Genomic DNA, 144,179 nt, shown 5'->3' with positions numbered 1-144,179 from the left:
CAGTGGCTATGAATTCATATTCACACTTAAACCTGTATATGATCATGGAGTAGGGGTACCCCTTTAAAAGAACTGATGATAAGTTGCTGATGAAAGATCTTTTCCTGAAGCAGATGATAGCTTATAATAACCTTACTTTACTTTACATGCAGCACACTCCAAGATGCCAGTTCAATAATTCTGAAGTAAGTTTCTTCCCTTTATTGTTATCAAAGTTTTTCTTTTTCCTGTATGTCACATATGTAAGTATCAATTCTTTCCTTTTATTACTTCTCACTGCAGGTTGGTTTAGGCTCTAAATGCAATCACTTCACTTGCAGAACACACAGAACACAGCAACAGATCTGTTCACGGGTAAGTTCCTATTTTTCTCCCATGAATTGATACATTTCTTTACTAATGTGTTATTCTCTTTTCTCCACACAGAGAGATTAACACTCCAAAAATTTCCTCAGGTAAGAGTCTTTTCCACTCATATCAGGCAGAGCCACACTGGGGATTATTCTTGAGGCATATGCACAGTCAATGTACAGAGCAAATGCATTCAAACACAGGCTGACTGGCTTTACTGTGGAGAGACAGATTACTAATCAGTACCAGTGAGTGCACACACAGATTCTCTCACTGTTCAGCTCTGTGGTGACAGGTAGGGAAGCACAGTCATTGATTCACATTATACAGTACTCTGGTGTTGCTATGACAACATTTCTTCTCCTCACACACACTGTATATATATTATCTAACTGTAGAGAATCAGACGAAGAATATTTAGCTGATTTGATTTGACAGTCTGATTTTTGTGTCATTACTATTAGGAAAACTCCTGTCACTTTCTTTCTGTGTTTCTGTGTGGTGAAATATCACTTATCTGTCAATTTTTCCTGAAGTGGTCTCCTTGGCCTTGCTGAGCTATCTCTCACTCCTCTGTGGATGAGGTGTCTCCCTGTTTTGACTCAGGGAGCTGTCTCTCATGGTCCCCTTTCTGTGTGTCATCAGTGAGCTAAATTCCTCTGCTACTGAATGCCATTTCTCTCTCTGTCAGCTCAGTTTCTCCCCCTCTGGTCTCTGTCATCTCTCCTCACGCTGCCTGTGTCACCTTCTGAGGTAAAAATCAGAGAGGGCTTGCCTCTTCAGCTGGAGGGGCGTTCCCAACCTGTGTAACAGACACCCGCCCCCTGACTGAGAGCAGAACAGCCATCTTGAGTGCTGGCTGTTTGCTCTGTGTAAATACAGCCTGTGCCAGCACTAATTCTCATAGCTGATGCTGGCCAGAAATAAAAATACATGTTTTTTTGTTGTTTTTTTTTAATTAAAGAAGCTGCACTATTTGTAGCAGGGCTACACCTATACTGGGGGCACCTATACCTGGATACCTATATTGGGGGCACCTATACCAGGCTACCTATACTGGGTGGTTAAATACCGCATCACAAATAACATTCTCGAGCTCACGAGGGGGAGGTCACACCCTCGTGGCTCGCCCTGGGAGCAATTTAACCTAGAAACTGCCCTGACTTCAGCTCAGCGAGAGTACAGGTTTCAGTGAAAGGCATGACAGGTTGTTCTCAGAAAACACAGCACCTACCATAGCTCTGTTGCTGTGCAGGTACTTCAGCGAGAGTACTGACGTCAGTGCAGAGAGATGCAGGCATGGTAAGGAGCACAACTGCAATCAAACCTAGAATCTTTTAGCTTGTTTCTCTGCTGAGAGATATTAAACATTGAACAAGAACCTGAATAGAAGGTGACGACTCAGGCTTTGCAATAGACGTCATTCATCATGGCTCTATTATAGCAACAAACAGCTTTTCAGGAACTTCAACAGAGTAATATAAGGTTTTGCAAAAACAGAAAAGGTTTAATGAAATTAACATTTTCTTTGAAATCAAAATGGCATACACACAACGGGGGTTGTGAAATGTAATCTTTTATGTAGAACAAATGGGATTTTAGGGTTTTGTGCCCCCCCTCTTCATTACCCAGTGACTAATTAATTAGTTAGCTCTGGCCAATCAGAAACATGCTGCCTAATTATGACCTAAGATGTCTAGAAATGGTTGCTGTATAATAGTTAATACTTGAATTATATACAATTCTCCAAATTACCAGCACAATTACATTAAAAAAATGGAAGTGTGATCTGGGCCTACACAAGATTGGGATTCAATTTGGATTTCTCCCCAAAATTTCAATAAACTTAGCTATACAGCCAGTGTATTGGTTGAGGGCTCTGCCTTCGACACAGGAGATCAGAGTTTGAATCTCGGCTCTTCCTGTGCAGTAAGCCAGCACCTATTTAGTAAGGAGACCTTGGGCAAGACTCCCTAACACTGCTACTGCCTATAGAGCACAACCTAGTGGCTGCAGCTTAGGCGCTTTGCATATGCCAGGAGAAAAGCGTGATATAAATGTTCTGTGTCTTGTCTACAGTGAAATCCCCTTATAGTACACATCAAGGGACCTGGCCAAGTAAATTACTATATCAGAACTAGTCATACATTGTATATTCATACAGGCACATGGCTGGAACCTGGTGACTGAGCTTACTACAGCCACAGGTTTACTATAAGGAGATTCTACTGTAGTTGAATCTTTCTATAAACTCTTATTTAGGTGGTTCTGGGCATCTTCCAGGCTTGCTCCAGGATTTCTCACATATCAATAAGGATATCAGATATTTGTTTTCGAAGTTGTGATATGAAAGCAGATATTTTAAGTATTTTTTAGTATTGCCCACGCTTTACTAGATTCTGGATTTGGGTGTTCGGTTGGTTGCATACAACAGACAATCAATTCCAAAGCATCCAAGGATTGCAAAACATCCAAGGATTACATTATTCTCCTCCATGTCTTAACAAAAGTAATTCGATACTTTTCCATTTCATTATGGTAGCTACCCACCAAACTATTGCTAAAGCCTGGAAGAAACATATAGTTCCATTTGAAATGCAGGAAATGCTGTTGAAAACAAAGGAAACCCTGAGAATGTCCCATGAGGAGATGTACTGGCCCAAAACCTGTCCCTTCTGTCAAATTTCAACTGCCTACCTTTTTTGCAATAGTGGTCCTTTAAGCACAGGATTAACCCTTAGACTGCCAGCTTTTGTTTACAAAAGCTGTAAACAGGTTTGTATGGTGTTTATGAAATGTCTTGCCCAAATCTATAAGTCCAAATTAGTTAGTAGGATAGTTATTAAGATGCAAATAAATTTGAGATGATTGAGAATTACTAATTATTATACTTAATTATGCTAATAAAAAGGGGTCTGAAAGCCAGAATTTCTACTTTGCTCTAAAAGATTCCTCACAGCTTGAAAGCTACTATCCCAGCAAAAGAATTCTAGCAGAACATCACTGAAATGGTCAAACAAAGCACTTTCTCCTGCTATTCAGCTTCAAATCCGCATCCAAACTGCAGATAACAGTATCTTTTTTACTTGTTAAATACAAGTGTATCAACACTGGAATGTAAACAAACACTCTCTGAGAAACTGTCTCTGCTTCAGGCACACACAGTGTTTGGAATAGCTCAGTAGAATATTTTAACATATAATAAAAAGCAATTATAATAGAAAAATAATAAAATGCAATGGCAGCTTTCAGAGCAAGAAAAACGACACTTTGGAAACTTATAATTGTAAACAGAGAATATTACTTCTGCACAAAAGCAAATATACTGTATAAGTAATAAAAAGTAGGAAAACACATTTTTATTGAATGTTATGTCAGAGTTTCAGATCACTTTAATATGAAAATCTATTGTAAAATGTATGAATCAAATCTCGCAGTAAAAGCATTTCACAGGTCCATATTCAAGCTGCATAGATTTGCAGTTACTGCATATGCATATTTCTGCATCAACTTATAATTATTTGCATATTTCAAGTAAAGTAGAAAGTTGCCACTGTGCCAAAACTTTGTATTAAACACCTTTTAGACGAATGGTGCAGGAATATGGGGACATAAAAATGGCTATAGCCGCCTGCCGCAGACAGAAGTAGATTTGTATTAAAAAGCAGACGTCCATGGCATATAGATACGACAACACAGAACACCTATAGACGTTGCACACTACATTCCGATTTTTTTATACGTCCGATTTTGGATTCTGCTTAAAAATCTTAGCAGCATGCAGTGCGTTTTAAATCAGAATCCAAAATCGGATCAGATAAAAAATCTGAATCGCATGCAGTGTGCAAGAGGCCTAAGAGTTAACAATATCATGGTTCTTGAAAGAATGGCCAGTATATTGGAGGATCGTATGCACATTCTTGAGAAGGTTTGGAAGCTTTGGACTGATTTTTTTAAACATGATGTAGAGGTTTAACATTGGTTGTGGGGAGGAGAGGGGACCTAGGAGAGTACGTGTTGTGGGGGGTCTCCGTGTGAGTTGGGGCTGGGTAGTACTTCTAGTAAAAATGACTATGCCCTTACAGGTGTGGTGTCAAAATGATCCACGCCTCGAGTCATTCTCACTTTTTCTGCACATGCCCAGTTTGGTCCACGGCAAATCACCTCCTATCCCTCTGTGTCTTATCGATTCAAACATATCACCCAGATATCAGTAAAGTCTGTTGGGGGCCACGTGGGGATACAAGTGGGCTAGGGGGCCATGGCAACAGGGGTGGGGCACCACTAGAACACAAGAGAAGCCTCCCAGGGGAAAAAGTGTAACCCCTGTTAGTACAACACGAGTCCCAGCCATCTTTAATATACCCTCTATGGTGGCACTACGTGCCCCAGCAGCCCCTATTACTTACTACCACAACACCATGAACACCAGTACAACCCAATAATATTTTGACATACCACCCTATTGACTGACCCTACCAACTTTGATCGGGTAGTATAACTACTAGACACTACACCAGCACCCATTCTCAGTTGAACCCTCCTCTTCAAGTGCCTAAAACGAACCCCCTTCCCAATTCCTAACACTGACCCCGACTTCCAAACAACTGCTTTTTAGAGCCGGTCATCTACAATTGGCTGCAACCATTACTTCCTATGTAGTAGCTGATTTCATACCATCCGCATTGGGTGCCAAACAAGCGGGGAGTTGAGCGCCCGATTACCGATCATTTACACAGGCTTCTATTAGACATCTGCAAATCTCTGCACCCAAATAACCTGATTCAGACCTGAGTGACCCCCCCCCCCCCCCCTCCATTTTCTTCTGTTTATTGTTTTCACACTTACTTTAGTTTTAGTTCTGATTTTCAGTTTTCTCTATTCCTTTCTGGAGTAGTATTCTCTTACTGTATCTATCTGTACAATAGTTGAAACTCATTATTTGATTTTGGGCTTAGACAGGCTACAGTGCTGATTGATCGAGATTTGGTAGGAAGTTGAGATGAAGACAAGCTACCAATGATCTTTGTACCATATGTGATCATACAGACACACATATAACAGATAACAACTGTCTCAATAACTTACTTTGTCTGTAAATTCTAAGCCTAGTTGTGAAAAGTTATACTCCTTTGTGAGCTTCTATATAGGCTTTTACTGCTGTTTTTGGAAAAATTGTCATGAAATGATTGTAAAGGAAAGCTGTACCTATCAGCGGCGTAACTAAAAATCACCCCCCCCCCCCTGCAAAACTTTGATGGGACCTCTTTATGTTCACAACCCTCCCTTTGCCTCTTCTTGGTGACCTTCACAGCCTGGCAGCCAATCTTACATGGCTCATAAAACAAGTGTGGCCATTAGGATCTCCACACACATAACATGTGGCCACAACAACATCTGTACTGGAGAATCAGAGGAAGGGAAGGTTAGTAGTTGGGCCCCCCCCACACACACACACCTCTGGGCCCCCCTGCAATCTCAGGGGCTGCTCCCCCCAGTTACGCCCATAGTACCTATGTGATTGTGTTTATTAACTTTATGTACCTCAAAGATAAGGGCAGCACCAGTACAACAAATAATAAATATTGAAGCTCATAAAGTCCTACATAATAGTAGTAATGTGCGCAGAAAAGGATTCTAAATCACAGCATAATCCTAAACCAATCAAAATCCTCAAGGACCGCACCACATACCAGTAGATCAATAATAAACAATTGAGCTTTATTGTAGTTTAGTTACACAAAATAAATACACTCTGGGGCCATATGCAATTCACATTTTCACCTGAGTTTTGTCCTAGGAGATAATTTTTCAACTTCAATTTAAAATATCTTTGCAGCACTTTTCAACTAAAAAAGTACCAAAAAGTTGGAGAAAAAGGACTATCAGAATTATTTTGTGTATTTTCTTGCTTGCTGGGGGCTTAAAAGGCATTTTATTGATACGTTTGAAAATATCACCTAGGAGAAAACTCAGGAGAAAAAGTTAATTGCATATGGGCCTAGGTCCTTTCAATTTTTGGTCCGGTCAGATCACCCTTTACTCATTCTTACCCCAATCGGGGTTCTTCATTGTTGGTGCACTTTATGGCAAGGTTTTCCACTATCTACCTCTTTCACACTGCAGGCCCTATGCAATTACCAAACTCGCCAGTGCTAAGTGCTGGCGAGTTCTTAAATTAGGCGTCAGTAAGGTCACCTAATGCAATTGCATTTAACACCCCCCAGGGCGGAAAAGAACTCGCTTGGGCGATATAATCGCCCAGCAAGTTCCTTTCCCCCCATGCAATTGCATTTTGCACCCCCCGGGAAGCGATGCTTCCCGCCAAACATAGGTGCTAACTTTTCACCTGCTCTGAGCAGGCGAGAAGACCTATCGCCGGTGTCTGCAGGCTGTTTTTGGCATCTGGGAGCCTCCTTTACTAAGGACACCCCAGGTGCCAGGGATTTAAATAGGTAAAGGAGTCAGTTTTGACTCCTTACCTATTTAAAATGTAACAAAAAAACATATCTCCATCGTTCCCCTCTTGCCGCATGTCCCATGCCGCTCCTCCGCTCATTCTTCCTCTGTCTCTGTGAGTATTCTTGGAGCCCGGCAAAGCATCTTTGAGTCTCCCGCCGGGGCTCCCCATTCGTCCACTAGGTGGCCCAATGAGAATCATCCTAAATTCTCATTGGTCCAATTAGAATCAGCATGATTCTCATTGGGCCACCTCCAAGAATACTCACAGAGACAGACATGAGCGGAGGAGCGGCGTGCGACATGCGGCGAGCCGGAACGATGGAGGTATGTTTTTTCAGAATTTCCCAGCAGCGACGAGCGGCAGGAGGCAACGGGCGGCGGGTAAGAGCCTTGCGACGATGCGCGCGCATCTCCCGGGGAGCGAGGCTGCAGTGCTGTGGTGCTGAAGGACAGCTCCCCGGCACTAATGCCTCGCTCCACATCGCTGGCCACACAGGAGCATCGCTCAGCGAATACCTAATATTCACCTGAGTTATGCTCCTTTACGCAAGGACATCGCTCAGGTGAAACTAGCAATTGAATTTGCCGGTAAATCCTGAGCGATGTGAGGAGATAAGAAGCTCGCATGTTTTCAGCTTCTTATCTCCTCAAATTGCATATGGCCCTGCGCACTTTATTCATACAATTTGCACATGTTTTTGACATACATGTATTGCTATGTACTACTATCAGCACGTGTCACTTTACCCACCCTACGCTCTATTGTAGGCTTTATTATTGGATTAGAGGAAGTGGTGGGCTCATTTATGCATTTATATATTATGGATTACTCCTATATGTGTGATACCTGGATCTCTTGGTTTTAATTGTTTTTATTTATTTTGTGTAACTATAAACTACAATTCAATTGTTTATTATTGATCTACTGGTATGTGTTGCGGTCCTTGAGGATTTTGCTTGGTTTAGGATTATGCTGTGTTTATTAACTTCTCATATAGCTGTAGGTAGGGTCTTATTTTTTATTGAAGGTGGTGGCCAGAAAGTTTACCTATCAAGCAGATCAAATCTGAAAGTGTGGAACTTAACGCTTTGCGAACCGATGTAGTTGAAATCTACATCATGCTTGTGGCTGTAAGCATCTGACACTATGTAGATTTCACAACTATGCGGTCCCAACGCAATCACGCTCAAACGAGACTGGAGATTAAGCTGTATATTGACAGGAAGGTGAGTAATACTTACGCAGCCTTGCTTTCTGCTGCCAATCTCTGCAGGGGAGAAGAGACAAGGTAGGGGCCACTAGCCCACAAGAGGAATGTTTAGAGAAGGGGGACCACTTAGATCACCAGTGATTATATAGTAAAAGGTGGGGGGTTAACCTCCTGAGCAATATGCCCGACACTGTGTCAGGCGTGCCGCTCAAGAGGTTTTGCTGGCCTCAAGAGTCTCACCCTATAAAACTATTAGGTTATCCGGCTGTATAAGATATTAGCTGGCACTAGGCTAGCTAGTACATGTGGCCACAACCCCTCCGATCCCCCCAATCCATCTTCTTATACATTACCCAGTCTGGTTCCAGCAATCGGCGCAGCCTCCCCGCACAGCTCCGGTCTTCTCAATGGGGAGGATCGGGTCTGCACATGATGTCATGACGTCGGTGATATCATGTACGATCCTCCCCTTAGAGAAGACCGGAGCGACCGCTAGCATCCTTTATAGGTCAACCTGAGTTCCCAGCTGCATTAGCTAATCCAAAAGCATATCTATAGTGGACAAATAAAAATCTTACCAAAGTCCATGACCTATCTTCAGCTTCAGGATCCCTTACTCTGGCCCATCTTCAAGAAACTAACCAACTTACTCATACTGAATCGTTCTACTACATGCAGATTATCCACTTTGTCAGGCATCATCTCTCTTAGTCTAACTCTCCTCTCTCAAAGACCACTTTAGAAAACATTTGTGCCACGGATCCCCTCCCGACTGGAGTTATTTCTTTAATCTACAGAGAACTCACACTTAAACGCAACACATTAAAACCGATATATATCCAAAAGTGGGAAAAAGATCTTAATATTTCTATCGATCAAGAGGATCTTTCTGCTATCTGGAGCAATACAACCTCGGTTAATGCAGACCTATTGGAAATAAACTATAAGGTGTTATTCCAATGGTATTTAGTACTGTCTAGACTAGCCAAATTTAATACAACTAATACGTCAAACTGCTTCAGGAGTTGTTCCTTGCCGGGGACACATTGGGCATATATGGTGGTCATGCAAAATAGTCCGTAGACTGTGGATGAGGTTATGCACCTGAGCATCATCTTTACTACATGCCCATGTACCTAGACACCCTGCCCATACTCTCTTAAGCCTTCCATACACAGATCTATCCCATACCCAAAACTCTCTAATTAATTATATATTTATAGCCACTAAACTTACCATAGCAGCTGCCTGAAACTCCAGAGCCCTATCACTAGACCAAGTCAAAAACAAACTTGGGCGTGTCCTGTTCTTAGAGAAATTAACCTCCTTGGCGGTAACCCCGTGTGTGACACGGGGTAAGCCGCCGGAGGGTGCCGCTCAGGCCCTGTTGGGCCGATTTACATAATTTTTTTTTTTGCTACACGCAGCTAGCACTTTGCTAGCTGCGTGTGCATAACGATCGCCGCTGCTACCCGCCGATTCGCCGCTATCCGCCGCGCCCCCCCCCCCCATAGGGATAAAATGGCTAAATTCAATAGAATCTGGCTACCACTTATCGAGTATCTCTACAGCCCAGACTACAACAATTGGATTAAGGATACTTGACATCTCACTATCTAACTGTAACAAGATCCATGGCCCCTAGCCTTACTGTAGACCATTCCTTGTCCCCCACTCCCTCTTCTCTTTATTCTATCTCTACTTTCTCACCTTCTTATACGTATACTCTATCTCAATTAAAATGATACAGTTTACATAATGGCACTTAATTCCATAGATAAAGTCGACATATTATCCACGTCAGCCAATCACTAAATAACTAAACAGTTGTCCCCCCCACCAGGGGCGGACTGACCATTAGGGCACTCGGGCACGGACTGAGGGCCCGTGGTCAGGGGGGGGCCCGCCGCCCGCCAGAGAGCCCTGAGCACGAGGGGAGACAGCCAGCAAAGGAGGGCGATTTGCATAGCAGCGTAGAAGGGGGGAAGTCCCCCCCCCCCCTTCTCTCACCTTGGGGCCCCCCTTGAGAAGCCCAGACTAGTGGCACACAGATCAGCGCTCCCTCCAGTGGCTGAACAGCGGTAAGTCTCTGCCCGCTGTCAGCCGCTACCCGCTGTGCCGACACTTTACCGATTCTGGAGGGGAGAGCCAGGAAGGGGGGCCCCAAGGTGAGGGAAGGGGGGGACTTCCCCCCTTCTCCGCTGCTATGCCCATCGCCCTCCTTCACTGGCTGTCTCCCCTCCTGGAGACACTACAAGCCTGGCTGCACATACTGGGGGCACTTACAGACCTGGCTATACTGGGGAGACCTATACACCTGGCTACATATACTGGGGAGACCTATACACCTGGCTGCATATACTGGGGGCACCTATAGACCTGGCTATACCGGGGAGACCTATACACCTGGCTGCATATACCGGGGAGACCTATACACCTGGCTGCATATACTGGGGAGACCTATACACCTGGCTGCATATACTGGGGGCACTTATAGACCTAGCTACATATACTGGAGGCACCTATAGACCTGGCTATACTGGGGACACCTATACACCTGGATGCATATACTGGGGAGACCTATACACCTGGCTGCATATACTGGGGGCACTTATACACCTGACTACATATACTGGGGGCACTTATAGACCTAGCTACATATACTGGGGGCACCTGTAGACCTGGCTGTATATACTGGGGGCACCTATAAACCTGGCGATACTGGGGACACCTATACACCTGGCTACATATACTGGGGACACCTAAAGACCTGGCTATCTATACAGGAGACACCTATAGACCTGGCTATCTGTACTGGGGACACCTATAGACCTGGCTATCTGTACTGGGGACACCTATAGGCCTGGCTACCTATTCTGGAGACACCTGTAGACCTGGCTACCTATACTGGGGACACCTATAGACCTGGCTATCTTAACTGGGGACATCTATAGACCTGGCTATCTTAAATGGGGACATCTATAGACCTGGTTATCTATTCTGGGGACACCTGTAGACTAGGCTACTTATACTGGGGACACCTATAGACCTGGATGCCTGCACTGGGAAAAACTATAGACCTGGTTACTTCCACTGGGGATACCTTTTGACCTGGTTACCTATACTGGGGGCACCTATTTTCAAATATGCTTCCAGATTCTGTGTATTTTGGGGGAACCACTGCTGCCACATGATTTTCGGTGATCCGCTGCCAGATTATGCATATTTTGGGGAGCCACTGCCAAATTATGTTTATTTGGGGGAACCGCTGCTGCCAGATAACGTCTATTTTGGGGGAACGACTGCCATATTATCTGTATTTTGGAGGAACCTCTGCCAAATTGCATGGATTTTTGGTGAAATGCTGTCAGATTACATGTATTTTGGGGGGAAACACTATGGCAGAGTTCAAACTTCCCCGGCAGACCTTTTACACCACTGCTAAGGTCATGTATATTTTGCCCCACCCATATTCTGTTGCGCGACACTAATTTTTTGGCGCGCCGCGCGTAGCAGGGATTTTTATCAGTGTGAAATATAACATATTTACTGTTGTCAGTCAATTATTATATCTTAGTCCAGGGGTGCCAACACTTTTTTGGCTCGCGAGCTACTTTAAAATTTGCCAAGTCCAGGAGATCTACCAACATTTAAAGTGTTACAGACCCCCCCCCCCCCCCCCCGGGTGAACAGCCCCCAGGTACAAGTGCCTCCAGTATAGGTAGCAAAGTATAGGTCCCTTCAGCAAAGGTAGCTGGGTACATGTCCCTTCACTAGGTACAGGTGCCTCTAGCATAGGTAGGTAGGGATAGGTGCCTCTAGCATAGGTAGGTGGGGATAGGTGCCCTCTAGCATAGGTAGGTAGGGATAGGTCCCTTTAGCATAGGTAGGTAGGGATGGGTGCCATTAGAATAGGTAGGTGGGGATGGGTGCCATTAGCATAGGTAGGTGGGGATGGGTGCCATTAGAATAGGTAGGTGGGGATGGGTGCCATTAGAATAGGTAGGTGGGGATGGGTGCCATTAGAATAGGTAGGTGGGGATGGGTGCCATTAGCATAGGTAGGTGGGGATGGATGCCATTAGAATAGGTAGGTGGGGATGGGTGCCATTAGCATAGGTAGGTGGGGATGGGTGCCATTAGCATAGGTAGGTGGGGATGGGTGCCATTAGCATAGGTAGGTGGGGATGGGTGCCATTAGAATAGGTAGGTGGGGATGGGTGCCATTAGCATAGGTAGGTGGGGATGGATGCCATTAGAATAGGTAGGTGGGGATGGGTGCCATTAGCATAGGTAGGTGGGGATGGGTGCCATTAGCATAGGTAGGTGGGGATGGGTCCCTTTAGCATAGGTAGGTGGGGATAGGTCCCTTTAGCATAGGCAGGTAGGGATAGGTCCCTTTAGCATAGGCAGGTAGGGATAGGTCCCTTTAGCATAGGTAGGTGGGGATGGGTGCCATTAGAATAGGTAGGTGGGGATGGGTGCCATTAGAATAGGTAGGTGCGGATGGGTGCCATTAGCATAGGTAGGTGGGGATGGGTGCCATTAGCATAGGTAGGTGGGGATGGGTCCCTCTAGCATAGGTAGGTGGGGATGGGTGCCTCTAGCATAGGTAGGTGGGGATGGGTGCCTCTAGCATAGGTAGGTGGGGATGGGTGCCTCTAGCATAGGTGGGTGGGGATGGGTCCCTGTAGCATAGGTGGGTGGGGATGGGTCCCTGTAGCATAGGTGGGTGGGGATGGGTCCCTGTAGCATAGGTGGGTGGGGATGGGTCCCTGTAGCATAGGTGGGTGGGGATGGGTAGGGATAGGTGCTCAATCACTTACCTCCCTCCAGCGGCGATGTCTGGTCTCCCCTCTCGCACTCTGAGCGCTCCGGCGGGCAGCGTGCTTGAATGAGGCGGGCAGGCGTGCGTGCGTGCCCGGCGCCGCCCCCAGCCATGACGTCGCGTCATGGCCTCTTCAGCCGCGCCTCCTCTCTCCTTCCTTGCTTCCTATTGGCCAGCGGCTGGCAGCAGAATTCGATGGGACAGCTGCCGGCCGCAAAATGTGATGGGACGCGGCCAAGAGGCCGCGATCTACCAAATAGGACCTATTGGGCACCCCCGTCTTAGTCTGTAAAAATATAACGTGAAAGGTGGGAAACACTGGTATGGGGGCCCCATAATCTCCTATTGCCCGGGGGCCCCATGAGTTGTCAGTCCGCCCCTGCCCCCCACCATACGCCCCTCCCACTAGTGCACAAGTGAAAATTATCAATCTCAAATCACACTGGTGGCTGGACCATTTAGATTCTTATACACTACAGGTAAGGGGTTCAGTCCGCCAAGCCTTTTAAGGTTTTATGAATGGGTGGACCCTATCCCACTTCAATGAAGTACTAGGTCAATCTACATCCCATTCCACTCTACTAGATTTGGTGATCAACGCCTGTTGCAGCCTCACAAGTCAAGATTTATGTTGATTCTGATTCCTCATCCGACATTTTTCATGATGTTAACCATTGACTTTGTCTCTACTTTATTTGTATTCTGATAAACTGTTATCAACATTTTTAACTGTATACTTTGATACAATATTCGTAAGCTACTGTTACAAAATACCTGTCAATGTATGCTTCGTTTCTCTTTCAATTTTAATAAAAATGATTGAAAACAGAGAAGACCGGAGCTGTGCGGGGTGGCTGCGCTGATTGCTGGAACCAGTCTGGGTAATGTATAAGCGGATGGATTGGGGGGATCGGAGGCAATTGGGAGGTTGTGGCCACATGTACTAGCTAGCCTAGTGCCAGCTAACATCGTATACAGCCAGATAACCTAAAGGTTTTATAGGATGAGACTTAGGCTAGCAAAACCTTCTGAGCGGCGTAAAGCAGGAGGCTAATGATAGAGACTAGAGACCGTCCTGAAAGGGCTAATGATGTCTCTCCTACAAAAACAAAATTTTCATTTGGATAGTTAAAGATAATGGGAGTCGTTCGTATTGTAAAAGAAAAAAAACAGATACTCTCCTAAGTAGAGGGAAGGCTCTGTGTCCTTATGAGCCTTCTCTCTCCTCTTCTGGTCCCCTCGTTGCGGTAGAAGTTCCTCCGTTCAAATCCCCCGCTGCGGGGGACTTCGGAAGTCTTCGGGAGTGGAGTCCTTCCCCAGACAGGCGGCTCCATAGTGCGTGAGAGAGGGCGCTTGTGCATGCGCAGTATGGAGCGGCCAATCCTCGGGAGGACTCGGGATCCTGAAGCTTTTCCGAAGCCTCCTTCGGCAGCGGAGCAAACAGTATTTGACTAAATTAGTCAAATACTGCTCCCGAGGACATTGCTGCACTGAGGGTACCGGGAGAGGAGCCGGAATGCTCTAGGACTCAGAGCCTTTCCCCTCCATAGGTAGGTATCTGCCTTTTTTAATATATATAAACGGTTCCCATTGACTTTAAAGACGTTGAAGACCAGTGTCCTCTGAATATCTTCCACTTGCTTTCTAGTAACTTGAGAATGCACATTGGTCTGTTTCTGGGAAGATGCTTATATAAACAGAGTTCAGGCTGTGTGCATTGCAGTGTGAGGATGTGGATGTTATCAGTCAGACGCACAAAAGGGAGGCAGTTCTTCCGCACTGACTCAGCCTCATCATACTCAGTGTCTCCAGTACAAGACTGCCGTAAGCTGCAACATCATCAGGCGTCCCCCAGCTCCTGTCACTGGCCTGCAGGCTCATCGTGTTGTGTGATGATGCTCAAATAGAGACATCTGCGCTACCGATAAGAGCTGCAATCCTAAGCAGCAACTTCTAATGCAAATCACTGGATCCCTCACTCCCGGTGTAAAAATAGCTGAGATCAGAGCGGAGCCCGTCAGTCAGTGCGCAAGCTATCGCTGGGTAGAAATGGGCCATTGTAAATTGAATAAAGAGCCCTGATGCAATGCTACACGGCCAGTGACACAGCCTGGCTTGATTACTAGGATAGAGCAAACAGCAGGGATGTTCACCATCAGCTTATCACAGTCTACAGAGTAACAGGCAATGCTGGATGGAGGTTACTTACTGCATTACTAACAGGGCAAAGTGTGCGCAATACAATTCACCTTTACAGACCAACTCCAACCAAAACTTCATTACAAGGTTTGACAGGGCTGGGTCTATAAATGTTCTTCCCCAAGTCAACTATCTTGCACTATACGTCCATCCCTTCTTCTGCATGTAACATCCATGCCCTCCTATATACTGCAGCATTCTCTCATATGTACAGTAGGTAGCAGTTCCTGTTTTCCATACTAGCAGCCCCCTTTCCATGTGCAACCAGTACCACAAGTACATCAGGTGACTCCATCCTAAATGCAGTCGCACACATGCAGCACCCCACCCCCCCTTTTTTTTTTTTTTTTTGCACAGTCACCCCTCCCCCTTGGATGTATCTACTCCTCTTCCATGTACAGTCCTCACATTTCCAGCCTTCTCATTCCATTGGGAGTACCCCAGTCAAGTAGCAGTGAGCAGTCCATCCCTCTCATGTGCAGCAGTCCCTCCCTCGTCTGTCCTGCAGTCCATCATCCATGTGCAGCAGTCGCTCCCTCATCCATGTGCAGCAGTCCCTCCCTCATGTGCAACAGTCCCCCCCTCATCCATGTGCAACAGTCTCTCCCTCTCACATACAGCAGTCCCTTCCACTCATGTTCTGCAGTCCCTCCCTCATTCATGTGCAACAGTCCCCACCTCTCATATGCAGCAGTCCCTCCCGCTCATGTGAGGCGGTTCCTTCCTCTTCCATGCGCAGTAGTTCCTCCCTCATCCATGTGCAGCAGTCTCTCCCTTATCCATCTGCAACAGTCCTCCTCTCATCCATGTGCAGCAGGCCCTCCCTCATCCATGTACAACGGTCCCTCCCTTATCCATGTGCAACAGTCCCTCCCTCATCTATGTACAACAGTCCCTCTCTCATCCATGTACAACAGTCCCTCCCTCATCCATGTGCAGCAGTCGCTCCCTTATCCATGTGCAACAGTCCATCATGTACATGCAGCAGTCCCTCCCTCATCCATGTGCAGCAGTCCCTCCCTTATCCATGTGCAGCAATCCCTCCCTCATCCATGTGCAACAGTCCCTCCCTCTCCCTCTAAATTGTAAGTCTTCATGCAGGGTCCTCCTCCTTATGCGCTTATTTCACAAAGCAGTGATAACTGTTATCATGGCTGTGAAAAAGTGCTTTGCGCGTGTTTTTGTGCGAAAAACGGTTTGCATGCAAAAAAGGGTATCGTGCGCAAAAATTAGCATTCGAGCATTAACGCAAATTTTCAAGCGTTAATGGTCGTGTTCGTGCGAATTTATCGCGCAAACGCAGAATGTTAACGCGTGAAAATTTCACATTAACGCGCGAACGCGAATTTTTGCACGAGATAACTGTTTTCACACTAATTTTCGTGCAAAGCACTTTTCACAGAGTGATAACAGTTATCACTGCTTCGTGAATCAAGCCCATTGTCTCCACGAAACTCCATTACCGTACACCCATCCTATGGATCTGAATGAACTCTTGAGTAGAGATTGCCCAACCTAGGAGAACTCATGGAGAAGCATGTGATCAGTTTGGTCAGCTGATAGATTTGTAAGGTTCTGATTTGCTGTGATGATTTGCTGCGGTTATTTGAACCCTGATCTCCCATGTCTGAGGCAGTGCCCTTAACCAGTACACTCTACAGCCACTTGCTTCTACCAAGCTGAGCTGTGCAGTTAATATTAAATACGATTAGGTCTGAAATCTACTGGTGTGAGGTGGTAGACTAGGTAAAAAAGACCTGTGTTGTCTTTTCATTTTCCGATCCCCCATCCCCTCTGCTGGCAGGCACAGTAACCTCTCAGGGAGAGAAAGGTCATACTGTTTTTGAGGTTTTTTTGCTGAACTTTCACAGAAATGAACACATTCAGCACCAAGGAAAGCTTCCCATGCTGCAGTTGATGAACAGGAACAATCAACCTGCTGTAGCACATAATGCTGTGTCATAAAGCACTCTCTCAATAGTATCCTGAGGCTTCCCTCTCTTTAGGTAAAAATCTGATTTTGTATAGCCGAGCCTCAGCTCGGGTACACTTTAAGAGCCACGCAGGGAGTAATTCATATTTACCTGATCCAGGACACAAGTTTCGCACTCCCCTTGTAGGATTGGCTCTCCTCTTCCACCACTGCGTGGAGCTGTAATGCCAACTTCCTTCTACGGGTCCTGTACACATGTCCTATCATGTGATCGGGACCGTGAGAAGGATGTCAACATTGCAGCTCCACTCTGTGATAAAAAAGGAGAGCTGATCTTTTAAGAGAAGAATGAAGCCTGCGTCCTGAGTCAGGTAAATATCAATCACTCCCTGCTGCTCTGCATTAGGCAGCCCGAGTTTTGCCGGTTGAGACAACCCTTCTCGTAGTTGCCTAAAGCAAGATAACTCAGGTAGGGCAGTTAAAGGGATTCAAGCACCTATTTTACAAAATATACAGTATAAAGTTCAAGGCAACATAAATTGTGTACAGCAGAGCGGTGACTGGGGAGCGTTATACGTTACCTGCTACCAGCAGCAAGACAGGTCCTCCTCACTCCTCTTCAGTGTAGCCCCTGGCAGCCAATCAACATGTGGCTCATGATGCCTGTCACATGACAGGAGCAGCATGGTGATCAGCTGCACTCTGGGGAGTAACTAGAGGGGAGCAGCTTTTCCATCGCAGGGGGCCCAGAGCCATGGGGGCCCCAGCTACTAACCCTCCCTTCTTCCGATACAGGGGACTATACTTCAGATCAGGCTTTTTTTATGGCTACACTTGTTATGAGTGTGAAGATCATGATGGCCACTCTTGTTTTATGTCCCTTGTGAGATGGGCCCTGAGGCCATGAAGGCCTTTTATACACTGCTGCCAAGTCGCACACACTCAGGCTGGCATTCACATATATTAGGTCAGCCACAGTCTTTACACCCAAATGATGGGAGCACCACACATCATACAATCTCAGATGGGTAGCAATGAAACAACCAAGCATACACTACAGGCACTGATATGCAATGGTAGCATTTACCCAGTCACATGGAATCTGAAAAGCGTATCGAATAGTTTGACCCTGGATCAAGGCCCTAGTGGTTCGGTATACACTGTGCATGCAATCATAACACCTCTGTCCATTTATTTCTTTTTCAATGAATCTTATGTCCCACTCCCCAACCCTCTATCTTTAGAGGCACCATAACATGAATCCCAAAATACCTTCATTTTGGTTGCAGCGAATCTTGGGTCCTCTGGGTCGTGCTGTATTGTGGGAGTGGAAGCGTGGTCAAGCTGTCACTCCACTCTCTTTTGAATTAGGATGCAGGGGGTGTGGCTAGCCTGACACTCCGCCTCTATTCTGGTCACTGGCCAGTGAATGCGCAGAATTTGGACAGGGTAGCTCCTCCATTTTCTAGAGCACTGGTGTCAAACTCAAGGCCCATGGGCCGAATACAGCCCTCCTTGCCATTTTAGGTGGCCAGCGAGAGCTTCAGTAAAACAAATGTAGCACACTGCCTTTCCAACCAGTGGAGCACACTGGTGACAGTTTCTCTTTGAAACATTTTCTGAGGTGGGGTGCAGGAACAACCCATGGGACCCATCAGCAAAATTATCATGAAGCCCCCTATTGGCATCCAAACCCCCTCGCATGACCAGTATCTTGCCTTGGGCCACATTTCATTGTAAAGATTTTCTGTTGAAACAGCACTGGGGCAGGTAAATATTAAAATGCTCCGCTGTGTTACTCTGCAGAAGGGGGTCGCTATAGTTAATATTATTAATAAAAATAATAATCATTTTATAGTGCTTTTCTGCCTGGGAACTCAAAGCGCTGTGATCTGCGTTCTGCAATCTCAAAGGCTCGGAAGTAGAGGTCAGTTTTTAGCCTTTTCTTAAAGCTGCCCAGAGAAGGAGCCTCTCGCAGATTGTAGAAGTGAGTTCCATAGGGTAGGGGCTGTACAGACAAAGGCCCGAGCACCAAATGTTTTTTAAAGAGACACTGAAGCGGAAAAAAAAATGATGATATAATGATTTGTATGTGTAGTACAGCTAAGAAATAAAACATTAGGAGCAGAGACATAAGTCTAATATTGTTTCCAGTACAGGAAGAGTTAAGAAACTCCAGTTGTTATCTTTGCAAAAGAGCCACTGAGCTCCACGACTTTCAAAGTCGCAGAGAGCTCTGTCTTCTGAAGCTTATTATCTCGACTGTCTGGCACTGTATTGTTTTTCTGCAGAGAACAGTTCAAAAGTTCACAACCCTGCTCTGTAAAATCATTTACAATGCTGAGTAGTGTGTAAACTGCAAATATTAGAGTATGATGCAATGTTATAAAAAAAAACCTATATAACTGAAAATAAAAATATGAGAATATTTTCTTTGCTAGTAATGTTCTAGTAATTATACGTACTACACAACCAATTAATTATATCATCATTTTTTTTTAAAAATTTTTTGCTTCATTGTCTCTTTAAAGTGGATCCGAGATGAACTTTTACTCATTGCATAATTGTGTTCCTTTCCTATTGTTTATAGGGCATTCCTTCAGCCAAATACTTTTTTTGTTTTTGTTTTAATACTCTAATTCCCTATGAACTAAACAAGCCTCCCCACATGTTTTCAGAGAGCCAAGGCACTTTCAGACAGTAGCAAGGGCTCATGGGAGCTCAGTCTGGGCAGGAGGAGGGAAGGTATTACTAGCCAGAGATTTCAGAGGGGAACAGGGAGGAGGAGGGGAGATTAGGTTTTTTTGCTCAAGATGCAGATAAGCCTGCCTCTGTGTAATGTTTACAAACAACCTGGCTGCTGTCATTGTATCACAGGAAGAAATAATCATATTCTATTAAAGCTGTTTGCAGCTAGATTTGTTGTGTAAACTATCTAAACTTTAGGTAACATATATAGACAAGTTACTTGTTATAGTTTAGTTTTTCATCTCGGATCCGCTTTAAGTGGATCCTGGAAATAACCAGATTCATTTGATTGGCAGAACAGAGGATACGTGGAGGGGCATATAGCTCCAACAGATCCGCTATATACTTGAATCCCAGACGTAAGTTGCCGGCCACTGCACCTGCACGGCCTCGATCACGCTCCTGCCGCTAGGAGTGTCCTGTGCATGCCCAGTAGAAGAAAATCTTGTCCTAGCAGGCAGGAGCGTGATCGAGGACGTGCGTGACCAGGGCTGCGCAGGCGCAATAGCCGGCGGCTGGCTCTGTCACAGAAATTGAAACTAAGCCACTCGGGGACCGGAGGATCGTTCAGAGACAGCGCAGGCACATGCTGGCTGCACAGGGCTGGTAGAAGCCCCAGGTAAGTGAAACTTTTTTTTCCCATTTAGTTAAGGTTCTCTTTAAGATATTTATAGCATGTTTTTGTAATGATAAAATACTTGTAGTTGGTGGGGGTGGAGGGAGGCATAAGATTAATACAAAAAAAACAAAACATGGAGATGGTCTTTAATATGACTTTGCTTCATTAAGATGAGTTTACTTCATTATCTAAAAAAATCAAAGGCCACTTTGACAGCAGGACATACAGGATTCCATGGAATATTCTGGCACTTTATGAATCTATAATCATAAAAATAATAGTACTTTTAATTATACTCTCCCCTGTGTCTCCTATGGTCCATCATCCAAGTCTATACGGCCACTCATTATAGCTGTATTACAGCCTGATGCATATAATGCGCTCAGCCCTGTATGCACATTATCCAGTGCTGTGCAGTGAAGAGAGGGAACTGTCGATATAACGTACGTACATCAGTATGTCTGTGGCGGCACTGTGATTATGTTCAGCTGTGCCCTGTGTGCCCCGCCGCCCAGCGATGCGCAGAGTGAATGAATAGCACTATTAATATAGCATGTAATAATGAAAGTGATGATGCTCCGCTCTGCCCCTTATGAGCTGTTATCCAGTGATGCGCAGTGACTGGAGCTATTAATATATAAGGGGGGGGGGCATGTCTGTGAACACACAGTGATGCGTGAGATGCTATCCAGTGATTGCTGGACCTTATCCCAGACTTTACATTCTTAAAGGACTTACAAGGCCAAATATCGAAATTTTGTTCATTACCTGTTTGATATTAGAATTCATAGGTGATTTCCTCTGCTCCCTCTGTCCCATTCCGCCTCCAATGCATTTTTTACATAGCCCCCAGGCTGCGACCCGACCCCACAGCACGGGTCGTCTCGTATGCCACAAGCAAGATGGCCGCCGCCAAGATCCGCGCCTGCGCAGTTCGCATGGCGGAGAGTGCGGCTGCGCAGCTCTCCGCCCTCGCCCAGCCGCGTACTTGATGTCAGCGTCCTCCTAGCGTGGCAGCGGGCGCGCTCATGGCGAGGGCGGAGAGCTGCGCAGCCGCACTCTCCGCCATGCGTACTGCGCAGGCGCGGATCTTGGCGGCGGCCATCTTGATTGTGGCATACGAGACGACCCGTGCTGTGGGGTCGGGTCGCAGCCTGGGGGCTATGTAAAAAATGCATTGGAGGCGGAATGGGACAGAGGGAGCAGAGGAAATCACCTATGAATTCTAATATCAAACAGGTAATGACCAAATTTTCGATATTTGGCCTCGTAAGTCCTTTAAAGGATGAGAGAAAACTCTACTTTTACTGGGAGAGAAGGAATCCACAGTGACAATCGCTGCACACTATGTCACAGCACTGACTGAGAGAAGCAATCCACAGTGACAATCACTGCACATTATGTCACAGCACTGACTGAGAAAAGGAATCCACAGTGACAATCCCTGCACACTATGTCACAGCACTAAGAGGAGGAATCCACAGTGACAATCGCTGCACACTGTCACAGCACTGAGAGGAGGAATTCACAGTGACAATCGCTGCACACTACGTCACAGCACAGCACTGACTGAGAGAAGGAATCCACAGTGACAATCACTGCACACTATGTCACAGCACAGCACTGACTGAGAGAAGGAATCCACAGTGACAATCGCTGCACACTATGTCACAGCTCATCACAGCACTGAGAGGAGGAATTCTTAGTGACAATCGCTGCACACTATGTCACAGCATGTCCCAGCACACTATGTCACAGCATGTCCCAGCATTGACTGAGAGAAAGAATCTACAGTGACAATCACTGCACACTATGTCACAGCACATCACAGCACTAAGAGGAGGGATCCCTAGTGACAATCGCTGCACACTATGTCACAGCACTGACTGAGAGAAAGAATCTACAGCGACAATTAATGCACATTATGTCACAGCACAGCACTGACTGAAAGAAGGAATCCACAGTGACAATCGCTGCAAACTATGTCACAGCACTGACTGAGAGAAGGAATCCACAGTGGCAATCCCTGCACACTATGTCACAGCACGTCACAGCACTGAGAGGAGGAATCCCTAGTGATAATCGCTGCATGCTATGTCACAGCACATCACAGCACAGAGAGGAGGATTCCACAGTGACAATACCTGCACACTATGTCACAGCACTGAGAGGAGGAATCCATAGTGACAATCGCTGCACACTATGTTACAGCATGTCACAGCACAGACTGAGAGAAGGAATCCACAGTGACAATCCCTGAACATGATGTCACAGCACGTTACAGTACTGAGAGGAGGAATCCACAGAGACAATCGCTGCACACTATGTCACAGCATGTCACAGCACTGAGAGGAGGAATCCATAGTGACAATCGCTGCACACTATGTCACAGCATGTCACAGCACCGACTGAGAGAAGGAATTCACAGTGACAATACCTGCACACAATGTCACAGCACTGAGAGGAGGAATCCACAGTGGCAATCCCTGCACACTATGTCACAGCACGTCACAGCACTGAGAGGAGGAATCCCTAGTGACAATCGCTGCATGCTATGTCACAGCACATCACAGCACAGAGAGGAGGATTCCACAGTGACAATACCTGCACACTATGTCACAGCACTGAGAGGAGGAATCCATAGTGACAATCGCTGCACACTATGTTACAGCATGTCACAGCACTGACTGAGAGAAGGAATCCACAGTGACAATCCCTGAACATGATGTCACAGCACGTCACAGTTCTGAGAGGAGGAATCCACAGAGACAATCGCTGCACACTATGTCACAGCATGTCACAGCACTGAGAGGAGGAATCCATAGTGACAATCGCTGCACACTATGTCACAGCATGTCACAGCACCGACTGAGAGAAGGAATTCACAGTGACAATACCTGCACACAATGTCACAGCACTGAGAGGAGGAATCCACAGTGACAATCGTTGCACACTATGTTACAGCATGTCACAGCACAGACTGTGAGGAGCATAAACCAGCTGTTACGACTCTTTTCCACAAGGAAACACCATCACAGTTGTGCTGCGATCATGTTTCTTCCTAATTTCCACTTCTGCGATTGAGTGCCTATACAAAGTATAAAACATTTAATTGCAGCCCAAACGTGGCAGGACAATGATTGCGATTATTAATTATGCATAATGGAACATAAATACACTTTTTTGACAGTGTTATCATTGAGTAAATATGAATCAGTGTATTGTGTAAATAGGAATCACACATGCAATTTTGATTGCCAGGATCATTGGCCAATCCTTCCATTTAGTATTTATAAAGCACCGACATCTTACATTGTGAAGTCCAGTGCAGGGTGAAGCCAATAAACTTATAAGGATTTTTTTTTTATTACGTTGGAGGAAATCCACACAGAGAACATACAAACACTTTGAGATTGGTCTGAGAATTGAAACAGAGACCCAGCGCTGCAAGGCAGGAGAGCTATCCACTACACCAGCATGCTGCCCAAATAAACAATATTGATAATAGAAATACACCACATGATCTCTTCACTTACAACTTATATATAGTGCTGCCCATAATTATTCATACCCCTGCCAAATTTTGGCTTAAAGTTACTTATATTCAACCAGCAAGAATTTTTTTTTAACGGGAAGCAAAAAGTGGCCAGTCCAAAATTATTCATACCCTTCACAAACTGTCAGTCTGTGGAAAAATCCAAAGTTCTATACCATTCCAAATAGTCCAAGCTGTTCTAAAGCATCCTAATTACTCTATGATTAATTGGGAACCGCTGTTTTAATCAACTCAACAGGTGAAAAACAGCAGCTCTCTGCAGTTGGTTTGTGGACAGTCAAGGTCATGGCTTATCTTCAACCATCCACATTGGCTGCATCGGTTGAAGATGTCCCTATGTACGTGGCTAAGGATAGGTTCACATTGTGCAAGATTCCCATTGCGCATGCACGCATGGGCGGTCTGCACATGATGCCAAGTGAGGCGACTTCCTCAGGCAGCAGAAGTCTGGAAGCAGCACCAGGCAGAAACAGGAAGTGAAGAGAGTGCCTGGCCAACCTATACTGGGGGCAACTGTACCTGGCTAACCTATACTGGGGGCAACTGTACCTGGCTAACCTATACTGGGGGCAACTGTACCTAGCTACCAATACTGGGGGCACCTATACCTGGCTAACCTATACTGGGGCAACTGTACCTAGCTACCAATACTAGGGGCACCTATACCTGGCTAACCTATACTGGGGCAACTGTACCTAGCTACCAATACTAGGGGCACCTATACCTGGCTAACCTATACTGGGGCAACTGCACCTAGCTAACCTATACTGGGGGCAACTGTACCTGGCTAACCTATACTGGGGGCAACTGTACCTGGCTAACCTTTACTGGGGGCAACTGTACCTGGCTAACCTATACTGGGGGCAACTGTACCTGGCTAACCTATACTGGGGGCAACTGTACCTGGCTAACCTATACTGGGGGCAACTGTACCTGGCTAACCTATACTGGGGGCAACTGTACCTGGCTAACCTATACTGGGGGCAACTGTACCTAGCTAACCTATACTGGGGGCAACTGTACCTGGCTAACCTATACTGGGGGCAACTGTACCTAGCTACCAATACTGGGGGCACCTAAACCCGGCTACCTACCTATACTGAGGTTGTTTTTTGGGGGGCTCACCACAGCCATAACGCAATGTGCAAATTGTCGGATGGTGTGTGATTATTCCAATTTGGAGGAGGGGGGGGGGGGGAGTTCATCCTCACAAGTTTGCCTCAGGCAACAAAAGCTTAGAACCTGCCCTGCAGGCGCGGGCCCTACTACTTCCGGTTCACGGGTCAGGGCCCAGACTGGCCTCAATAGTGGCAATGCACGGCATTTCAAGGGTAGAGCGAGGAAGTGACTCCACAATGCTGGGCTGGACTGACAGCCTGGCGTAAGTTTTTTTAATGTGTACCTGAGACGAAATGAAATAAAAGTTTTATTCATAATTGGAGCTTCCTCCAGGCCCCTTCATGCTGATCGGTCCCTCTTCATCCTCCTCCTGGATCCTCCGCAATTCAGTCTGGTAATCCTGTTAGTTGGTGCAGTCTGGCGTCCTGCGCTCCTCCGTCGCGCTCCTGGGCTGGGATCGTTCTGCACCGTAGCACTGCGTAGGCACAGCACTCTCCTGGTGAGCGGAACGCAACAGCCGGGCCGCCAATGTGCAGTACGCACCAACTGACAGGATTACCAGACTTTGCGGAGGATCCATGAGGTGGAGGAGGATGGCGAGGGACTGATAAGCCTGAAGGGGTCTGGAGGAAGCTCCAGGTATGTATAAAACTTTTATTTCCTTTCGTCTCAGGTACTGTGCCTTGTGTATCCTTCCATGGATATACTGTCACATACCTCCCAACTTTTTGAGATGAGAAAGAGGGACACTTAAAGGGATACTGTAGGGGGGTCAGGAGAAAATGAGTTGAACTTACCCAGGGCTTCTAATGGTCCCCCGCAGACATCCTATGCCCACGCAGCCGCTCACCGATGCTCCGGACCCGCCTCCAGTTCACTTCTGGAATTTCAGACTTTAAAGTCTGAAAACCACTGCGCCTGCGTTGCCATGTCCTAGCTCCTGCTGATGTCACCAGGAGCATACTGCACAGGCCCAGTATGGTCTGCGAGGGACCATTAGAAGCCCTGGGTAAGTTCAACTCATTTTCTCCTGACCCCCCTACAGTATCCCTTTAAGTGTCCCTCTTTCTCATCTCAAAAAGTTGGGAGGTATGTGACAGTATATCCATGGAAGGATACACGAGGCACAGCCTTTACCCCCCCTTAAGGACCAGCGCTGTATTTGCTGATCTGTGCTGGATGGGCTCTACAGCCCCCAGCACAGATCAAACACCAGGCAGAGCGACCAGATCGCCCCCCTTTTTTCCCCACTAGGGGGATGATGTGCTGGGGGGGTCTGATCGCTCCTGCCTGCGTGTGGCTGGCGGGGGGGGGGGGGGGCACCTCAAAGCCCCCTCCACCTCAGGATTCCCCCTCTCCCTCTCCTCCCTCCCTTCCCCGGAGATCCGAGGCTGCACAGGAACGGATCTGTCCTGTGCAGCCTCTAACAGGCTCCTGCCTGTCATGTGACAGCGATCCCCGGCCGCTGATTGGCCGGGGATCGCTGATCCAGTACAATGCTGCTACTGTTAGCAGCGTTGTACAAATGTAAACAAAGCGGATTATTTCCGCTTGTGTTTACATTTAGCCTGCGAGCCGCGATCAGCGGCCCGCAGGCTATTCACGGAGCCCCCCCGCCGTGAATTGACAGGAAGCAGCCGCTTGCGCGAGCGGCTGCTTCCTGATTAATTAGCCTGCAGCCGGCGACGCTGCGTCGCTGGTCCTGCAGCTGCCACTTTGCCGACGCGCGGTATGAGTGCGCGGTCGGCAAGTGGTTAAAGTCTGAAATTCCAGAGGTGACCCAGAGGCGGGGCCGGAGCATCAGTGACTGACTGCACGGGCACAGGATGCCTGCGGGGGACCATTAGAAGCCCTGTGTAAGTTCAACTCATTTTCCCCCGACCCCCCTACAGTATCCCTTTAAGCCATGCTCCTGCCACACCCCTAATCATGCCCCCATCACACCCCTAGTCACGCATATCATAAAGATTTCATAAGAAAAATATGTTGTTTTATAATTCAAACCACACTGGTCCTTTCTATCCTTGTCCATTTTCCTTCATATTGACATTTTAAAATTAGTAATATATCAACTTAAAGGATGGGAATAAAGTTTAGAGTCAATCAAACAAATTTTTTAGTAGAGAAATATATATATTTACATAGAAAGAGGGACAAAGTCCTGAAAGAGGGACAAATGAGGAGGAAAAAGGGACAAAATCCTGAAAGAGGTACAAATGAGGAGGAAAGAGGGACAGTTGGGAGCTATGCTGTCATCTGGATTGGAAGGTGTAATTATGTTCCAGCTGTAATGTTCTGTCCTCACTGATGAGCAGGACTATCGTCCCCCCCATCAGTGCATGAAGTGTCCAGAGTGGTGTGCAGCCTTCAATTAAAGAAGATGGGATGGGGGGAGGTGACTTCTCCCCACCCAGGCATCACATCGAGGGCACTGTCAGCCAATCTGGTCGGTGCTAGGACCCTGGAAGCTCCCGGCATGCGGACTGTTACCGGCTTTGCTGCAATATAAATACTCGTGTAACATGCAGAGCACATTCTTCCCGGCTGCCGCCTGCAGGTTATCAGCTCCGCTCAGCCGGTGTACCGGCATCTCTTCCATCTGATCACCCCCTTTCCTCCTCCACATCCCCCCCCCCCCCCCCCTGACCTCCAGCTGGCCATTTGCATGCATTATCTGCCACCCAAGATGGTCTGTGAGACGGGAATCCTGGCAGACGACCCCAGCTCCATCCCGGGACCCCAGAAAGAGCCTATTATGGTCTCCCCGGCTCAGAGGTGGCCCCCTTTACCGGGCACCCCGCTGCTGCCCCCCAAACACGAGGGCGAGGCGGGCATCAAAGAGCAGCTCTATATCCGCGAACTCCAAACCCAGGAGGACCAGGAGGTGGCCAGGAGAATATTCTACGAAGGGATAAAGGAGAGGATCCCCAGCTCTGCCTTCAGGGGCTTAAAGTACCAGCCGGTGCCCCTGTGCTTCTATGCGGTGCTCACAAGTAAGTAAGAGGGGGGATGGCAGCCTGGACTGTTCTGCTGCTTCTGCCATTCAGCTGCTGCTGCTGCCCCATTCATTCATTGCATCCTTTACTGACTGCAGTGCAGGCCTGCCCAATGCCCATCTGCTGGGATGGGTACCCCACAGCTTATGCCACCCACTGCACAAGTTATGTCATCTCAGGATTCTATAGGATGTGTGATGATGGATGGATGCGCCAGGTGTCACCCAGCTGTCACTCAGGGAATTGGTACCCTATCACAGTTTGCACACAAGTGATAAGTAAGTGCTGTCACATGCTGCCCATTGTCACCGGATGCCACTGTCCTCATGCCACCGCTATTTCACTGGTATGCCTATATATCATGCTAGGACCGCCTCTTTATATCCACCTAACCTCCTGCAACGTTTTCTTTCTCTTTTTGCATATTAATTTCAATTTCATCGAGAATTGATTGATTTCACAAAGTGTTAAATGTCACAAGTTTGCGAGATTACCCCACAGACATCAAGGTTGTTATTTTGGAGAAATATGGTGTAGATATTTCTGTAAACGTTCACATTAATTAACATCCTGGCATAATCACAGACAGCATGTCCAGAGAAAACATATTTTTACATTTTTTTTAATTATACAATAAAAAGAATGTGGAAATTTTGTGTCATTGCACCATTGTAAGGGCATGACAACAGTCTGGGTATTAATAAGACAACATTCAAAACAAAGTTCTAAAGACCTCATATTACATATAGGACTTTGTACAGATCCACCTCAATATAGCAAATGGTAGATCAATGGCTACATCTAATATTATCTAGGCACTAAGATAACTTTTTCCTCAAATGTGAAGCAGAATTTGCTTTAACAGCCTGCAAAGTTCAGCAACCAATTAGATTTCATATTTATGATGTACTAATAAGGTTGCTATGGGCAACTGCACTTTGCTCATCCCCACTTGATAGGCAATAGACCCCCAAGCCATGTACAGGGTGTATGTGTGTCACCTATTTTAGTCAGGATGTAAAATAACTACCCAGCATTACACTGACTGGAGCACCAAAACCCCCAAATATTTCAGTAAATTAATCTGCTGGATGCATCCCAAATAGCAAGAATGAGCTGTCAAGTTGCTTGAGAGTGGGAATAAACCAGTTTTATCCGGTTTGGGCTCAGCCACGCGACTGCCGCAATGAATGAGACATCCCGGTGGGTCTTCTGAAAAGTTTAACCGGTTTGTTGCTATAGAAGCTCTACTGGCTATAGTGCAGTTGTTGTCAGGCGACACACATGTGCTGTGAATCAGGGCTGTTCTTGTGCCATATGAAGGAACAGTGTTCTGCTGCAATGCATCTGAGATGTAAGGAAAGGCTTGGGATGCCAGGAGATTTTATACAGGGCACGGTTACATGCTATCACTGGGATTTCTCAATGCCTTGCTGACAAGCTTTAGAATGTCTTACTAGCAAACATTATATTAATTATCAGCTTCTGCTTATAACCTGTAAACACCAGTTAGCTATCATTCTTTGTTCTCATTGGTCTACAGTGAGGCAGTTCATTGGTTGCTATGGGTTACGTTAGCAGACAGTTCAGGATTTCTCAGAGACTAAAGTTTGTGTATGCGCAATCTCTTAGCAGTTTGAAGATCTGCCATTCCCAGTAGCCCTGTGCCAGCCAGCCAGCCAGCCTGATTGCTGAGCGTACTGTTGCCTACAGCAGGGCATTCTGAGATTTGCAGTTCCTTCACAGTTGGACTTCAATTACACTTCTTTTATTCCTGCTCTAGCTTGCTTCTATATGTGATATTTAACTGTCAGAACTGCATAAAGCCTGTAGGTGGCCATTAACGGTACAATATTTTCATCAGATGCGATCTTTCTACGCAATATGTAAGATCGAATTGTACAGAAAACAGCGCAGAGTTTGGTAAAAATCGATGTGAAATAATTTGTTGATCCAAAGGTTGGATTCTACGATCTTATCTGACGCGAGAAAATGCCCTAATCGACCTGTTTGTGTGAAAAATCGAGAATAACCTTCCGATTACTTTGGATCGTAAAAAGTGCATTTGATGAAAATATTGTACCGTTAATGGGCATCTGATGGCATGCAGATGTGCCAAGTGACTAAGGGCTTGATTCACAAAGCGGTGCTAACTGTTAGCACGCCTGTGAAAACCCCCTTAGCACGTCTAAACGAGCTTTTCGCGCGCAAAACTTTATGCGCGTAAAATTTTACGCGCGCACTGCACAGAGTGCAGGGCGCTCCGCGAGAAGTGCCCATTAAAGCCTATGGGACTTAGCGCGCGCATAGGACCTTGCGCGCGCGATCTGATTGAGAAACCCGGTGCTAACCTACTTAGCACCCTGGTTAGCGCGCCTAAAGACTTTAGACATGCTAAGTAGGTTAGCACCGCTTTGTGAATCAAGTCCTAAGCAGATTTGGGACAATCAGAATCCTATTTTAAGGACAACAGAAGTGAGAGATATAAGATATATGGAAGCTGCCATATGTATTTCCTTTTAAACTATACCGGTTCCCTGGCAGCTCTACTGATCTATTTGGCTGCAGAAGTGTTTGAATCACACAAGAAACAAGCATGCAGCTAATCTTGTCAGATCTGACAATAATGTCAGAAATACCGTTCTGCCGCATGCTTGTTCAGGGTCTATGGCTAAAAGTATTAGAGGCAGAGGATCAGCAGGATAGCAAGGTAACTGGCATTGCTTAAAAGGAAATAAATATGGCAGCCCCCATATCCCTCTTGCTTCAGTTGTCGTTTAAGCCATTGCCCTATTTAGCTTCTGTAGGAGCAGCACAGTTACGCTTGCTTGCCATTGACAGATGATTCTGCTTGTTGCTATGGGTTACAGATTATTGTCCATCTTTAGCCTGTGTGTGGTGGGGGCACATTGACAGGTGGTGCCAGGGGTGAGTCCTGGGAGTCTCTGGTAATTGTTTGGACTTAATAGCCCGGCTACAGCTTGGCACGATTTCTCCAGCACTTCCCTGCAGTCTGCTCCTGCTTTCTTCTGCTGCCGGTTTTAGCCTGTTGGGAAAATGGTTGCTGAAGGCGCAGAGGATGACTTTGCATGTTTTGCTGTTTTGCAATGGCTGCTGGGCCACCTTGCTGTATAAGCAGGCAGGAAATCCCGTTTGCTGGGCATGATAAAAGCCTTGTCTAGCAGATGCAGTGTTCAGCATGAAGCCCTGTGGTGGTAGCAGAGCAGCATGGAGGGTCTAGTCTGGGAGCCCTATCTCCTGAAACTGTTACCTAGTTACAGCATGGGATGTCGGCCAATGAGATTGCAAGCCTGCCTGGACCTCTCCCCTTTTCCCCACCCCGGTGCTGTAATACAATGCAGATGCACAATAGCTGCATCCTTTGCACCTCCGCAGATCAAACACGTGTGATTCTATCGATGAACAACATCTCTCCCTCCATAACATGTGACAAACCAACCCCTTTGTGAAAACAAAATAGCTTTAAAAAGTTACACACATAAAGTACAAAGTCATAATCCAGCTCAGAGCAATGGCAATATGCAAAGATTCGATTGTAGTGATTATTTGCCACTATTACATATAGGGCTCGATTCACAAAGCGGTGCTAACCCAGTAAAAGACTTTAGGCGTGATAACCATTGCACCACGCTGGTGAAAAGCCAGTTTAGGCGTGATAAGTTTAGATAAGTTTAGATCGCGCGCAAAGTCCCGCACGCAAAGCAGTGCCATTAAACTCTATGCGAAGTGCACAAGACTTTGCTAGCATAAAACTTTTGATCAGCTGTGCACTGCGGTGCTAACTCAGTTGGTGCTTAAACTTATCACGCCTAAACTTATCACGCCTAAACTTATCACGCCTAAACTGAGTTTAGGAGTGATAAGAGGCTTTTCACCAGGGTCCTAACTGTTAGCACCGCTTTGTGAATCAATATAGTGTTCACTTTCTGCAGCAAATTACATGTCAATGACTGTCTATTGGTGGTACTTACAACTTGATGTTTGTACCTGCGAGGTCATTTTTGGATTGTGGAATTAAATCCACATTAACAGTGGAAGAAGCTAAAAATGCAATACAGAGGATGTCACTACTGCACAGCTCCATTCTAAACCTGGGACTCCGGCATTGCTAGGCGAGGGTGCTATCCACTTGCCCTGCAAAGGTCACAACTTTATTGTCAGTACAGAGAAATGGATTAAAGAGACACCGAAGCGGAAAAAAAAATGTGATATAATGACTTGTATGTGTTGTACAGCTAAGAAATTAAACATTAGAAGCAGTGACATGAGTCTAATATTGTTTCCAGTACAGGAAGAGTTAAGAAACTCCAGTTGTTATCTATGCAAAAGAACCATTGCGCTCCATGACTTTCAAAGTGGCAGAGAGCTCTGTCTTTTGAAGCTTGTTATCTCAATTGTCAGTCACTGTATTTTCTTTTTTCTCTGCAGAGGACAGGTCAAACATTCACTGGCCTGCTCTGTAAAATCATTTAGAATGCTGAGTAGTGTGTAAAATGCAAATATTATAGAATGATGCAATGTTATAAAAAACACTATATAACTGAAAATAAAAACATGAGAATATTCTCTTTGCTACTAATGTTCTAGTAATTATACGTACTACACAACCAATTCATTATATCATAATTTTTTTCCGCTTCAGTGTCTCTTTAAGATGAAACGGGGCCCCAGGGAAGACAGCACTTTTTGCCAACTGCTAATAGTCACCTGGCTCGTTTAGTTAGATTTGGTGGGGATTAGGTAACATCTACCAGTCCCCTAGAACCTTTCTAGGCCCTAGGCAGCTACCTGGGTTTGCCTTGAGGATCTGGCTCTGTCAGTACAGTATTAAAAAGTTAGGAGCCCTTCATTCATTTTTGGCCAGGGCTGCCTGTTATTTAACAACCAAGCACATTATGATTTATTATTGGCCACCACTGAAGTTTGTTTATAGTTTGTTCATTGCTGTTTTATTACTTTAAAGGGAACCCACGCCCCCTCCAGCGGTCCTGTGCCCTCGCCGGTTCTTGACGATGCTCCGGTCCCCCGCTGCAGCTTAGTTTCGTTTTCTCACTGCGCCTGCGCGCCCCTGGCTGCGCACATCCTTGTTCGCATTCCCATCGTCAGGCGCAGTAAGAGAAAACTTCATACTGCGCAGGGCGCTCTTGACGACGGGGATGTGAACAAGGATGCGTGCGGCCAGAGCCGGGCAGGCACAGGGAGAAAACGAAACTAAGCTGCACCGGGGGACCGGAGCATCATTGAGGACCAGCGAGAGCACAGGATGACTGCAGGGGGCTTGGGGAAGACCCAGATAAGTTAAACCTTTTTTTTGAACACAGTTAAGGTTCCGTTTAACTATTGGCAACCCCTGGTTCTCAGGTGAACATGCCCCTTTACTGCCCCTTTACTATATTATTATTTTTGATCAGTTTATGTACTCTTATGACCCAGTTCTGCTGCAATAAGTAATAATTTCCTTCCTCTTTTATTTAAAGAATACCTGTAGGGAAAAAAGTGCCCCATTTAGATGCTCACCTCAGTGGAGGGAAGCCTTTGGATAATCCAGAGGCCTCCCCCGTCCCCTTCACCTCCATCGAGGCTGAACCTCTTTGACAAAGGCTTGTTCCGCTCCCATCCTTGGATGACCATGGCCACACTGCACAGACACAGGACACTTTTATCAGCAGCATGGAGCCAATCAGGCTTAGCTTCTTCCACCAAGTCCAAGTGGCTCTGTGCTCCTGTGCAGGTCCAAGGTGACCTATGAAATGTGGCCATGCTCATTCAGGGTTGGGAACGCAACCACAAACTTCCAGAGGGTCCCCACGCTGGATCAGTGGTCTCATGGAGGATGTGGGAGCCTCTGGAGGATCCTGAGGCTTCGCTCTACTGATGTGACTTTCTCTCCTTTTAAAGTCCCATGTTTGATGTAACCCTTTCATAGAGACAATAGTAGGCTGTGGGAAGGGCTAATTGTCATTTTACACAGGGAGTGGGAGATGACCCTGCTTAGCTACAGTGTTCGTAATTGTTATTTGCTTTAGTACACTGATCAGGGAGGAACTGTAGCTGCAGTGTTGGCCACAAAGTGTTGATCACTCTCACTACAGAGGGGAGCGGCTGGGGTCGGGAATGGGTCTGTGCTTGGGGACGCTACACCTCCTCTGTTTGCAGCAATGAGCTAGAGGAGCTAGTTATTAAAGTAATTAAAAACATATTTATTACAAAAATATAGGTATCCAATGCATTGCTAAGTAGTGCAAATGTACTATTATTTACACTTATATGGATTAAAAATGAGAGGCTGAACTGGCTGAACTGAGGCTTTAACAATGACTCCCTCAGCAGTGGTGTGGGAGGTGGGTGGAGTTAGGGGATCTATGTCTGTAGGGAGGGAGAGACTGGATGCTGTCCTCTTCTTCCTGATTACCTTGTGAGGCTGACAATGGAGAGTGCTTTGGGCACATGTCTGTCTGATTAAATTACATCCAAAACCAACCAGTGGAGATACATTAAGAAATAAAATCTGTTAAATTGCCAGACTCTATTGAGTGTTACAGCTGAGATTTCTGTTTATTTCCAGTCTGTTGTCACTGCGACGGGAAGTAAAGCGATAGCTCACTAGTTGCGACACATACAGTAGTGAATCGTGATGTTCCCTGTTCCTTGCAGCAAGGAGCTACAGGAGCCAGGCAGTTGGGTATTTTCAATAGGAAGGAACAACCAACCTTATGTTTAAAAATAAAACAAAAACAGCAATGACAGAAATTAGTATTCAATATTTGATTGTACAGTATTTTTTTTATGTAAGCAAAAACAAAATGGTTAGCTGAATGCCTAGTTTTTGGGTTGCACACAGGCTGTTTAGCCACTGCATTGATTCTGGTAGAACTAGCCTCCGTTGTGCCATTGCCTGCACATCTGACATGTCAGTTCTCTCCTCTATTGATCCGCCACAAGTTGCTGACAATTCAGTTTTAGCCGCCCCTTTTAAGCCATTGAGCACTCATCTCATTAATGTAGAGTATTAAGATCACAGCAGGCCCACGCAGAGTATGTTTCCTCTGCAGTAAGCACTATGGGCCATAACTGTCTAACACATCTACTAGGTACACATAATTAGTAGCCACCTCTGGGGAGTATGCATTTGATAGAAGCACAGAGGGAAGCGGAGAGACGGGTCTCCCTGTGCAAGGTAATGTACGGGAATATAAAAAATATATTCCCCTACTGATTACCTACTTTCTCCCTCTCTGGCAGCTTTTGTTGGCACCTGAATTACATAAATGTGATTGCGCTGCCTAAATCCGGTGCTGTGCAGGTGCCCAACTGACCTGTATCTCTAACTAACGGTGCTCCCCTCCCCTATACAGTTCCCTGGTGTCTAGTGGGCCCTCTTCCTCCCTTATACAGTTCCCTGGTGTCTAGTTCCCAAGCCTCCCACCTCTATACAGTTCTCTGGTGTCTAGTTGTGCGTATGTGTTATTGAACCGTCGGTGGGCTGGGTGCAGGGTGAGCTGAATGGCGGCTCACCCTGCTGCCGCTCAAATCCCCGGCAGTGTTAAATACTATTCCCCCTCTGAGTTGTAGCAACTCTGAGGGAGAGGTAATTCAGGGTCCATCGATCGCCAGAACCCCGAATTACCCTTTCTCGCCCTGCGCAATATAACATTACTGCCATGAGGTGCCTAGTTTTGATGCAGTGCACCGAAACAACCTGCCTCGCTAGTTGTTCTCTTCCCTCCCTTATACAGTTCTCTGGTGTCTAATGGCCCCCTCCCCTATACAGTTCCTGGTGTCTATTGCCCCCCCCCCCCATACAGTTCCCTGGTGTCTAGTGGCCCCTCTTCCTTTCCTATACAGTTCCCTGGTGTCTAGTGGCCCCGCTCCCTTCACCATGTGACTTCATCGTTTTAGTGCTTAACCATATAGGCTTAGCGCACAGGTGGTCTTGGGCCAAATATAATGCATAGTCGGAAAACCATTTGTGGTCCAAATTCGATGGCACTGTGGGACAGATTTGGCCTGTGGGCCAGAGTTTCAGAAGTATGATCTAATCAAATATGCTATAAGTTCCTAGCTGTCACATATGCTGGATTCATTATCTAGCAACTACGAAAAACAGATTTATCATTGTAGACTGACCCTAGGTCCAGACTTCAGTTCATATAAATCAGATCAGATAAGAAAATATTTTTATATATGCTGCTGGAACGCCACTGAATTCACAACCACACAACTGCTTGCATTGCCTTAGTGAATACACCTTTCACCAAACTTAAACTGCGCACTAGAAGCGCACAGATCCAGTCCTCATATACCGTAGTCAGAGATTACAGTCACTTCAATAACAAATCCAGGTACACGGGTGTCAAGGCAAGGGATGCTCTTGTGACTTGATAGTATAAACCGTCACCTCACTCTACAAAAGGCGCACTCACCTTTTTCTTAGATCCTCTATTAGATGGGTCCAGAGGCATCACTTGGGGGGTAGAACTGCACCAAGTGTCACCAGCAGAGGGGTGATACCAAGGTTCAGGCTAAGGGAGAGTGGAGTAAGGCTAGACCGTTTTTTTTTTTTTTACAAAAAAACTATTATTGGTTTTGTTTCAAAGTAAGAGGGATAAAGCGCTGCTTTATCCCCACTCAAGTGTGGGGACAAGGTGTGCTAAAACCTACAGTCTCTGCACCTGAGACTGACAATGAGCAAAAAAGGTTTTGGGTCAGCAACCCTAGTAATCATAAAACAAGCTATTTTCTTGAAAACTTTTTAAAAATCCATAGAGGAATGCTATGCATAGCACTTGGCTTTAAGCATGACAAAGGGCATTTGCCCAAATCAGCAAGCACACTCCTGCATGGATTTTTAAAAAGTTTTCAAGAAAAGAGTTTGTTTTATGATTACTTGTGGTGCTGACCCAAAACCTTTATTTGCTTATTGGTTTTGTTTAGCCTGGTGAGGTTTGAGGTCCATGGGGTAAGAGAGGGGTGACACCATGAGTTTCCGCAACCCTAGTGACACCTCTGGAAGGGTCCACAATGCGTTGAGGTCATCTAGGCCAGAGTTCCCCAACCCTGTCCTCCAGGCCCACCAACAGTACATGTTTTGCAGAAAACCACCACAATCATTCACAGGTGAGGTAATTAGTGTCTCAGCAGAGCTGATTACTACCTCTGTGGATTTCCACAAAACATGCACTGTTGGTGGGCCTTGAGGACAGGGTTGAGGAACACTGATCTAGGCCGCTCCCGACTTATCCAGCACACTCCGTCACCTGTAAAGGTGGCCATACACTGGTCGATGTGCCATTAGATCGACCAGCTGACAGATCCCTATCTGATCGAATCTGATCAGATAGGGATCGTATGGCTGCCTTTACTGCAAACAGATTGTGAATCGATTTCAGCCTGAAACCGATCACAATCTGTTCAGCTGCCCCTGCCGCCTGTCCCCCCCCCCCCCCCCGTATACATTACCTGAGGCTGGCTCCCGGGCGTCTTCTCCGCACTGCACCGCACCGCTGTTCTTGCTCCATCCCGGCGCTTCCTGTGTTACTCCGTGACCAGGAAGTTCAAATAGAGCGCCCTCTATTTCAACTTCCTGGTCACCGGAGTGACACAGGAAGTATAAGCGTACACTGGGACATGCGGTGCAGCGAGGAGAAGAGGACCCCGGAGCCAGCTTCAGGTAATGTATACATGCTCGGATCGGGCCCGAATCGTACGCCGCAAGCGACGCGCTCCTACCGCCGGGCGATCGAGGGTAATTTCCCGCACGGCGCGATCGACGGACCGATCCGATTTCGGGAGGGAATCGGATCGGCGGGTGCGTTTAGCGCAAGCGATTGGCAGCAGATTCGATCCCAGGATCGGATCTGCTGTCGAAACGGCCGTGAATCGAGCCAGTGTATGGCCTGCTTAAGGGGCTCACGAGATCCATATAGAGCAGAGACAGGACATCATAAGTCTGCTCAGTACTTTCCAGTTGGGGGAGCAAAAACCAATTCACTCAGACTGGCTCTAATTTCTAACAGGGCTCCAGTAACTACTAAGAACTATATTAGGATTAACTTGCTATGTCATGTATAGTGATGGGAAATTAATCACTTATTAGAAAGTCATTTAGTTCTGTAGAGATGGTCATTAATTATTGCTATAGAGAGCCTGTAGAACCTTCTGATGAGCAAAGGCTGATAAACTGATGGATTACCCTATGAGCATCAATAATGTACTCCGAGGGAATCACAGCTCTACTGAGAGACTGTTACAGTGCAAAATGGTGGCCACATGATTGACTGTTATAATTGCCTATTTATAGTGAGTCTGTAACGAAGATTTAAAAAAAAACAAAAAAAAACAGATAATCACTTAAGGAGAGGAAAGGTCCTATAGCCTTCCTGTTCCTCCTACGGTCCCCACATTCCAGCGCTGGATCCCCCACTTCTGGCGCTGATGGAGGCTTTGGCCGATTATGCGCCGCTCGGTACTGCGCATGCACTAGCACGTATTCCTGTGCACTCGCTGCGGCCCGTCTTCGGGAGCACTCCGCCTCCTTCCAGCAGCAGCGGAAGTGAGCAGTCTCTGACCATTGGTGTGACTTTGCCCCATCCTCAATATTGTGGCGTAAGCAGGATACACAATACTTTTTGTAAGTCACTAATTAAGTAAAATAAAAAGGAATACAGTAATATAGGAATAACGTAATATAAATAAAATATAGTTAAAGAGGAACTGTAGTGAAAACAATGCAATGAATAAGATTGATATATACAGTGTGTATACATACATATATATATATATATATTGTATATAATACAGTAGAATCTCTTTATAGTATACTTGAAGGGACCTGGTCAAGTAGTTTATTATATCAGAAGTTTACTATATAAGGATTTGTAATACATTGTACATTTATACAGACGCATGGTTGGGACCTGGGGACAGAGTTTTACTATAATGAGTTTCTACTGTATCAATTTATTAAATTACATAGTCAGTGTTTGCCCATTGGAAAATCTTCCCTCACCCTGATTTACATTTTGAATTAAATCACAGGTGGCAACATCTTTAGTCCTGTCAGGTAATCTCTGTAAAATGTTTTCTTTTACTGGGAGTTCTAAAGCAAGTTGAGAATATACATAGTCTCCCAGAATGCTGGGGGGGGGGGGGGGAATTCAACATAATAGCCTAGACTAAGCATCACTGGTATATACACCAATGTACAGTATAGCTGTAGGAAGTGTTTCTCATGCTGAAACCAGGGAAATAACTGTAAAAGTGGGTATGTTGAATAATTTACTGCATTCTACTATATTTCATTAACGTTCCTCTCTAAGAACAACTTATTTGGAGTGACTTTGTTGCTGGCTCTGATGAAACAATATATGAATTAATGGCTTTGGTTCACCATGACTCAACCTGTGGTGTTGGAGTTTGAATTTGGAACATACAAATTCACCCGAGCACCACACTTCAGCACTGAGCCTGCGGACAGGGGGAGTTCACTTACTTGTGTTTCACATCACGTTCCATGTGACGCTGATACTCCCTCCCTTTGGCTGTGGAAGGAGAAGTATGAGGTCACATTAAGCCCTGTCCGCAGGTTCAGTGCTGAATGGTACTGAAGTGTGGTGTTCGGGTAAAAATTTTAACACCAGCAATATTAACTAAACTCTGGGTATCAGTTTTGGTCATCAGATACTGTAGGACATGCATGTCAAACAGTCCATGGGCCAAATCTGGCCCTCAGAGCCATCAAATTTGGCCTGCAAATGGTGTCCTAGCTTTGCATCATGTCTGGCCTACTCTAGACTACCAGGAAAGCTATATTGGAGGTGAAGCCCTTTATCACCAGTGAAGCCATATGGGGGAGGGGGGGGGACACTAGACACCAGGGAACTGTATATGTCTAAACCTAACCCTACTTTCACACAGAACCCTCCTAACTATAACACCCCTCCCCTGGTGGGGCCTAACCCTAAAGGTGCCCATACACCCGTCAGATTGGCAGCAGATAGATAAGAAATGCATCTGATGATCTATCTGATGTGTTTTTAGAACATTTTTTACCAGGATAGAATTCCAATAGATTTCAGTTTGAAATTTATTGAAATTCGATCTGATGGCATTTTTTTGCCATCAGATTTCCATTAAGGCCAATGCAAACTTATAAGCAATCTCATCAGATCGACCTGAATTTTCCACCCTGCAAGTTCGATGGAAATCCATCGAAATCGATCGAAATCGGCCGTCGATCGGTCAACCGATTTGCAATCGATCGATCGATCGGGATCGATCGGTCGGCCAGAAAATCGGCTGAGTGTATGGGCTGCTTAAGACTCCTCTGTTGATGCCTCCTCTGGTTAGGCACCACCCCTGGTGCATTATAATTGCCGCATTATAAAAACCACGATTTGTGTCAAAGAAGGAAAATGTTGTCGCCTGGAGGCGCCATGCGCCCAAATTCCCATTCTTTGCCACCAATAGCGGCTTTTATAATAAGCACTTATGGCAGCGCCGATTTTTCCATAAGTGCTGCTGTGCCCTTTTTTCCTGATTCGGCCTATATCTGCTGAGGATGCTGCATCTGCATTGTTTTTAGGATTCCGTTTCTGACAGCAGGCAGCTGAGACTGATCATTCCTAGACATCAGAATAGGCATTTATTTGTGGCGCAGCTTTGAGCAGTAGAAGTGGCTGTGACTTATCTATCTCTTCTATCAGAGCTTTATCAGAGCTTTTAGGAATGTGGGCAGGTGTGCCAGATTTGATAGAGTGTCATTTGTACTAACCTTTAAAGACGAGTTTACAGAGTCCAGTCAGTGCCGTAGCTTGAGATTATGGGGCCCCAGAGCAAAACTTTCATGGGGCCCTCAGGTGTAGGCACTCTTAAAGAGACACTGAAGCGAAAAAAAAGATGATATTCTGATTTGTATGTGTAGTACAGCTAAGAAATAAAACATTAAGATCAGATACATCAGTGTAATTGTTTCCAGTACAGGAAGAGTTGAGAAACTCCAGTTGTTATCTTAATGCAAACAAGCCATTAAAGGGACACTTAAGTCAAACAAAAAAAAAATGAGTTTTACTCACCTGGGGCTTCCAATAGCCCCCTGCAGCTGTCCGGTGCCCTCGCTGTGTCCCTCCGATCCTCCTGGCCCCGCCGCCAGCCACTTCCTGTTTCGGTGACAGGAGCTGACAGGCTGGGGACGCGAGTGATTCTTCGCATTCCTGGCCACAATAGCGCCATCTATGCTGCTATAGCATATATCATATACCATATAGCAGCATAGAGGTAGCTAATGTGTCTGGGAACGCGAAGAATCACTCGCGTCCCCAGCCTGTCAGCTCCTGTTACCGAAACAGGAAGTGGCTGCTGGCGGGGCCAGGAGGATCGGAGGGAGACGGCGAGGGCACCGGACAGCTGTAGGGGGCTATTGGAAGCCCCAGGTGAGTAAAACTCATTTTTTTTGTTTGACTTAAGTGTCCCTTTAAGCTCTCCAACTAAGTTAGTCCTGGAGCAGTGTTGCCAACTCATCCCTTTAAATACTGACACTTATGAATTATACATGTCTTGTGGCTAGTTAGAGGCAGTTTAGACACTGATTATGTGTGAGAAGCCCCAGAACCTGTATAACTTAGATGTGTCAGTATTTAAAGGGATGAGTTGGCAACACTGTCCTGGAGAGGGCTGTTATCTGACTTTTATTATCTCAACTGTAAGTGAACTGTTTACTTTTTCTCTGCTAGAGGAGAGGTCAATACTTCACAGACTGCTCTGAAAGAATCATTTTGAATGCTGAGTGTTGTGTAATCTGCACATATTATAGAATAATGCAATGTTAGAAAAACACTATATACCTGAAAATAAAAGTATGAGAATATTTTCTTTGCTGCTAATCTTCTAGTAATTATTCTTAGTACACAACCAATTCATTATATCATATTTTTTTTTCGCTTCAGTGTCTCTTTAAGCAATGCCACCTGCCCCTACCCTATGGATATGACTTAAATGGGCAATTTACATTCTCATGCAATCAGCACTGCATATAGTCCATGGGCGCCGAGACAAAGTCAGTGGGTGGTGAACACAAGAAAGTTAATAGTGAATACATTAAGTACCACCTGGGCCCCCTATGCACCAGGGCCCCATAGCAGCTGCTATAGCAATTGCTACGCCCCTGAGTCCAGTTCTTTGTATGCTTTCTGTGTCTGAATAACGCTAAACTTTAATTCAGGCCATATAATTAATCTTGCCGTGTGGGAAGAAAATGTCACATTCACCCAACACATCCCTAGTTAAACCAGGCGAGCCACTTTTAGTTATTTTCTTCTGCCCAGTGCCGGATGGACACTGCTGGTGAGGTACTTGGCAAATAATGCCTCTACAATGTTTTCCTGTACTTGTTGTGGCTGCAAGAGGAAACATACAATGACCATCCTGGAAAAGGATTCCATTGGTTTCTTTTTATTAGTTAACCTGTAGCTGACTGATATTGGTTTTAAAAAGTCCAAGTTGTCCCTCTTAATAGACCAGTGGACGTTTTAAAAAGTCACTCGTGGCTGAGGTTGCTGTGCACACCGTGCGTCTCTGATTGGACTCGGAGATCAGCAATTGGTGAAAGGGAACAAGTGTTCCCTGGGCCAATCAAAGTTCCTGTAAGGGAAAGATAATGACTTCAATGAGAAGCCAATGATCTTTCCTGTAACAAAATTGTCTGTGTGTTTGAATTATGTTCTATTTGCGATTTTTTTTCAGTGGATCACCATTTTAGGAAGTGCCTAAGAAGCCAAGGGCAGCTATTTGTTTTGGTGAATAGCTTGTTGCCATTTAAAGTGGAGGCTCCTTTCAAGTGGAGGTGCAGATTTTAACTTAGGGTAATTTCAATAGGCAATTAAAACTGAACACCACCATAAAATATCTCTCCTTAATAAATAGAGCAACCTTAAAGGGGCAAACAGATCTCCTCTACTACTACTCTAAATAGGCCACATTATGCATGGCCACCTTTAGACACATGACCAATCTGCTTCAAGTTCTTTACACTCGTGGACCAATACTGTGGGTTGACACTTGTGAAAACTGAATGAAAATATATCCCTTCTTGCATTTTACATTGTGCTAATGCATGCTTATCTGCCACATAATATTGTTGTTTTTTCTTTATTTTGCTTTACCTATTGACTGTTTGTTTCTTGACTGGCTTTGCTGCTGTGCATAACTCTGCTTTACTGTATATGAAGTATATACCATATGTGTGTTGTCTGTTAACAGAAGAATGGGTTACAGACACAGATGAACAGGCATAAAAACAATACTTGCTGTCTGTAATGAGTGAAGACTTATGGGCATCTCAGATGCTTGATGTCAGGACCGTGCAGAGGGTCCTTAAGTGGGGGGTGCTGAAATTTAAAAAAGGGGCCTGGCAATGCCTTCCCTTGCATGCCCCCCCCCCCCCCTCTCGTTTCTGGCTAGGGGGGTATTGATTGTCATGCTGCTGAATGCAGATAATGGGTGCCATGTGGGTTCTGGGTGTAAGTACTGAGTGAAGATAGTGGGTGCCATGTGAAGGCGGTGTGCAGGTGTGAGTAGTGAGTGCCATGTTGGGGCTGGGTGCAAGTACTGTGCCATGTAGGTGTGAGTACTGGGTGCCAGCTATAGGGTGAAGGGGTGCAGGTATTGGGTGTGGTGTGGCTGTTTGATGCAAGTACTAAGTGCCATATTGAGGCCGGATGTGAGTATTGGGTATAGGGTGCTTGGTGCAAGTACTGGGTGCTTGCTATAGTAGGGGTTACTGGTTAAGTGTAATGTGGGTGCTGAATATTGGTGGGATTGCTGTGGGTGCAGGGGGTTGGAGATCACTGTGGGTACTGCTATGAATGGCATAGTTGCTGCTAGGTGAGGTAGAGGTCAATGTGGTTGATGGAGGAAGGGTAGGTCACTGTGGGTGCTGGGGGGAGAAGTAACTGTGGGTGCTGTTGAAGGTAGAGGTCAGTATGGGTGCTGGAGGAAAGGGGGGTCGCTGTGGGTCCTTTGGGGGAGATCACTGTGGGTCTCAAGAGGTAGAGGTCATTTTGGGTGCAGGGGGTGGGAGGTCACTATGGATGCTGCTATGAATGGCATAGTTGCTGCTAAGGGAGGTAGAGGTCAGTGTGGGTGCAGGAGGAAGGGATGGTCACTGTGGGTGCTGGGAGAAGTCAGTGTGGTTACAGGAGGAGGGAGTGGATACTGGATGTTGGGAGAGGCCACTGTGGGCGCTGGCAATGGGAGAGGTCACTGTAGGTGCTGCTTTTGGGATGGGAGGTCCCTGTAGATGCTGCAGGGGACAGGAGGGTAGCCACTGGGGGAGGGAAAAATCACTGTGGGTACTGGGGGAGGGAAAGGTCAGTGTGGGTGCTGGGGTAGGCAGGATCACTGCTAGAGCTGGGGAGGAAGAGGTCACTGTGGGTGATAGGTGGAGGGAGAGGTCACTGTGGTCTGTGGGTGCTGGGGGAGGGGTCACTGTGGGTGCTAGATGGAGGGAAAGGTCACTGTGGGTGCTGGGTAAGAGAGAGGTCTCTGTGGGTGCTAGGTGGAGGGAGAGGTCACTGTGGGTACTGGGTAGGGAGAGGTCAGTATGGGTCCTAGGTGGAGGGAGAGGTCACTGTGAGTGCTAGGGGAGGGAGTGGTCACTAGGTACTAGGTGGAGGGAGAGGTCAATAAGGGTGCTGGGGAGGTAAAGGTCAGTATGGGTCCTAGGTAGAGGGAGAGGTCAGTATGCCACACTGGGATTCCTGTCTGGGCCTATTCACTTGAAAGTGTCCCAGGCGGGGGCGCAGCTTCCCGTGGGTGGGCGGGGCTTATCGCGACCGGGGCGGGGCTTATTTTGCACGGCGAGAGGGGCCTTTTTTTGAAGATTTTAAAAAGGGGGGTGCCTGGGCACCCAGAGCACCCCCCTGTGCACGTGCCTGCTTGATGTTTTATGTTTGCGATTCAAAAACTGACAGCTGGCTGCTTTTTTGTTGCATGCAGCGTTTTGTAAGCCCATCTGTAGGTCTGTACATAAAACCACAGACATTTTGAACCGCCCAGTTCAGAAGAGCCTGAGATGCCCATGCAATGTGTGTGTGAGTTGGGTGGAAAAGGTGAGATCCTCTCCTTACCCTTGCAACTGGCAGGCAAGCAGAGATTTTCAATACATTTCAAGCTGAAATCAATTGAAAACCAGTGTGGAGGCATTTGATCAGATTAAATCCCTTTCTGCTCAGACATTTACCACTATATCATAGACAGAACAGTGCACAGCGCTCACACTTTCCATTGGCATAAATGCAGAATAAACAGTTAATAACTTCAGTTTCTGAAAGTCCACCTTTCCACTCAAAGTCCATGTACACTAGTCCACAACATATGCACGTATTGGCTCCTATTCAACAGTAGTACAGAATACTCTCACCGATGTCCAGTGGCTGATCAGGTTAGGTATCAGAAAAACACATTTTCATGCTAGTAGCTTATTCCACAGCTGTTTCGATCTTTCCAGAAACTGCTGGTGAGGAAGCAACATCTGTGGCTCCGGTATCATCGTGCTGGTTTTTAGAGGAATGGTTGCGTGAGAAGTGGAGAAAAGTGTATACCCCATCAAACGAATTTAGCTGGTCTGTACTGGGTCAGCCAGGCTATTTGGTGAGCGCAATCTATAACTACTAGTACATGGGTGAGCACTGACAATGAGTGTTAAGGAGGATCACTGTGGTTTGCACAGTGGGTGAAGGCAAAGAGCTCGTGTACCAGACTAGATTACGCTATATGCCTCCCTCTCTTCTGTGTTTCAGTTTTAAGGTGGCCACTAACTGTCCAATTTGTAGTGAAAAATCGTTTGAGAGATCAGAAATTCTGATCGGATTGGTTGTAACCTCTGTTGATGGACACAGTCGATTATGAACGAGTGAAAAAAATGACGTCCGAATGCATTTTCGTCGAACCAAAATTTGGATTTTCTTGTTGGTTGTGATAGATAGAAAGCAAAGATTGGTTGATTGATGATGTAGTGAACGATGTATTACAATACTTCACTTCCGATCAGAATTTCTGATCGCTCTAATGATTTTTCGCTATAAATTGGATCATTAGTGGCCACCTTTATACAGGTGCAGTTTCAAGCTGTGGAATAAGCTACTTGCATGAAAACATGTTTTGCTGATACCTAATCCGATCAGCCACTGGACATCGGTGAGCGTATTCTGTACTACTGTTGAATAGGAGCCAATACGTGCAGATGTTGTGGACTAGTGTACATGGACTTTGAGTGAAATGGTGGACTTGCAGAAACTGAAGTTATTAACTGTTTATTTTGCATTTATGCCAATGGAAAGTGTAAGCGCTGTGCACAGTTCTGTCTATGACAATACAGGGAGGTGACTCCCCCCCCCCCCCCCATTGTGTGTAGCGATCCACTGATCTGTTGAGGTGGAAATTTGTTTGGTTGTGAAGGAATTGCTATAGAGGAGTGCCTATACCACTATTTTGCATTATTTACCAGTATATGATCAGCTTTAGATGTTTCCAAAGAAAACAGTCACATGACTATCTGCGGCCATTCCTGAAAACTTGGATCTGTATATTGCATTGTGCATGGGGCAAGTTTGGTGTAGCGCCACAAACATTAGTACATACAGAATGCCAGCTGATGGTAGTGCAGTATTGTGCTATGTCATGTGACACTGTCACATGACAGAACACCTATTTCCAGAATTTCAGAGAACCAAGTGGCCACATCCCTACCCTCTCCCATAAAGCCCCTTATCTGCAGGACAATGGTGTGGTGAGCTGTGGGGGAGATAGCTCTTTAAATGCAGTTCTGATTTAAAAGATATCTACTGTATTTATCCATTTTTTTTATATTGCTATGTGTCCTAACAATGAAACTTTTACTGCTTAATAAATGTCTGCTTTATGCTGTCTCACATGTTCTGACTGATTCTTGATGTTTGGGTTTTTCTATTCCGAAATCAACACTAAATTCTCTTTTCTGACAGGTATCGTTTATTTTTCTTCCTTATCTCCATAGTATTGTGCTTGGTTGTGACCAACTCCTTGATGCTGGCGTGCTGTATGCCCATCTTTCTGTTGGGCATGAGGTACTACTACAGTAGGAAAATTATCCTCAATCATCTGGAGAGTGCTCTACGCACGGACATGTCTGATATTGAGCAATATTACATGAAACAGCCAGGTGAGTATGACCCCCTTTGAAGGGATGTTCCCCCTGCTCAACCCCCCTCATCAGCCACTAAACCAGACATTTGATTCTTGCTTCAAATGAATGCGGAATATGGCATTATTACTACTACTTTTTATTAATTTTTTGTTTTTTCTTAACACGCCAGTCACTCTGAAACTGATATTTAAGCTGTAAGAGTGCTGGTGGCTGCATAACCTACTGGCTTCTTATGGTTCCAAGGTCTCCACCAGAGTTTCCAGATGTTCCTCAGGTTTCTAGGCAAGTAGAAGTGGGAGTAGTACTCCTTCTGTGGCATAAGTGAAGCTAGCAGGTCATGTGATTTCTCCTTGACATTAGCCATGGGCTGTGGGGGATCATGGGAACTCTGGTGCAGATTTCTCACATTTAAGGTGCGTACACACATGCGACTATAGTCGTTTGAAACTATCGTTCCCCGATCGTTTCAAACGACGATCGTTTAAAAAAAAAGCAACCAACGATCATTAAGTCTAACGACGGACGAGCTAGATCGCTAAAAACAAACGATCTAGCTAGGCGGATTTTTACCAACGACGATCGTTTGCAAAAGTAATACATCGTTGGAAATAGTCGTTCGTACTAGGCTTGACATGCGCATTTCGCTATTTCTCCATGAAACTTCTCATTTTTATGCGCAAGCGCAATAGTTGCTTTACGTGATGTAACGTTCGTTCTAACGATCAGATCGTTACACACAATTTAAAACTAACTTTACTTAGGTCGTTCTTTCATCAATTAAAAGTTTGTTCGTCGTTCTCAACGAACGATCGTTGTCGCATGTGTGTACGTAGCATTGGGGTCTCCAGGAGGTATAAGGAGCTGTTGGGTTCATCCCACCAACATGTTCTCCAGACTAAAATATCAGTTTTAGGTGATGGGGCTTTTTTTAAAGGAAATCTGTCACTGAAATACTTTGCTGGGAAGCCTTCGATGGGTGTGGCCATCCTCAGACCCCTACGCGGCATGCTCGCTCCAGGACACGGAAACATCTCTCCAGCACTGCATGTGCAGTCACATTGGACGTGGCATGTGGTCCAGGGGTTGGATAGTACCACAGGCTTCCCAGCCAGGTAAGGATTCAGAAGGCAGATCAGTCTTTTATTGGCGCAGGAATATCCATGCATGCTGCTTTTTCTAGGATGGGAAAACCAATCCTGCTTTTGTGATTATGCTGTGTGTATCTGTTACCTGAAGATAATGCTGTTGGAGATCATGTTTCTTAGAAAATCAATATGCAGTAAAAGGTAGGTATGTTTTTACAGATATTTTGTCTCATTGCGGTTAACATGCATGTTCCCAGGACGGTAGCATTATATTGTATGTGTGCTGATATACCTTCTACTGCAAATTATTAGGACAGTGGGCTTCACAAAGGGTTTGGCAACTATGGGGTAGATTCACTAAAGCTAACGGTCCTGACGACGTAGTGTGCGCTCTTAAGATATGCATTCATCTTTGAAGTGCCGCGCGATTTGATCGTACCGCAACTGCTACTGCATTAACCACTTAATGACAAGTAGACTTATAAAAACCTCCTGCTAGAGCCTCTTAACGGCTCCAGGGCGTTTTTATAAATTAAACAGTGCTGCTGCCACTGTGCGCGTGCACTCCCCCGCGCGTGCACGAGCGCTCCCATGAACGTGCATGTGAAATTAGTGGAAAAAAAATCCAGAGAAAAAAATACATCTTTATTTCCAAATAATATATTGTCACTATACTTTGTATTAGGGACATAATTAAAATCTTGTGATAACCAGGACAAATAGGCAGATAAAATGTGTGGGTTTTATACACAGTAGCAGTGTTTATATTAAAACTATATGGGATGACATTGGAGAAATAGTGTATTTTTAAATTCTTCCTTGTATTTCCCTTTAAAATGCATAGAAAATAAAGTAATTACTGAAAACAAATATCAACACCAAAAGCCTAATTGGTGGTGAAAAAAACAAGCTATAGATCATTTCATTGTGATTAGTAGTGATTAAGCTATTGGCAAATGAAAGGGATGAGCACTGAAAGGTGAAAATCGCTCTTGTCTGTTAGGGTAATAACCGCTTTGGGGTGAAGTGGTTAATTAACGTAGTAGGGGCCACATTAGTATAGTGCCGCAATCCCGCTACCATCACATTTCCTGGCACTCCAAAGGTGTGCATGTAACTTAAGAGGCACGCTACACTGACAGGGCAGCACGTAGTGTGCGCTTTCTGGTTTAACTCGCGCTGCTTTAGCATTAGCTTTAGTGAATCTACTCCTGTGACCTATATGCATTGAGGGCCCATTCACACTTGCTGATCGCAAAATGCTAGCGATTTTGCTAGCGTTTTGCTGTGGTGTTTTTTGGCGATTGACGCCCCAAAAAAATCACCATTCACACCTGCCGATTTTTTTAGCGATCGCTTTTGCCGGAAAATCGCGTGAAAATGGTGCAGGCTATGCGTTTGTGTTTAGCGTTTTTGGGCGACTTGCGGCGATTAGCACAAATCGCCCAAATGAGAATGGGCCCATAGACTTTTATTACCCTAGTGCCTTGAAAAGCGCTAGCGTTTGAGCGTTTTGCCAAAATCGCCGGCAAAACGCTCAAGTGTGAATGGGCCCTGGCTGTTTTCTCACAAGTGTTCTCCTAGGAGATAATTTTTCATCTTCTATGTAAAATAACTTTTCAGCACTTTGCAATCATAAAAGTACCAAAAAGTATTTTGAAAAAGTTTTATCAAACTTATTTGGGGTATTTTCTTACTTGGTGGGATTTTAAAAACGCATTTTATTGACAAGGAGTAAAAAATTATCCTAGGAGAACACTCAGGAAAAAGTTAATTGCATTTGGGCCTCTAAATCAATAAGGGCCCGTTTTACACTGGCGAATGGGATCCGAAGGGATGCGATGCGGCTACGCATCACTTCCACTCCCATTCGCGTCACTTCTGCATCGGGTGATGCGGCCGCCCATGGGAAGAGGCAGATATGGATGTTCGAGAATATGCAGCATGCTGTAGATTCTCGGATCACTCCACATAACCAGCGCCCAATGGAAACTGTTCCACTGCCATGCATTGGTTTTAGTTCTGTTGCGGTGCGGTAGCCGCATCGCACCGCTTGTAGTGGAAACGGGCCCTAATAGTAATATATTGTGTGAAAGTACAGGGTCACACTATTATAACAAATGCCAAGAAGCAGACAAAAGGTGATACATTTATGCAATAGCACAACACTGATTCACTAACTTTTCAAGGCTTCATAACTGTGTTCTGATATGACGCAGGCAAGACTGGCAAACTTTTATTACCTGGGGATGCTTTACAAAGGTTGTAAACTATAATACTAATTATTCTGTGAAAGTACAGGGTCACACCGTAACAAATGCAGACAAGCGGACGCAAAGTGATACATTAAGGTAATAGTACAGACTCTAATTCACTAACTTTTCAAGGTTCTCCGACAGTATTCTGATATGACGCAGGCAAGGCTGGCAAACTTTTATCAACTGGGGATGCTTTACAATTCACTAACTTTTCAAGGTTCTCTAACTGTATTCTGATATAATGCAGGCAAGGTTGACAATGTGGTTAAAGCGAAGGTCCAGGATAAAAAAAAAGTAAACATCTACTTACCTGGGGTTTCCCCCAGCCCCTGGCAGCCGTCCTGTGCCCTCGCCGCAGCTACGGTGGCTCCCGGTCCCCTCTGGTGCAGATGCCAACCTCGCCAGGTCGGCATCTGCTTGCGTTTCACCGTGCAGCTTACTGAGCCAAAGTGACGTCATCCGGACTGTACTACACAGTTGCAGTTCAGTCCGGATGATGTGAGCATGATTACGTGAGCCGCGCACTGGAATGCAAGTAGGCCTCTGGTACCGGAGGGGAGCAGAGCTGCAGCGAGGGCACAGGACGGCTGCCAAAGCCTGGAGGAAACCCCAGGTAAGTGGATTTTTTATTTTTAGTCTTCCTGGATGTATCCTTTAAGGCATCTGCTCTGGGCTACAGCCAGACCACAGTGTATCAATCGGAGCTGACATAACACTGCTGGCCACACGTGGTGCAGCAGAAGTGGGAACACAGCCTTAGGGCCTGAGTACACGAATGCACTTTTATCAGCTTGTGTCTGCTTTTCTTAGACCTGATTTTGCACAGCAATTTTCAGTTTTTGCACATTCATTCAAGCTGAATTGCTCCAAAAAATGCTACATGCAGCCCGTATTCGATTTTAACAAAATCACAACACTGCTGTGGGAACACCCTCATGGGGGGTCACATTCACAAACTGCTTTTCGAAATTGAGGGCACTTTGTAAAGCTCTCAAAAGCACTCTTGGTGTGAACCGGACCTCAATCTGTAACATTGATGTGTTGCTGAAAAGTGGACAGAAGCACTACATCAAAATTACAGAAAAATGTCTTTTCAGCTTTAGTCTGCAGGTCCTATAGCTTTCTATGAAACTAGTTGGAAACTATGGTAAAAGTACACCGCTCGGTATAACTGATGTCATCATCTCTCTGTGTCACTGGTTCAGAAATCTGCACAAAGCAGGAAGTAAGATTTCATACATCCCTTCACAACCCTACATTCTCTAACTTTACGGCAATGATACATTCATTACACATGGAGGAGGGATCCTGCTTATCTGTGGATATGCTAGGTGTGTATGTTTGTCAATTTTTCCTGTAGGACCCTTCTTTCACCTTCTTGTGAGCTGTATGAATGGAACTCATAGACTTACCTGGGGCTTCCTTCAGCCCCTGGCAGCCGTCCTGTGCCCTTGCCGCAGCTCTGCTCCCAGCCGGGGTCCCCTCCGTTGCCGACCTCACCAGGTTGGCATCTTCTGCACCTGTGCAAGCCCCGCTCATGATCGCGCTCATGTGGACTGGAGTATTCTGCGCAGGCGCAGTAGTTCTGCCCTTGCGCAGAACACTCCAGGCTCCGTGAGCGGCATGGCCGTGCATTCGCACATGCGCAGTAGATGCCGGTCAGCATCTGGAAACGTGGGGGACCCTGGGCCACCGGCTGGGAGCAGAGTGACGGCTGCCAGGGGCTGGAGGAAGCCCCAGGTAAGTAGATTTTTTTTTTATTATGCTCAGATCTTCCCTTTAAGGCTGATACCCATAACGCGATTTTTATGGCGATTTTTCACAACATCGTTTAACAAAGCCTTGTTAAATGATGCTGCGTGAAGCATCCACCCACGGGGATCGCTCATTTTTATATGACCGTCACGGCGGATCCGATCGCAAACGATTGTTCTGATTGCCATGGACTTCCGTGCAAAAGTGCCGCAATTGCATTACACCCCTAGTGTGCCATCATTTGTACCCACGGCAGAAGATGGACCAGGGAACTTGCGTTCATTGGATCGCAGGTTGCTGGAAGTCTTCACGTGGGTACCTAACTTAAAAGAGGAACTGTAGTGAAAATGACATAAAAAATAAAATTGCTTATTTTTTACAATTATTTAGTCAGTGTTTGTCCATTGTAAAATCTTTCCTCTCCCTGATTTACATTATGACATTTCTCACTGGTGGTGACATGAGGCAGATGTTGCTTGCTTGGCTGTTGCAAAAAGCCATTATTTCCCACAACGCAGCAAGGTTCACAGACAGCAAACTTTCAGCACCATGGTCATGACATCACACTTTAGGAGGGGTTTCACTACAATATCAGCCATACAGACCCCCCTGATGATCTATACCAGAAAAGGTAAAGATTTGTCATGGGAAAGGGGGTATCAGCCGAGCGCTGTAATAACAGCGCAGGAGATTTGGGTGCAGCCGATGCCACCATAGACAGCGCACTGTGAGTAACTTCAGCGCCGTCGCCGACGGAGCTGAAGTTGCTCTTAAAACACTATAATTCGGCCTCCAGCAATAGCTGGAAGCCGAATTATATAATTCCCCACCATCCACGTGGAGGGGGAATAGTATTTATGCTGCTGGGAACTTGTTCAGCAGCAGGATAAGCCATATACCGGCTATGTCCTGCTCCCAAGTCTCCCGGCGGCCAATTCAAATGTACGCATATCAGCAGCTACTGATACCCAATCCTGGGTTAAAGTTTCTCTTCAAGGCTGACCTGATTAGGGTATCTATCATTTCATGGGTCCCGGGTGCGAGGACAGGCTGCAAAGTTGAGGAAATCCACCTGCTGGCCAAGCAGCAGTAACCCTGTGTTTTCACTCCCAATAGAAACCTGCAGCAAGTCTTCACTGTGAGCAGCAACACCTGATTACTGCTGCTTAGCCAGCAAGTGGATTTCCTCAGCTTTTCCACCTCCCAGTCCGACACTGGGCATAGGGAACATCAGGAGGTTGCAGAATAAACATAATTTTGCTGCCACCGGCTGCAGGAGGCCCCAGATAAGTGGATCTTTAAAAAAAAAAAAGCCTGGATGTATCCTTTAAAACAGAAGATATCTGCAATTATTCAGCTTTATGTAAGCAAAAAAGAAAATAGTTTGTGGGTACCACTGGCTGCAGAGACTACATGAGGCAGCTAACTTCACTGCTGTCCATACTGCTCACAAGTACTTTACATATTGGGCAGGATGCATGAAGCAGCAGTAAATAGCAGCGCCGATAGCATGCAGCAGTTTTACTTTTACTAACATGGGGGCGCAGCATGTGTTATCCTATTAGTGCAATTGTAACGTGCAGTATATGATAGCATACCATGCGTTACCATAGCAATGTGCAGTTAACCCCCAAAACGTGCTTTGTCCTAATAGGGTAACCGGTGATGCCCACCTGCGAATAGTACAAGTAAAATTACTGTGGGTTGGCTGCACGCATGATTTTTACAGCTGCATCGAGCATCATGCCTATGCCATGGACAAAATCATTCCTACGCAAAAAGCAATGTTAGGCCTGGTTCACACTTGCGGTGGCCCTCCGGAATCGCCGTGCCGGAGCCGCACCGCCTGCAGAACGGACGGAACGGACGCACGGCATAGCAATTAAAGCCTATGCGTCCGTTCACATGGGTCCGTTCTGCAGAACCGGAGCCGGACCGGATCCGGGCCGGATCCGGACTCCGGCCTCCGTTCCAACATGCGCTATTTTTTCATCCGGCCCCTCCGGCAGCCGTATCCGGGGCGGAGCCGGACTGCACCATCCGGCCAATACAAACAAATGGGAACCGGAGGCCGCACAACACACTGGCTGAGAAATCCGGATCTTCTACCCCACTTCCTATGCGGATTTTTGCGGCGATATTGGCTGGGGACACATGGGCAAGCATTTTGGAGTGGAGCAGCACGAGCTGGAGGTGTTGGCAGGATGTTGGCAGCATGTCGGAGGTGGAGGTGAGTGCTAAACAGCAGAGGGCCTGATTCCACAGGTCCCCCTTCTGCTGACCTCCCAGACCCCAACATTTTTATTTTTTTTTACGTATATTTTGCCAAACGGATCCGGATCGCATCCTGATTGCCACCTGATGCAACCTGACCGGATCCGGATCGGATCCGGATCAGAACCGTACGGTTCCGATCCGGATCCGGTCCGGATCCGGTCAGGTCATCCGGTCCGTTTGGCAAACAACCGCTAATGTGAACCGGGCCTTAGCCCTATGGGGCATTGATTGCGGTGTGGTGCGATGTGACGGTTTTGTCGGGATACCACAGTGGAAGCAGTGTATTAACCACTTCAGGACCACAGTGCTAAACCCCCCCTAAAGACCAGGCTATATCTTTGAAAATACGCCTCTGCAGCTTTAAGGCCAAGCTGCAGGGCCGCACAACACAGCACACTAGTGATCCCCCCCCCTTTTCTCCCCACCAACAGAGCTGTCTGTTGGTGGAGTCTGATCGCACCAGCATGTTTATTTATTTTTTTATCAATATTTATGTTTGTTGTTTTTTAATAAAAATTACTATTTTTTTTAATATTTATTCCCTGCTCCCTCCCCCCACCAGCCAATCAGCGTGATCAGCTGTCAAAGGCTTCAGCCTATGACAGCCGATCACTCCCCAGCATATGGAGTCCCCAGTACAGCGCTGCTGCCTATCACAGCGCTGTACATGTTAATTAGGCGGTGGTTTTGCCGTCTAACCGTCTCCAGAGCAGCTCCGCTCCCCAAGCAGGAGATGCGCGCGCAATCTCCTGAAACCTGCAACTCCACGACTCGAATTGGCATTAGGCGGTCCCGGGGATGCCGCCGCGGCCACGCTTATGGGCGTGGAGCGGTCTTAAGGTAGTTAAAGAGGAACTCCAGTGAAAATAATGTAATTAAAAAGTGCTTAATTTTTACAATAATTCTATATAAATGATTTAGTCAGTGTTTGCTTATTGTAAAATCTTTCCTCTCCCTTATTTACATTCAGACATTTATCACATGGTGACATTTTTACTGCTGGCAGGTGATGTCAGTGGAAGTAGCTGCTGCTTGCTTTTTTTGGCAGTTGGAAACTGTTATTTCCCACAATGCAACAAGGCTCCCACAGTGTTATGTCAGGACCTCAGAGCTGTGAGGCGCTGACATCACACTGGGAGGGGTTTCACCACAAAATCAGCCATACAGAGCCCCCAGATGATCCGTTTGATAAAAGGAATAGATATCTCATGTAAAAGGGGGTATCAGCTACTGATTGGGATGAAGTTCAATTCTTGGTCACGGTTTCTTTTTAAAAGAATAATGTGTCTTTCTATGGCAGTGAGGCATGATTTCATGGTACTGTATGCCTCACTGTATGGTTGCACCGCTAACATGAGTTGGGACTTCTCTGAAACACGCTGCGATTGAAGAATAATTGCATCGCAACTTTCTCTTCATAATGTGACAGGAACCTAACGGAGGTTAGTAAATTTGAACTGACAAATGGAACGTACATGACTAGACGAGGGTCCAGGCATCTGCGTAGTGTCTAGACATGTTGCTGGATTCATTCTACAGGTTACTAGGCAGATTTCACTGTCTGTGAAGTTATAACAGTGCCTAGTATGTTATTGTAAGTGAAGAGAGGTCTGCATACCCACCAGGAAGGCTTTTTCATTTCTTTTCAGTCTGTTAATCACACTTGTAAAAGCTTCAGAGGCTTAGGCCTCGTTCACATCAGGGCCGTTTCTGTGCGCTTTCTACAGCGCACTGCCCTGTGCGATCAGCAAGGTATTGATTTGTCCATGTAACTAAATGTAGCTGGTTCACATCTATGCGCTGCGCTGAGCAGCGTTACAAAAACGTAGTGTTGCAGGCATTTCTGTGCGCTGAGCTGTAAAGCGCACAGAAATGCAAGTGAATAGGTCCGCTTTTTTAGCGCATAGAAGCGCGTACAAGCGCATAGAAGCGCATGCGTTTTTTACCCCTAATTGGAGAAAAAAATACATTTACATACAAAAACAAAGTTTTATTGACAACTGCTGCTGCTACAGTAAGCAAAACGTGCTTTAAAGAAGCGCAGCGCAACGCACAGAAACGCGGACTAAAGTGCGCACAAGCGCATGCGTTTTTTACCACACGCTTTCACACGTTTTTCAGCGCAGCAGATGTGAACGAGGCCTTACTTGTTATCCTTATAAACTGTATTTTGAAACAATAACATTGACAACCCTCAATATTTAAATGAAATGTTCTTGCTCTCTTCTGAGGATTTTAGCTTCATCAAGTTGCTCAATTCTTCAAAAATCTTTGACTCCTGTCTGATCCTTATATTGTCTTAATCTTGCACTTCCCCAAATACCCCCCCCCCCCCCCCCCCCCTAAAGGGAATGTCCAAGCAAAATAAAAAAAATGAGTAATTTTTTTTTATTTTGCTTGAACCTTCCCTTTAATTAACCATTTACCGCCATCCTAACGTATTAAAACGTCATGCTTACCTCTATTAACAGCAACATGACGTTTTAATACGTCGCGCATTCCCGCCGCTGCTACCGCCGTGTGTCCGCCGCTACCGCCGCCATTACCGTCGGGATCCCGTGCTGGGCGATTGGGGAAGAGGACTGAACAGTCCTCTACCCAATCGCAGTGCCTGGAGTGAATGGACGTGACCGCGAACAGCGGCTACGTCCATTCACATAAACAGGAAATGTAACAGTTTAATAAAGTGTGTAAAAAAAAAAAAAGTGAACACGTCCTATGAGTGTTCACCAGCGCCATCTTGTGGCCAAAAAGTATATTACACTTACAAAATACATACATTTTCAAGTATATACACATCATTAATAAAATTACACTTCCAACCCTCCCCCCCAAAAAAAACACTTGTAAAAAAAAAAATCAGCTTAAAAAAAATAAATAAATAGTTGCCTTAGGGACTCAGCTTTTTTTATTCTATATTTTATGGGGGAAAATTAATTTTAATTTATTACATAGGGGCTTGTAATTATGGCCAGAACAAACAGAAAAATAACCACTTATATTTCAAAATAATATACTGTCGCCATACATTGTGGTAGGGACATAATCTAAACGGTTTAATTATCGGGACCACTGGGCAAATAAAACGTGTTTGTTTTATCCACAGGAGAATGTTTAATTTTAAAACTATAAAGGCTGAACACTGAGAAATAATGATTTTTTTTCTTTTTTTTTCTGTTTTTCTCATTAAAATGCATTTAGAATAAAAAAATTCTTAGCAAAATGTACTATCCACAGAAAGCCTAATTGGTGGCGAAAAAAACGAGGTATAGATCATTTTCTTGTGATAAGTAGTAATAAAGTTATTAGGGAATAAAAGGGAGGAGCGCTGACAACTGAAAATTGCTCTGGTCCGTTAGGATAAAAACCCTTGGGGGTGAACTGGTTAAATGGCCTGTAATAGATCCGCAGGACAGCCAGGCAACTGGTATTGTTTAAAAGACACCTGAGGTGAAAATAAACTAATGAAATAAACAATTGTATCTATCCTCCTTCTCCTAAAAATGACTTTTTAAGACATTCCACAGTTTTATATTATACTTAAAGAGAACCCGAGGTGGGTTTGAAGAATATTATCTGCATACAGAGGCTGGATCTGCCTATACAGCCCAGCCTCTGTTGCTATCCCAAACCCCCCTAAGGACCTCCTGCACTCTGCAATCCCTCATAAATCACAGCCATGCTGCTGACAAACAGCTTGTCAGAGCTGGCTGTGTTTATCTCTATAGTGTCAGTCTGCTGCTCTCCCCGCCTCCTGCAGAACTCCAGTCCCCGCCTGCATCCCTTCCCTCCCTGCTGATTGGAGGGAAGGGACGGGGGCAGGGACCGGAGCTATGCAGGAGGCGGGGGAGCAGCTGAGACTGACACTACAGATGTAAACAGAGCCTCACAGCACGACTGTGATTTATGAGGGATTGCACAGTGCTGGGGGACCTTAGTGGGGTTTGGGATAGCAACAGAGGCTGGGCTGTATAGGCAGATCCAGCCTCTGTATGCAGATAACATTCTTTAAACACACCTCGGGCTCTCTTTAAAGAGACTCTGTAACAAAATGTTCAGCCTTATTTCTTCTATCCTATAAGTTCTTATACCTGTTCTAATGTGGTCTGTCTTACTGCAGCCTTTCCTAGTTGCACAGTGGCTGTATTATCTCTGTTATATAATCTAATATTCTTTCCTCTGACGGAAGCTTCTCTCAGCCTATCACATGCTGGTTAGCAGCCATGTTTTTTGTTTGTAAACACTGCCTAAAACTGGCAATTGCAAGCCTGGATTGCAGCAGGGAGTGGCAGAAACAGCACAGAGGGGCCCAGGAGAACTTTTTATTGTAAGAATTGTAGAGTACAGATTCTCTTTAAATCTACTTTTTAAGTTTTTACTGTTTTATTGTTTTTGCTCAATGACACATTCACTGTATGCCAGAGCTAAATTCTATGAACTATTGACCCCTTGTATCTCTTTCCTGCTCTCAGAAGCCATTTTCTGCTAGGAAAGTGTTTTACAGCTGTAATTCTTTTCAGTGAAGGTCACACTGTAGTCTGACCCAGCCCTGACTCAGACAGAAACTGCCAATTAATCAGAGACAAAACACTCTCATGTATTTTACCATATATATCAGTGGGAACATTAGAGAAAACACCTACCCTGCTTCTGTTTCATTCTTTACTGCTCAGCCTGCTTGTTATCAGCCCTGATAAAATCCCAGACTGAGCATTCAGTCTGGCTTTGCTCAGGAATCATTATAGCAGAGCCAGAAGGGGGCAGGCTTGGGCTTGAAAAGACATCAGAAAAGACAGACTCAGCTATAATGATTCCTGAGCAAAGCCAGACTGAATGCTCAGTCAGGGATTTTATCAGGGCTGATAACAAGCAACAGAAAGCATGGTAGGTGTTTTCTCTAATGTTCCCACTGATAATATATGGTAAATACATGAGGGTGCTTTGTCTCTGGTTTAATTAACTCTTTCAGGCAGAGAAAGAAAAAAAAGGAGCACTGCATAGTTATTTGTGTGCTTGGCACTGTACATACACATGTCTATCTCATCATGTCACCTCAGGTACCCTTTAAAAGTAAATAAATATGGCAGCCTCCATATCCCTCCTATTTAGATTCCCTTCAGGCCCTTTCACACTGGGACGTTTTCATTGCATTGCGTTACCCTTTTTTTACTGCAGGGTAACGCTCAGCAGCTATGGGGCATTTCATACCACCTGCAGTATGATGCGCCAGAAGTACCCAATTTAATGCGACGACAACATTGCGTTATTGATGACCACATGTGCGGCGGCAGGAATTCATGTAAGTCTAGGGCTCTGCAGATATTTTAGACTGTTTTCCATTCGCATTTGCATCACGCATGCGCGGAGGCATATTTTGTCAATACACATCCATGCACTTCCTATTTCCGCTACAGGAGGTGAGCGTTAGGGAGCCTCACTTCTGGCTTGGCTTGCAGCTGGATTAGAGATTACCGCACTGTGCCGCGGAAATCAAAGGCTATTTTTAACGTTTCAGCGCTACACGATTGTCACAGGAGCCCCACTGGCCGTGAACACGCAAAACCGTCCGATCCGATTCTAGCACACAGATTGAGAGCTATGGACGCAATCTGCGTAGAATTGGCGGAGTTTGAGCGTCACGACGCAGTAGGGAGCCTGTGAGGTTACGAAAATACACTTTTACTCCAACCCAGGGGTAGATTTGCCACCATCTCTGTTTTCTATCAGCCCAGAGAAAACTGCTAACTGGCTATAGACCTGTGAAACAAACAACCGGTTAAAACTGTGCAATTCCTATCTATCTATCAAAACAGTAGCGTCCCTTCGGAAGTTTAGGTCTCGTCTGTGTATACTGAATAGAAGGTTTTACTGAGAGGTAAAGACCTTTTAAAAAGCCTTTATTTGTTACAAGATAAATAATTAATATATACAGACAATCGTGAACAATTAAACGATGAGAGACAGTGATAACACAGTACATAAAAGAAAAAGGGATAAAAAGAACGAATACTTATGATTCTGTGGAAAGTCCGTTCGGGAAAAGACAAAGTTCCTTTGTTGCAGTTAGTTCGCAATATGGCCGAACCACATGGCCGTTGCTCCGCCTGCAAGATGGCCACTGCTATTTCCCCAAGCAGTGGCAGTCTTTTCGGTATGATGGAAAGTGGGGGAATTGGCTGGGAGTCCTCATGCAATCAGTTTTGAGCACTGACATTTCTGGGCGGAGTCTCAAGCTCAGCCCAGGGGCGTGTCAGGCAGTGAGTTCTCAGGGGAGGAACTTCCAACCATCCACAAAATATGTCCAATTTCATATCCCGCCGGGGTTTTGTCGCACATGCAAACCGATTTCATATTCAGATTGGGCTGAGAATACACGTTCATAGGACATCAAACTTGCAATATTTGGGGCGCACGGGGACCCCATTATTCATATCTCAGCCCCTGCTCGGGTTACCTGGCTATGTCTAGTATCACCATATTCTACAGAATTAGGGAAACAAAATTACGTAATTTTCATATTCCTCCTATGGATGGTATTTGCAAAATGTGACAAGTTATCAACACCATGCATTCCATATTCAGTCTAGTCGGTGCCGTCAAGACTGGGAGGAATGTAGGTGTCAATAGACCTCATGCTGTGCTAGCTTCCCCTGTTGAATAGACTCTGTTGGTATTTCAGCTCTGCCCAATTAGCACATTAGTGTCACCAGAGCTTTTCCGGGAGCCTTAAAAGGATTTCTTGCTAAACCAGGTTGCTTTAGCCATATGCTAACGCAGGCCCATTCAGCCCTCATGGCAAAAAGGGGGGGAAGGCAGGAAGGAAAAACTTCTATTTAAAAATAAAGAATGTCAGTTTTCCGATCACGGTTGCGATCGGACAATCGGCCGCGAATCCTCGGACGACTGGGCGTCGCCCGGCGTCACACCTCCCCCTTCCCGAGCTCTGCTCAGGGAGGTGTCAACAGGACGCCTTCCGTAGCAGCTATTGGCGCTGTTGGGTCGGGTTCCCCCTGACACCGCGACAGCCCATCAGCGTTTTGGTGTCGGCTGCCTGCTTTGTGTTGGATCGTAAAGTCGTACTGCTGCAATGACAGGCTCCACCGTAGGAGCTTGCCGTTGGTTCCAGCAGTACGGTTTAGCCAACTCAGGGGATTGTGATCAGTGACGATCGTGAAGGAGCGGCCGTACAGATACGACTGCAGTTTCTGTAGGGCCCACACGATCGCCAGGCACTCCTTTTCAGTTGTGGAGTAGGCTACCTCTCGGGGCAGGAGCTTCCGGCTCAGGTAGAGGATAGGGTGTTCATCCCCCTTTCCATCCACCTGGCTGAGGACTGCGCCGAGACCGTAGTCAGAGGCATCGGTTTGCACCACAAACCGACGACTGAAGTCTGGGGCCTGAAGCACAGGGGCGCTTGCGAGGGCCTGCTTCAAGGCCTGGAAGGCATTCTCGCAAGCGGGGGTCCAGCTAACAACCTTGGGGTGCTTCTTGCTAGTGGCATCGGTCAGGGGCTTCGCCAGTGTACTATAGGCGGGAACAAATTTCCTATAGTAGCCGGCGGTCCCCAGGAACGCCTGGACCTGCTTTTTCGTGATAGGTCGAGGCCATGCCAGGATGGCGTCCACCTTTCCCGTGTCAGGTTTCAGGGTGTTACCCCCCACCCGGTGACCTAAGTACTGCACCTCGGTCATGCCAATCTGACACTTACTCGGTTTAACCGTCAGATTGGCCATGGCCAGCCTCTCTAGTACCTGGGACAGGTGTTTGAGGTGTTCTTCCCAGGTGGGGCTGAACACCGCAATGTCATCCAGATACGCTACAGCGAACCCTTGCATTCCCTCTAGCAGGTCGTTCACGGCCCGCTGAAACGTGGCGGGGGCGTTCTTCATCCCAAAGGGCATCATCGTGAACTCGAAGAGGCCGAAAGGGGTGATGAAGGCCGACTTTTGCCTCGCGTCAGGTGCAAGTGGTATCTGCCAATACCCCCGGCTCAGATCCATGATTGATAGGTACCTGGCTGATGCCAGTGTATCTAGCAGCTCATCAATGCGAGGCATGGGGTAGGTGTCTGTTACCTTGTCCGCCCTCAGGGAGGAAAGCGCCATGGCCTCAGGATAGCGGGTGGCGTAATCCACCACCGTCAGGATGTACCTTTTGCCACTGCTGCTGGGAGTGGGCAATGGTCCAATTATGTCGACTGCCACTCTGTGAAAGGGCTCACCTATGATTGGCAGTGGACACAAGGGAGCCTTGCGGGGGTTCCCAGCCCGTTTTACCTTTTGGCAAACAGTACATGAGCGGCAATAGTTGGTCACATCGATCCGCATCCTGGGCCAGTAGAAATGACCCTGGATACGGTCAAGTGTCTTGTGGATTCCCAAGTGCCCTGCCAGGGGAATGTCATGTGCGGACTTCAGCACATGCCCCCGGAAGGCACTGGGTACCACAAGCAACTTGGTACCCACACTTGTTTCACCTTCGGTGGGCTGTACAGGCTCGCTGTACAGCTTACCACCTTCCCAATATACCTTGAAGGTATCTTCATTCGTGAGGGGCTCAGAAGCCTGTCTTCTGAGTGCCTCGAGGCTAGGGTCAGTCCGGAGTGCTTGCACAAATGCAGCACTCTCGCTCTCAGCCAGCTGGCCCGTGGCATATGCAGTTAGTGGCTGAAGGCTACCATCCCTGTGGTCAGAGGAGGGGGAGGAGGCCGGAACCTCTTCCACCTGCTCTGAGCCCAGGTTCTGAGCAGCGCGGCTGCGTGTTACTGCCAGTACAGGTACACCTTCAGACTGGCACATACTGGCATTACTCACATCCTGGCTGCATGCATGAATTACAGTGACAGGTACAACAACATTTTCATCACAAACAATCGGTATATCAAACACAGGTACCTGTGACACAGGTACTATTGGACTCGGTACCCCTGGACTGGGCACATTCAACCCACCTCCCCCCTGTTCTTGCCCCTTGGTGCAAAGTACCTTAGTGTGGGCGGAGAGTCCGTCTCCCTCCTGGCAGTCTGAGGGGCTTGGGGCAGGTTCATAATAGGACACAAGCTTGCCCAGGTCGGTCCCCAACAAAACTGGGACCGGCAGTTGGTCCAGGACCCCAACAACCTTCTCTTGAACCCCCACCCCCCAATCGATGGACACCCGAGCCTGGGGAATGCGAGAAAGAGTGCCCCCCACTCCAGTGAGGGTAAGGTATTTGTCAGGGAGGATATTTTCCGTCGGGACCAGGTGCGCACGCACCAGGGTGACATCCGCTCCAGTGTCGCGGAAACCGGTAACAAGCTGGTCGTTCACTGTAACCAGCTGGTGGTTGCTCGTAGCGGAGTGGATCCCTCTCCCACCTGCGAACATGACGCTGTTGGGTGCTCCCGGCTGGGGTGCGCTGGCTGGCGGCAGTTGCCGTGGGCGAGGTGTAGGTGGTGCAGGAGCTGGCGCTGTCTGCCTCCGCTCCGGGCAGTTAAACTTCATGTGTCCGGGCTTGCGGCAAAAGTGACAGGTGATGCCCTCTGTTACTGCAGGCCTGGACGCAGCAGCTGCGCTGGAGGGCCTCTGGGGCGCACGGCTCACAGAGGTAGGAGAGTCTGCAAAATTGTGGGACTGACCTCCTCTCCAGCTAGATGGGGCAGTCCTGCGGGTCTCCGGCACCCTGGTCGTTGCAAAGGTCTCAGCGAGGTCTGCAGCGACCGTCGCTGACGCCGGTCGGCGCTCCAGCACAAACTGGCGTACGTCAGCCGGGCAAATGTTCAGAAACTGCTCCAGGACGATTAAGTCCTCCAGGACACCGTAAGACCCTTTAGTGAGGCCTAGCGTCCACTGGCGGAGTGTGGTGAGCAGACTGCTGACCACATCTTGATAAGAATCAGTAGATTTTTTCTGCCAGGACCTGAACCTTTTCCGGTAGGCTTCTGGCGTCAGCTGGTACTTAGTGATTATAGCCTCCTTTATAGCGGTATAATCATTGTCCTTTTCCACAGGCAACTCTGAGAAAGCATCAAGCGCTTTGTAGCGCAGCAAGGGTGTCAGATGTCTGGCCCACTGGTCTTGGGACAGACGATACTGACGGCAGGCCTTTTCAAAAGACCTCAAAAACAAGTCAATGTCAGTGTCTTTTTCGATAATAGCAAATTTAAATTTTGCACTTACTGGAGCGGCAGTCCCTTCAGCAGGGAGGCTGGGCGTTGAACTCCGGCTGGCTTGCTGCACTTTCGCCATGTTCAGCTCATGCTGTCGTCTCTCCCGCGCCTCTGCAGATTGGCGTTCCTCTCGCTTTTGCTCCGCCATGTACTGCAGGTACTTGTCCACATCAGTTTCCATCAGCTTTTGCAATGCCTGCTGCATTACTGGATCAACATAACTGGACAGTCCAGTACTGGCCGGTTCCAGGCGAGTACTTTCAGGGGTTCTGGGGTCGGGGATCACACTGACAGCCTCCTGCGTATCTGTTGCTGCATTGCCCGCGGGTTGCTCAACCTCGGTACGCACAGGATCTTCAGTCTCTGGTTCCCCTCGACTTGCGTTAGATGAGCCGGTGTCCTCCACAGTGGACACCTCCAGCGTCCGCAGATTCTGGCTATCCCATCGGTACAAGTCCGTTATCAGGTCCTGCTGTTTCTTGCCGCGGATGTCCATGCCTCTCGCCTCGCACAGACTCTGCAGGTCGGATAGGACCATGACCTTGTAATTCCCGGACATTTCCATGCCAAATAAAAGAAAACTTAGGGGAGGGGTACTGGTTACACAGTCTCTCTGTATATATGAAAAATATATTGCACTCAGTCACTACCAACGAATTAGTTCGTTTCTCGATAGGGCTAATTCGATAGCCCTACCTGAGATACTATCAGCACACACAGATCCCAAACGCTGCCGACCACTGTCACAGGAGCCCCACTGGCCGTGAACACGCAAAACCGTCCGATCCGATTCTAGCACACAGATTGAGAGCTATGGACGCAATCTGCGTAGAATTGGCGGAGTTTGAGCGTCACGACGCAGTAGGGAGCCTGTGAGGTTACGAAAATACACTTTTACTCCAACCCAGGGGTAGATTTGCCACCATCTCTGTTTTCTATCAGCCCAGAGAAAACTGCTAACTGGCTATAGACCTGTGAAACAAACAACCGGTTAAAACTGTGCAATTCCTATCTATCTATCAAAACAGTAGCGTCCCTTCGGAAGTTTAGGTCTCGTCTGTGTATACTGAATAGAAGGTTTTACTGAGAGGTAAAGACCTTTTAAAAAGCCTTTATTTGTTACAATATAAATAATTAATATATACAGACAATCGTGAACAATTAAACGATGAGAGACAGTGATAACACAGTACATAAAAGAAAAAGGGATAAAAAGAACGAATACTTATGATTCTGTGGAAAGTCCGTTCGGGAAAAGACAAAGTTCCTTTGTTGCAGTTAGTTCGCAATATGGCCGAACCACATGGCCGTTGCTCCGCCTGCAAGATGGCCACTGCTATTTCCCCAAGCAGTGGCAGTCTTTTCGGTATGATGGAAAGTGGGGGAATTGGCTGGGAGTCCTCATGCAATCAGTTTTGAGCACTGACATTTCTGGGCGGAGTCTCAAGCTCAGCCCAGGGGCGTGTCAGGCAGTGAGTTCTCAGGGGAGGAACTTCCAACCATCCACAAAATATGTCCAATTTCATATCCCGCCGGGGTTTTGTCGCACATGCAAACCGATTTCATATTCAGATTGGGCTGAGAATACACGTTCATAGGACATCAAACTTGCAATATTTGGGGCGCACGGGGACCCCATTATTCATATCTCAGCCCCTGCTCGGGTTACCTGGCTATGTCTAGTATCACCATATTCTACAGAATTAGGGAAACAAAATTACGTAATTTTCATATTCCTCCTATGGATGGTATTTGCAAAATGTGACAAGTTATCAACACCATGCATTCCATATTCAGTCTAGTCGGTGCCGTCAAGACTGGGAGGAATGTAGGTGTCAATAGACCTCATGCTGTGCTAGCTTCCCCTGTTGAATAGACTCTGTTGGTATTTCAGCTCTGCCCAATTAGCACATTAGTGTCACCAGAGCTTTTCCGGGAGCCTTAAAAGGATTTCTTGCTAAACCAGGTTGCTTTAGCCATATGCTAACGCAGGCCCATTCAGCCCTCATGGCAAAAAGGGGGGGAAGGCAGGAAGGAAAAACTTCTATTTAAAAATAAAGAATGTCAGTTTTCCGATCACGGTTGCGATCGGACAATCGGCCGCGAATCCTCGGACGACTGGGCGTCGCCCGGCGTCACAACGATCATCTGATTTATAGTGTGAAACCGGCCTTAAAGAGAGACTGAAGGCTTTTAACCACTTCAGGACCACAGGCTTTACCCCCCCTGGTGACCAGGCTATTTTTCACAAATTAGGCCACTGCAGCTTTAAGGGCTCGCTGCAGGGCGGTACAACTCAGCACGCAAGTGATCCCCCCCCCCCCGTTTTCTGCCCACCAACAGAGCTCTCTGTTATTGGGGTCTGATCCCCGCCAGCATATTTCTTTATTTTTTATGTTTTTATTTTTTTATGTTTATTTTTGTAATAATTTTTAAGAACATTTTTTTATTTTTATACAAGGCCCGCGCTCCCTCCCCCCCCCCCCCCCGACCAGCCAATCACCATGATCAGCTGTCATAGGCATCAGCCTATGACAGCCGATCACTCCTGTGGGTGTCAGGGGGACAGTCGTGTGACACAGTACAGCGCTGCCAAACATCGCTGCGCTGTACCGTGTAAATAGATGGTAGTTTCGTCGTCTAACAGTCTCCTAGCGACTGGGAGGCTGATAGCACAGCGCCGCGCGTGATCTGCAAAACACGCCCCCAGGACTGCACGCCGATCGGCGTTAGGTGGTCCTGGGGCTACCGCCGTGTCCGAGCCAATTGGCATGGTGCGGTGGTTAAATGGTTAAAATACCTATTTTCATGCTGCAGGCCTCTTCATCATTATAACCTAAGCTGATTTGCTGCGGGGACGCGGCTGAACGAGGTCTTAACCACCCTGAAATCCCCGGGGAAGATTTGGGGCTGCTTCCGGGTAGAGGCAGAGCTTTGGGCAGTAGCTCTGCTGCCTCTACTCGCGTCAATCTCCAAGGATCTCCGCCTCCTCCTGTCCCTCTCAGTCTTCTTTCACTGAGAGGGGCGGGGAGAGGCGTCGATTGGCGCAGATTGACTGTACTGGAGGCAGAGCTACAACGCAAAGCTCTGCCTCCCCGGGCAGCAAAAATTTGCCCCGGGATTTTTGGGATATAAAGACCTCGCTCTGCTGCATCCCCACAGCGAATCAGCTTGGGTTATAATGAAGAAGCCTGCAGCATGAAAACAGGTATTTTGAAAGGCTTCAGTCTATAACCATTTTTACTACTGTGATGTAGCTACACAGAGGGCTGCTATTGTTATTTCACTTTCATTTTCTTTGAATTTTTCTTAGAATTATTTTTTTTTATTTAAAGGAAACCCAAACTGAGGATATGGATTTTTCCCTTTAAAATAATACCAGTTGCCTGACTCTCCTGCTGATCCTGTTTCTCTAATACTTTTAGCCACAGCCCCTGAACAAGTATGCAGATCAGGTGCTCTGACTAAAGTCAGACTGGATTAGCTGCATGCTTGGTTCAGGTGTGTGATTCAGCCACTTCTGCAGCCACACAGATCCGCAGGACTGCCAGGCAACTGGTATTGTTTAAAAGGAAACATACATATCCCTCTCAGTTAAGGTTCCCTTTAAACATTTATTTTGCATAAATAAATGCAAAAAACATATTATACATTCTCATTAAACTCCATCCATTTCATCTTCTAGCTTCTGCATTTGATAAAACAGAAGCTTATTTAAAAGATTCTAATTCAATTTCCAGAATCTGAGCCAGAAATGCATTTAGAAGAACACTTTGCTATAAATTGCATTAAACGGATAGTGTGTATGATGGTGCTGGAATAGATTAGATTTTGCCCATTCCCATATGATTGGTCTATTCTGACACACGGGAATCTATTGACTCGTTCAGGATTCAGCTCCAGTTCCGTCTTTGTTTGTTTGACGTGGCTGCAAAGTTTGTGATAAATGTGGCTTTGTGTAAAAGTCGGCCTATTAATTGGGTTTCGGCCTATAAATTGTGATTCTGAACAGATCTAGAGCCAGAGATATATTTTTGTTTCTACAGAGTGTGTATCAATGCCTGTTAGCGTCATGGTGTATGTAAACCTGCTACAGAAAAGTAGACTAAGACAGTTAAAGACATGTAACGGTAAATTCACAAAGAACAGTTATCTTAACGGGAACCTGAACTGAGTAAAATTATTAAAAAAATTAACACATGATGTAGCTGCAAATGCATATTACATACAGTACTTACCTCACCGTCAGTTCCTCTCAGAAGCTCACCATTTTCTTCTTACAGTGATCCCTTCTAGTTCTGACAATATTTTGTCAGAACCTAAATATACTAGTTGCAGTTATATATCAACTGCTGTCAGTTACAACTGAATGTGAAAGGTATTGTCCATGTTTCCCCATGGATCAAGTGGAGATATTACAGTTTAGCAGTGTGCTGACCAGGAAGCTGTTATGGGTAATGGTCATTTTCAAACTGGAGGACGGAGAATTCCATTGATCACAGAGGACAAATAGAAGGCAGGAGAGGAGAAAGATATTGATGAGTAGACTACACAGGAGGTAAGTATGACGTGTTTATGTTTATTTTGACTTTTAATTTTCATTTCAGTTTCTCTTTAAAGAGAAACCATAATCAAGTATTGAACTTCCTCCCAATCGGTAGCTGATACCCCCTTTCCCATGAGAAATCTTTACCTTTTCACAAACGGATCATCAGGGGGCTCTGTATGGCTGATATTGTGGTGAAACCCCTCCCACAGTGTGATGTCAGGACCATGGTTCTGACATCACACTGTGGGAGCCTTGTTGCATTGTGGGAAATAACACATGTTTACAGCTGTTTCCAACTGCCAAAAAAGCAAGCAGCATCTCCTTCCACTGACATCACCTGCAAGCAGTAAAAATGTCACCATGTGATAAATGTCGGAATGTAAATCAAGGATTTATTAGTCTTTTCAGATCCTGATCTCTGTTTGTATCATCTTTTGTTATGGATGTGTTTAATAAAAGCTTTGAATATAAAAAAAGAATATAAATCAGGAAGAGGAATATTTTACAATGGGCAAACACTTACTCATGTATACATAAGCACTTTTTATTACATTATTTTCGCTGGAGTTCCTCTTTAACATGTAACTTGATCCCTGCCATAGCCATTCTCTATGTCTTTATCGTGTAGTGTACTGTGTGTATTATAGTCTAGGGCCAGTTTTTAAGTCAATTAACCTAACACAACGGAGGGAACCGGAAAGATATTGAGGGAGCAGAAGGACTACAGGGGCCCGGCAGAAGCCCCAGGTAAGTATAAATCCTATTCTCCAATTTGTTAAAGGTTTATTTTAAAGAGACTTGGCTCTTAAAGAGAACTCGAGGTGGGGTTCTGACAATGCTATCCGCATACGGAGGCTAGGTCTGCCTATACTGCCCAGCCTCTGTTGCTATCTAGATCCCCCTAAGTTCCCCCTGCGCTCTGGCGGCCCCCATAAATCACAGCAACGCTGTGCGGGCTGTGTTTACCTCTGTACTGTCAGTCCCGGCGCTCCCCCGCCTCCTGCATAGCTCCGGTCCCCGCCCGGGTCCCTTCCCTCCAATCATCGGGGAGGGAAGGGACGCGGGCGGGGACTGGAGCTTTGCAGGAGGCGGGGGAGCGCCGAGACTGACAGTACAGAGGTAAACAGCCCGCTGCGACATTCTGCATGTCGACAGCGCGGCTGTGATTTATGGGGGATAGCAGAGCGCAGGGGGGGCTTAGGGGGGATCTGGATAGAAACAGAGGCTGGGCAGTATAGACAGACCCAGCCTCTGTATGCGGATAGCATTGTCAGAACCCCACCTCGTTTTTTTTTTTAAAGGATACCTGAGATAGGGGATAATGACAATATTTATACTTACCTGGGGCTTCTTCCAGCCCCATGAGGACTGATGTCTTCTCTGGTGGCTCGGTTCAATTGTAATAGCTCTCGGTACTCTGGCCAGTTGTGGCCAGTCGTCAGTTTATGTGCCGCACTCCCGTACCCAGGACCATTCTGTGTCTGCGCAGGCACAGAGCGCTCCCGGCTATGGTAGCATGACGGGAGGTGCAGCTGGGTCACACATTCACAGAAGAGCGTGTCCAGCCGGAATACCTGGAGCTATTACAAATGAACAGAGCCGCCAGAGAGGATAGTGAGGGAGCCCTTATGGGGCTGGAGGAAGCCCCAGGTAAGTATAAATACTGCCATTATTCCCGTCTCAAGTTCTCTTTAAGTACCACTTTTTTTGTATTTAGAGAGTTTAGCCTGTCTAATCCCCCCTCATCTTTGACTTATCACAAGTGTTAATTGATCTCTCATCCGTATCAGGTGACTGCCTGGCAGAGCAGCTAATTTTTAAACACAGGATGTTAACCCTATGTCTGCTTCCATGAAAGCAGGAAGTAGACACACTGCAGATTTACTGCAGGATTTGTATCAGCTGTAACAAATGTTTTTCTTTAAAGGTTATTATGCTGCTGCTTATCTTCGTGATCCTAACGTTTGTATAGCGCTTTTCTCTGGGTGGACTCAAAGCACTCAAGAGCTGCAGCCACTAAGGCATGCTCAAGGAGCCATCCTGCAGTGTTAGGAAGTCTTGCCCAAGGACTCCTTACTGAATAGGTACAGACCCTAGCCAGGATTCAAACCCTGGTCTCCCATGTCAATGGAAGTTCTGAGTTTAGGTCCGCTTCAAAGAGGAAGAATGGGCACCTTGCCTGCTGTGGCATAAGTCACTCTGATAAACTGAAGCTTGGTCCACTCAGATGTGATGAGTGAGAAGGAAAGGACTTATCATAGGTGTATAAATCAATGACAGTCCTATCGTGTTACTGCAGCAGCTATAAACAGACCTGTCAGAAGAAACACACTGTAGAGTGTGGAGAGGCGGTTGGGCTGTTTGGCTCGGGGGTGATAGAATGTAGAGTATGTGTAGATAACATACTCTGTGTTTGGTTATATGCCAGGGTAGTAGAAATAAACAATGTATCATGGCACATGGCATGCAGAGCTTTGAGCAGAAGACACAATATACTACAAATCTTTTGCTGCATACAGTAATAACAATGATTTATTCCCAGGATGACTCCCATAATCATTTATCAAAAATGAAATCTGGCAGCCCACCAACATTATTATTGATTTATAAGCGCCAACATATTCCGTGGTGCTGTACAAAGTATTATGTGATGTTATGAGCCATCAGTCCCCCACTGCTCCTGCCGTAACCACTCAAGCATGGATTTTCCAACATGTCCAATCAGACCTGGTCGCTAAACTGCACAACATTTATTGTAAAGGGAATCAACTGGATATTTGGGAGCAAAAGATGACGGGTAGATAATCAGCCAGAAATGGATTTTAAAAAATCCAGGTGCATTTTTAGAGAAATTAAAAAAGAAGAAGAAACATAATCTCAATCTGCATGCTTTATTACTGATTTATATAGCGCCAGCGTCTTCCGTGGCGCTGTACCATAGCATACAGGGTATAGCAATACAAAGTATACAACAGTTGATACAAGAGGGTATAACAGCTCATGCAGTGAACAAAAGTATTACAGGCAGATAGATGATCAGCAGGTCAGTGAGGCAATTTGCATTGCCCCCCTGGGGGCTGTGGGGACCCACTCCTCCTCCCTCTACTTACCCACATGCAGAGTAGCACAGGTAGCAGAGCAGGGGCGTAACTAGAAATCACTGGGCCCCCCTGCGAATATTTGGATGGGCCCCCCCCCCCATAGGTGCCAAATAATCGTAATGGGGCAGTGTTTCACTGTAACCCCCCCATAGGTGCCAAATAATCGTAATGGGGCTGTGTTTCACTGTAAATTAATTGTAAAGTGGACAACATTTTACCAGACAATCGTAATGTGGGCCAGAAAATCGTAATGTGGGCAGAGTTCACCAGAAAATCGTAATATGGGCCTTTAGAAAATCATAATGTGGGCAGAGTTCACCAGAAAATTGTAATGTGGGCACCAGTCACCAGAAAATTGTAACGTGGACAGCATTCACCAGACAATCGTAATGTGGGCAGCGTTCACCAGAAAATCATAATGTGGGCAGAGTTTACCAGAAAATCATAATGTGGGCAGAGTTCACCAGAAAATCGTAATGTGGGCACCAGTCACCAGAAAATCGTAACGTGAGCAGCAGTCACCAGAAAATTGTAACGTGGACAGCATTCACCAGACAATCGTAATGTGGGCAGCGTTCACCAGAATATCGTAATGTGGGACAGAAAATCGTAATGTGGGCAGAGTTCACCAGAAAATCGCAATGTGGGCAGCAGTCACCAGAAAATCGCCATGTGGGCAGCAGTCACCAGAAAATCGCAATGTGGGCATCAGTCACCAGAAAATCCTAATGTGGGCAGCAGTCACCAGAATATCGTAATGTGGGCAGCAGTCACCAGAAAATCCTAATGTGGGCAGCAGTCAGTCACCAGAATATCATAATGTGGGCAGCAGTCACCAGAAAATCCTTATGTGGGCAGCAGTCACCAGAAAATCCTTATGTGGGCAGCAGTCACCAGAAAATCGCAATGTGGGCAGCAGTCACCAGAAAATCGCAATGTGGGCAGCAGACACCTGAAAATCGTAATGTGGGCAGCAGACACCTGAAAATCGTAATGTGGGCAGCAGACACCTGAAAATCGCAATGTGGGCAGCAGACACCTGAAAATCGTAATGTGAGCAGCAGACACCTGAAAATCGTAATGTGGGCAGCAGACACCAGAAAATCGCAATGTGGGCAGCAGTGACCAGAAAATCGTAATGTGGGCAGCAGACACCAGAAAATCCTAATGTGGGCAGCAGTCACCAGAAAATCGCAAGGTGGGCAGCAGTGACCAGAAAATCGTAATGTGGGCAGCAGACACCAGAAAATCGCAATGTGGGCAGCAGACACCTGAAAATCGCAATGTGGGCAGCAGACACCTGAAAATCGTAATGTGGGCAGCAGACACCTGAAAATCACAATGTGGGCAGCAGACACCTGAAAATCGTAATGTGGGCAGCAGACACCTGAAAATCGCAATGTGGGCAGCAGTGACTAGAAAATCGTAATGTGGGCAGCAGACACCTGAAAATCGCAATGTGGGCAGCAGACACCAGAAAATCGTAATGTGGGCAGCAGACACCAGAAAATCGCAATGTGGGCAGCAGACACCAGAAAATCATAATGTGGGCAGCAGACACCTGAAAATCGTAATGTGGGCAGCAGACACCTGAAAATCGTAATGTGGGCAGCAGACACCAGAAAATCATAATATGGGCAGCAGACACCTGAAAATCGTAATGTGGGCAGCAGACACCTGAAAATCGTAATGTGGGCAGCAGACACCAGAAAATCATAATATGGGCAGCAGACACCTGAAAATCGTAATGTGGGCAGCAGACACCTGAAAATCGTAATGTGGGCAGCAGACACCTGAAAATCGTAATGTGGACAGCAGACACCTGAAAATCCCCCTGCAGAATTTCAGAGCGGGCCCCCCCCCCCCCCCCCCCCCGAGGTGAGGGAGAGGGGGGAACTTCCCCTCTCCCCGCCGACTGTGGGCAAGGCTTTCCCCTCATGCTGCCACCCCTCCAGCCCCCCAAAAACGGCCCCGAGCTGGCCCCAGGGCGGGCGCAGGCGCTGCAGGGCCTATTGTTACGCCCCTGTAGCAGAGTAATGCTTACCTGCTCCAGCACTGTGGGTCTCCTCCACGCATCACAGCCGCACACTTTCTGCTGCCATTCACTGGCTCCCGATCACATGACCAATGCGAATCACATGATCAGAAGCCAGTGAATGGCAGCTGAGTGTGTGCAGGTGTGATGCACAGAGGAGACCGTCAGCACTGGAGTAGGTAAATATTAGGGGGGGGGGGAGGGGTGTGTGTGTGTGTGTCTGCACCAAGAGACAAGTCTCTCTAATGGAATCTGATTAGAGAGAGTTCTGCTGGCTGCCCATACACTGCAGGCCGATGTCCGTGCTATTCCATGCTGAAATCTCCCAGGAACTGGTCGAGCACGCCGTGTCTGCCGCCTCGCTGACCCAATGCCGCCACCCTAAAGTGTGATGTGCCCTATACATTACCTCTCCGTGGCCGCAACTTATCCTCGAGTGGGACAGCTGTGGGTTTGTTGCTGGCAGTTACATCAGTGCACCAAATCGAGTAAGTCAGCTCTACATCGTGCAGCATGTGTGACTGATTAATGGGACCAATTTTGGGCCAAAATTGGTAGCACTGTCGATCGGACATGCACTTGGCGGCCCCAGTTTTATCCGATTCTGATTATAATAATCGTATCAGATGGTCGATAGGCTGCCAAGTTGCCTGATGTACGGACACCATAACCCCCATAGCTTTGTCACTTTGGGTTTCCTTTAATTCACTCTTGAAGTATCCATTGTGTGCAATATTCAGACACACCATTATGGAGACATTTCAGCTACTTACAGCTTCTTACGTAGAAGCCGGAAGCCACTTGACTTTCCAAGGTTGATTGCTTTGCAATTGCAGAAGAATTTTTTTTATTTTTTTTTAATAAAAAGTCCTAGGATTGTTTCAGTCTACTCTAGTTTATGGAACTTGCTTCATATGTGTCAAATTCACTTTAAATATTGAGGTCAGGTTTACTGTGGGATGTTGTGTTGGGACATTACAGGCGCACAAGGAAACCCTTGCGAAATTCCAGGTCGCACAAACATAGTCTGCTGTAAGCTACGTTAGATCACATTGCGTTATGGGGGTGACCGTCCTGTGCCGTTACCTTTGCACAATTCTGACTGTAAATGAACCTTTATATTATAGGGCATGTTTTCACTACATGCAGAATGGATGCAGAAAAACTGACTCCAATGAAGGCCTATGGGAAAATCTGCATCAGAAAAATCACGTTTAGTGGAAACAGGCCCATAGGCATTAATTGGAGTCAGTTTTTCTGCATCCATTCTGCATCCAATCTGCGTGCAGTGGAAACAGGCCCTAAGTGAATTTGAGGGATTGATATAGTAGCATCTTGGATGTTAACGGCAGTGGCGTAGATAAGGAGCTGTGGGCCCAAACGCAAGTTTTACAATGGGGCCCCCCAAGCACTCTATACATAACAATTGATATGGCACATTAAAACCAATCAAGGACAACTACAGTGTCAGAGGTGCAAGAATGGGATGGAGAACAGTTTGCTAAAGGGAACCAGAGACGAACCTGAACCTTGAAAATGAAAAAGCGTTTATACATACCTGGGGCTTCCTCCAGCCCCATATGCTCTGATCGATCCCACGCCGCCGTCCTCCGCTGCCCGCATCTACGAGAACCGGGTCCCGTCACTGACGTCATCGGAACCAGCTACACAGGAGAAGTGCGCCCACTACGTATCTCTCCAGCGGCTGCTGCAGAGATACTCAAACAAACAGCGCACTTCCCTTACGCTTAGACTGGCTCCGACTGACGGCAGAGCGGGGAGCCGTTTCTCGTAGATGCGGGCAGCGGAGGATGGCGGCGTTTGATCGATCAGAGCATATGGGGCTGGAGCAGGTATGTATAAAAGCTTTTTAATTTTCATCTATGGTTCCCTTTAATGATTACCACTATTCAAAGTATCAATAGAAGTGATTATTATGAGCAAAGGACCAATAAAAAGCTAATACTGTAGTAGAGGGAGGGTCTTTCGGGGGCCCTTCTGGCCCAAGGGCCCTGATGCGGTCGCAACCTCTGCAACCCCTATTGCTACGCCCCTGGTTGAGGGAGAGGTGCTGTTTGGAGGTGTTGCTGTGTTAAAAATTTATATGCGCCTTCTCCAAAGAAGATGTAACATCATTACTCTACACCTCATGCAAATATCATGGCACATGTGCCGACAATTATAATGTGAGTATTTATAATGCATTCAATTTATCCACATTGCTTTGTCATTGACTCCCATTATATCTATCAACGCATCAGTTATGTTAAACGCATGGGTTTGGAGAATGTACCGCTTTACAACTCAACACAACGCATGTACTGTGAATGGCGCACACGCTTAACAGTGCAGTGCCTCTTGCTGTGTTAAAATGCCTCCATAACTTCATACCTTAACGTCACACTGCGAATGAGGCCTGAACGCACATTGAAGATCTAATAGGCAAGGGTATTGTCCATCTTCACATTGTTTTCAGCATTATGTCAGTCGGGCAGTGACAGGACCTCTTTTATCCACAGTGGCTTTTCTTTGCCTAAGTCATGATAATGCCATGAATAATGTTTTCCTCTGGCATAATGACCTTTCATGTTCCATAAAGTCATGCAGCGCATCAGAGGCGCTCGTCTCTGCATATTAGAAGTCATTTGTGTGACAAAGTGACACAGGCCATAACAATTAGAGTGTTGAGCTCACGTCTTTATGCAGATCTGTGAGGTTTCCCAATGACGGCGGTATGGAAATAGATGTCACAGCGCATTATGACTGTCCCCGGCTCTCGCATGAGGGAAGGAGCACTTTACAATGTCCCCTCGCTTGTAATTCATGGCCCAATTTGAAAATCTATATTTAAAGTGTACCCGACAAGGCATTGTCGCTAATCCTATCAGGGCTGCTCCTGATGATTTACATTTAAACCTTATGGAACATTTCTCGTCGTTTTTTCACTTCTGCTTCCACCCCTCCCCCTAAATAAGGTAAACAACATTGTGAGGAAGAAACACATTCTGAATATCTTTATTCCCGTCCCAAAAGCACAGTTTTTGGGCTCTAGAGCACTAGAGAGATTTTAGAAACGCCGGCGATCCCGAATTGCTAGACTAATGAAAGTTAATGGAGCGATTAAGATTTGCAGAGTTTTTTTAAAAAAAAGGGAAAAATGATTTGAAAATGATTTTTTTTTTACTTGACTATAATAAACATTCATTAAAACGCATGATGGAAACGAATGAAAAAACTCATAAAAAACACCCCAAAAAAACCACAAAGCAGAAACCGCAGGAAAACTCATGGTTTTCTGCATGGATAAGTGTGAGGCTTGCTTCCCACTTGAGAGGTTGCAAAATGGAAGTGCATGCGCTCCATCCATTTTGCATCCGCTCCATGTTCCCCTGTCCGAAGCGATTGCCACACACTTATCCCTCCGCCAATCGCCACCACTAGGTCTGTGTACTTAGCCTGGAGGCCGGCAAGAGCATGGGGCTTTCCATAGGATCAGGATGAAATAGTCCACTTCTCCCTAGCAACAGCATAACTCCCAACTGTCCCTCTTTTGGAGAGACAGTCCCTCTTTGGGAGTCCTGTCCCTCTTTCCTCCTCATTTGTCCCTCTTTCAGGACTTTGTTACTCTTTCTATGTAAATATATATATTTCTCTACTAAAAAATGTGTTTGAATTGACTCTAAACTTTATTCCCATCGTTTAAATTGATATATGACTAATTTTAAAATGTTAATATGAAGGAAAATGAAGCAGGATAGAAAGGACCAGTGTGGTTTGAATTATAAAACAAATTTTTCCTATGAAATCTTTATAGTATGCGTGACTAGAAGTGTGACATGGGCGTGATCTGGTTGTTGAGGGGGCGTGGCTAAAGTGTCTCTCTTTGTCATCTCAAAAAGTTGGGAGGTGTGCAACAGGTAGAATTTTCATTGGTCCACCGTGAACCAATGAGAATTTTCTCTGTTGTTGAGGATTCCCCTTGGTCTTTTGCAGCCCAGTGGAGACCCCCATGCTTCTGCCGGCCACCAGGGAGCTAGCAGCGGCAGGACACGTAGCCTGGGGCAGATATATTACCCCCATAGGCTCTATGGGGAAACGCCTCCGCCTGCGCGGAGTTATCGCAGACTGCACAAAAGTGTGATCCGCTTACTGCAACGTATCCCCTTGCAGGGGGACAAGTTTGAACGGCTCCTATTTATAAAATAGGAGCTGTTCACTGTCAATTTAGCAGTGTCCAGTCCTGTCCTGTCAGTTTCTGACAGTTGGCATCAGTTTTGCATTTGTTTCTATGAATGTTTTCACATATATCTGTACATTTCTGGTCTGACCCATCCTGTCAGTTTTATACTAGTTTTTCATGTGTTTCTATAGGAGGAGACGGAGAGGCTTTTTCTCTCTGGACCCTAAGGGCCCTTTTACACTTAATCCGCTGCGTTGGGCTTGCGTTTGTGTTAGTGCACTTTTTTTGCCGAAATGTAATAGAAAACCTATCCCCACATGCTGGCATCCGCAAAAAAGAGTACTGTATTCTTTTGTATGGATGCCAGCGTGTGGGGAATGTAACAAACAGGTTTTCTATTACATTTCGGGAAAAAACGCGTACTAGCACAAACGCATGCCCAACGCAGCGGATGAAGGGCCCATTAACACTTATACACACGCTGCTTTCTTCTAAATAGGAAGTATAGTGTGTATAAGCATCTATGCAGAGGAGGAGGCCAGCGGCGATTGGAAGCAGGGAGGTGAGTTACTGACTATTTACAGTGCTTCCCTGCGCTAACTCTGCAGTCGGAGGGGGGAGCACGGAGGGTGGCCCGAGGAAGGGAGGGAGAGGTCGGGCTGCCCTCCCCGTGGCTGACTCCCCCCTCCATTACAGCACCCCCCTCAGCGCTCAGGGCGGCCGCGCGGCCCTAGAAACGTATATCATTCCTGCCCTGCCAATCTGTCACCCCACCTGATGCAGGTCGCACTCCCCGCCCCTCTCCCCTCACAAAGCTAGTGCCAGTCATCACAGCATGGGAGACATTGTCAGATACAGAAGCTGGAGAAGGTAACATGATGATACAGTGAGGGTGTCCCCATAACAGCTCCCAGGTGAACATGAAGAAGTCAGGTGGCTCCATGATAATTTCTGTGTCTGAGAGTGTGTGTGTGTGTGTGGGGGGGGGGGGGGGGTGTTGTTTCTTCTTTGCTGTGGCTTCAGGTACTGCAAGACACTTTCCCGTTCATATTACAGAGACTCATCTGTAGGTCATATCAGATCAGTCACCCAGGAGAGATACAGTGGCTTGCAGAAGTATTCGGTCCCCTTGAAGTTTTCCACATTTTGTCACATTACTGCCACAAACATGAATCAGTTTTATTGGAATTACACATGAAAGACCAATACAAAGTGCTTTACACGTGAGAAGTGGAATGAAAATCATACATGATTCAAAACATTTTTTTACAAATAAATAACTGCAAAGTGGGGTGTGCGTAATTATTCAGCCCCTTTTGGTCTGAGTGCAGTCAGTTGCCGATAGACATTGCCTGATGAGTGCTAATGACTAAATAGAGTGCACCTGTGTGTAATCTAATGTCAGTACAAATACAGCTGCTCTGTGACGACCTCAGATGTTGTCTAAGAGAATCTTGGGAGCAACAACACCATGAAGTCCAAAGAACACGACAGACAGGTCAGGGATAAAGTTAGTTGAGAAATTTAAAGCAGGCTTAGGCTACAAAAAGATTTCCAAAGCCTTGAACATCCCACGGAGCACTGTTCAAGCGATCATTCAGAAATGGAAGGAGTATGGCACAACTGTAAACCTACCAAGACAAGGCCGTCCACCTAAACTCACAGGCCAAACAAGGAGAGTGCTGATCAGAAATGGAATCAAGAGGCCTATGGTGACTCTGGACGAGCTGCAGAGATCTACAGCTCAGGTGGGGGAATTTGTCCATAGGACAACTATTAGTCGTGCACTGCACAAAGTTGGCCTTTATGGAAGAGTGGCAAGAAGAAAGCCATTGTTAACAGAAAAGCATAAGAAGTCCCGTTTGCAGCTTGCCACAAGCCATGTGGGTGACACAGCAAACATGTGGAAGAAGGCTCTCTGGTCAGATGAGACCAAAATGGAACTTTTTGGCCAAAATGCAAAACGCTATGTGTGGCGGAAAACTAACACTGCACATCACTCTGAACACACCATCCCCACTGTCAAATATGGTGGTGGCAGCTTCATGCTCTGGGGGTGCATCTCTTCAGCAGGGACAGGGAAGCTGGTCAGAGTTGATGGGAAGATGGATGGAGCCAAATACAGGGCAATCTTGGAAGAAAACCTCTTGGAGTCTGAAAAAGACTTGAGACTGGGGTGGAGGTTCACCTTGCAGCAGGACAATGACCCTAAACATAAAGCCAGGTAACAATGGAATGGTTTAAAACAAAACATATCCATGTGTTAGAATGGCCCAGCCAAAGTCCAGATCTAAATCCAATCGAGTATCTGTGGCAAGATCTGAAAACTGCTGTTCACAAATGCTGTCCATCTAATCTGACTGAGCTGGAGTTGTTTTGCAAAGAAGAATGGGCAAGGATTTCAGTCTCTAGATGTGCAAAGCTGGTAGAGACATACCCTAAAAGACTGGCAGCTGTAATTGCAGCAAAAGGTGGTTCTACAAAGTATTGACTCAGGGGGCTGAATAATTACGCACACCCCACTTTGCAGCTATTGATTTGTAAAAAAAATTTGGAATGATGTATGATTTTCTATCCACTTCTCACATGTACACCACTTTGTATTGGTCTTTCACGTGGAATTCCAATACAATTGATTCATGTTTGTGACAGTAATGTGACAAAATGTGGAAAACTTCAAGGGGGCCGAATACTTTTGCAACCCACTGTATGTCTATTATAAACACATCACATCATAATTTTCAAGTCTTTACCCCAAAGGCATACTTCTGTTATTACAGACACTCATTTAATTCAGTTATAAACATGATAAGCATCCCAGTACCTGGCTTTAATGAGGATATTTAAGAGCTCCCTGTGAGAAAACGCGGAAAAGCCGTCGTGTGTGCTCAGAACAAGGCGGCTGATTCCGCATCTAACGCGGCGGTTTGCACGCGTAGGCCTACATCTGCTAGTATGGCTGAATGCGGAGAAACCGCCGCATGCCCGGATAGCGGTGCGGCTGGTTCCGCGTCCAGCGCGGCGGGTGGTACACAACACATGTCTGGTGTGGCTGAGACTGATAGTCCACACAGGTTCAGAAGGATGCGCGCGCGCGCTGAGAGGCAGAACTTTTATGACAGCTAGAAGGGAGTCAGCTGACCAAGCTGGTCAGCTGATGATTCAACCAGTTCCCATTGGTCCAGCACTTAGGGGAGGCGCTGGAGAGCACTGGGCTATATATACTGGGTGCTGGTCATTCACTGGTTGTCTGCCGTTGCGATCACTACGTGGAAGCACTCAGACCTTTTTGTCAGAATCTGTGTTACCATTCTGTTATACTTCAGACTAGTTCCAGGGTGTTGATGATCACGGACCTCACACCCAAGATTAGGGACTTGTGTTACCATTCTGTTATACTTCAGACTAGTTCCAGGGTGTTGATGATCACGGACCTCACACCCAAGATTAGGGACTTGTGTTACCATTCTGTTATATGTCAGACTAGTTCCAGGGTGTTGATGATCATGGAGCTCACACCCAAGACTAGGCATTGCTTATTATCTGTTATGACTTACTGCTTTCCTGACCACTCTTCTGTTCACTGATTCGGTACCTCGCTATATCTGATACTCTGTTGCCAAACCCTGCGTGCCTTAGGATTACCGAATCAGCTTCCTGTCTTTGTACTTTGTATGTCCGTGTGTTGCCGACCTGGCTTGTCCGACCTTGAGAGCTATCTCCCCAGTTAAGGAGATAGTTCACAGATCAGTCAGTGACATCCTCCTATTGGTGTCGCTCACGCTCTGGTCCTTCCTTCTCCCAGCCTGACTCCGCCCTGCGGGAGGTTCTCAGGCTGCTGAAAGGTACTCGTTCTCTAGTGCAGTATCCCTTACTGCCTTTGTACCTGTCCTCCAGATATTGTCCTCAAAGTATTACTGTTGCACCAAACACTCATATCACTCAGGTGTCCAGAGGTTAGTAATATATCTGATTATCGGTGATACCGCAGATCATCAATAATCAGGTATATACAGGGCCGGATTTGTACTCTTTACCGCCCAAGGCCACTGTCACCGGCCGCCCCCCTTCAGTATAGTTAGCGAGATGACTCTTCCCTCCAGTATAGGTAGCCAGATGGCCCCTCCCCCCTTCCCTCTAGTATATGTAGCCAGATGACCCCTTCGCCCTTCCCTCCAGTATAGGTAGCCAGATAACTCCCTTAATCCCTCCTTTTCCCACCCTCTTTCAGTATAGGTAGTCAGCTCACCTTCACACCGGAGCAGCCATCAGTGTCACTCATTTCTCTGCTCGTCTCCAATGTAGAAGCTTCCTCTTCGTTTCCATCTCCAATGCTGTCCAAGTCCATAGCCACCAGCCACAATGGAAACGTGCACAGAGAGTAAGGGGACTGCTGCAGAGGCGGCTAGAAGCAGAGTACCACGGTCAGGCGCTTGCCTGATCTCCCTACATTGCAGCATTTGCAAGCTTGCAAATTCTGCACCAGTTTAGCCTGCTGCTTTGGTGCCCTTGCTGCTGTGGTGCCCTAGGCCATGGCCTAGGTGGCCTTGGCCTAAATCCGGCCCTGGGTATATATCTGTATTTTTGGTGATACTGCAGATCACCAATAATCAGACCCTCTCTGTGTTACACCGATCGTTACACTCCCATATTGATGTAAATAACAATTCGGTTTATAAGAGGATGGGGAAAGAAGGTAAGCACTGCGCTTTATGAAGTGCACTTGAAGTGAGAGGGCTATGGAGGCCGCCATATTTATTTCCTTTTAAACTATGCACATTGCCTGGCTGTCCTACCAAGCCTCTGCCTCAAATGCTTTTAGCTGTAGGTGCTGAACAAGCATGCAGATATGACGTTTGACTGGATTTGACACATGCTTGTTACAGGTGTGTGATTCAGGCACTACTGATGCATAAAAGATCAGCAGGACTGCCAGGCAACTGGTATTGTTTGAAGCCCCTTGCACACTGGCATTATGAACCTGCATTGTGTTACCCTTTCTTACCACAAGGTGCTGTGAGTGGAGTGTAAGTCAATGGAGCCTTGCAGAGGTAATGTGGAGTGTTACCACATGAACTGCGCTTAGCACACGGATAATGCAATGGGTGAGGCAAGAAGTGTGCAAGACAGGAGTGTAGTGCAAATGTGTGGACTGGCGGGAATCCCAGTGATGTACTTCCTGCCCTGCAGGGATTACGTCACTAGCCGGGGGGCGTACACCTGGATATGATGCTGTCACCACACTGTGGCGCAGGTTCATATGAAGCTATATATCTCGCACTGCATTGCACAAATCCTGTGTAACACCAGCATAAAGGGAAAGAAATATCCATACCCCTCTCACTTCAAATGTCCTTTAACCTCTTCCTGACCCTCTAACGCCGATAGGCGTTTGGAAGATGGAAGCCCCAGGACCGCGTACCACCAAAAGGCATCAAGAGCGGTGGGTGGAGATTAGCGGGGATCACGCATCCCCGCTTTACTGTTTTACGTTGTACAGCGCTGCGATTAAAAAACAAAAAACAGTCTGCAGTGATCATGGCCTACCAACAGCAAGCTCTGTTGGTGGGCAGAAAAGGGGGGGGGGGTTATTTGTGTGCTCACTTGTATGGCTCTGCAGCGAACTATTAAAGTTGTAGAACACTAATTTGTAAAAAATAGCCTGGTCACTAGGGGGTGTAAGCCTGTGTTCCTTAAGAGGTTAAAAATGTACACTCCAAAAGGACAAATGAGGCTGCCCACTGAAGATTGAAACTGGAAAATCAAACGCAGTTGTTGCCGATTTGGATTGGCCCAATTCTAAACCACATACATATTACAACAAGATTTGTATCTAGTTGGATAACTAGCATGTCACTGGCCTCTTGGTATTTAAAGACTTACTGGTAATGATCATATAAGCTACGTCAGCTTGCAGGTTGCCTTGCTTTTTTTGCTAATTTCCTACTGATGATTTAATAGAATTGTAATTTTATTGCATGGATGGAGTTCTGAGGTTATTTGCATATCACTGATCATGTGTGATACCCGGTAGGCATCTCGTTGCCCGGCAGAGAACAGGACTCGATCCCTCAGATGACAGTGTGGGGCCAAAGCTGTACAGATGTGTTGTTAGTCTTCAGGCTAATGACACATTCTGTTGCTATGCAAGGGAAGAGGGGGCCAGCGGAACGAAAAAGTAACAGAGTCAAGACGGTACAAGGAGGGTCAGAGCAGGCGGAGTGAGCAGGGATAACAATTCCCTCAGATGAGTTGATCCGCCACATGGATTGCTCACCAGGGCAACGAGAGGGACAGGGGCCAATGCACACATGCTACATTCTTGGCACAGGTCATTATCAGCCGCCTTGCTGACATCAACCATTTCAGCCCGCGGGTATTTTTCACCTTATGGACGAGAGGAGTTTTCACATTTCAGGGCTCCTCCCTTTCATTCCCCAATAACTTTATCACTACTTATCACAAAGAAATGATCTACACCTTGTTTTTTCTGCCACCAATTAGGCTTTCTTTGGGTGGTACATTATGTTAAAAGAATTATTTTATTCTGAGTACCTGTGGGGTTGTTGAGTTGGAGCATAAATGAAACAGTACTCTGTACTGGAAATCTTGTGAATTCATTGATGGAGCAATGAGATGCAGATAATATATTCCCAGTCACCGCTTCCAGAGTGCCTGTTAATTGCTAACCAAAGTGCAGACATGTAAACCCCGGCTATGTCTGGCTCATATTTCACTGCAGCACTTCTTTTGCATTACAATTGACCTGTTACAATATTTTCATTCATTTTAAACACATTAGGCTTTTTTTATATGAAGTGTCTTTGTTCGTCTTTTAAAGGACTATGGGGTGTGTGCAATAAGCAGAGTTACATGTGTAAATTGTAACTGCATGATGAGTAGAGCAGAATGCAATATGTTACATGAAATACATTATGCTCTACTCATCCTGCGTAATACTTTACATGCTTAATTCTGCTTAAAGCGGACCTGAACTCAGAACTTCCTCTCTGCTCTAAAAGATAAGCAGCAGCATAATAACCTTTACAGAAAAAATGTTTTTGTTACAGCTGATACAAATATTGCAATAAATCTTCAGTGTGCCTGTTTCCTGCTTTCATAGAAGCAGACAACTCGTTCTCATCCTGTGTTTACAAATCAGCTGCTCTGCCGAGGCAGCCAGCTGACACAGCTGAGAGATCAAATAACAGTTGTGATTAGTCACAGATAAGGGGGAATTAGACTGGCTAAACTCTCTAAATACATACAGGGTGCATTTCTGTCTGTTTTCCTTCTGACCTGTACAAGAGTTCAGGTCCACTTTAACACAGTTAATTGCCTACACCCCTATATGTTAGGTGAGCACAAGTGAAAAATGTAAGTTACTGAATAGTTGAATTATCAGATGCACATAAAAATTATAACTGCCATAATAACCAATATGGTTGCACTAAAAAACTGGTACAAAGGATTATTAAACGCACATTGGGCTCGATTCACAAAGCGGTGCTAACCCAGTTAGAGACTTTAGGCGTGATAACCGTTGCACCACGCTGGTGAAAAGCCCCTTATCATGCCTAAACTCAGTTTAGGCATGATAATAGTTTAGGCATGATAAGTTTAGCCATGATAATAGTTTAGGCATCATAAGTTTAGGCATGATAATAGTTTAGGCATGATAAGTTTAGGCATGATAAGTTTAGGCGTGATAAGTTTAGATCGCAAAGTCCCACGCGCAAAGCAGCGCCATTAAACTCTATGCGACATTTTGCGCACCAGACTTTGCTAGCGAAAAACCTTTGATTAGCTGTGCACTGCGGTGCTAACCCAGTTGGTGCTATAGTTATGCCTAAACTTATCACACCTAAACTTATCACGCCTAAACTTATCATGCCTAAACTTATCATGCCTAAACTGAGTTTAGGCGTGATAAGGGGCTTTTCACCAGCGTGCTAACAGTTTGTACCGCTTTGTGAATCAGGCCCATTGTCTCAAATTGCAACTGCAACATAAAAAACACTACCTAGTCCCACTATAAACAGGAAAACAAGGACAACTCATTTTCAATCTTAGGTGGGCAAAAAAAAGTAAAAGAAAAAGTGAGAATCAGGGAAAAAGTGAGTAATATAATAAGAAAACAAAGATAAAGAGAAAATAACAGTTAGTTTATATCAGCTAATTTTTAATTACATCTCACTGATCTTCTATAGCAGGGGTCAGGAACCTTTTTGGCTGTGAGAGCCATAAACGCCACATATTTTAAAATTATTTCTGTGAGAGCCATACAGTATGTTTCAAAACGGGACAGTGTGCATGCGCAGCAGAGGGCTCACGTCCCTGTTGCCATGCAGATGTGTATACAGTTGATCCTCTGGGCAGCGGAAGCATCAGACACGTCTTCAGCTTCTCTTGGGTTCCAGCAACATCAGCAATTTCCCCGATAGCCAGACAGGAGAAATGCCGACTAATAGCTTGTACAATTAGCTAGCTGACTTGGGGGTTGATTCACTTTGTAGGATGAGATCCCCGCACTTTGGCCCAATAGGCTGCTTTTCAAGTGACAGCCTACTGGGACAGGGTGGGACAATTGGAGCAGCTGTTCATTTTTTGGGGAGCGTGAGGCGGTGCATGCTACAGCAGTAGCGTGCCTACTTTGAACATTTTACTTGCGCTGCCACACTAAGCTGCGCTGCTTGAGCAGTGTAGCTTAGTAAATCAATACCTAACTGTGAGCCAGATGTAGCCATCAAAAGAGCCACATCTGGCTCCCGAGCCATAGGTTCCCTACCCCTGCTCTATAGTGTTTAACAGGGGTATTATGCAAGACACCTGCTTACAGAACACTCCTGATAAACTATCAGGTAGTACTTCAAAAAAACTGTGTAGTGTTGCTCAACGTATTGATTAAAATAAATACATTTATCATTATCATCAATAGAACTCATACAAGAATTGAGTGCCATACTTTGATGTCTGAAAAGTAGGGAGAAGTCTGTACATAGGCATCAGCAATGAGGTGTAAAACAAGGATTCTCATTTCTCAGCAGATACCCTGCACAGATTCAGTATATCACCTGCAGACACACAATCCCTCAGTCAGGAGGAGGCCTCATAGGCCCAGCAGCATGGTGCACAGCCCTGCTATTGCTGCTAATGGGATTGTTGTCTGTCTTCTTTACCAGAGAAGGATAGCTAAACCAGGAAATAATTTACAGCTTTCAGTTAAACGCTAAATTGCTGCCTTTAATTTCCCTGGGGAGAGAATCAGTGGAAGGAAAGAAAAGTCCCTGGGGCTAGCAACTACAAAAAGTGATTACAAAGTGAAATAGGCTAAGTGTTGTAGTGACGAAAACGGCAAACAGGCATCCAAAAAGTGTGTTCATTAACTGCAGCCTGAACACCTGTACAAAGCAACAAGTTCTGTCCTTCTGAAAGTTTAACGAGGCAGATTCAAATTAAAAAAATGACATACTTACCTAAGCAGAGGGAAGCCACTGGATCCTACATAGGCTACCTATGTCCTCCTGGAGACCGCCGCTGCCAGGGATCCAGAGGCTTCCTATGTCCTCCTGGAGATCACCGCTGCTGGCGGGATCCAGAGGCTTCCTATGTCCTCCTGGAGACCACTGCTGCCCGGATCCAGAGGCATCCTATGTCCTCCTGGAGACCACCACCGCTGCCCAGGATCTAGAGGCTTCCTATGTGCTCCTGGAGACCGCCGCTGCCAGGGATCCAGAGGCTTCCTATGTCCTCCTGGAGATCAGCGCTGCTGCCCGGGATCCAGAGGCTTCCTATGTCCTCCTGGAGATTACCACCTCTGCCCAGGATCCAGAGGCTTCCTATGTCCTCCTGGAGACCACCACCACTGCCCAGGATCCAGAGGCTTCCTATGTGCTCCTGGAGACCGCCGCTGCCAGGGATCCAGAGGCTTCCTATGTCCTCCTGGAGATCACCGCTGCTGCCCGGGATCCAGAGGCTTCATATGTCCTCCTGGAGACCACAACCGCTGCCCAGGATCTAGAGGCTTCCTATGTCCTCCTGGAGACCACTACTGCCCAGGATCCAGAGGCTTCCTATGTCCTCCTGGAGACCACTGCTGCCCAGGATCCAGAGGCTTCCTATGTCCTCCTGGAGACCACCGCTGCCCAGGATCCAGAGGCTTCCTATGTCCTCTTGGAGACGACTGCTGCCCGGATCCAGAGGCATCCTATGTCCTTCTGGAGACCACCACCGCTGCCCAGGATCCAGAGGCTTCCTATGTCCTCCTGGAGACCACTGCTGCCTGGGATCTAGAGGCTTCATATGTCCTCCTGGAGACCACTGCTGCCCAGGATCCAGAGGCTTCCTATGTCCTCCTGGAGACCACCACGGCTGCCCAGGATCTAGAGGCTTCATATGTCCTCCTGGAGACCACCACGGCTGCCCGGGATCCAGAGGCTTCCTTTGTCCTCCTGGAGACCACCGCTGCCCAGGATCCAGAGGCTTCCTATGTCCTCCTGGAGACCACCACGGCTGCCAGGGATCCAGAGGCTTCCTATGTCCTCCTGGAGACCACCACTGCCCAGGATCCAGAGGTTTCCTATGTCCTCCTGGAGACCACCATGACTGCCAGAGATCCAGAGGCTTCCTATGTCCTCCTGCAGACCGCTGCTGCCTGGGATCCATAGGCTTCCGATGTCCTCCTGGAGACTGCCGCTGCCCGGGATCCAGAGGCTTCCTAGGTCCTTCTGGAGACCGCCGCTGCCAGGGATCCAGAGGCTTCCTATGTCCTCCTGGAGAGCACCGCTGCTGCCCAGGATTCAGAGGCTTCCTATGTCCTCCTGGAGACTGCCACTGCCCGGGATCCAGAGGCTTCCTATGTCCTCCTGGTGACTGCCTCTGCCCGGGATCCATAGTTACATAGTTATTTTGGTTGAAAAAAGACATACATCCATCAAGTTCAACCAGAGAACAAAGTACAACACCAGCCTGCTCCCTTACATATCCCTGTTGATCCAGAGGAAGGCGAAAAAACCCTCACAAGGCATGGTCCAATTAGCCCCAAAAGGGAAAAATTCCTTCCCGACTCCAGATGGCAATCAGATAATATCCCTGGATCAACATCATTAGGCATTCCTAGTAATTGTAGCCATGGATGTCTTTCAACGTAAGGAAAGCATCTAAGCCCCCTTTAAGGGCTGGTGCACACCGAGCGGCTTTTTCAGTGTTTCTGCAGCCGCTTGCGGCTGCGGATACGCTTGGTCAATGTATCTCAATGGGGTTGTTCACACCAGAGCGGGAGGCGTTTTGCAGAAACGAATCCTCCCGGGGTGAGGCATTTTTTGGATTGCAAATGTGTTTCTGCCTCAATGTTAAGTATAGGAAAAACGCAAACCGCTCTGAAAAACGCCTGTTCAGAGCGGTTTTGCCGGCATTTTTGTTACAGAAGCTGTTCAGTAACAGCTTTACTGTAACAATATATGAAATCTACTACACCAAAACCGCTACACAAAACCGCAAAACGCTAGCTGAAACGCTACAGAAAAATAAGAAAAAGCGTTTCAAAATCTGCTAGCATTTTGCGGATCTGCTAGCGTGTTTTGGTGTGCACCAGGCCTAAATGCAGGTATAGAATTTGCCATAACTACTTCCTGTGGCAATGCATTTCGCATCTTAATCACTCTTACCGTAAAGAACCCTTTCCTAAATAAATGGATAAAACCTTTTTCCTTCATGCGCAGATCATGTCCCTAGTCCTTTGAGAAGGCCTAGGGACAAAAAGCTCATCCGCCAAGCTTTTATATTGCCCTCTGATGTATTTATACATGTTAATTAGATCCCCTCTAAGGCGTCTTTTCTCTAGACTAAATAAACCCAGTTTATCTAACCTTTCTTGGTAAGTGAGACCTTCCATCCCACGTATCAATTTTGTTGCTCGTCTCTGCACCTGCTCTAAAACTGCAATATCTTTTTTGTAATGTGGTGCCCCGAACTGAATTCCATATTCCAGATGTGGCCTTACTAGAGAGTTAAACAGGGGCAATATTATGCTAGCATCTCGAGTTTTTATTTCCCTTCAAATGCATCCCAGAATTTTGTTAGCTTTAGCTGCAGCGGCTTGGCATTGAGTACAATTATTTAACTTGTTGTTGAGTACTCCTAAGTCTTTCTCCAAGTTTGATGTCCCCAACTGTATCCCATTTATTTTGTATGGTGCTAGACCATTGGTACGACCAAAATGCATGACTTTACATTTTTCAACATTGAATTTCATCTGCCCATATAGCCATCCTATCCAGATCCTGTTGTAATATGACACTATCTTCCTGAGAGTTGATGATTCTGCCCAATTTTGTATCATCTGCAAAAATAGCAACATTGCTCACTACTGCATCTACTAGGTAATTAATAAATAAATTGAAGAGCACTGGACCCAGTACAGACCCCTGTGGGACCCCACTGCTAACAGTCTCCCATTTTGAGTACGATCCATTGACCACAACTCTTTGTTTTCTGTCCATTAGCCAGTTCCCTATCCATGCACACAGACTCTTCCCCAGTCCTTGCATCCTCAACTTTTGCACCAGACTTTTGTGTGGAACAGTGTCGAAGTCCTTTGCAAAGTCCAAGTATATCACATCTACAGCATTCCCAATATCCACATTAACGTTCACTACCTCATAAAAGCTGTGCATGTTAGTCAAACAGGACCTGTCTTTAGTAAACCCATGTTGATGCTGAGAAATAAGATTATTTTCTACTATGAAGTCATGTATAGTATCTCTTAGTAACCCCTCAAATAGTTTGCATACAACGGATGTTAAGCTTACAGATCTATAATTTCCTGGATCTGATTTTTTCCCTTCTTAAATAATGGAAAAAAATGTGGGCTGTACGCCAATCCACTGGGACTCTGCCAGTTGCAAGAGAGTCACAAAAGATAAGATAAAGGGGTTTATCTATGACTGAACTTAATTCCCTTAGGACCCGAGGATGCATGCCATCCGGGCCAGGTGCTTTGTTTATTTTTAATTTATTTAGTCTTGCCTTCACTTCTTCCTGCGTTAAGTATTTAATATTACAGTTGGAAGATTGAGACTCTTCTGCATCTGTAATTTGCAACAGTGCTGTTTCCTTTGTGAAGACAGAAGCAAAGAAAGCATTTAATAACTCTGCCTTACCTTGGTCATCCACCATTGAGTTCCCATCCTCATCCTTTAGGAGTCCTATACAGTCAACCTTTCTTTTTTTTAGAGTTGATGTACTTGTAAAACTTTTTTGGGTTAGATTTGATATCCCTAGCGATTTGATTTTCAGCTTCGATCTTTGCCAGCCTAATTTATTTTTTACAATTTTTATTGCATTCCTTATAATTGCTTAGTGCAGCCTCTGTCCCCTCCTGTTTTAGAACCTTATAGGCATTCTTTTTCCTCTTCCTTTTATCTCTAACCTTTCTATTCATCCAGAGAGGCTTTTCTTTATTCCTAGACATTTTGTTTCCATATGGGAAATAGATACTACAATATTGATTGAGAATAAGTTTAAAAGCTTGCCATTTCCCTTCAGTGTCCTCCCCTTGTAGTACATACCAGTTCACCAAACTTAGTGCCTGCCTAAGTTGATTGAACTTTGCTTTTCTAAAATTCATAGTTTTAGTGGTCCCGCTGCCCCGTGGCCTATCAGTCACCAGATCAAACGTTATCATATTGTGATCACTATTTCCCAAATGTTCTTGAACCTGCACATTTGATACATTATCTGGTCTATTAGAAATGATCAGATCCAGTAACGCATTCCCCCTAGTTGGTTCCGTTACCATTTGAGTCAGGTAATTGTCCTGTAGTGCTGCCAGAAATCTGGTGCTTTTACCAGAATAGGTAGCCTCAATACTCCAGAGGCTTCCTATGTCCTCCTGGAGACAGCCGCTGCCCAGGATCCAGAGGATTCCTATGTCCTCCTGGAGACCACTGCTGGCTGGGATCCAGAGGCTTCCTATGTCGTCCTGGAGACCACCACTGCCCGGGATCCAGAGTCTTCCTATATCCTCCTGGAGACCACCACCACTGCCCAGGATCCAGCTTATACTAAATATATAGTATTATATTGGTGAAATACTGTAAATGGCAGGTTTACTTTAAGAGTCCTTTCAGTCATGTCAGGCTCTGTCTTGAATGATACAAGACTGGGGGTCTCAGGGGTAATAACTTACCTGTTCGGCTGTAAATTCTTACAAGGGTAATGCTCTGCCCTCCCCCCCCCCCCCCCTCCCCTTCTGCAATGCAGTCGTGGTCATGTTTCTAAAGTCTTCCGAAGCTCTTCAGAAACCACCACCTGCGTTGCTGTGGCCCACCCCCAGCTTGGCAGCCAACAATTAGGATGGGGGTGGCCAAAACCTTGGCAGAACTTTGAAAAAAACCCTCACTATTCCTGCATTTCCAAGAGGGCTGAGCCCTCACCTGCATGCATTACAGCCAATCATGTAAGTAATTAACCCTGAGGCCCCCCAATCCTGCACCTGCCATGTTAGGATCTCTCATTTATGCTGGAGGTACTCTTTCAATTCCTTTTTCCCCTGTGTAAGCAGCAGTTGTGGTCTAATAGGCTGCTATAGGGATCCAGACCGTGTTTTAGATATACAAGCTCCTGTGTGGCTGGCACATCCTTTGTTCAGGTTTATCTTATGGCCACCCATCTGTCAGATGCAAGAAAAATGGTGCATGTTGCCACTGCAATTGCTATGTACATACGGCTTTTAGAAGGAATTCGAAATTCTGCACGTGTCCTTTTTATATCTCAGAAGAATTATCAGACTCTGCAAAGTAATGATGTCTATACAATCCATCCCAAATAATCACATCATACACTTGTCATAGTTGTCCCTCTGGAGGTGTTTAGCTTTCATATCAGCCATTATCTCCAGGAGATCTGTGACGCTTGAGAGATTGCGGATATCTTCTGGGGCCGACGCCCGTATCCCAGTCAGATGTCAGCAGATAGGAGAACCATTCATATACGCTACGCATCACTGCCAGGGAATGGAGATTTATTCTCTGTTGCAGCAAGAAGAACTTTGCAAGGGCTTTCAAAGGAAATATATAGATGTATTTAAAAGACCTCTGTCACGAAAATCTTAAAATTTAAAATACATGTAAACATATACAAATAAGAAGTATGTTTCTTTCAGAGTAAAATGAGCAATAAATCACTTTTCTCCTTTGTTGCTGTCAGTTACAGTAGGTAGTCGAAATCCGACATTATCGACAGATTTTGGACAAGCACATCTTCTCATGGGGGGTTCTCAGGGTTTTCTTTATTTTTAAAAGCACTTAGTGAATGGCAGTTCCTCCGTCCAACTGCCAAAAAAGTGTGCAGCGAGCAGGGAGGCTGGCCAGCATCTTTTTATAAATCATTTTCAGGGAGTGTCTTTATAAAGAATAAAGGCCGTGCTGAGAATCCCCCATGAAGAGCTGGACTAACCCAAAACCTGTCTGGTCTGTCAGATTTCTACTACCTACTGTAAGTGACAGCAACATAGGAGGAAAGAAATGTATGGCTCATTTTACTCTGGAAGAAAGGTAATTATTATTTTTATGTTTTACATTTTTAGATTTTCGCAACAGTTTCTTTTTAACCAAATTGGCTTATGTTAAAGTTCAACATTGCCTTCCTAAAAAAGACAGAAATTACAGACTGCTGCTTGCATTCACTGTAGCACAGTGGGCATGTACTGTAAATCGTTTATTTACTTATCTAGTAATTTCCCTACATCATGAATTAATATAATGTGATTTTTCTTATGTGAGTTTAAGTTATCCCCTATAAATGCCCTTTTAGGACTCGCTTCCAATAGGGGGCAGAGTTTCAGAGGCAATGTGGCATTCCAGACAAGAAACGCGTATGTCTCCAGGATACATGTGCATCATGGAGGTGGGCTCTTTGTTCTTCTATGGACAAATGGACACGTCGTCTGGAAAAATACTGCAAGCAATTTTTTTATTCTCCAGATATGAATAGGCGCAATTTCCTGCATGAAGTGGAAACAACCCATTGACAGCCCATTTACTCCAGTCGGGGCATGCACAGCCCAGCCATGCGTGCTCCCACCGTGTTCACATTGCTGGGCACGTTATGCGCCTGGCTGGACTTCACATGCCCCGACTAGAGGATTTTGCAGGGACAGTTGAGGGGAAAGGATAAGGTGATTGAGGGCGATGAGGGAGTGATTTGGTCGGAGGGGGCTGGAGGAAGCCCCAGGTATGTATAAAGTTTTAAATGGGGCCCATCTCAGGCACACTTTAACCCAGGATTGGACTTCATTCCAATCAGTAGCTAATACACCCTTTGCCACGAGAAATCCTTACCTTTTTTTCCTGTTTTCTTTGCACTTTAAAATGAAGCCTTTACTATATTGAATAAGCTGTGTAGCGCAGATATTTATAGACAAAGGGACAGTATACCAAGACATCTCCAGAGATGTCCAAGCATCTATTATAAATTGAACAGCAATCCTAAACTAGTCTAACATTTATCCACTGGTAAATGGTTGGGATTTGCCACCATCACCTGTTTCATATTAGATAATAGTATACAATAAACAGAGGCGCCAAAAGTATAAGATTAGACTAAATGAGCTTAAAAACCAACTTAAATGGCAAAATTGAAGGAGGAAGTGGTGGTCTTACCTCCCTCATGTAGACACGACAACGACTGCGATTCAGACAGTCAAACGAATTTATTAGGAACTCCAAAAAGAAATGCAACGCGTTTCGCGGGTTCAACCCCGCTTCATCAGGCAATATAGGGAGGAGTATCAAACAATCTGCACAAGGATTCAATTTTGCCATTTAAGTTGTTTTTTAAGCTCATTTAGTCTAATCTTATACTTTTGGCGCCTCTGTTCATTGTATACAATTTTGAGTCCACCCTTGGTGGATGGTTGCTACCCTTTCTTCCTGTCTACAGAGAGCGACTTCTTAATCCTGAGTGGGGTCAGGACAATCTCCCCACCTGCCTTTACAGTGGTTGATGCTGGTGACCCTGACTTGTGAGTATTTAGCAATACAAACTTATTGCCACCTTGTCCAGTACGAATTACACTATTGGGGCTCTTGGTGTTCCCTGTTTTTATCATATTAGATAATAGTCATTGATGCTGTAATTTATGTGAATTAGTGGTTGTGTGATTAAGGTTGCATGCAGTATCCACAGCAAGAAATTATTTTTGAATGAATCCAAGCCTGGGTTTATTAAAACGGACCTAAACTCGTGCACATCACACAATGAAAAGTATTTATTCCACATATAAATGCTAAATAAATTCACTTCTCTGTGTTTTTTTAGCCAGATCAAATTAGTTCTTATCAGCAATTGTAAAACTTCAGGTTTTTGTATAGTATTTCTATAAAAAATATTTTTTTTTCAATTATGTTATCATGCTGTGGTTAATTTTTTAGCACATAGAGGAAGATCTGAGTTTAGTTCCACTTAACAACTTGCTGTGAGGACCTGCATGATAATGCAGTTATCTACTAACCTTTTAGCAATCCCTGCTTTATTTCAGTATGATCCAGGCAAGTTCTTACAACATTTACTACATGCTAGTAGACAGAAAAAATATACTCTGTTTGGAGACCTCTGATGATGCCCTAGTGATTCAGGACAGGGGTGTCTACACAACTTCTCCATTTAGAATATCCAAAGCCAATACACTCAGTACATTGAAAACCTATCCATTCAGTACATCAAAAACCTATCCACTCAGTACATCGAAAACCCATTCTATTCAGTACACTGAAAACCTATCCATGCAGTACATCGAAAAAACTATTCTATTCAGTACATTGAAAACCTATCCATTCAGTACATCCAAAACCTATCCATTCAGTGCATCCAAAACCAATCCACTCAGTACATCTAAAACCTATCCATTCAGTATATGTAAATTCTATCCAATCAGTACATGCAAAACATTTCAACTCAGAACATCTAAAATGTATTCATTTAGTACAGTGATGGCTAACCTTGGCACTCCAGCTGTGACAAAACTACAAATCCCATCATGCCTCTGCCTCCCCGAGTTATGCTTAGAGCTGTCAGAGTACTGCCATGCCTCATGGGACTTGTATTTCCACCACAGCTTGGAGTGCCAAGGTTAGCCATCACTGACTTAGTACATCCAACACTTATCCACTCAGTAAATCCAAAACCTATCTGCTATGTACACAGAAAGTCTATCCACTCAGTGAAACTAATCCAGTTGCTTAATTATGCTGGGAAATGGAGATTCCCCCACAAGAATATGGTTATGCACCATATTGTTACTTGGAACATTGGAGGATTGCCCCTCTAATATGGAAAACCATCTAACATTTTTAAAAACAAGCATCTTGCCTAACTAATATAACTGTATTTTGCAGGTTGTTGCTTCTGGGTGGCTGTCCTGGATGGCAAAATTGTTGGAATAGTAGCAGCAAGAGGCAATGAAGAAGACAACGTAGTTGAACTGCGGCGAATGTCGGTTGACTCCCGCTACCGTGGAAAGGGTATCGCCAAGGCCTTAGGTCGCAAAGTCCTGGAATTTGCTATGTTGAACCACTACTCCTCCATTGTGCTTGGCACCACAGCTGTGAAAATTGCAGCACACAAGCTCTATGAGTCCTTGGGCTTTAAGCACGTGGGTGTCATCGAAAACCACACTGTACCGGGGATGACACATTCATTACTGGAGAGAATGTTCTTTCAGCTCCGCTACCACCGTTACTGCCTACAGCTACGAGAGGAGTAAAGAAAGAAGCCTATCCTCCACCCATTCGCCTTGCCTAAGCTTCCATTTACTCTTAACACATCACCACAGCGATAACGAATACTGTTATTTGCACGATCATGCCTTCAGCATCCAACTAGTTTCTGCTTTCTTAGAGAATGTACAACAGGCCTCTCCTAGTGCGATGGGGGCAGTGTGGCTCTCAATCTTACAAGTCCAGTATGAACTGACTAGTCTGGATGGGCCTCCTATTTGTTCTAGGTATTGTATCTACAAAAGCACAGGAACCGGAATTCTGGCCTGGTGTAAATAATGTAGTCTTTTTTTTTTCTAATTGTATATATTTCAGTTTTGGGAAGTGATTGCCAAAATCAACCTGAATGCAACGTACTTAACCTGTAGCAAGTTCTATTCATAGATCTACTAGCTAAACCTCTCTGAAGAGGATGCTGACACTTGGTCCAGTGCATGCAGCGGAGGTATCTGCATGCACGCACAGCACCGCCACTGAGGCATTGATGATGCACCTTCTTGGATGTGCCGACAGTTCTGTCAGAGGACTGAAGTGCGTCCTGCTTCTGTGACCTTGTCATAGATGTCAAACTCGTTCTAAGCCAGCAGACTTTCCATTGTGTCCAAACTGAGCCTATTTGTAACATATGGTGTAGATAGAGAACTCGATTCATTCACCACAAAAATCGCAATTGCAGGAGCCACTATTTTAAATGTGCTTTCAAGTGTTCCAGATGATCCCTCTAATTTTTTGGCTCATGCTGATGATGTCATCGAAGCACAAGAGAAACTACGGTTACCTTGGTAACACATTTGCATTCTCTCTAAACACCAAACCCTTCCACAAGAGCAATGATTAAAGAAATTTATTTTTTTTTTTGGGGGGGGGAGGGGATAAGGGAAGAGGAATGTATAAATACCAATGAATTCCTTAGTTATGTAATGTATATAAAATGACACTGCGAATCTACATGTAAATGTAATTGCTTTAATGTTAAACAATTCTGACTTGCCTAATGCAAAGAGCAATGCAAATCAGATTTGGCATGCGTCTATACCTGATATGCATATGTACAGTGCCTGCCACACGCCTCTGTCCGAGTCAGCTGCTGCTTCTGTCTTGAAATGTATAGATTAGGTCAAAAGTTTTAGTTTAGAATGTTTGCATGTGGTATGTTTAAAGCTCACTAAGTAGCTCTTCAGTTAAAAGAGACCAAAAAAAGAAGAAAAAAAAATAATTAAAATGCATTTAAAATGATTTATTAAAACACACAATTTGTTTGATGTTTAGTCATTTTACTTTTGGAGATTGCATTCCTATATTAGAGTATGCTTGTGAATGTATTTTATTTGTTACCGCAACTAATAAATTCCAACCTACATTTTTTAGAAATGCAGGTATAAGGGGGACTTTAAAAATGGAAAATCCACCAGAAATGGGTGTGCCAGTTTTGGGTGGATGCTGAGATCTACTTCACCTACTGGTTTCTTGTTTCAGCCGATAAATTCCCGACCCTGCCGCACTGTTATTTTGGCTGTGTTGGATACGGCGATGATGTCAGACGCTTTGGTTATTGCTGGCGCAAGTGGGCGTGGCTGGAACCCATGTGCAGAGAGCGTAAAGGACACCCGTCACCGAAAAAGATATATACACACCTAAGAAGAGGGATTCCTTAGAGCATCTCCAGTTGTCTCTGCATCCCCTTGTTTCGCTGCTGGGCCCCCATTGCTGCATTACAACAAAGTGAACCTGAAAACAACTCTCCCCAGGGGGTACTTACCCTAGGAGGGGGAATCCTCTTGATCCAAAAGAGGCTTTCCGTGTACGCCTAAGTCCTCTCGATCCTGCTCTGGGACCCCAAAATGTGTCCTCCATGCACATGCGTGTTAGCTCCCTCCCACTCGAGCTCTGGCGGAAATAACCGAGCCGATCGGGTCTGTTATTTTTTTTTTCTCTACATGTACACTTTAATGTTGGAGAAGCCTGTGGTTCTACTGTGAAGGCTTCAGAAGTATTTCTAAAGAAAAGCTGCTCTATACTGCGCACACACAAGTCCACGATAGTGCGTGCGCAGTATGGCGCCACTCGTCTTCGAAGCCTTCAGAGGATTCCTGAAGATGCGGCGGGTGGGAAATTTGAATGGGGGCCCGGCAGTGGAACGAGTGGACGCGAAGGCTCTAAGGCAGGGGTGTCAAACTCAAATACAAAGTGGGCCGAAATTGAGCTCTGGGACTAAGTTGCAGGCCGATCTCAATGTCTAGTGGCCACCTCTCTCAGCAGTTGGCTGATGGTGTAATGGTTAAGGGCTCTGCCTCTGACACAGGAGACCAGGGTTCGAATCTCGGCTCTGCCTGTTCAGTAAGCCAGCACTAATTCAGTAGGAGACCTTTGGCAAGTCTCCCTTACACTGCTACTGCCAATAGAGCGCGCCCTAGTGGCTGCTGCTCTGCTCTGGCGCTTTGAGTCCGCAAGGAGAAAAGCGCAATATAAATGTTATTTGTCTTGTCTTGTCTCTCTCCCCTATAAAGTTCCCTAGTGTCTAATAGCCCTTCTCCATTCCCTATACGGTTCCGTGGTGTTTAGTCGTCCTCCCTCAGCAATACAGTTCCCTGGTGTTTAGTGGTTTTCCCTACCTCTCCTATACAATTCCCTGATGTTTAGTTGTCCTCTGTCCATCCCCTATACAATTTCTTAGTATCTAGTGGCCCTCTCATTTCTCTATACAGTTTCCTGGTGCCTAGTGTCCCCCTCCCTCTCCAATAGAGTTCCCTGGAGTTCCCTCCCCATATGGCTTACCCTCCAATTTAGCTTCTCTGGTGGTCTAGAGTGGTCCAAACATAATGCATAGTGAGAAAACCAAAAGCCAGATCTGATGGCTCCAAGGGCCAGATTTGGCCCAGGGGTCGGAGTTTGATATGTATGCTCTAAGGGATCCAGCGTCTTGCCTCTTGGTGCTCAGGTCATATTTTGTTCCCAGAGTGGTTACAGGTACCCTTTAATGCAGAAAGTTACCAGAACCCAATGGGTGATTTAATACACCAGCATCTACTCAAAGCTGAGATATCAGGTTTATAAAACTTATTTTTTAAGCAGATCACAGACAATCTCATCAGAAGTAAATTCTTTACCTTTGCTTGAGATGTCATGTGCTCTGAAGTATTGTAATATTTTCTAACTGTAAGTTTTGTTTTTGTTTGTTTTTTTTTTTCATTTTATTACATTACACTTTTAGACTTTTTGTTTGCTTTTTTTTGCAAGTGTTCAGAAACACAAAGCGCTTACACACAAGTACAGAGCAGTGATTGATGAATAATGAAACTGAAATACAAATGAATAAACTTGGCAAAAATTGAAGACAAGTGGATAAAAGCTACCAAGCCTGATGTGAACAAGCTTATAGACAAGTCAGACCTGCTTTGTATTCACTGATCACAAATGCCATCTATGCCCGGTTTACAAATAATGGTCACAAATTAGGCATATGTCAAAGTCAGAGATGGATTAAGATGAAATGGGTCTTTAGGCACGGTAGTAGCTTTGGCTACTCTTTTTTTGGTAATCTAAAATGGGAGAGGGGTCAGAAGAAGTGGCAGTTGGGCCCCGACACTTACTGGGCCCCAGACACCTGCCTAGGTTGCCTGGTGTATGATCCTGCTCTAGTCAAAGCATTTGGTAAAAATAAATTAATACAGCTGTTTGAGACTTCTAGTCTGAAATAACACAATAATAACTGACTTTGAGACATGCGCTTAAGGTATGTGATTCTGGACTTTTATGATATGGTTCTGTGGGTCTAAATGCAGATGGTGTAACTGGCATTATATTCAACCAAATGTATTTACGGTACTTCATTTTTGTAGTTAATTGCTAATCTATTAAACACAGCCAGATATCTGCAAACACAGCCACGTAGGCTGCAGGCTACTATTGTATGTGGAGGGGGGCTGACATGGCATGGAAAAGAACAGCTACAAATGGAATAGGGCTGTATATAGAAGAGCGGTTGAACATGGAATGCTGGCTGCTGCTACATATGGAAGGGAGATTTTTACAGGGAATAGGAAGAATGTGGTGGACGCTGTGTAATGAATGGAGGGTGAAAATGCACATGGAAGAGGGAGGTTGCGGTCTATGGAATATCAGGACTGTACATGGGAGAGGAGGTTGTTATATATGGAATAGGGAGTCTGCACATAGAAGAGGAGGGTTGCTGTACATGGAATAGGGGGACAGCACACGGGAAAGGAGGGTTGCTATACTGTATATAGAATAGGGGGACAGCACATGGAAGAGGAGGGTTGCTATATATAGAATAGGGGGGCTGCACATGGAACAGGGGATATGCTGGATATTGAATAGGGGGTCTGCACATAGAAGAGGAGGGTTGCTGTATGTATAATAGGGAACTGCAAATAGAGGAAGAGGGTTGCTTTATATAGAATAGGGGGTCTGCACTCTACACACAGAAGAGGAGGGTTGCAATATATGGAATAGGGAGACTGCAAATGGAATAGGAGGGTGGCTATATATAGAACAGGGAGACTTTCCATAGAAGAGGAGGGTTGCTATATATAGAATAGGGGGACTGCACAAAGAAGAGGAGGAGGGATGCTGTATATTGAATAAGTGGACTGCACATAGAAGAGGAGGGATGCTGTACATGGAATAGATGGGCTGCACATAGAAGAGGAGGGATGCTGTACATGGAATAGATGGGCTGCACATAGAAGAGGAGGGTTGCTGTATATAGAAAAGGGGACTTTACATAGAAGAGGAGGCTTGCTGTATATTGAATAGGGGAACTATTCACAGAAGAGGAGGGTTGCTGTATATGGAATAGGGCGATTGCACATAAAAGAGGAAAGTTGCTGTATATAGAAAAAGGGGACTGTACATAGAAGAGGAGGGGGGTTGCCGTATTTGGAATAGGGGGACCTGACACAGACATGAGTGGCCAACTGGCCATGTAACATTACAGCAGAACATGAAATATTTGGCTGATCCTGTGCACACTTTTTACTCCTGGTCTTTGTTTATATTATATAAGGTTTGACCCCCCCAAAAAATAAAACACAGTATACTAAACCTCTCTTTACACACACAAAAAGACTAAAAGGTTTAAAGCAATATTAGTACCAGAGAAACAAAATTGTTAGATCCACATAATAAAGCTAAATCTAAGAGCTTCTCTGCATGTCTTAAAACAAATGTCACAGATGTAGAATTGAATTTAGAAAAAAGTATGCATTTAAATAAAAACAAACGTCGAACATAGTAAGTGTTACCCTAGTAACAAGAAAAGCACGAAAAAGGGCAGATTTATAACAACCAATACAAGGAAAATTTGGAAAACTTTTTGTACAGGAGTGGAAAAGATGGCCAAATCATGTATTCTGATTGGCTGCTCTCCTCTGTAGCACCAAGTTTGTTGTATTTTCCCTTGCCCTAGTTTGTATAATTCTGCCCCAGTGGCACCAAACTAACTGTAGCCTTCTAAATATCTGTTTTACTTTTTGGCCCCACATTTTCTCAAGTTAAAAGATGTAGGAGTTCAGACAGATGTGATTCCAGTATATTTATTGCCTGCATAGAGCAGCCGCTGTTTGTTTTGTGGACAAAGCCATTCATTTATAAGAGTTAAAAACTGTATCTCACCCTTGTGCAAAAACTCGAGACATAAAAAATAGGCTGCATGCGAAACAAAAATGTGAAACCCTTTACAAATGAACCCCAGACAAAAAGAAGTCTATAATTGTTTATTTGTGCCTGTAACAGTGTTCTTCTATTGTGCATAGGTTACAATTTGTGAAACTTTTCTTAAAAGAATACCAAGGCGAAAATAAATTGACGGGGTAATGAATTTAATCTATCCTCCTATTCCTAAAAATGACTTTTTTTTAGATATCCCACAGTTTTATTTTACATTAAAATATACTTTTTAAGTGTTTAATGTTTTATTGTCTCTACACAATGCCACAGTCTTTAAAGTACAGTATGCCAGAGCTAAAATCTATGAACGTTTTACCTTTTTGTATCTCTTCCTTGCTCTCAGAAATTATTCTCTGATTGGGACATAGTTTTTTGGCTGTAATTCCTAATCAGTGGGGGTAAAGCTGAAGTCCGACTAGGTCCTGACTAAAGAAAAGCTGTCACTAGCATACCTAAATGTTAACTCTTTCAGGCAGAGAAAGAAAATAAGGGAACATAGGCCTCGATTCATAAAAGTGCTGTCGGGAAGGTAACATCGAGCGGGGAAACACCGCTGTCGGTATTTCAGCCTTCAGGGTGGTAATTCATAAAAATGTTGCTAGTTGTGACAGGTGTGCGGAGATATTCCGCTGTAGGCAGGCGTTAGGCTGTCGGGAGACATGCGGAAACAGGAGAAGCAGGCGGAGTCCCTCGATGCGGTGTTCTCTCTGCAGCTGCTTGGGAGGTCTGTCCCATTCACTGCAACGGATTCCGCACGCTTCTCGCCACATCAGAGGTAGCGGTAATACCCGTCCGCATACCGCTACCTCTAATCTTTATGAATTGACATTTGTTACTTTTGCTATGATAATCACCGCGCAAGGCGGTGATTGATCACTCTGCTCGCGAATGTCGGCTTTTCATGCGGAAAAAGCCTTTATGAATACAGATTTTGCTGTGTGGTCGGTAAAGTGAGCAGTTTTCAGCATTTCCGAATGCGGGAATGCTTTATGAATCGAGGCCATAGTCTAGTTATTTGTATACTTGGCATTGTACATACACACGTTTATCTCATAATTTTATTTTCATCTCAGTATTCCTTTAAGAAATGGTGACATGAATGAAATACTACCTGTGCATTTCAGTTCCCTTAAATGGCTTACCTGTGTAGGCCATAGGTTGTCACAAATATCCCATATGTCACATAAAAGTGTTCTACCATCAACCATCCCTATTCTGATGTCACGTTAACGTTATCTTACACTGAGAAGCTTTTAACAGCAAGTTTCTGTGCTTATGCAAAGTGAAAATATTTCTTATTGATTTTTCTTAAGTGTGATCTAAAGATTGATGGTGTTAGCACTTAAAGAGAGTCATAAGCATAAAAAATTACTTCTTTTTAATAGCCAGTCCTCTTCAGTAATAAGATCATAGCTGAAAGGCTGCATCCCCGCGGCAGAATGAGGTTTTATCCCCCCAAAATCCTGAGGCAAAAATCCACAACTTTCCAGATCGTGGATTTTGCTGCCCGGGGGAGGCCGAGCTTTGCGCAATAGCTCTGCCTCCAGTCCAGCCAATCTCCGCCGATCTCCACCTCTCCTCGCCCCTCTCAGTGAAAGAAGACTGAGAGAGGCGGAGATCTGTGGAGATTGACGCGAGTAGAGGCAGAGCTACTGCACAAAGGTCTGCCTCTACCCGGAAGGAGCCCCGAATTTTGCCCCAGGGATTTTGGGGTGATTAAGGCCTCGTTCTGTCGCGGGAATGCAGTGTTTCAGCTATGGCATTTATGCTGAAGAGGACTGGCTATTAAAAACAGGTAATTTTTAAGGTTTCAGATTCTCTTTAAAGAGAACCAGAGATGAATCAAAGAAAAGCTTTTATACATACCTGGGGCTTCCTCTAGCCCTATACGCACGGATCGCTCCCATGCCGCCGTCCTCCGCTGCCTGTATCCGCCGGTACCGGGTCCCGTCATTTCCGCCAGTCGGCTGCGGCCAATTGTCTGCATCACGGGCTCCCTCCATATACTTACGCGTGCGGCTACATACTACGCAGCCGCATGCGTAAGGGTATGGAGGGAGCCCCTGTGCATGCGGAAAATTGGTCGCGTCCGCCGGAAGTGACGGGACCCAGTACCGGTGATAGAGGAAGCGGAGGACGGCGGCGTGGGAGCGATCCAGGCTTATGGGGCTGGAAGAAGCCCCAGGTATGTATAAAAGCTTTTTCTATTTTTACTGTTCATTCCTCTCTGGTTCCCTTTTAGGCTGAACTCTACACACAAATAGCTTGGCTGACTTGTTGCCGACTCTTCTCTTTATTACTGACACATACCAGTATAAGTTGTGGTTGGTTAGATTCATTTTAGGCACTGATCATATCTAATTAAAGTGTACCTAAAGTGAACCTAGTAAAGCTTTGAGACCACATGTGACCACATCCGCTGGGATCTCGCTAGTGATTTTACATGGAAATTCAAGGATTATTGTTATTTATCACACATCCTATCTATCTCCATGGAGCAGAATGATGCTACCTGGCCAGAAGCCATTGAGTTTGTATAGCGATCGAGGGTGTAACTACAGGGGAGCTGCCGGGGAGGCCCAGAGCTCTGAGGAGCCCCAACTTCTAACCTTCTTCTGATACAGAGGTCCATCCTCTGAGGTCCTGACTCCACATCAGGAGTTTTTGTTGCCACACTTGTTATGAGTGTGACGATCCTGATGGCCACACTTGTTTTGTGACTCTTGTGAGATGGGCCTCCAAGCTCAGAGGATCGCCATGGGGAGGCAAGGGGTGTGAAGACTGAGGGCCCCATCAGAGTTTGCTGGGGGACCCCATGATTTGTAGTTACGTCCCTGATGGCGAGTGCCTTACAGGACAAGATGACTCGTACAGGTCTGAACATTAAATAATGTATGAAATATAAATCCCTCTGATTTTCAGATTCCTCCATAAGCCATTCATGAGGGACAAATCACGCATGCTGAAATGTTGTGGCTAGCGCAGTAATAATCGCTGTAATATTGCTAACTCTGTATATACACCAATGTCAGCCTATTATTGCATGTGTACATTTCACCAGATGACAGTATATCGTTGTACAGATGGTTCTGTAAAGTCAGGGTTTTTGTACAGTGTATAGAAATTGGCAAAGTATTTTCTTGTCGCTTTTAGTCTCGGAGAAGTATAAATAGACAGGAGGATAAGTGCGGGATAACAGTGTGTGCCTTTCTTTCCGTTCTTTTCCACCGTAATGTTGGCGGCCTGATCACAGCTTGCTGTGGCTGCCAGTAGACGTTGTTCCTGGTAGCGTATCGAAGAACAGAAGCACTTACATCAGTCCAATGCGTCTGTTGATTTATGTGGGGATGACGAAGGAGTGTTTGTCAAATATTGATATGTATTATTTGGATGCAATTATGCCATATGCCTGCCATGTTACTTGGGACAAAACCATTGTTTAATGCTGAGAATACCATGTTGGATTTGAAATGTATGCAAACGGCCAATTTTGTGAGAACAGTACATTTTGTAATTAGTGTTATAGGAATACAGAGGCGCCAAAAAGAATTAAAGTTGAAAAATAGAGGAGGCAGTGGTAGACTTACCTCCTCCAAGCAGACACAAGATAATATTGATGTAATACCAATAAAGCAGTTTATTAATACACTTCCCAAGATCATACAATGCATTTCGCAGGATTGACCCCGCTTCCTCAGGCAATAAGGACGGAGCATATACAAGCAGGTCTGTAATTCAGCCAAGCGCCTCTGTAATTAAGGCTGCCTTATGTATACATTTGTCAATATGTTTTTAGATATCTCGTTTATTTTCTTTATGTGTAGTGGTGATCGTAATCTGCTAATTACGATTACGCAAAATTTCGCAGACATTTTCGCAATTATGGATTTGGACATTCGATTGATCTTGTGTAATCCATTCGTAATTTCGCATATTTTTTTGCGTAATTTTATGCTGACTTTAACTGTTAAAAACAAAACCCCACATACATGCTATTGTAACACCAAATTGCTAGGTATGTTAAGGGAAATAATAGGAATAAGTCAAAAAAAGAAATTTACAAAAATACCATGTTGTTTTTGAGAAAATTGATTTTAAAAATGCAAAGGAAAGATGGTTTTAAACTCAGAAAAAAATGATAGCTTAAAAACCATTTTTCCTTTGCATCTTTAATTAAAGTAAAATCAAGGTCTTTTTGAAAAATTATTCTTCTTGTCCCCACTATTCCCCTTGAAGAGGAACTCCAGTGAAAATAACATAATGAACAAAAGTGCTTAATTTTTACAATAATTATGTATGAATGATTTAGTCAGTGTTTGCCCATTGTAAAATCTTTCCTCTCCCTGATTTACATTCAGACATTTATCACATGGTGACATCTTTACTGCTGGCAAGTGATGTCAGTAGAAGGAGATGCTGCTTGCTTTTTTGGCAGCTGTAAACAGCAATGCAAGAAGGCTCCCACAGTGTGATGTCAGGACCATGGTCCTGACATCACACTGTGGGAGGAGTTTCAACACAATATCAGCCATACAGATCCCCCTGATGATCCGTTTGAGAAAAGGAAACAATTTCTCATGGGAAAGGGGGCATCAGCTACTGATTGGGATGAAGTTCATTCCTTGGTTACGGTTTCTCTCTAAGAAACCTAGCAATTTTGGTGATGATAGCATGTATGGAGGCTTATCTATTAAACAGTAAAGTCAGCACTAATTTAAGTGAAAATTACGCAAAGTTGTGAAATTAAGATTGCTGATTATGTTTACATGCAAATGTATGTTTTTTCCTGAAATTTCGCATTAAGATTTTGCATCATATTTGCGAATTACGATGCAAAATTACGATTATGCTAAAATTCGTGCTCATCACTATTTATGTGCTGCGGTTAGTTATTTTTTTTAGCAGGTCCTTCCAAATTGGTACTTTTTTTTTTTCCTTTTATGGAAGCAATTCTGTATCGGTGTACATTTGTAAGACACCCATAGGGCCAGGGCACACCAAAAACCTCTAGCAGATCTGAAAAGCGCTAGAGGTTTTTGAAGCAGATGTTAGAGCGATTCTAGGTATGGTTAGAGACGTTTTCTAAACATGCCTAGCTTTTTTGGAGTGTTTTTGTGTAGTAGATTTCAAATATTGTTACAGTAAAGCTGTTACTGAACAGCTACTATAACAAAAAAGGCTCTGATCTAGCGTTTTTTAGAGCTGTTTTCCACTTTCCTATACTTTAACATTGAGGCAGAAACGCCTCAGAAATCTAAAAAATGCTGCAGCCCCCGAGTTTGCGTTTTTTGGAAAAAACAGACGCTTTAGTGTGCACCATCCTATTCACTTTCATTAGACAAGCGGTTTCCCCCTGCAAGCGTTTTAAAAAACACTTCAGAACCACTCTGGTGTGCACCAGCCCATAGACATAAGATAATGGTTTCCCTATTGGCCTTTTTTTGTATTTGTATCTGCATTGGACAATAGCCAGTTGGCCACTCTCAGCTGGACAGATAGGAAAACCTGTTAGCAATGGCCAATTGTTTCCCTCCAACTCCATCTTGCCCCTCAATTGACATAAACTTGTTTGCACTGAAAAATATGCCAGTTTAAAGGACAACTGAACTGAGAGGTATATGGAGGCTGCCATATTTATTTCCCTTTAACCAATGCCAGTTGCCTGGCAGCCCTGCTGGTCTATTTGGCTTCACTAGTGTCTGAATCACAATAGAAACAAGTGTGCAGCTAATCTACTCAGATCTGACAATAATGTCAGAAACATCTGATCTGCTGCAATGCTCTTTCAAGGTCTATGGCTAAAAGTATTAGAGGAGGGGATCAGCAGGATAGCCAGGTAACTGGTATCGGTTAAAAGGAAAAATATGGCAGCCTTCATATCACTTCAGTTGTCCTTTAAGAAGTCCTCTGCAGGGATTTTCACCTAAAGCCCCATACAGACATTTACTTTTGGATAAATCGTTATTTGTCATAAGTTTGGCTGTACGTTGGCTTGGCAGCCTGTTACAACTGCAAGCATGTTTGGTTTGGCCGAGCTGCATATACGGTCTTACCACAAGAGAAAGCTCCCCCATTGCATTGTGGTCCCTGTAAGAACAGGATCGCAACGCAACTGAGGATTAAGGTCGCAACGTGCATCTTATGTGCAATGCAAAGCATACAGCACATAAAAAATATGCTTCAGGCAACTGTCAACTTACACATGGCTCCATAACGCTCAGCGTGTCTCGTGTTATTCTGGCGGATTCCACCGCACTGCTAATGCGCTGCTGTGAACTACCATTGCAATACAGTATAATCACATTGCATTTATCATGCAATTATATTGTCCAACCCAATTACAATTTAATCGCATTGTGTTCTCTATGTCATTGTATTTCCTAATGCAATGCTGTGAAAGTAGTCTTGAAGAATGGGCTGAAAATAATCTGTACTGGCCATTTGCAGGCTGAAAAAGATTTGATGGGAACAGAAGACATCTACAGTATATAGACATCAGAATGTAGATAATGAATGACTGTTTTATGGTCAATCAGAGGCAAATAATCCCAGCTGGTATGCACATTTTATGTAAATCGTATGCCTCTTGAAACTGAGTCAATCAAGGTCACTTCCTACTGATTATGACTGGCCCAATTCCGAAATGGGTACAACTGGCAATAAATGTGCATGTAGTCTGGGACTATTTGTATTTCATTTGACCCTCTCTAATCTTGCACTTGATGCCTGGATCACACAGGAGAACATACAAGTAGCCCCCTGTTAATGAATGAGATAGAGACTGTAGGTTCAAACCTGAATTTGTCCATAAGTCGAAACACTGAGCTACCCATGTCCCCTGTGCCTCCACTGTGCTATCTCCTGTCCTTCTATACCTTCTGTCCCCCTGTACTAACTGTCAACCTTCAATCTCCCTGTGCCTCATTATATCTCTCTGTGCCCATGTGTGCATCCTTCAGTCCCCTTGTCCCACGCTGTGCCTCTTCTCGCCCCTCTTAGTTTCCATCCATGCCCTCTGTGCCTTCAACCATCCATTTGTGTCTCCTCTACTCCCTGCGCCTCCGTCCATCCTATTGTCTTTCCTTCTGTCCCCCTCCCCCCATTCCTCCACCTGTTCCCCCGTGCTTCCATCCATCCCTTTCTGTCCCTGTCTGTCCCTCCCGTGTCTCCTTCCGTCAGTCCTGTGTCTCCTTCTGTCCCCCTGTGCCTCCATCCAGCCCTTTGTGCCTCCTTCTGTCCTCCCTGTGTCTCCTTCTGTCCCCCAGTGCCTCAATCCATGCACCATGTCAATAACTCAGCTCCGGCTATGACCCACAGTGCTCTAACTCATTCTGCAGTTTCTGACCCCGTCTAATGTGTCACGGAAGTGACATCATGGAACCTGGCACAGTATTTGTGTCAGCAAGCCGATTGCATCTCAGAGGTTCATAAGTCGGGGACTCCCTGTAAACAGTTCACTGTGTGATGGTGGTTTTGAAAAATAGGCGTGGCATACAGAAAATTTGTGTTATGCTGGGAATACACGTTTCGTTTTTGCCTTCGTTTTAGCCTTCGTTTCGATTGTGCCTTTTGTCCTTTTCGTTCCCGAAATAATCGAACATACGGTTAATATCACCACTCACGGTTTTGTTTTTTTTTCGATTCTGATGGTTTCGTTTTTCCAATAATCGAAGGCTGCAAAGAAACAAAACGAAAATCCCTTTTTACAGGGACGGACTAACATAAACGAACATATAATCGATCTGAACAGCCATCAAGCCTACCAATGGCTCGATTAGATGGATAAAGAGAGATAATATCAAACATGTTCGATCACTAGTCCTTCGTTTTTGGGGTCTATTAATCGAAACTATAATGAGATTATGACTATTTTCACATACGTTTTCAACACTCGATTCGTTTACTGAACGAATCGAAGGCTAAAACGAAGGCAAAAACGAAACGTGTATACCCAGCATTAGTTGCTAAAGATTGCCTAAAGTGATAATGAAAAGAAAATCTTGGTTGCTATTTGGCCAGCATTCTCGAAGTTTATGTTGCAAAGGGCCTGATTTACAAATGCCACAATGAGCAGCGATCCATAGTGATGTAAGAATATTCCTCATCACCCTAGTTACAGAAAAACTTCACGTGAAAATGGCCGCGTCTACCTACTTTTTTTTAACATCATGCTTTTACTAATGTGCCGATAATATCTAGGGCTAGGCAACATCTGCAGTGCTCACGGCAAATAGCAAGTGATGCTGCTATCTAACCATGTATTTTAGAAAAGATTCTTCTTTACATAGTGCAGCAATCTCTAATCATTCTCATGCCAAATGTGACGATTTTCAAGCTGTGATTATGCTGTTATAAAGTGATTAAACGGTTTTGTCATTTTCTGCTTTTTTTATTTTTAAAAGCAGTATTTTAATGATTTTTACTTTTAAAAAAAAATATTTCTGTTCATTTTCCTTCACTTGTTGAAGCTTCAGCATATTTTTTTTTCATTTATTCTCAAACAAAAATGTTTTGTTTTGTTTTTTTAAATATAAGTGTGACTTTTTAAATAAAGAAATGTTAAAGCAACTTTTATTGTATTGTTGTTTACCGCTAAGTGGTCTGCATAGATGTGAATTTGAAACCCGGTGGCACAATAAGTCAAACACAAAATAAAAATGTAATTTTGTTATTAAAGGACCACTGTCGCAAAAAACTTAACATTTAAAACACATGTAAACACATACAAATAAGAAGCATGTTTTTTCCAGAGTAAAATGAGCCATAGATTACTTCTGTCCTATGTTGCTGTCACTTACAGTAGTGTTGTAGAAATCTGACATTACCGACAGGTTTTGGGATAGTCAATGTCTTCATAGGAGATTTTCAGCATGGCATCCGTGGGTCCGCTTTAACAAACGGATCCCAGGAGACATGAGTATTGAGTACTGAAATACCCCTTACCCATTTCCGCAAAAAGTTACAAAAAGAAATAAAAACACGACAACAAAAAAGTCCTTTGTTGTTCTAAATTAACCAGGGATACATACCTTGCAATAATCCCACGTCAGTCATAGGCAAACACGGGGGGGATTACTGCTGCCCAGAATCCCCCCTCAGACCGGTGCCGTATTCTGAGACACCAGAATATCTGCAGGTACCCTGCAGCTCAGCACTGCCCCCTTTCTTTGCCTGCTACAGTTGACTTTGGATGGAGCAGCAGTGTGTACAGAGCATGGAGCAGCTCTGGGGAACTTAACAGAGCATGGAGTCAGGTATGAGCACAGCCCTATGCCCTGCTGTGTGAATGCTTCACTTTCCCCTTCATTACCAATGTCGGCAGTCCTCATTACTATCTGTATACAAACTGCTCCTGATTGATCCCATTGTTGATCGGGAGCAGATCAGACATTTAGGAAATAATAGTCAGATCCTGTCAGTCAGACAGGAAATTGAATTATGTGTACCCAGCATGATATCCTACCATATTATTATACTGTACTGTGAGTGGCTGAGGGAGACCTTTCAGGAATCCCCCCCTTGAAAATCCTGGGTTTGCCCGTCAGTATCCTCAGTAATTGCACAAACACTGAGTAAGCAGACATATTCATGCAAAAAATATGCATAGTATAAACACAAGTGTGTTAATGAGAGGGAGGGCAGGTCATCGACCTGGTAAGTAACTCTCAATAATTGGAAAGAAAAAGGGGCACCTCCCTAAATACAATAGTATATTGGATATGAAAAAACTAGTGCAAGAGGCCAGAAGTACATACAAAAACTACTTTATTGGAGCCAATGTGAAAACAATAAAAACAATTAAAACCAAGGCAATACCATGCCCAGCCCAAGACCCCTAATATGATATAGTAATTGCCATAAGCCCATCTATAATGCTGATATGTTGCACAATTCAATAAACGCGACTAGTAAGTATGGATTGCGTAGATCTACTGAGGAGAAGTGACGTGTGAGATGACAGCATCCAAATTAAGTAATAAAGTAGTCAAAAACTAATGCTGCATCATCACAGCTCCTCAGCAGTAACGCTGTCAAGCTAAAACATGCAACAGTTCAAAAATGAAAAAAAGCTCCTGGACTATGCATCCATACACAGTGCAAAAATATATATATCTACAATAGTTACAATGACAATAAGACCTCGTTGAGGATAAAAAGGTTTGATACAAACAAGGTAAAACAATCTCTATCTGTATAAAGATAGAAGTGTGTATAGGTGTGAACAAGCGTAGTGGAAATCAGCCACAATGAACAAGTGAAGAAATATATTGAAGAGGAACAGCATAGAACAGGAGAGAAGTGGTCGGGCTTACCTAATAATGAGTGTATCGGGGGCTGGGGATGGTTGCTAGGGCGCTCCTGCGCCCGTCCGACTAGTTCCGCCGAAGCTGCTGGGGGACAGTGATTAATGTGCATTGGCGCTATTTAAGGTGTCCAAGGACGCGGCCGCGTCATTGGCTTGACCTCGCGTGCCGTCTGATGTCGGCACGCCGGGGTCAGCCATGCGTATACGTAATTACGTATGTGTATGTAAATATTCGCCATCAAGTGGTGAAAATAGAAAAGACACGTAAGAGGAATAAAAGACATGTATGCCGCCATCTAGTGGGCAAAAAGTATATGAAAATTATAATAAAAGAATAAAGGAGAAATTGTAAGTACAGGAGGAACTTTGAAATGGAACAAAAATGGTATAGTAAGTAGCTAGATATAAAATACAGTCTCCTCAATAATAATATATAGGATGACAAAGAATGGGAATACAATATAACAAGAGCACATCATAAGTGTAACTGTAAGTTACAGAAGACACTACACTCAAAACATTTTATTCAGTTCTGATGCGATAACTTCCTCTGTTAATGAAACAATTATTCTTTCCTTAGCTGGATTTATTCACTCGGTATAGTCTTCCCAGGATGATCAGTCCTGCCATGACCGTGTGTCAATAGACCCTAATTGGGTAGAGAAAAGATATATTTAATAATCATGCAACAATTAGATTGACAAAGAGATAAGGTGTCACCTACAGAGGACCAGCCATATGCGTATTTAGAGTCCCTCACTCAATGTTGGAGGAAAAGTCCAGCCTCCTTACCTCAGGCTGTAGAAAGGTAACAGAGGGGAGTTTAGGACCGAAAAACTGTGAACAAAGATTAGTACCAAAGCTATACAGCCAAGAAAAACCAAGGCATAAGAAGGCAAGTAAGTGCCAATGCACTATCGAAGAGCATGAACAGGAAATGTGTCACACCAGTAAGACATCACCAGGAGATCACATGAGAACAGAGGGAACTTAAAATTATATTAGACATCGGCCTGGAAGAAAAAATCATAACAAAAAAAGAATATAAATACCTTTGGGTTGAACAACCAGTTACACCTACCTTCTACATCCTCCCCAAGATACACAAAAATTCACAGTGCCCACCAGGGAGACCTATAATATCGGGGATGGGCAGCTTAAATGAAAAATGCTGTGCCTATATTGACTTCTTCTTGCAGCCCCATGTGGTTTCTTTGGAGTCCCATATCCGTGACTCGACTGATATAATAGCTAAATTGACGGATATTCAGCTTGAAACACAAGACCTGCTAGCTACATGTGATGTCGAAAGTTTATATACTAACATCTCTCATCAACAAGGTCTTAGAGCAATAAAATATTTCTTGGACACAGAATCAAATGAAAATCGTAGTAGGAACCGCTGGTTGCTGGAACTATTAGAATTTGTGTTGACCCATAACTTTTTTCTATTTAACAACCAGTACTTCCTTCAGATAAGGGGTGTGGCCATGGGGGCCAAATGTGCGCCCTCTGTGGCCAACCTCTTTCTGGGGTGGTGGGAAAGAGAGGTAGTGTGGGCGTCGCCGCTGGAACGATTCCACCCCGCCATCGCGGGGTGGCATCGTTTCATTGATGATGTCCTCATTTTGTGGCAGGGGAGCTCAGACACATTTTTGGAATTTATCGGGATCCTGAATAGTAATGATCTGAACATATTTCTTACATTTGATATTTCTCAGAGGGAAGTTTGTTTTCTGGACATCAAGATCACCAAGGATATTGATGGACAACTAAAGACCACTCTTCATCGTAAAGCAACAGCTGTAAACAGTCTACTACATTACTCCTCATATCATACCGCAGCAACCAGACGCAGCATCCCCACTGGCCAATTCCTAAGAATTAGACGCAATTGTACCAGCATCCAAGAATTTGAGAAAGAGGCAAGTAAACTGGCAGATAGATTTAGTGATCGCGGCTATCCTAATAAATACATCAGAAAAGCTTGGAGGAAAGCTAGATATACCCCTAGAGAACAATTATTAAGACCCAAAAGGGAAGATCTCAAGAACAAGGATGTGGTCAGGATGATCACGACCTATAATGAAGGATGGAACGATATATATAAGATCCTCAATACACACTGGAGAATCCTACAAAGTGATTCCACTATTAGGAGCTACATCACCCCCAAAGCATCACTGACTGCCAAACGGGCACCTACCTTGAGGGACAAATTGTGCCATAGTCATTACGAAAATCCATCAAGGCCTCTAAGTACAAAGGGCAGCTTCCCTTGTGGTAGCTGCTCTATCTGTCCCCTCATGCCATCTGCAAAACATATCCAGAATCTTAGAGATGATTCTAGGATTGTTTTGCATGACTTTATTAATTGCCAAACCCCATGGGTTATTTACTTGTTGGAATGTGGATGCACCAAAAGATATGTAGGACAGACAAAAAATCCTCTTAAAAGTAGGATTCAAAAACATCGATCCACTATCAAATTGGCACAGAGAGATTTCTTTGAGAATAAAATGCTTACGACAGTGGCAGCACACTCATTAACATGCCCATTAGGTAAAATAGAGAACTGGAAGGTCTATGGGTTACAGAGACTCCACCCCAATATTAGGGGAGGAAATCATGTTACCAAATTACTGCAGTGGGAATTACGTTGGATACACAAATTAGGGACCAGAATTCCCCATGGGCTTAATGAGGATTACAATATGAGTTGTTATTTGCCACAATAACTGTTTTCTTCACATGTTGTTCTTTATAGAGGTTTATGTGTGTATGCATGTATTTGATATAATGTGATTCTCCCACTTTACTCTTGTGATCATCTACAGCTCTGAGGTATGAGAGCTGGACTTTATTTATTGCTTTAAATCTCATGTGATCTCCTGGTGATGTCTTACTGGTGTGACACATTTCCTGTTCATGCTCTTCGATAGTGCATTGGCACTTACTTGCCTTCTTATGCCTTGGTTTTTCTTGGCTGTATAGCTTTGGTACTAATCTTTGTTCACAGTTTTTCGGTCCTAAACTCCCCTCTGTTACCTTTCTACAGCCTGAGGTAAGGAGGCTGGACTTTTCCTCCAACATTGAGTGAGGGACTCTAAATACGCATATGGCTGGTCCTCTGTAGGTGACACCTTATCTCTTTGTCAATCTAATTGTTGCATGATTATTAAATATATCTTTTCTCTACCCAATTAGGGTCTATTGACACACGGTCATGGCAGGACTGATCATCCTGGGAAGACTATACCGAGTGAATAAATCCAGCTAAGGAAAGAATAATTGTTTCATTAACAGAGGAAGTTATCGCATCAGAACTGAATAAAATGTTTTGAGTGTAGTGTCTTCTGTAACTTACAGTTACACTTATGATGTGCTCTTGTTATATTGTATTCCCATTCTTTGTCATCCTATATATTATTATTGAGGAGACTGTATTTTATATCTAGCTACTTACTATACCATTTTTGTTCCATTTCAAAGTTCCTCCTGTACTTACAATTTCTCCTTTATTCTTTTATTATAATTTTCATATACTTTTTGCCCACTAGATGGCGGCATACATGTCTTTTATTCCTCTTACGTGTCTTTTCTATTTTCACCACTTGATGGCGAATATTTACATACACATACGTAATTACGTATACGCATGGCTGACCCCGGCGTGCCGACATCAGACGGCACGCGAGGTCAAGCCAATGACGCGGCCGCGTCCTTGGACACCTTAAATAGCGCCAATGCACATTAATCACTGTCCCCCAGCAGCTTCGGCGGAACTAGTCGGACGGGCGCAGGAGCGCCCTAGCAACCATCCCCAGCCCCCGATACACTCATTATTAGGTAAGCCCGACCACTTCTCTCCTGTTCTATGCTGTTCCTCTTCAATATATTTCTTCACTTGTTCATTGTGGCTGATTTCCACTACGCTTGTTCACACCTATACACACTTCTATCTTTATACAGATAGAGATCGTTTTACCTTGTTTGTATCAAACCTTTTTATCCTCAACGAGGTCTTATTGTCATTGTAACTATTGTAGATATATATATTTTTGCACTGTATATGGATGCATAGTCCAGGAGCTTTTTTTCATTTTTGAACTGTTGCATGTTTTAGCTTGACAGCGTTACTGCTGAGGAGCTGTGATGATGCAGCATTAGTTTTTGACTACTTTATTACTTAATTTGGATGCTGTCATCTCACACGTCACTTCTCCTCAGTAGATCTACGCAATCCATACTTACTAGTCGCGTTTATTGAATTGTGCAACATATCAGCATTATAGATGGGCTTATGGCAATTACTATATCATATTAGGGGTCTTGGGCTGGGCATGGTATTGCCTTGGTTTTAATTGTTTTTATTGTTTTCACATTGGCTCCAATAAAGTAGTTTTTGTATGTACTTCTGGCCTCTTGCACTAGTTTTTTCATATCCAATATACTATTGTATTTAGGGAGGTGCCCCTTTTTCTTTCCAATTATTGAGAGTATCCTCAGTAATGGTCCCACATCAGTATCCTCTAAGACATTCCACCACCCTCCCACACCGACGAACTCCCATCTCTGAATGGTCACAGTCAGCCTCTGCATCTGGATAGCAGAGGATTGGAACACGAAAATGTTGCCTTTGAAACAATACATTTTGACAAACAGTGACACAAACAATATGGCCGCTGGGAAATCTCCGATCTCTGTAGGCCACACTAGGGTGGCAAGACAAGCCATTTTTCACATAGATGGTGGTGGGTCCAGGAGACCAGAGCAGGAGGTCCCCTGGACCCACCCATTCATGTGAAATAACGCTCATTCTAACACTCTAATGTGGCCTCCAGGGACCGGGGATTTCCCAGCAGCCATTTTTGTTTGTGGCAAGTCTGCCGAAAATTCTTGTTTCAGATTTTTTTTTTTGCATTTACAGCTTATGCAATATAGATTGCAGAGGCTGTCTACAGCCATTCAGCCCCAGGAGTTCAGCGGGAACGCTGGGTGCGCGGGACCTAAGAGGATACTGGCATGGGACCACTTCTGAGGATACTAACGTTAGATTATCACAAGGTAAGTATGGGTATGAGAAAGCTCGCAGTCAGGATTGTGAGGGATCAGTTTGGCACGCAGTCACAAAAAATATCTAAAAATTGTACAAAAAAATCAATTGGAATCTGCGTGAAAACCACGTTAAGTCCTCTGTCAGACAGGATTACTACTACCTACTGTAAGTGACTGCAACATAGGAGAAAAGTAATTTAGGTCTCATTTTACTCTGGAAGAAAAGTACTTCTTATTTGTACGTGTTTTTGTTACTTTAAATATTTATGATTTTCGCAATAGTGGTCTTTTAAAACCTCCTTGGCGGTAATGACGAGCTCAGTTCGTCCATTACCGCCGGAGGGCGCTGCTCAGGCCCCGCTGGGCCGATTTTGATAATTTTTTTTAAAAAAACACGCAGCAAGCACTTCGCTTGCTGCGTGTTGGGACTGTCACCCGACGTGTAATGGAAAATAAAATAAAGTCACGTATTATAAATGTTACATATCTGACCTGGAATAGTTTCCTAGTGCTGTTATTTCTATGCAGCTCTTCTGTTCGTAATAAAGCTGTATCTATAAACCTGTTTTATGGTCATGGTGCAATGGAAGGCTTTTTCTCTGAACTGTTGCTGTAGCTGTACATAATCAGACATATATCATACGGAAGCTCTCTGTGCAAAAGGAAGATATCTGCAGCCAGCAGCATCAGAAATCTGCAAAGTATATGAGTGCATACAAACATTCCCTTCCATCTGTGTAGTAGTAACAACCCCCTTTCATTAATCCTGGGCAAGGACATTATATATGTTCTCTCCATGTTTATGTGGGTTTCCTCCGGGTACTCTGGTTTCTTTCCCATCTCAAAAATATACAGGTAGAATAATTGGTTTCCTCCAAAATTGCCCTTAGTCTATGATAGAGAGATGAGACGGTAGTCCAGTGTACAAGGACTATTGCCCATCAAGGACTTAATTCCTAGTGGGACAAGGCATTACAGACTTTAACAGATAATTAGGTGGAGTGTTCCCTTAGCATCATTAGGGAGCGTGTTCTCACCAGTTATACAGCTAAGCAAAGTGTCCCTGCAAGCAACATAGTTAGGCAACCCTGAATCTACATAATCTAATCAGACAACGTGACCACCCAAATAATATAGCTTAGCAGAATGCCCCAGCAAACAACATAACTAGACAGCATATACCCCAGGATAATCAGGTAGTGTACCCCCATATCATAATAATGTAGTGTGCCGCAGCAAACAACGTAATCAGGCAGAGTGCCCCCCCCCCCCCCCAAAAAAAAAAAAATCTTGGCAGAGTACCTCTGCAAACAACATAATTAATCAGCATATGCACACAAAAAAATTAGGAGGTGTCCCCCCACATATAGTTATGCGGAGTGCGCCCACAAACAGCATCATTAGGCATGTCTCCTCCACACTTCGTAGTACGCAGTGTTACCCCAATATAAAATTAGACAATACATCCCCCACACTCATAACTCAATAGGCAGTATCCTCAAAACATAATTGAGCAGTGTGCCCCCAAATCATTGGTAGCTGTTTAAAGCTAGATTGTCAGCCACAAAAATAAATTCCATTTACCCACTGCTCTGTGTTTATTGACTAATCTACATCTGCATTCCAATATAATCATAAGTGTTTCTGTTGTAATGAATCATATCTCAGTCAGCCTGGCTCCTTTCTGGTATATTGCCGCAGAGAGGGAAGCTTGTTATCTCCCCTCCCACATTCCTGCTCCTCACTGATTGGCTGAGCGCAGTTCAGTGTGACACGAGGCTAAGAAGGGAAATACATCTCACCCCTCAGCAGAAGCTGCTGAAATACAATCTATGCTGTACTCACATGTGTTTACAAAGCAAGCTAGATATGGCCGTGCAGTTTCTAGGAGAGAAAAAAAAAGAGTAAGGGAGGAAATGACATCAGGATTGGCTTCAGTCACAGGCAGTAAAGATGGAAAATGCCTGGAGCAGTTTTCTTTTTATTTACTAGATACAATTCATTGAAATCAAAACGTGGACAGTACAGTACATATGTTATGTAAGTAGATCAAGTATTTATCTACTTATATATGTGTTGTTGGTTTTTTTCAGGGATAGTATGGCTGTCCCTGCTTCTTTAATATCTGTACTATACATGATATTCACTACTCCACTCTATATGCTTTATATACACATCATTCTACTGTACCTTTCTGCATACAGTGGATGCTCCAGCATACCGTAGCTTAGATTGCCTACATACTAATCTCTATCCTGCTTGTGCCCAAAACAGGCAAACTATTTTCCAAGGACCCTAAACCACTACCAAGTGCTAGGAAAATAACAGGTTATTTGAGGAATGCAGGTGAAGGCAGGGAAACAGCTCTGCATTTATCAGTATTTCTAAGTGAATGTGGTTTCTATTGCCTTTGGTCATTGCTGAAAATTGAAGCACTAAAACCTTAAGAGATTTGTAGATTCTATTTAAGCTCTGGCACGCTGAGAGAGCTGTAATTTACTGCTCCAGAGTGAAAACAAGCTCTGTGTGTCAGGTCAGATATTGATTCCATCAGAGCTCAGCCTCATGTAGTGCTGGTCCAAAAAAGTAAATAAAAGGAAAAGTAACTCATTTAGCCATAACATATCAGTGTACCTGGCCACCACCAGCTGCCTCTGACGTCCATGGCTTCTAAGGCTCTCAAAAGGCCTCCCCGGAAATGACAATTATTTTAAAAACTGCAAAATTACACATGAAAATGGCCGTATACTCCTGCAGTGTGGTCACCCCTTGAACCTTCGGGTGCCTGCAGTTGGCTGGGACTCACCTATGTTCATCTGACCATCTGTCAGAAGCTGCATGCAGCATCTGTGTGCCTCTTACGAACCACACTGCCACCCTTATCCGGTTAACATTTTCCCTTAAATTTTCTCCCAGGAGATCATTTTTCATCTTATCTAAAACACTTGAGACTTTTCAAGAGAAGATAGCGGCGTAACTAAACTTAACAGGGCCCCCCTGAAAAAATGGTAGCATGGGGCCAACTTGGTCCTCAAAAACCATGCAGCTATCGGGAGCCTGTGAATGGAAATTGAAAGTGGAAATTCACCAAGGTGCTTGGTAAGCAGCTAATCAAGTAACAAGTTACCTGAAACACTCTGCCGGTGCCTTGTCTCAGCTGGATTACTCATACAGCTCGTATCACATCAAAAGTAGAAAGAAGAGATGGCACACCACTGGCTGCAATCAAGGTGCTGTGTATTAGCGAACAAGTCACACTACATGTTACGGAGGAACAACCTCCTTCATCAGGTGTCACTTGATGAAGGAGGTTGTTCCTCCGTCCGTAACATGTAGTGTGACTTGTTCACTAATACACAGCACCTTGATTGCAGCCATTGGTGTGCCGTCTCTTCTTTCTACTTTTGAGGCAATTGTGAGTGTTCTGCTGTTAAGCAGCGTCTGGAAGCAGGAAAAAATTACACACACTCCTGCACATGGTATTTGCAAACAAACAGGGAGGTTTGTTTGCTAATTGGCTGCACTAGCAGTTGGGGAGAGGGAGGAGGAGGGGTCCCCAAAGCCTCTGGGCCCCCCTGCGATGGCAAGGGTTGCAGGGGTGTTTGCTACGCCCATGAGAGAAGACCAATTGAGTGTACACTAGTATATTCCAAAAATTATTAATAAATGATCTAGTCTAAAGCCCATCCTCCCCATGGCGTGAACCCAGAACTAAATTCACCATGATATTGAAACAACATTGATGCACTATACCCACAATTCTCTATGGGATACTCAATTAGTCTAAATGGTAAAGAACAATTACATCAACTCTAATAATTCATCAGACTAGACATATCGCCATATGTATTCTCAAGGCATAAGCTCAACGCGTTTCGTGAAAAGGATTTCACTTGTTCAGGAAATAGTCAGCTCTTGAGTGAGACGCTTAAATAGTAACCCATCCAAAAAGGGTCTCAAAGAGACAATATACAGCAGTACATAATTAAAAAATATGCTGAGGTTCAATTTCTGTGGTTTTCGTCTCACAGGACCACCCCAATCATCTAGCTGTATATCTGTGAACATACGGTAAATGAGTGAGTTGAAAAGTACCCAACTAAAGTTTGGTTCACAAGGAGGGATAAACCACCAAAGGTCCTTCCACACCATGCTGAGGACCATCCTCCATGCTGCCAACCACCTACATCTAGCTACTACTTCTTCAAAGATTGTTCATACTGTGGTATCTGGAATTTCTGCTTTGGACTACTGGATTCATATATCATATTTAGGTCTAATTTGTTATACTGGGTGCCTCTCTGCATCTACCGAACACTAAGCTCCAACACTTTCCAGGTGGCCGCTATCTGTCCCTATGGTACTATCTACTCATCTATGCACCAGCTACCTGCTTTATCCTTCCTTCCAGTGCAAAGTAATACAGCCACGGAAGCAGAGCTGGTATTGTTATTGGTACCTGTTCTGTTTCAGTGTCCACAGGTTCCTTTGGCTGTCATGTCCAAAGTGCATGCCTATCACCTGGCTGCCATGCGTTATGTGACATCACGTGCTCTGGCTAGAGTTGGGCCGAACCTCCGATTTTAGGTTCGTGAACCGGGTTCGCGAACTTCCGCGGAAGGTTCGGTTCGCGGTAAAGTTCGCGAACCGCAATAGACTTCAATGGGGATGCGAACTTTGAGAAAAAAAAATAATTATGCTGGCCACAAAAGTGATGGAAAAGATGTTTCAAGGGGTCTAACACCTGGAGGGGGGCATGGCGGAGTGGGATACACGCCAAAAGTCCCCAGGAAAAATCTGGATTTGACGCAAAGCAGCGTTTTAAGGGCAGAAATCACATTGAATGCTAAATGACAGGCCTAAAGTGCTTTAAAACATCTTGCATGTGTATACATCAATCAGGTAGTGTAATTAAGGTACTGCTTCACACTGACACACCAAACTGTTCACTGAACAGAACAGGTATGCAGTGGCGGGTTCACTGAACAGAACAGGTATACAGTGGCGGGTTCACTGAACAGAACAGGTATACAGTGGCGGGTTCACTGAACAGAACAGGTATGCAGTGGCGGGTTCACTGAACAGGTATACAGTGGCGGGTTCACTGAACAAAACAGGTATACAGTGGCGGGTTCACAGAACAGGTATGCAGTGGCAGGTTCACTGAACACAACAGGTATGCAGTGGCGGGTTCACTAAACAGGTATGCAGTGGCGGGTCCACTGAACAGAACAGGTATGCAGTGGTGGGTTCACAGAACAGGTATGCAGTGGTGGGTTCACAGAACAGGTATGCAGTGGCAGGGTCACTGAACAGGTATGCAGTGGTGGGTGGGTTCACAGAACAGGTATGCAGTGGCAGGATCACTGAACAGGTATGCAGTGGTGGGTGGGTTCACAGAACAGGTATGCAGTGGCAGGATCACTGAACAGGTATGCAGTGGTGGGTGGGTTCACAGAACAGGTATGCAGTGGCAGGATCACTGAACAGGTATGCAGTGGTGGGTGGGTTCACAGAACAGGTATGCAGTGGTGGGTGGGTTCACAGAACAGGTATGCAGTGGCAGGATCACTGAACAGGTATGCAGTGGTGGGTGGGTTCACAGAACAGGTATGCAGTGGCAGGATCACTGAACAGGTATGCAGTGGTGGGTGGGTTCACAGAACAGGTATGCAGTGGTGGGTGGGTTCACAGAACAGGTATGCAGTGGCAGGATCACTGAACAGGTATGCAGTGGTGGGTGGGTTCACAGAACAGGTATGCAGTGGCAGGATCACTGAACAGGTATGCAGTGGTGGGTGGGTTCACAGAACAGGTATGCAGTGGCAGGATCACTGAACAGGTATGCAGTGGTGGGTGGGTTCACAGAACAGGTATGCAGTGGTGGGTGGGTTCACAGAACAGGTATGCAGTGGCAGGATCACTGAACAGGTATGCAGTGGTGGGTGGGTTCACAGAACAGGTATGCAGTGGCAGGGTCACTGAACAGGTATGCAGTGGTGGGTGGGTTCACAGAACAGGTATGCAGTGGCAGGGTCACTGAACAGGTATGCAGTGGTGGGTGGGTTCACAGAACAGGTATGCAGTGGCAGGATCACTGAACAGGTATGCAGTGGTGGGTGGGTTCACAGAACAGGTATGCAGTGGTGGGTGGGTTCACAGAACAGGTATGCAGTGGCAGGATCACTGAACAGGTATGCAGTGGTGGGTGGGTTCACAGAACAGGTATGCAGTGGCAGGATCACTGAACAGGTATGCAGTGGGCTCACTGAACAGAACAGGTATGCAGCCAGGAACAAGCTAAGCCTAACTAATCTTTCCCTATGAGAGACAGACAGCAGCTCGCCCTACTCTCTCTAATGCAGGCACACGAGTGGCCGTAATGGCCGCCGCTGCCTGCCTTATATAAGGGGGGGTGGGGCTCCAGGGGCTAGTGTAGCCTAATTGGCTACACTGGGCCTGCTGACTGTGATGTAGAGGGTCAAAGTTGACCCTCATAGTGCATTGTGGGGCGAACCGAACTTCCGGAAACGTTCGCCTGCGGGAGGCGAACGCGAACCACCGAAGTTCGCCGGGAACCGTTCGCCGGCGAACCGTTCGGCCCATCTCTAGCTCTGGCTGGGAGCCAGGTAAAGTTAAGTGACCAACATGACATTAGGAGGAACCTGTGAAACTTAAAGCAGCACAGGTAACAACTGGACCAGCTGTAAAAGCTCCCTTTCCCTGCCTGCTTTACTGCGTTAGTAGGAGGGGAGTCTTCACCTGTGTTTGGGGGCATAACGGGGGAACTTGTTGTGAGGTACATAATGGGAGTCAGCTAATTTTAGCTATAGCAGCACTCAGTGACTAATTTTTGTGCCGCCAATAGCCGGAGCACAAATAAGGTAAAAAATAAATAAAGTTCTCTCGGCCACCAGCAATAGCCAGAGCCCAGATTACGTGTTTCCCTCAAGTTGCTACAGCTCGACGTGGGAATAGTATTTCATGCAGCCAGGAATTTCACCACGAGCAGGGTGAGCCATCTTTCGGCTTCACTCCACATCCAAATTTGCCCACGTCAATTTCGAAAGTACGCCAACAGCTGCCCAAACCCCCTTTTAGGACACTACCGGTAATGTCTTGGCCCAGGCCCACCAATGTCCCATTGGTTCAGTCATGGATCTCAAACTGCAAATGTGAAGAATTGAAGAACAAGGAAAGATTTGTTATAACCAGTTCCATAAAGGTATGACTATAGACTTTCAACTCTTCCTACACTGTTAGGAGACATTGGGCCAGATCCAATTCACTTTTTCTACTAAGTTTTCTCCTAGGAGATAATTATTCATCTTTTATCACAAGTACTGTTAAAATTATTCTAAATATTTTCTTGCTTGCTGGTGGCTTAAAAGGCATTTTATTGCTAAGGTGTGAAAATATCACCCAGGAGAATACGTAGAAGAAAAAGTGAATTGGATCAGGCCCACTGAGTGAAGACACTGGATTTACTAACCCTTCATAAAGTGTAATAGATATTTTTAATTGTCATTCCACTTTTACGACAACAATGACAGCACCATCAAAGTGCATCTGTTACAAAGCTGCAGTTACTCCGCTCTAGGTGCTTTCGTAGCCCTTCCAGTTTTTTTTATCAAATGAGTGTCTCTGGCTACAATGCTAGGATCTACAACAGGTGTCCTAAAGCTGGCCACAGACCATACAATCTTGACAGCAAAATCTTTATATTCTGTATATCATTGGAGGTACCAGGTGGGGAGAATAAAAGAATACTCTGAAAAGATGAAACTTCCAAAAAGTGAACAGCTCCGGGCACCAGAAATGTTGCAAAACCACCTCTTTATTTCATCCCCACCCGACAAGACATACAGCAGGGCTAGTCTGACAGCTGTTTCGCAAGCGTGATGCTCGCTTCCTCAGAGACCAAATGCCCGTAGCATACAAACACAATATATAGCGAAATACATTAATTACAAATGCAAATTGATTGGTAACAGAAGGAGGAGAGACTCACCGCCGCCTGGCCCTGCCCATTACTGAGCGTTCATCGATACGGATGCAGCGCTCCGAGCCTCCCAGCAGGCACAGCGAGTACAGGGTTCCGCCCCTTTCGGGATTGGAATCACTAGGAGTTTCCTCCAATCAATGGCGCCGCTCGTCCATAGCGTGACGTCATACTCTCGCGTGCGTACTGCAGGGGGTATCAATGGGGAGGTTTCCGCGTTCCACGCTGGTGTGTTACCATAGGAACGCGTATAGCAGGCGTATGGCGTCGCCCACTCCTGCAAACAGGATAGAAAAATAAGAAAACATAAGAAAACATTAATACAGTTAAAACAAAATAGAACAAGTGTCCTAAAAAGTGTCCTAACATCAATTGACGTTGAAAGCCTTTATACACGGATCCCCCAGGAAACCGGGGTTAGGGTAGTCGAGGGCTTCCTTCTCGATCAAGGTAAGGACGTCGGTTGGGTGAGCTACATAGGGGAGTGCCTCTCCTATGTCCTGACCCATAATGCCTTCATGTTTAAGGACACCTGGTACAGGCAGTCCTCTGGCGTGGCGATGGGGACATCTGTGGCCCCTACTTTTGCCAACATCTTTTTGGCTTTTTGGGAGGAAAAGTATGTGTACAGTCCCTCCAACCCCTATCGCCACGACATTGTCTCCTGGTCCAGGTACATGGACGACGTCCTTATGATCTGGAGGGGAGGTAAGACTCGATTCCTTGAATTCGTGAAATGGCTCTGTACCAATGACCTGAATATGCGGTTTACGGGGGTATGGGGAGGTGATTACCTGGAATTTTTGGATTTGGTAATCTACCCAGAAGAAGGGAAGCTGTTAAGTAGGGGTTATAGAAAATCAACAGCCACCAATTCAATTCTAATGTACTCCAGTTACCACCCACGTCATGTCCTCGATTCAATTCCATATAGCCAGTTCCTTAGATTAAAAAGGAATAACAGCAAACAGTACGACTTTGAATTACAAAGTAGAGATCTGGGGATAAGGTTATTGAAAAGAGGTTATCCTCTCCCTCTCTTGATAGAGGCCTATAACAGAGCTAATGGGATGTCACGTTTAAATCTTCTTAAAAAGAAGAAAAAGATTGGAGGTGGGAACCCAGTACAGACACCAGGTCGGGCTGTCCCCTTTGTGTTTAACTATTCACCAATGGCGGATAGAATAAGAACAAGTGTATCCAGGAATTGGCCAGCCCTAAGGAATAGCCCTGACCTGAGGTCGACCCTGGGGGACAAACCTTTACTCTCCTTCCGGAGGGCACGCACAATAGGCGATGCCCTAGTGCGAAGTGAGTACAGAGTGCCACGAGAATTGAGTTGGTTGGAAAGATCGCGACCAATAGGCAATTTTAAGTGTCACAATTGTACTCATTGTAGCCAATTCATTCCGGGAAAATCTGTCGCCCTGGGAGGTGTGGTCATAAAAATCAATGAATTTATGCATTGTCGCTCCAAATTTGTTGTATACGTAGTGGTTTGCCCGTGCCACCGATTTTATATCGGTGAGACCACACGCCAGATGTGTACACGCTTTCAAGAGCACTATCACTCGATTGAAACGGGAAGAGGGGCTTCTAGATTGATCTCACATGTCAGAGAGGAGCATGGGGGAAATGCCAATGTGTTACTTTTTTGTGGACTTAAGACGGTGGATCTCCCACATAGAGGTGGGGATAGAGAGAAATTGTTATGCAGAGAGGAGGCTAAACTTATTTCTATCACAGAGGCCTGTGGAAGTTTAGGTTTTAATGAGAGGAACGAGTTGCATTGTTTTTTAGATAAACACTAGTCTTTGAATTAGGCTCTAACCCTGTAATATGGATTCTACTAAATCTGCATCTGCCCCTTTAAACACAGTCCCCCTAGTCCTTGCTGCATTGTACTGCCCCGGGGTTTTTAAAAGAGTTTCTGGTGGATAAGTAGAGTTTTAATGTATACGCATTCATATCTTTCTAATTGAGCTATGTACAAACTTTTTAGGACACTTGTTCTATTTTGTTTTAACTGTATTAATGTTTTCTTATGTTTTCTTATTTTTCTATCCTGTTTGCAGGAGTGGGGGACGCCATACGCCTGCTATACGCGTTCCTATGGTAACACACCAGCGTGGAACGCGGAAGCCTCCCCATTGATACCCCCGGCAGTACGCACGCGAGAGTATGACGTCACGCTATGGACGAGCAGCGCCATTGATTGGAGGAAACTCCTAGTGATTCCAATCCCGAAAGGGGCGGAACCCTGTACTCGCTGTGCCTGCTGGGAGGCTCGGAGCGCTGCATCCGTATCGATGAACGCTCGGTAATGGGCAGGGCCAGGCGGCGGTGAGTCTCTCCTCCTTCTGTTACCAATCAATTTGCATTTGTAATTAATGTATTTCGCTATATATTGTGTTTGTATGCTACGGGCATTTGGTCTCTGAGGAAGCGAGCATCACGCTTGCGAAACAGCTGTCAGACTAGCCCTGCTGTATGTCTTGTCGGGTGGGGATGAAATAAAGAGGTGGTTTTGCAACATTTCTGGTGCCCGGAGCTGTTCACTTTTTGGAAGTTTCAACTATTGCTGTTTTTCTGGAGGCAGGGGCGTAGGAATAGGCCCTGCAGCCCCTGCGCCCGCGGGGGGGCCCGGCCCCCCCCCTGGGGCCCGCTCGGGGCCGTTTTGTGGGTGCTGGAGGGGTGGCAGCATGAGGGGAAAGCCTTGCCCACAGTCGGCGGGGAGAGGGGTAGTTCCCCCCTCTCCCTCACCTCGGGGCTCTCCCCTCTGCGCTCCCCTCCAGCTCGTAAGTGTCTGTGGGGCTGTGGTGGGCAGCGAGCGGCGGGCAGATACATACCTGCTTCCGTGCGTTCCATCGGAGACTTCTCCCTCTAGCGGCTGACGTCACTGGGCCGGGTTGTAGTCTGATTGTGCGAACCACCAATATACTGTTGTTAGGACAGCTGACCAATAATAAAATTTGAATTTAGGAAGTGCAATCCCACCCCTGTCTAGCTGTAGGCTATTTAATGCTATACGGGGGGATGAGGAGTTCCAAATAAATGATCCAATTATTTTATCCAATTCCGAAAAGGTGCGTGCAGAGATAAGGATAGGGGTGTTACGGAAAATGTACAGAAATTTAGGGAGTACACACATCTTAATAAGATTACTGCGTCCTATTAAGGATAGAGGAAGTGTTGCCCAAGCCCGTAATTTTTCCCGAGTATGTGTCAGGACGGGGATAATATTAAGATCATAGAACTCTGAGATTGTAGGGGAAACATCAATGCCGAGATACCGTAGTGTGGATACCACCTGGAGTGGATGGGAGGGTGGCGATACCTGAGGGCAAGGATCTAATGGCATCAACAGAGACTTGCTCCAGTTAATTACCAACCCAGAATACCTTCCAAAATCGTCAATGATAGATAGCGCTGCGGATAAGGAGGTGGATGGGTCAGCGAGATACAGGAGCAAGTCATCCGCGTATAGGGACACTTTTTCTTCTAGGCCAGCAACACGGAGTCCGGTGACCTCCGGAGAGGAGCGCAGGGTTGCCGCCAGGGGCTCCATTGCCAGTGCAAAAAGTGCAGGTGACAACGGGCACCCCTGACGGGTTCCCCGGCCAAGAGGGAAGAAGGGGGAGATTCTATTCCCGGTTCTGACCTTCGCCATAGGGGCAGAGTAAAGAGCCTTAACGTAGGTAATAAATTTAGGGCCCACCCCAAACCTCTCCAGAACTCCCCACAAATATATCCACTCGACACTATCAAAAGCTTTTTCAGCATTAAGGGATGCAATGACCCTAGAGCCACTGTTATCGTGTCGAGTGGATATATTCATAAACAGCCTACGTAGATTGATGTCGCATCCCTTCCCGGGAATAAATCCTGATTGGTCCTTGTGAACAATTGAGGTGATAACCATATTAAGGCGAGTGGCCAGAATTTTTGCTAGAATTTTACTGTCCACATTCAACAAAGAGATAGGGCGGTAAGAGGAGCAGAGGGATGGATCCTTGCCCTTCTTTGGAATTATTGTGATTAATGCCTCAGACATAGTGGGGGAGACTTTCCCTTCCCGAAGCGTTTCCTTAAATAGTGCTAAGAGCTGCGGAGACAGTTGTTTGCTATACTTAACATAGAGTTCCGTAGGTAGCCCGTCGAGTCCCGGGGTTTTTCTTGGCTTAAGGGTAGATACTGCCTGGCACACCTCCTGGAGAGTAATATCCGCCTCCAATAGGTCCCTATCTTCCACCGAAAGTCTAGGGAGAGAAATCTGTGATAGGTAAGCTTGGATGTCTGAGGGAGTCTTTGTGATTACGGAGGTGTACAGATGTGTATAGAAGTTCTGGAACTCGGCATTGATGTCCCCCGGGTGTGTTAATTCGATACCATGTGCGGTAGTGATCTTTGCGATCTGAGCCATGTTTTGGTCCTGCCTTACTAATTGGGCGAGGAGTCTACCTGTCTTGTCGCCCTGTTCAAAGCTCCTAACTGTTTTGACTTGGATGCCTTGTTTGGTATAATCTAATTGTTTAGTGGAGAGTAAGGTCAGGGAGGTCTGCCATAAGTCATAGTCCTCATCGGTTTTAGTGTTGATGTAGGTTTGCTCTGCTGCCAGTGCTTTCTGTTCTAGATTTTGCATAGTGATGTTAGACTGTCTTTTTTCCTCGGTAACGCCGGACATATATGCGCCCCTGGTTACAGCTTTGTAGGCGTCCCATTTGATTAGTGCTGGGACAGGGTCGTGAGGGAGCCGCCAGTACTCTTTCATGTAGTCCATTACGTGATATTTAACTCTGGGTACGTCGAGCCAGTGTGGGGCAAGTCTCCATACTGAGTCTGAGCGAGTAACGCCAAGATCCAGTTGTAGAGCTAGTGGACAGTGATCTGAGATCCCCCTGGGCAGCATCGTCACATTGTGTATTAAGGTTAAACCTGAAGTGGAACTGTAGATTAGATCAATGCGGGACATATTCCGATATGATGTTGAGTGGCAGGTATACCCCGGTTTATCTGGATGTTTCCACCTCCAGACATCACAGAGAGTGTATGCCTGAGACCAGTCATGCAGTGCTGTGGGTTCTGAGGGTCTCGGCGTTAGCCTATCAACTGTTGGGGACGGGACCATATTGAAATCGCCAAGTAAGAAAACATATGGAGTTGAGAAGGCAAGTGTTTTTTGCGCAATTTCATGTATAAGGTCGGGTGACCCGGGGGGGGGGGGGGGATTGTATAGTCCCACTAGCACTAGAGTGGTTTCATGTATTTTAGCATGCATCAGGACGTACCGACCAGAGGGGTCAAGATCAAGGTCTAGCAGTTGGAATGGGAGTCCCTTCCTGATCAGTATGCTGACACCTCTCGAATATGACGAGTAGGTGGAGTTGTAACAGTTACCGATCCATGGCTTTTTGAGGGCCATTAACTTACTACCAGTCAAGTGAGTCTCAACCAGAATTACTAGGTGAGGGGTTTGTTTTTTAAGGAAATGAAACACTAAGGATCTCTTTATAGGTGAGTTGAGCCCCCTGGTGTTCCATAATATACAATTTATCTGTGCAGATCTATTAATCATGGTTTAACATATACATAGTACAAATAAGTCTACCTACATAGCAGGGATAATGTACACAGGAGCATAACCTACAGGTAGGAGGCAGAAACCGGACCATCTTGGGCAGGAAGAAGGATATGGAACCCGTTCCCCAAACCCCCCCCCCAACCCCCCACCCTAACCCACCCTGCAGCTTCACCCCAACAACGAAGATGCCTATACCCTGTCTCCCGCGGTTAGGAAGCATAAACTGTGCGGTTACCTATACTAGTGGTGTCTTCCGCATGCGAGATATTTTTGGCTTTAAACATAACATATTTATAACATCTACAACAAGCGCTCAGGGAGCAGCAGTGAAGAAGTATCAACATTTCCAAGGGAAGGTTCAGTAAACATCAGGAGGCTTAGACGTAGAGAGAGGCCTTCTCAGCAGTTGGATGCGACCTCAGTTACCAGTTCTTTATCAGGGAAAGAGGTAGAGAAAAGTACGAAAGTTACATGAACCCCGAGAGATCAGGCCTTGCCCCTTCTCCACAGCCGTGTGTGGCACTGAAAGTGTTAGAACTAAGGCGCCTCCCCCCCACGAAGGGCGCGGGGACCCCCGCACGACCGATAAAGACATGCCGGAGGCCCCCGCACCCCACCAGGGAAGGCCGGCACCGCAGAAACGCCACACAGGCAGCGGCGGCCAACAAGCCAAGAGTCACAAGCTTCGCTGTATTGTAGGAAATAAAGTTCCAAGGCAGCCATCCCTGACAAACAGGCAGTTATAATGCCCGGTCTCCATGCCATCGTCATAGTTCAGTAGCAGAACGCTAGTAGTGGAAACACAGAGGCTGAGTGGCTCCTGGATAAAATCCGAGGTGGCCATATTGTAAATAACAGCAAAGTACCTGGATAGCGCTGGATCTCCGGGCATCACATTTAATATTAACGTTTAACTCAGGAACGTAATAAAAATTTGAGCAAAGGGCAGATCTTACCACTTTTCGTTCACTCACGCAACTTATCAAGCCAGTCCGAGGCCTTAGATGCCGTGGTAAAGAAGTGAGCCTTTTCCTGATGCGTCACACGGAGCTTGGCTGGAAAGAGCATGGCGTACTGGATACCCTTAAGGCGTAGGCGAGACCTCACTGTGTCGAATAACTTCCTTTTGCGTTGGGTTTCAGTAGCCAGGTCGGGGAAAAACATAAGAACCGCGTTTTCGTAGCGAACTTCTTCAAGTTTCCTTGCTTTCTTCAGGACAGTGTCGCGATCTTGATAGTTAAGCATTTTGAAGATGAAGGGCCTTGGATAAGAACCCGGGGGCTTACTGCGTCCAGGTATGCGGTGCGCGCGCTCAACGATAAAGCATGTGGAGAACGGCGCCTCTGGAAAGAGCTTTCGCAGCAGGTTAGTAGTGAACATCACCGGATCGTTGCCCTCTGTTCCCTCCGGCAGGCCTATTAGGCGAAGGTTGCTCCGTCGATTGCGATTTTCGCTGTCCTCCATCTTTTCCTCCAACTGGCGGACCCGAGTTGAGGCCTCTTCGGAGGATTTGTGTATGGGCGGGATGGCATCCTCGCATTCCCCAACGCGTCGCTCCACTTCCCCAACTCGGTCTCGGATGTTTCGGACGTCCTGTCTGAGAGTGGATACTTGGGTCTCGACATGATCAATCTTAAGGGCCAGCGAGTCCCGCGTTTCTGCGATGAGGTCTTTGCACGCAGTGACTGCTGCGAGGACAGTCGCCAAGTCTGGCTGCTCTCTATCCTCCTCGATATCCATGGTCTGTATGCCCTTCGTCTTGGTCTTTTTAGGCAAGATGGGCCTACTTCAACTGAGGCTAGGGATCCCTTCGCGCTCCTGAGTTTCCGCGAATGTTTGTTCACTGCTGTCATAGGTAGGTTCCCTGAGTGCTATATTGCAGTTTTAGAACAAAACGGCGTTAAAAAAAGTAAAGCGGTAAGAGGATTGATTAGGATTATAAAAGCCGCATGCGAAGCTCCTCTTCCCTACGTCTGCTCAGGTCCCGCGCATAGCCACGCCCCTCCTGACAAGAGAATAATTTAATAAGAGTATAACTAATAACCTTTTAAGCCTAAAACTAGAGGTTCAAACTGCATTTTTTTCAGACAAATTCTATTTCAATTTTTTTTTCCAAGTGTAAAAAATTAAAGCATTTAAAATAAATGTATGGAAATGTCTTGTTTATAATGCCGGGTAAACACTGTGATTGTACACTCAGAGACATAATTACAAATCAAGGGGCCCCAATGTTCACACCTTCTCTCTTGCCTATCCCTAGTGACACTCCCAGCCTGGGTCCCATCTTACAAGGGTCCTATAACAGGTGTAGACATTGCAATCTCCACATCCATAACAAGTATAGTCATAAAAACACTTGATCTGAAGGCTGGACCCCTTTATCAGAGGGAGTGAAATAGTAGTTGGGGCCCCCTTACTGCTCTGGGCCTCCCTGCGGGTGCAGGGCCTGCGCCCCTCTGGTTACGCCCCTGTGTACTGTATATACAGGCATTGCACTGTTGATGTCCATGAGTTCAGGACTTCAGGGTGTCATTGCCAGCAAAGAGTTTTCAACTAAGGGCTAGTGCACACCAAAATCGCTATTGCAAATGATTTTGTGAAGCGATTTTCAGAGCGATTTTTCAAATGAGCATTTTTGCTTATTAATTCAAGCGGAATCGCTGCAAAAAATGCTACATGCAGCCCGTTTGCGATTTTAGAAGAATCACAACACAGCTGTGGGAACACCCTCATCGGGTTTCAATAGCCAAACGCTTTTCAAAGTGCTGGTGATCTGTAAAGTGCTCAGAAGCGCTCTTGGTGTGTATTAGTCCTGTGTATTAGAAATGAACATTTTATTTATACAATTACTTTTAAACCCCTGACATAAAGGGATTATGTTAAAAAAATGCTTTAGTTGCCTCACATTTTTATGTAGTTGTTTTGTTCTCCAAACTGAATTAAAGCTGGAAGTCTGCACTTCCACTTCATCTGAGTTGTTTCATATAAAATTAATTGTGGTAATGTAGGGCCTAGGTTCTCAGCGTGTGGTACGCATACCCCAGGGGGTACTTCTGATGGTGCCAGGAGTACTCAGGCTTGATATAATTAAAGTGAACCTCCGGACTAAAAATCTACTCAGCAGCACTTAAAAGGCTTGGTGTTTCTTTAACAGTTTCACAGCATCAGAACTTTGTTTTTCTTACCAAAGCATAACTTTTAGCTGCATTTTTAGCTAAGCTCCACCCATCAAAGAAAAAAAGCCCAGGCTTTTTTTCCCTTATGCTGTGCAGAGCATGATGGGATTTCCTATGTTATTCACGTTGCCTAGCAACTGGGAGAGGTGCTCAGGACACAGGACAGTTGGAACTGTGTCTCATGCTCCCTGTCACCTCCTTTCAAGCAAAAAGATGGCTGCCCTCATGAAATCAAACATTTGCCTGTTCTTTTAAAACAAGGTGGTTAAGAGATTATATTACCTATCTATTTTAATTAACATAACTAATGCAACTTAAAGGGATACTGTAGGGGGGTCAGGGGAAATGAGTTGAACTTACCCGTGAGCGTCGAGCGGCTGCGCCAACACAGGATGTCTGCGGGGGACCATTAGAAGCCCCGGGTAAGTTCAACTCATTTTCCCCCGACCCCCTACAGTATCCCTTTAATGACAGTATGTTTGTTTAGGCTGAAGTTCCTCTTTAACCAAGAATAACAAATTTAGTGTTTTAGAAAAGGATAACTCTTTAAATCTTTAAACAACACCAAATTAGTATTTTAACTAATTAAAAGCAATAATAATTGTTTGGAAATTGTTTAGAACCAATTACAATTAAATATATATTTGTCAAGGGGTACTTGTGATAATCAGTGGCGTAGCTAAGGAGCTCTGGGCCCCGATGCAAGTTTTACAATGGGGCCCCCCAAGCACTCTATACATAGCAATTAATACGGTGCACCAAAACCTTCCAATGGCAACTACAGTGTCAGAGGTGTAAGAAGGGGATGGGGAACAGTTTGTTAATGATTACCACTACTCAAAGTATCTATAGAAGTGATTATTATGAGCACAGGACCAATAGAGAGCTAATACTGTAGTTGAGGGAGGGCCCTTCGGGGCCCCTTTGGCCCAAGGGCCCCGATGCGGTCGCTACCTCTGCACCCCCTATTGCTACGCCCCTGGTGATAATGTTCATTATGCTAGGGGAGTGATCTGCAAACTTGGCTCTCCAGCTGTTAAGGAACTACAAGTCCCACAATGCATCGCAGGAGTCTGACCGCCACAGTCATGATTCATAAAGGCAAATGCATTGTGGGACTTGTAGTTCCTTAATAGCTGGAGAGCCAAGTTTACAGATCACTGTGGATAGGCAGTACTTGGTGAGTTCAGGGTTTTATAAGGGGTACATACCAATAAAATGTTGAGAAACACTGATGTAGGCAACCAAAATTAGAAAAAATGTGTCTTTGTTTAAATATTTATGGATTTGACCGTATATAATTTCATACACAGCCCTGACAAAGGGGTCCTGTTCCCCAGAACATTGGTTGTTTCTTTGGGACGAATTAAATTTTATCATTTGTAGTAAATGAGGGTTGAGAGTGGCACACCTTTCCCAGGCTCTCTGGGTTTCTGGCCTGGGTGGCAAGCCTCACCACCAGATAGAATGCAGAAGTATTGAGTCAGGTCACCACACCAGTTTTCTTTGCAGCGTGATGCCCAATTTCTTCCATCATGAGCCTACAGTGAAAAGCTGACAATTGTTTCGGGCCTTGAGGGGTAGACAAATATACTCTACATCTATTTGTCCTCTGAAGAAAGCAACTCCTCTGGGCCCCGAAAAAGTTGTTAGCTTTTCACTGTAGACTGCTGTTGTAATAAATTCAGCATCATGCTTGCAAGGAAAACCGGTGAGCTGACCTGACTCTATACCAGCCTTTCTCAACCTTTTTAACCTGGAGGAACACTGTAAATATTTTTTGGCATTTATTTTGCAGGAGGCATGGACTTTAAAATTAGGTGTGGCTGTTTATTCCGCTACCCCCTATTACATTGCCACTCATTATACAGGGAGTGCAGAATTATTAGGCAAATTAGTATTTTGACCACATTATCCTCTTTATGCATGTTGTCTTACTCCAAGCTGTATAGGCTCGAAAGCCTACTACCAATTAAGCATATTAGGTGATGTGCATCTCTGTAATGAGAAGGGGTGTGATCAACACCCTACATCAGGTGTGCATAATTATTAGGCAACTTCCTTTTCTTTGGCAAAATGGGTCAAAAGAAGGACTTGAGAGGCTCAGAAAAGTCAAACATAGTGAGATATCTTGCAGAGGGATGCAGCACTCTTAAAATTGCAAAGCTTCTGAAGCACGATCATCGAACATTCAAGCGTTTCATTCAAAATAGTCAACAGGGTCGCAAGAAGCGTGTGGAAAAACCAAGGCGCAAAATAACTGCCCATGAACTGAGAAAAGTCAAGCGTGCAGCTGCCAAGATGCCACCAGTTTGGCCATATTTCAGAGCTGCAACAACACTGGAGTGCCCAAAAGCACAAGGTGTGCAATACTCAGAGACATGGCCAAGGTAAGAAAGGCTGAAAGACGACCACCACTGAACAAGACACACAAGCTGAAACGTCAAGACTGGGCCAAGAAATATCTCAAGATGATTTTTCTAAGGTTTTATGGACTGATGAAATGAGAGTGAGTCTTGATGGGCCAGATGGATGGGCCCGTGGCTGGATTGGTAAAGGGCAGAGAGCTCCAGTCCGACTCAGACGCCAGCAAGGTGGAGTACTGGTTTGGGCTGGTATCATCAAAGATGAGCTTGTGGGGCCTTTTCGGGTTGAGGATGGAGTCAAGCTCAACTTCCAGTCCTACTGCCAGTTTCTGGAAGACACCTTCTTCAAGCAGTGGCACAGGAAGAAGTCTGCATCCTTCAAGAAATACATGATTTTCATGCAGGACAATGCTCCATCACACGCGTCCAAGTACTCCACAGTGTGGCTGGCAAAAAAGGGTATAAAATAAGAAAAACTAATGACATGGCCTCCTTGTTCACCAGATCTGAACCCCATTGAGAACCTGTGGTCCATCATAAAATGTGAGATTTACAAGGAGGGAAAACCGTACACCTCTCTGAACAGTGTCTGGGAGGCTGTGGTTGCTGCTGCACGCAATGTTGATGGTGAACAGATCAAAACACTGACAGAATCCATGGATGGCAGGCTTTTGAGTGTCCTTGCAAAGAAAGGTGGCTATATTGGTCACTGATTTGTTTTTGTTTTGTTTTTGAATGTCAGAAATGTATATTTGTGAATGTTGAGATGTTATATTGGTTTCACTGGTAAAAATAAATAATTGAAATGGGTATATATTTGTTTTTTGTTAAGTTGCCTAATAATTATGCACAGTAATAGTCACCTGCACACAGATCTCCCCCTAAAATAGCTAAAACCAAAAACAAACTAAAAACTACTTTCAAAAATATTCAGCTTTGATATTAATGAGTTTCATGGGTTCATTGAGAACATGGTTGTTGTTCAATAATAAAATTATTCCTCAAAAATACAACTTGCCTAATAATTCTGCACTCCCTGTAGTGTCCCCTTATTCTAGTGCATTTTAACATTTTGCTCATATATTATTTTGACCCCTTATTTCATGCTTACTTTTAGTGGAAATAGTGTGTAAATAGTGTGCTTTCTCATATTTCACCCACGATGGCGGAAAATGCCAAGGAACCCCTGCAGAGGAACCCTGGTGGACAAAGCACAGCCTGCTCTATACTTCTGTTTGATTTCTGGCCTTTTTAGCTCTAGGACCCGTTTCCACTTGTGCGGTGCAAATTCGAATTTGCATGCGGATGCGAATTTTACCATGAATTCGCTTACGTTTTTGCAAAGTATGCAAATGTAACCATGTCAGTGCCTGTGTGTGGAAACAGGCTAATTAAGTTGTATTGGTTGTGCGAATCTGCGTGCAGAAAACGCATGCAGATTCGTGATAGTGGAAACAAGCCCTTACAGTTTGGATTGTCTAATCCAGCACATCCTGTTCCCGTACAGAGGTATGTGTGTGGATTACTGCTCACCATCGCTGATCACGCTGCTTCACAAAGCATACAAGTGAAACTAAAAAAAAATTTGAATATCGTGCAAAAGTCCATTTATTTCAGTAATTCAATGTAAAAGGTGAGACGAATATATGAAATAGGAACCCTTTGCAGGTGTTTTGGATGAATTAGCTGATGATTAGCAGAGTCTGACACTTTGAGCCTAGAATATTGAACCTTTTCACAATATTCTGATGGTCTGAGATATTGATTCTGGGGTTCTCATAAAGCTTTAAGCCATAATCATTAAAATTATAACAAATAAAGGCTTGAAATATCTCGCTTTTGTATGTAATGAGTTTAAAGCGGAATATAACCCAGCATTTCAACTTTGCTCTAAAACATTATTTACAGCATATTATATGCAAAAAGCATTTTTTTTTTTTACTAGACCAGCATTGGAAGGGTTAAACACAGAGGTTTTAAGTTCCGTGCAGACATTCAGATAGTTACATTCTATTTAGTTAGTGTGTAACTGTTTATCAATAGATACATCTCTTTGGCTGTCCTCCAAGCTCCTTCTCAGTGAGAGAGATGAGTCACAATAAACACATATTTGTAAACAAAAAGTATCTAACTCAAGTTCGGATTCGTCTGCAGAAATCTCTAGGGACTTTAAAGCCCTGTGTAACCCTTCCAATGCTGGTCTAGTAAAAAAAAAAATGCTGGTTGCATATAATATACTGTAAATAATGTTTTAGAGCAAAGTTGAAATGCAGGGTTATATTCCACTTTAATTACTAAAATAAATTGACTTTTTTTTTTTAGTTTCACCTGTATGTTCCACAACAGTCAACGCTTTCTGGGAGAGTGCAAATATCACTGAGGAGCGCCAAATGTAAGTCTCTTTAAACATTTATGGACCAGTATGTTTTCAGGTTGGCATAAACACAAGCAGGCAGTGTCCCCAGTGATATTTTATCATGTTTCTGTCATATATAGGTTATTGTTTTTAAAACCAAAACTGATTTATTTGCAAAAACAAGGATCCCAGAAGCTGCTCATTCTGAAGTTCTTGATGGGGTTTTTTTTTGGCGGCCGTCACTTCATTGTGTATTCCAAGCAGGTATTTGGAAACTAATCTCACACTCCAGTCCACTAGAATTTCATGCCAATAATCTCTCAATTTTCCAGAGATTACATTCAAACTGGTAGAATCATATCATTTAAAAAGTGTATTAGCAACGCTGAAAGAGGGCTCAAAACAGTGTGTAACATGAATAGAAAAAAAAACAAACTCCTAGCATTTTTTTTCTAAATACTGTATAGTGTCTAGTGAATGAAATAACATTCCAAAACATTTTAGGCCTAAAACAACACTAAATGCACCATTTTCCTGTTAGAGGTCCAATTATCTGTTGTAGGCCTAGCGTTACAATCCCACTACAGACCCCTCCAATTAAGAGTTGTTGATAAAAATAACAACAAAATAATGTATACACTAACTGACAGCTAATATTCTTTTTTTAGTGATGCTGACAAAGTGAAAAAAGTCAATAAAAATATAGTGTGATGCAATGTAAAAAAATACAATTAAATACAATCAAGCGAAAAAATAATTTTTGTAAAGTGGATATTTCACTATTTTATTTTTGTGTAAAAAAGACAAAGGTGATGTAACTAAAAACAAAAACGGTAAGGCTTTGTTTATACTGTATATAATTTATCTTTTCTTTTTAATCTAAAAATAAAATATATTGTATTGCGTATGACAATTCAAATACCTCTTGAGCCCAACTAAAGTACATTTAGCAGTGGCTGGAGAGTGTACTGGTTAAGGGCTCTGCCTTTGACACTGGCGACCTGGGTTTGAATTTGGCTTTTCCTGTTCGGTAAGCCAGCACCTACTCAGTAAGGAAAACTTGAGCAAGACTCCCTAACACTGCTACTGCCTATAGAGCGCATCTTAGTGGCTGCATCTCTGGCGCTTTGAGTCTGCCAGGAGAAAAGCACAATATAAATGTTCTGTTTCTTCTTTTGTCTTGTCCACACCAAGATACACCTATGGGCATCAGGCTAATTGGGCGTAAGCGGCTTATGAACCAATTGGGTGCCGCCATAGACTTTAATTGAAAATATTGGCAAGCTGGCGCCAAAAGGAAAATTCAGGTGCCAGGTGATGCCCGGTAATTATTGTTTTTTGTAGGTTTCTCTCTGGTTTTAAGACAAAGGGGAAATTTGGGTGCCAGGCAGCACTGGTAATTATCATTTTTTGGCTGTTTGTTTTTTCATTTTTGGCACCACTTAGGGATAGGCACCATGGGGAGGAGGGGGGGGGAGGTCTCAGGGTTAGGCACCACCAGGGGGCATTAGGATTAGGCATTGGTAGTGGAGGGTTCTGTGTGAGAGCAGGGTTAGGTCTAGCCATAGTAAAATATTGGTAACAATTACCGATATTTTAATAACAAAAATTAACAGTTTAAGTAGTAGAGTATCAGTAAATTTACAGATATTCTACTATCGGCACTATTCCTGCGCCCGCCTATCTGGGATGGTCTTTTTAAACCTAAACATGTAACTGAAAGTTGCCTTCTAATTGATTGTATCCTCAGGCAGGGAACACACTTGACAGTTTTCGTACGCGTTTTCTGCACAGAAAAACTGAGAACTCATGTTAATCAATGTGCTAGTTCACACTTACTGTATTGTTCGCACGCAGAAAAAAAACTGACATTCTGCATTCTGATTCTGCACATTTTGGCAGTTTTCTCTATCAATTACATCAGCTGCTATGAAAAAACGCGCTCGTTTTCCTGCATGGAAACACACTTGGTGTGCAGAAAAAGTATGCAGAAAAACGCGCGCGGAAAACTGAAAGTCAAGTGTGTTTCCTGCCTTAATATTTTGTTCGCGCGCAGAAAAAAAACTGACATTCTCCATCATGACTCTGCACATTTTGTCAGTTTTTTGTATCAATTACATCAGCTGCTATGAAAAAACGCGCGTGTTTTCCTGCATAGAGACACACTTGATGTGCAGAAAAAGTATGCAGGAAAACGCGCGCGGAAAACTGAAAGTCAAGTGTGTTCCCTGCCTTAGGGTTTTATTTTTTACAATTACACAGCTTTTCCATGCTTTTGTTGTCCCTGTCATACATATAGTGAAACATCTTGCTGGCATCACATTTATTAAGAAAGATTCTTAAGGAATTCATAAGAAAATAAAACTCAAGCATTTGATGTGTTACCGTTATATACTTTTCAGTTTAACATAGGATTAATATGATGGTTTATACCTGTTTGGGAGAATAGTATGTATGTGTAGTGCACCCGTAGGTGTAGCTGTGTTAGATGGGCCCTGCTCTTATCCAATTCTGGTGACACCCACAACCTCCAGTGATACACATGAACCAGCAGTACAATGCTGTCACAGTCTGTCACATTCCTCTTCAGAAAAGATGCAGTCACTGGTGCCAGTGAAGAAAAGATTTTCACCTCACAGATAGCTCAGCAGCTCTGAGTAAAGCTCTCCTCTTCAGATCTCTATCAGTTCTTTTTTGCTATCGTCCCATCCAACCCAGTTTCTAGCAAATTCTCTGTTCTCTGAGCTAAGACTTTCTCTCATTGGCTACAAAATCTTCACAGTATTTACTGTATCCATCCTCGCTCTAAAGGTAAGTTCCAGGTACGGCTTGATGACCCGGAACTTAGCAGCAGTGCGAGGCTGGATGATGGTGAGAGAGGAGGTGGGGAGGGCTGCTCATCGCTGGACCCAGAAAGGTGAGTAATAAAGGCTGCCTGACTATCTATACTGGTGGCACCTAAAAAAGGTAAATTGCTCTGGTCCTGAAGGGGGTTTCCACGCCGGTCCTCAAGTGGTTAAAGAAATTTGGCAGATTACTTGTTTTACATGTATTGAATGTCATCAATCCATTTAATTGTCTGCTAGGCGTTCGATAGAATGTGATAAGAGAGAAGAGGGGGTATGGGAGCATGCATTGCCCTAAATAACCCTGCCTAATAAAGTAAATATGACATCTGTGATGTATGGGCAAAACACAACTGTGCACTGATTTACTGCACCCTTTCCACAAATGTATTATTACAGGTAAAAGCTTAGCATCCTTCACTGTCCTATGCGGCCCGTAAGTGATACAAATCAATCGCTGCACCGTCCCTGTTTGCCGATCACTTAGTTTAATTACCCGACATCATGCTCACACAAGAACGCAAACCATTTATAAAAGGTTTTGACAGTGAATGGAAAGCAATGGTAGTTTCTTTTGGATGCATGCAATAAATTCAGCACCCTCAGGGGAAAGCAGAATAGAATACTGCAGCCTACAACTGAGGATAATTGGGAAAGAGCAACAAACAAACAAAGTTGTTTAAAAATGATGAGGTATTAAAAACCGAGAAGCCATGTTTATTTGAGAACTAATGTGTTAATCTATGGAAGGGCAGCCTGCCGCACTACGAGAGGTAATCAGTGTCAAAGAAGATACCAAGAGTGAAGGCTGAGGAAACACAGACAATGGGGACAGTGACAGTGACCAATAGTACAGGAGAAGTAAATAGAATAATTACTGATAAATTAAACAAAATCAATAGACCAAATAATTGTGTTCTGAAAGCAATTGTTCCTTCAACTTAATGGTCCACGCTTAGATTAAAAGCCTAGATAAACCCAAAATTGAACAAGGCAAATCTAATTGCAACCCGAATGATAAGTGAATACAAACATAAGCAGAGCTGTGGACAGAATACCTGTTTTATGAGCCAAATGTGCTGGCCACTGCAATTCAGCTTGCTTCTTTACCTCTGAGGATTTAGCTGGTGGGTGGGTTGATCAGGTGTGACCCTCAAAGTAGGAAGCAGTGTCCCTGCATTACAGTAGAAACCATGGGAGTTGATTCACAAAGCTTACTTATTATTCACCATCAGGGGCGTAGCAATAGGGGGTGCAGAGGTAGCCACCGCATCGGGGCTCTTGGGCTAGAGGGGCCCCAAAGGGCCCTCCCTCAACTACAGTATTAGCTCTCTATTGTTCCTGTGCTCATAATAATCCCTTCTATAGATACTTTGAATAGAAGTGATCACTAACCAACTGCTCCCCATCCCCTT

At 45.0% G+C, this 144,179-nt stretch overlaps 1 protein-coding gene across 2 annotated transcripts; it reads left to right on the top strand.

Moving 5' to 3' along the window:
• Positions 1 to 27,658: 27,658 nt before the first annotated feature.
• Positions 27,659 to 105,142, top strand: NAT8L (N-acetyltransferase 8 like). Of its 2 annotated transcripts, XR_011030377.1 has the most exons (4): positions 27,659 to 28,018; positions 47,073 to 47,237; positions 97,005 to 103,572; positions 104,080 to 105,142. XR_011030377.1 is itself a non-coding variant. In XM_068276096.1 (3 exons), exons 1-3 carry the CDS (start codon positions 27,691 to 27,693, stop codon positions 97,370 to 97,372), a joined length of 861 nt encoding a protein of 286 aa, XP_068132197.1. In that variant the 5' UTR covers positions 27,659 to 27,690; the 3' UTR covers positions 97,373 to 105,142. The 2 variants fall into 2 exon arrangements, 1 of the variants encoding a protein (XP_068132197.1); XM_068276096.1 differs by having other exon boundaries at positions 97,005 to 105,142.
• Positions 105,143 to 144,179: the final 39,037 nt, after the last annotated feature.

This window comes from Hyperolius riggenbachi, chromosome 1 (genome assembly GCF_040937935.1).
Source record: "Hyperolius riggenbachi isolate aHypRig1 chromosome 1, aHypRig1.pri, whole genome shotgun sequence".
NCBI classification, from domain to species: Eukaryota; Metazoa; Chordata; class Amphibia; order Anura; family Hyperoliidae; genus Hyperolius; species Hyperolius riggenbachi.
This window is presented reverse-complemented; position numbering and strand designations above follow the sequence as displayed.

Coding starts and splice junctions, on each gene's coding strand:
- NAT8L (XM_068276096.1), top strand. CDS start 27,691: ATGCATTATCTGCCACCCAAGATGGTCTGTGAGACGGGAATCCTGGCA. Junction 28,019..47,072: donor CTTCTATGCGGTGCTCACAA/GTAAGTAAGAGG, acceptor TTATCTCCATAG/TATTGTGCTTGGTTGTGACC. Junction 47,238..97,004: donor ATATTACATGAAACAGCCAG/GTGAGTATGACC, acceptor TGTATTTTGCAG/GTTGTTGCTTCTGGGTGGCT.